General features: G+C 47.6%; 2 protein-coding genes across 9 annotated transcripts; one reads left to right on the plus strand and one right to left on the minus strand.

Moving 5' to 3' along the window:
• Positions 1–2,062: 2,062 nt before the first annotated feature.
• On the plus strand, positions 2,063–45,877 carry RCC2 (regulator of chromosome condensation 2). Of its 8 annotated transcripts, none has more exons than XM_029066159.2 (13): positions 2,063–2,164; positions 5,778–6,082; positions 24,259–24,352; positions 27,490–27,633; positions 32,384–32,515; positions 33,196–33,284; positions 35,052–35,166; positions 36,267–36,433; positions 38,362–38,542; positions 39,077–39,182; positions 40,800–40,872; positions 44,097–44,174; positions 45,523–45,877. In XM_029066159.2, the coding sequence occupies exons 2-13, from the start codon at positions 5,786–5,788 to the stop codon at positions 45,625–45,627; spliced, it is 1,581 nt and encodes a 526-aa protein (XP_028921992.1). In that variant the 5' UTR covers positions 2,063–2,164; positions 5,778–5,785; the 3' UTR covers positions 45,628–45,877. The 8 variants fall into 8 exon arrangements, with proteins under 8 accessions (XP_028921992.1, XP_028921987.1, XP_028921984.1 ...); XM_029066154.1 differs by lacking the exon at positions 2,063–2,164 and adding an exon at positions 4,528–4,621; XM_029066151.2 differs by lacking the exon at positions 2,063–2,164 and adding an exon at positions 4,760–4,990.
• A 9,328-nt stretch (positions 45,878–55,205) lies between these two features.
• LOC100074529 (protein-arginine deiminase type-4-like) lies at positions 55,206–92,689 on the minus strand. The gene is made up of 16 exons (XM_029065955.2): positions 92,584–92,689; positions 88,823–89,003; positions 86,325–86,397; positions 84,958–85,025; positions 84,676–84,793; positions 81,969–82,094; positions 78,146–78,324; positions 77,299–77,402; positions 76,901–77,012; positions 73,422–73,529; positions 72,079–72,233; positions 69,425–69,569; positions 67,920–68,043; positions 65,753–65,823; positions 62,321–62,479; positions 55,206–55,731 (listed from the first exon to the last, which is right to left on the minus strand). Exons 1-16 carry the CDS (start codon positions 92,673–92,675, stop codon positions 55,498–55,500), a joined length of 2,049 nt encoding a protein of 682 aa, XP_028921788.1. The 5' UTR covers positions 92,676–92,689; the 3' UTR covers positions 55,206–55,497.
• Between the last annotated feature and the right edge of the window lie 13,885 nt (positions 92,690–106,574).

A 106,574-nucleotide genomic window follows, 5' to 3' on the forward strand; every position in this document is an offset into this window, starting at 1 on the left:
CTATCACCGTGGATGGCACGACCGTCCTTCCCGTCTCTCGGGCCCACGATCTCGGTGTCATCCTTGACTCGTCTCTCTCGTTCACCCCACGCATCCTATCCGTTACCGAGACCTGCCGGTTTCACCTTTACGATATCGCCGAGATCCGCCCTTTCCTCTCCACCCAACGGCTACCTTACTGCTACGGGCTCTCGTTATATCCCGGCTAGACTACTGTGTCGGCCTTCTCTCTGATCTCCCTTCCTCCTCTCTCACCCCGCTCCAGTCTATTCTTCACTCCGCTGCCCGGCTCATCTTCCCGCAGAAATGCTCTGGGCATGTCACTTCCCTTCTTAAACACCTCCAGTGGTTGCCTATCGACCTCCGCTCCAAACAAAAACTCCTCACTCTAGGCTTCGAGGCTCTCCATCACCTTGCCCCTTCCTACCTCTCCTCCCTTCTCTCTTTCTACCGCCCACCCCTCACGCTCCGCTCCTCCGCCGCTCACCTCCTCGCCGTCCCTCGGTCTCGCCCATCCCGCCGTCGACCCCCGGGCCGCGTCCTCCCGCGGTCCTGGACCACCCTCCCTCCTCACCTCCGCCAAACTGATTCTCTTCCCCTCTTCAAAACCCTACTTAAAAGTCACCTCCTTCAAGAGGCCTTCCCAGACTGAACTCCCCTTCTCCCTCTACTCCCTCTACCGCCCCCCCTTCACCTCTCCGCAGCTTAACCTTCTTTTCCCCCCATTTCCCTCTGCTCCTCCCCCTCTCCCTTCCCATCCCCTCGGCACTGTACTCGTCCGCTCAACTGTATATATTTTCATTACCCTATTTATTTTGTTAATGAAATGTACATCGCCTCGATTCTATGTAGTTGCCATTGTTTTTACAAGATGTTCTTCCCCTCGACTCTATTTATCGCCATCGTTCTCGTCTGTCCGTCTCCCCCGATTAGACCGTAAGCCCGTCAAACGGCAGGGACTGTCTCTATCTGTTGCCGACTTGTTCATTCCAAACGCTTAGTATAGTGGTCTGCACATAGTAAGCGCTCAATAAATACTATTGAATGAATGAATGTGATGGAGCCAGGATTAAAACCTAGGGCCTTCTGACTCCCAGGCCCCTGCTCTATCCACTAAGCAACACTGCTACAGAGATCAGCGAGGTGAGCTAGGAAGGGGAGAGCTGACTGGCTGTCTCCCAGCTCTCTCCTGCCCTAGGGTCAATCTTCTACTGCTGAAATCCCACCAAGACCATCAGATTTCCTGCTCCTAATGCAGGAATAGCATAGAAATATTATTGTCTTTTCTATCTTTTCAATCAGTGAATGATTTTATTGAGCACTTAGTGTGTGCAGAGCACTGTACTAAGCTCTTGAGAGCGTATGGTATAACAATACAACAGAAGCCTTCCAGGCCCACAGTCAACTTGCTGTCTGGCGGGGGGGGCGGGGGGTGACCACATTAATATGAATAAATATGTAATTTATAATATACAATTTAAAGATACGTGCATAAGTGCTGTGGGGTTGGGATCGGGGTGAATATCAAATGGACGAAGGTCACAGACCTTTGTGTTGTCAATTTGCCTCTGATGTGAATGGAGAGAAGTTACCCAGTTGAGGTGAAATATAAAACACAGCACATTTTGGGTGGGAAATTGGGATTCCACCTAAGTGTAGATAATTTAGCTCCTAAATTAGCTAAAGAAGTCACATGAGAGTCTTTCAGGTAGAGAAGTCACATGGGGCTTGGTCAGTGGTTACATGTGATTGAGGCATGTCAGAGCAAAAATTTCTTTTGTGATCCAACAGGTAAGGCCAGTTCTTTAGTCCTCTTGCCAAAGTGCTTCACCACAGTAGCCCAACCTCAAGAAAAACCAGTTTCTGGAACACCACGCCTTGGATCAGATGATGCAATCTGATAATAGCGTCTAATTGCATCAGGGTTTCTGACGCATGTCCTTTTTTATCCTGGAAAAAGCATTATAATGGGAAGAAAAACCTACCGCTTGCCACCTGGAATCTGAAAGTACTCTCAGTCCTCTCTGTTAATAAACTGCACAAATTGCTGGGGATAGATTCTTCATCAGCTGGAGTGACAGACAAGTAGCAACATGTCATCTGCTGACGGACATCTGATGGCACTTTTATTTTAGATGAAATTCCCTTCTAATCAACCCTTAAGGTATGAATGATAATATTTAAAACCTCTGTAACGCTTTGCCATAGAGAGAAGAGTAGCAGAAGGTGTCGGTACCCTCCCTGAGCTTCCCTTGCTTAAACCGGTTTGAAACTCTCCCGGAAGCTCTTGGTTGCTCTGCCATTTGAAATTCCATTCTCTCCCTGCCCTTTAAGTCCAGACTTTCATCTTTTATGTTCAGCAGATACTTGAGGTTTTTAAACAACAGAGCTCAAGACCTTTGAATTCTCATTTGCCTGAGTGCTTGGATGCAATGCAATTTTGCGGTGCAGAATCTGCTCCTGAAAATTAGCGTCCTGCAGTAGTATTCATTGCTATCTTCCACTGTGTTTCTAGACCATCAGCGAGTGCCAAAATTTGGAGCTCTGTGGAAGGAAGGTCCTGGATAAGAGCAGAATACCACTAGTGATGTTTTAAGGGGTGTGTGTGAAAGGTAGGGGGCTATCTTGCTGAATTAGAATCGGGGAGCACACCTAGGAAGTGGCTGAGAAAGCTCTGGGTCAAATGACGAGGTCATTGGTCAGGTCCACATAGGTCGAAACGTATTTTTTGGAAAGGCTTTTTCTAGGGGGAAATTCCTCTTGGAGGGGAGATTGAACCCTTGATGCCAAAGTAATGCTTGCGAGGAGTGGGTAGGGTAGACGAGGGCACATATCCCTAAACCCTCTCCAGAGCCTGCTCTGGGAAACTCCACATCAGCACCTCCACCTGAATGACAGACAGCATTTGCTGCTCTCCCACCCTCCATCCCTTTCCCCTCATTCCTCCTACCATGCTGAGGAGTCTACAAGACGATCCCCAGTGGGAGCAGATTGGCAGCAGGGGGAAAGGAACAGCAAAGAGCCCCCAGCAGTCCTAGGCGTAATAATAATAATAAAAATTGTTAAGCACTTACCATATGCCAAACACTACACTAAGCACTGGGATGGATAAAAGATAATCACGTCAGACAAAGCCCCCAAATCCCCATTTAAAGGTGAGACTGAGTCCCAGAGTAGTTAAAGTTAAACTACTTGCAAAGTGCGCCAAGTTAAACGGCAGGCAAGCGGTGGGGCCAGGATTAAAACTCAGGATCTCCTACTCTCATCACCTACTTCATTCCAATAGTATTTTACTATTGAATTCTACTCCTTCCATTGGGCAGCAGCTCTCAATCAGGCATGTGCTAATCAATCAATTAATCAATCAGTGATACTTATTGAGTGCTGATGATGTGCAGAGCCCTGTACTGAGCCCTTGGGAGAGTATGATATAACAAGAGTTGGTACTCGTTTCCTGCCCACAGCGAACTTACAGTCTAGTCCAGTCAAAGAAAGCACTCAACTCCAACCCTATTTTGCAGAGTCTGAAAAACATGGCCGTCAGTCCACCTTGAAACATTTCAATCAAAATTGACATTTTTTTAAAAATCCTGTGCAGTTTGTGTTGAGGAAACTGGACAAGTTGCACCATTATGAAACATATGTTGTTGCTGTTGTTGTTTTTTTGGAAAAGAGCATTGAAGACTCGGTCAGTGCGGAATTATTTTTTTAAGTCCAAAGTTCATTTTTCGGTAGAAAGATTCCCGTGAAAACAGACTGTACGGCACACGGCCTGCATGCGCGACTATTTGCCGAAATATTCTTTAGCATTCTCTTCGGCACTCAGCTATTACACTTCTCGATGATGAAAACCCACTCTGATTTCTACAGAAAGTGCCTAATTTTCAGGAAGGGAAGAGAAGCAGCTTGGTCTAGCAGATACAGCATGGGCCTGGGAGTCAAAAGGACCTGGGTTCTAATCCAGCCTTCACCACTCGTCTGCTGTGTGACCTTGGGCAAAGCACTTAACTTTTCTGTGCCTTAGTTACCTCATCTGTAAAAGGGGGATTAAGAGCCCCATGGGGGACGCAGGCAGTCTTCCCCAGCACACCGCACGGGGCCCGGCATATAGTATGTCCTTAATAAATACAATGAAAAAACCCCCTAAAATTCCAAATCATTTTGCCTAGACATGTTCTTGGGGCAATCCCGTCTGCCCATAAAGGCAAAATAAGTTTGAGACATGTAGACTGAACCACCTGAAGATAAAATTGGGGGAAGAGATCTGAGACCCAATAAGAGGTAAACATTCTATACCACTCCTGTTTATTTACCTCCCTAAACTCTAGAAAATAGGCAACTGTACTCCACCGTAGGGTTTTCTTTGAGTCATCCACACCTAAAGATGGTGCTATGCTAAAACGGCCGGGTTTCGCTTCCCTTGCTCTTTTCTAGCTCTTTTTTTTCCTGCCCGTACATGTGTTTCTGTTTTGTATTGTAGCATTTGTTCTGGTAGCTCATATTTACATTTTAAGTGTGTCTGGTGGGTGGGCAGGAACCCTTTTCTTACAGGAAAAAAAAATTAAAGCAATTAAGTTCTTTTTTATTTTTAGTTTTTGAGCTTTCCAACCACTCCAACCAGGTAGGGGATCGAAATTCAATAGACATCAGTTTGCGAGGAAGGGGAAAGTTTTTTTTTTTTTTTAAATAAAGAAAAGGTAAAAAAAAACCTGGAGGGGGGGCAAGGGGGCTTGAATGAATAAAAAAGGGAAGGAAGGCGGATCCACGTGGTTTAATCGGAGACAGACAGAGATCCCATTGTTCAAAATCAATAAAAAAAAAAGGCAGACAGAGCAAAAGAAAAGGGAAGCTGGAAGAAAAACTAGAAAGCAGAGCTGAGCAATTTTGCAACCTGGATCAGAGAGAAAACGGCCGAACCGCGCTTGCAAAAGGAGAATCGGGGAAGAGTTGGGAAACATTAAAGTTTTATTTTTCTTATTGGCATAAGCAGGTGTTTGGGGTTTTTTGTTTTGTTTTGTGCTTTTTTTTTTTTTCCTCCGGGAAAAGGCCCCCTCCCCCCGCCCCAAAGGATCCGGCTAATAAAAGACCAAGATCTGAATCAACTGGGATGAGGCTGGAGACGTGAATTTGGATATTGAGCCGTTGGTGGTGGTGGTGAACGGGGCCGGGGGAGGAGGGGGGTGGGTCAAGGAAGAGGAGATAATTGAATTTAATTTTTGAGTGGGCTTTAAAACGGGCGAGGAGGGGGGGGGAGTCGAGACAAAAGCAGCAGGTGGGGGAGATGGAAAAAGCGGGGGGGGGGGGGGAAGCGGGAGTTATCACTCCCCTTATGAAGTGGAGGTTAAAATGGGACGAAATTTTCGATCTTTATAAAGTGTCCCAGCCTTCTTTCCGCGATTGAATTTCGCAGTTGAGGGGCAGCGTGGACTTTTTTTCCGCTTTTTACTTTTTCGGCCAGGTGGTAAAATTTGCCGGGGGAATTTTGTGTGTGTGTGTTTTTTTTCTTTTCCTCCACCATGAGGAGGTGGGGTGGGGGGAATTTCTCAGCAGGCTTTTACTCCATGTTTTACCTTTTCTTTTCCAATGGATTTTTTTTTTGGCCTTTTCACCGGCGGGGAGACGTGGGTGGGGGGTTTGTGGCAACTTGAGGCGTCCGGGTTTTTTTCCTCCCCCTCCCGGGGTGGGGAGGGAGGTCGGTTGGGGGGGGGTGCTTTTGGGGTGTGTGTGTTGGGGGTTGTCTGTCCGTGGTTTTTCATTCAACCGTCCCCTGTCCGCAGGAGGGAGGATGCCCCGAAAGAAGAAGGCGGCCGTGGCGGCCTGGGAGGAGGCGAGCTCCGGGAACGGGACGGGCCGGGCCGGGGCGAGGAAGAGGAGCGGGCCGGCGGGGAGGAAGAGGGAGAGGGCCGAGCGGGGCAGCAGCAGCAGCGGAGGAGGAGGAGGAGGCAGCAGCGCCGACGAGGACGGCGTCGAGCTGGACGGGACCCCCGGCGGGGGCAAGAGGCCCCCCAGAACCGCCCCGGCCAAAGCGGCAGGACCGGCCGCCCTCGTCATCACCGAGCCCGACCACACCAAGGAGAAGATCGTGAGTCCCGGGACCCCGGGGGGGACGGACGGGAGGGCCCGGGATGGTCCCCCTTTCTGCACCAGGGAGACGAGGGGGGGCCCCCCAAGTTGACCGCCGTGGCTTCCCGGAATCGGCCGGTCATTCGGTCCCATCTGGGGAGCGCGGACTATGTGCGGGGCACCGGACTAAGCGGGTGGAAGGGACGATTGGGGCGCAGAGGACATCCCGGACTCGTGGTGGGCGCCCAGGATAAAAGGGGGGACGGCTAAAGAAGTGGGAGTCGGTACCGGCAAGGGAAATGGGATGGAGATGGGAATTGGGGAGCGCCGACTGGGTGCAGAGCACTGGACTAAGCGGTTGGAAGGGACGATTGGGGCACAGAGGCCATCCCGGCCTCATGGTGGGCTCCCAGGCTAAATGGGGGGATGGCAAAAGAAGTAGGCGTCGATAGCATCAAGGGAAATGGAGTGGGAGATGGTATTTATGGAGAGCCGACTGGGTGCAGAGCACTGGACTAAGCGGTTGGAAGGGACGATTGGGCCACAGAAGCCATCCCGGCCTCACGGGGGGCTCCCAGGCTAAACGGGGGGACGGCAAAAGAAGTGGGTGTGGATACCATCAAGGGAAATGGAATGGGAGATGGTATTTATGGCGAGCTGGCTGGGTGCAGAGCACTGGACTAAGCGATTGGAAGGGACAGTTGGCCACAGAGGCCATCCCGGCCTCATGGCGGGCTCCCAGGCTAAACGAGGGAGATGATAAAACGAGTAGGCGTCGATACCTTCAAGTGAAGTGGTATGGGAGGTGGTATTTATGGAGCTCTGACCGGGTGCACGGCACTGGACTAGGTTCTTGGAATGGACAGTTGGGCAACAGAGGCCATCACGGCCTCACGGAGGGCTCCCAGGCTAAACGGGGGGACGGCAAAAGAAGTAGGCGTCGATAGCATCGAGGGAAATGGAGTGGGAGATGGTATTTATGGAGAGCTGACTGGGTGTAGAGCACGGGACTAATCGGTTGGAAGGGACAGTTGGGGCACAGAGGCCACCCCGGCCTCATAGGGGGCTCCCAGGCTAAACGGGGGGGGGGACGGCAAAAGAAGTAGACATCGATATCATCAAGGGAAATGGAATGGGAGATGGTATTTATGGAGCTCTGACCGGGTGCACAGCACTGGACTAGGCTCTTGGAATGGACAGTTGGGCAACGGAGGCCATCCCGGCCTCACAGAGGGCTCCCAGGCTAAACGGGGGAGATGGCAAAACAAGGAGTCAGGCTTCGATACCGTCAAGATAAATGGAATCGGAGATGGTATTTGTGGAGCACTGACTGGGTGCAGAGCACTGGACTAGGCGCTTGGAAGGGACTGTTGGGCCACAGAGGCCATCCCGGCCTCAAGGCGGGCTCCCAGGCTAAACGGGGGTGGGGGGGAATGGGGGACGGCAAAACAAGTAGACGTCGATACCATCGATTAAACTGTAAGCCCGTCGATTAGACTGTAAGCTCGTCATTGGGCAGGGATTGTCTCTGTTGCCAAATTGTCCATTCAAAGTGCTTAGTACAGTGCTCTGCACATAGCGCTCAATAAATATTGAATGAATGAATAATACCATCAAGGGAAATGGAATGGTAGTTCTGGAGCGCTGACTGGGTGCAGAGCACTGGACTAGGCGCTTGGAAGGGACGGTTGGGCCACAGAGGCCATCCCGGCCTCACGGCAGGCTCCCAGGCTAAACGGGGGAGACGGCAAAACAGGTAGGTGTCGATACCATCAAGGGAAATGGAGATGGTATTTATGGAGTGCTGACTGGGTGCAGAGCACTGGACTCAGCGCTTGGAATGGACAATTCAGCAACAGAGGGACCATCTGCCCCACAGCGGGCTCCCAGTTTAAATGAGGGAGACAGCAAAACAAGGAGCCAGGCGTCAATATCATCAAGATAAATAGAATCGTAGATGGTATTTATGGAACGCTGACTGGGTGCAGAGCACTGGACTAAGCTGTTGGAATGGACAGTTGGGCAACAGAGAGAGACCAGCACTGCCCCACAACGGGCTCACAGGCTAAACGGGGGAGACCGACAGCAAAACAAAACAAAACATTGGTGAGTTGGGGGGAAAAAGGCAGGAGCAGCGGAGGGACGAAGGAGCCGTTGACGACGACGGGGGCCCCCGGGGAGGAGGGACTGGGCCCGTTTTGGCAGGGTGCGGGTGGGTGAGGAGAGGGGCGCGCAACCCGCCTCAGACACGGTGCAGTCTGCGGGCGGAATCATCACCGCCAATTTATAACCTTCATTCAATTCATTCATTCAGTCGTACTTATTGAGCACATACTATGTGCAGAGCACTGTACTGAGCACTTGGAATGGACAGTTCGGCAACAGGGACCGTCCCTGCCCCACACCGGGCTCACAGGCCCAACGAGCGAGATGGACAACAAAAGAAGTCGGGCGTCGGTACCATCAAGAGAAATAGAATCATAGATGGTATTTATGGAGTGCTTAGAGTGTGCAGAGCATTGTACTAAGCGCTTGGATTGGACAGTAACAGATTAGAAACCATCCCTGCCCCACAGCGGGCTCACAGAGGGAGACAGACAGCCAAACAAGCGTCAATACCATCAAGAGAAATAGAATCATAGCTGGTATTTATGGAGCGCTTAGAGTGTGCAGAGCACTGTACTAAGCACTTGGAATGGATAGTAACAGAAACCATCCCTGCCCCACACTGGGCTCACAGGGGGAGACAGACGGCCAAACAAGTAGTCAGGCGTTAATACCATCAAGAGAAATAGAATCACAGATGGTATTTATGGAGTGCTGACAGTGTTCAGAGCACTGTACTAAGCGCTTGGAATGGATAGTAACAGAAACCATCCCTGCCCCACAGTGGGCTCACAGGGGGAGACAGATGGCTAAACAAGTAGTCAGGCGTCAATGCCATCAAGAGAAATAGAATCACAGATGGTAATTATGGAGTGCTTAGAGTGTGCAGAGCACTGTACTAAGCGCTTAGAATGGAGAGTAACAGATGAGAGACCATCCCTGCCCCACAGTGGGTTCACAGACAGCCAAAGAGAACCGAGTAGTCAGGCATCCAAAGGGTCCTGGGGGGGGGGGAATGCCATGCCCCAAAAGGGCAGGCCGTTGGTTGGCCGATTAGACCGTAAGCCCGTCTAAGGGCAGGGACTGTCTCTATCTGTTACTGATTTGTTCATTCATTCAATAGTATTTATTCATTCAATAGTATTTTTTGAGCGCTTACTCTGTGCAGAGCACTGTACTAAGCGCTTGGAATGTACAAATCGGTAACAGAGACGGTCCCTGCCCTGTCCAATCGGGGGAGACAGACAAGAACAATGGCAATAAATAGAATCGAGGGGAAGAACATCTCATTAAAACGATAGCAAATAAATAGAATCAGGGTGATGGACATCTCATTGACAAAATAAATAGGGTCATGAAGATATATACAGTTGAGCGGACGAGGACAGTGCTGAGGGGAGGGGAAGGGAGAGGGGGAGGAGCAGAGGGAAAGGGGGAAGAAGAGGGAGGTGAAGGGGGGCGGGGTAGAGGGAGCAGAGGGAAAAGGGGAGCTCAGTCTGGGAAGGCCTCTTGGAGGAGGTGAGCTTTAATGGAATTGGTCCATTCCAAGCGCTTAGTCCAGTGCTCTGCATATAGTAAGCGCTCAATAAATACTAATGAATGAATGCCGCCCCAAACCTCCGGGAAGGGAGGCGGCTTGGCGGGGACGGTGAGGTCCGGGCGCCTCCCTCTCCCGCGGGGAAAGCCCAGTTTGTAAGGTGGGTTATGGAGGGAGGAGGAGAGGCGGACGACGTGGTGGTGGTGACCCCCTTCCCCTCGGCCGGTCCTTGGGGAGAAGGGACCATGGCGGCGGCGGCGACGGCGGCTTTGAGGTTCCCGCCGCCTGGTGGGAGCGGAGGGGAGGGGCGAGGCCGCGGGGGACTGCGCATGCGCCGCCCCTTCCCGCCGCACTGGGGAAGCCCTGCGGGGGGGGCGGGGGGGGAGCGAGGGCCGCCGGCGCATGCGCACCAACCCCCACGGCCTGGGAGGCGGGGGAAGCCCGGGAGCCCATGTGGCGCCCAGCTTTGTTTTCCTCCGCCCTCCCCTGCACGACCGGCCCCGAATAGTCATGTTGGTGTTGGTTAGGCGCTTACTCTGTGCAGAGCACTGTTCTTTCTGCAAGAACTGGATTGTGGCAGTGTGGCAGCCCCAATCCTCTGGATCACTGTGGCTTTGTAGATAATGATAATGTTGGTATTTGTTAAGCGCTTCCTCTGTGCAGAGCACTGTTCTGAGCGCTGGGGGTAGGCACAGGGGAATCAGATGGTCCCACGTGAGGCTCACGGTCTTCATCCCCATTTGACAGATGAGGGAACCGAGGCCCGGAGAAGTGAAGTGACTTGCCCACAGTCACACAGCTGACAAGCGGCGGAGCTGGCATTCGAACCCGTGACCTCTGACTCCCAAGCCCGGGCTCTTTCCACTCAGCCAGGCTGCAGCTCTGCCACTTGTCAGCTGTGTGACTGTGGGCAAGTCACTTCACTTCGCTGGGCCTCCGTGACCTCATCTGTAAAATGGGGATGAAGACTGAGCCTCACGTGGGACAACCTGATGACTCTGCATCTACCCCAGCGCTTAGAACAGTGCTTGGCACAAAGTAAGCACTTAACAAATGCCATTATTATTATTATTATACAGGGTCATCAGGTGGTCCCACATGAGGCTCACAGTTAATCCTCATTTTCCAGATGAGGTCACTGAGGCCCAGTGAAGTGACTTGCCCACAGTCACACAGCTGACAGGTGGCAGAGCCGGGATTCAAACCCATGACCTCTGACTGCCAAGCCCGGGCTCTTTCCACTGAGCCACGCTGCTTCTCGGGGCCCAGCCTCTCCCTCAGTCCCGCACTCATTCAGTCGCACTTATACATTATGGCTCAGTGGCAAGATTGAGTTCGGTTCTCCCCCGATTAGACTGTAAGCCCCGTCAGTGGGCGGGGACTGTCTCTATCTGGTGCCGATTTGTACATTCCAAGTGCTTAGTACAGTGCTCTGCACATAGTAAGCGCTCAATAAATACTATTGAATGGAAGAGCCCGGGCTTGGGAGTCGGAGGTCGTGGGTTCTAATCCCACCACTGATCAACTGGGTGACTTTGGGGCAAGTCACTTCACTGGGCCTCAGTTCCCTCAGCTGTCAAATGGGGATAAATAATAATAATGTTGGTATCTGTTAGGCGCTTACTATGTGCAGAGCCCTGTTCTACATACTGGGGTAGATACAAGGAAAGAGCTTGTCCCAGATGAATACACTGCCACAAGTGCCATCATTGTTATTATTATTATTACCATGCTCAGAGCACTGTACTCAGCGCTTGGGAGAGTACTGCCCCAGCTGGGACAACCTCTTTCCTTGTATCTACCCCAGCGCATAGAACAGTGCTCAGCACATAGCGCTTAACAAGTGCCATCATTATCATTATTATTACCGTGCGCAGAGCACTATATTCGGTGCTTGGGAGAGTACCGCCCCACTCGGGACAACCTCATTTCCTTCTATCTACCCCAGCGTTTAGAACAGTGCTCGGCACATAGTAAGCACTTAACAAATGCCATCATCACTATTATTATTATTACTGGGTGCAGAGCACTGTACTGAGCACTTGGGAGAGTACCGCCCCACCTGGGACAACCTCATTTCCTTGTATCTACCCCGGCGCTTAGAACAGCGCTCGGCACATACTAAGCGCTTAACAAATGCCATCATCATTATTATTACACTACAAAAATAATGATGATGATGAGGGTATTTGCTAAGCGCTTGCTATGAGAAGCAGTGTGGCTCAGTGGAAAGAGCCCAGGCTTGGGAGTCAGAGGTCATGGGTTCCAATCCCGATTCTGCCACTTCTCAGCTATGTGACTTTGGGCAAATCACTTCACTAGGCTTCAGGTACCTCATCTGGAAAATGGGGATTGAGACTGAGCCCCATGTGGGACAGGGACTGCATCCAACCCGATGTGCTTATATTCACCCCAGCGCTTAGTACAGTGCCTGGCACATAGTTAAGTGCTTAACAAATACCATCATCATTATTATTATAATTATGTGTCAAGCACTGTTCTGAGCACTGGGATAGGTACAGGGTTATCAGATTATCCTACGTGGGGCTCACAGTCTTCATCCCCATTTGACAGATGAGATAACTGAGGCCCAGAGAAGTGAATTGACTTGCTCAAAGTCACACAACTGACAAGCAGCAGAGCCGGGATTAGAACCCGCCACCTCTGCCTCCCAAGCCCGTGCACTTTCCACTAAGCCACGCTGCTTCTCTAATAGCGGTAGACACATTCCCTGCCCACAGGGAACTTACAGTCTAGAAGGAGCAACCATTTTGGGTTAAACTTTGGATTTGGGCAAGGATGGTCTCTGACTCGGCTCCGCCGCTTGTCCACCGCGTGACCTTGGGCAAGTCACTTCACTTCTGTGGGCCTCAGGTACCTCATCTGTAAAATGGGCATTGAGACTGTGAGCCCCATATGGGATAGGGACTGTGTCCAACCTGATTTGCTTGTATCCACCCCAGCGCCTAGTACAGTGCTTGGCCCATACTAGGTGCTTAACGTACCATAATTGTTCTTATTATCTGATTAAATTATAGCACTTAGCACAGTGCTTGATACAGATAGGGCCTTAATAAATACCATCGTACATGTTATTAATGTACGACAACGACTGAAGTCTTACCCTTTGGCGGCACCTATGGAGGACCATAGCAGGTTCCTGCTCAGGAATCATTCTACTGAACCTCCATTCACTCATTCAAAATTCAGTATTTAATAATGTTGGTATTTATTAAGCACTTACTATGTGCAGAGCACTGTTCTAAGCGCTGGGGTAGATACAAGGTAATCAGGTTGTCCCACTTGAGGCTCATAATCTTCATCCCCACTTTACAGATGAGGGAACTGAGACACCAAGAAGTTAAGTGACTTTCTCACAGTCACACAGCTGACAAGTGACAGAGCCGGGATTCGAACCCATGACCTCTGACTCCCAAGCCCGGGCTCTTTTCCACTGAGCCACGCTGCTTCCTATGAGCCTCCACTGTATAATAAGCAGTGCGGGGAAAAAAACACCGCTGAGAATTAGATACGGTCCCGTCTCCTCAGGGATCACAACCTAAGAATAAGGCCAAGGTTGGGGCACTCATTCAGTGGTATTTATTGAGCGCTTACTATGTGCAGAGCACTGTACTAAGTGCTTGGAATGTACAGTTTGGCAACAGTCCCCAAGAGCTCTTACAGCACAGATGGGGGATGGACTTCACCCAGTATTCACAAGGAAATGTCAAGTCATTAATGCCCTTAAAAAGTGGCCTCCCCAAAAGAGGAGAGAGAAGCATTCAACCGACGTCATCAAGTCAAGGGCTGGATCTCCCCAAAAGCTAATTAATCAGTCAGCTGTATTCATTCATTCAGTAGTATTTATTGAGTGCTTACTATGTGCAGAGCACTGTACTAAGCGCTTGAAATGTACAAATCAGTAACAGATACAGTCCCTGCCCTTTGGCGGGCTTACAGTCTAATCGGGGGAGACAGACAAGAACAATGGCAATAAATAGAATCAAGGGGAAGAATCTCATTAAAACAATAGCAAATAAATAGAATCAAGGTGATGTACATCTCATTAACAAAATAAATAGGGTAATGAAGATATATACAGTTGTATTGAGTGCTTGCTGTGTGCAGATCACTGTACTAAGCGCTTGGGAGAGTACAGCATAGAAGTCGGTAGACAACATGTTCCCTGCCTGCAACGAGCAGTGAAGTGCTGGTGGTTGATCGTTGCAGCAAGCTGGGCAAATGATTGAGAAACCAGAAGGAATTTGATAACGGAAGAATGTGTAGGTTTCTGCCTTTAAAAAAACACCCCCTTACAGTTCACTTGGCTTTTTCCTTTTAAAGACCTACAGGAGAGATTCCACAGGCTAATGTAGTCGGATTATTCCATGAACTTCATTCACGCCCAGGTGATTGACTTTAAAATAGAGCGGTCTGTTGCGAGCCCCTGGTGTTTAATCTTGCTTTGGAAAATGATTTCAAAAGGTAAAGCCTTTTCAATCAGCTTCAACATTCTAGGTAAGCTTTATTGTCAAGGAGCTCAATTAAGTGGAAAGTTTCTCAATCCGTAGTATTTATTGAGCACTTACTATAAATGGTGGTATTCGTTAAGCGCTTACTGTGTGCAAAGCACTGTTCTAATAATAATGTTGGTATTTGTAAAGCGCTTACTATGTGCAGAGCACTGTTCTAAGCACTGGGGGATACAAGGTGATCAGGTCATCCCACATGGGGCTCACAGTTTTAATCCTCATTTTACAGATGAGGTAACTGAGGCACAGAGAAGTTAAGTGATTTGCCCAAAGTCACGCAGCTGGCAAGTGGTGGAGCCGGGATTAGAACCCACGACCTCTGACTCCCAAGCCCGGACTCTTTCCGCTGACCCATGTTGCTCACTATGTGCAGAGCACTGTACCGAGTCCTTGGGACGGTACAATGTAACAGAGTTGGTAGATACTTTCCCTGCTCGCAACAAGCACCTTTAATATCCATTTTCCTCTGAGGATTTCATCGTAATGTCCTATGGAGAAGCCCTCAAGCTTATTGCTTTGAAGCCATCCCATCTTTTCCTTAAAAATCTCCAGAGGAGACCCCACAGCTTTTCTCCTTAATGACTTCTAGTGCCTTGCGATCCAACTTGGGAAGTTTTTTGTTTTCTTTACCTAAGTAGTTTTGGCTAGATGTGTAGTTAACTCATCTGGATATTTTCACAGTGAGTTTCTGCCAACCACAGAGGCTAGGCATTCTGATTCGAGAATACCCGTAATCTTCTAAAGCGAATTCTGCTTACATTTGCATTAGACACCCATTTTAAAAACGTGAAATCTGCAGTCCTTTCCAAGGCACTCCCCAATTTGTATACTTTAAATGATTTACCGCATCTCAAACCGTACGTACAGTAGTGCTAGTCTCGTTTTGCAGATCGGGAAACGGAGTGTGGATTAAACTTCACCGAAGGTCACGTTGCATCTCAGTTTTTTAAAATCATTATGGGAACTCTGGCCTCAGAACTCTTCGGGGTTGAGTTCTATCTTCTTGTCCATTCATTCTCAGTTTTTGCCATATGTGTGATCACAGCGACGGGCCATCGACAGCCTAGCAGACCTCAACATCTTTTATAGGGCAGAAAGACATCTCTTAATCCTTTGTATCTTCAGGCCCCTTGCTGAAATCTCTGGCTGAACCTTGGGTGCCTGGCCCTCAGTCAGGCAATCAATCAGGGGTATTTATCGAGCGCTTACCGCGTGCACGGCACTGTACTAAACGCTTGGGAGAGTAGGCTGTAACAGTGGGTAGACATGGTCCCAGCCCACAGTGAGTTTACAGTCTGAGGTCTCCTCCCTGTGACCCTGGTGTCAGAAAGGAGCAAGGATGTGAATCCAACTGAAAGGGTCCGTGGCCTCTCACATCCACCTGGAAGCAGTGTGGTCTAGTGGATAGAGCACATGCCCGGGAGTCAGAAGGACCTGGGTTCCAATCCAGGCTCTGCCACTTGTCCACTGTGTGATCTTGGGCAAGTCACTTAACTTCTCTGTACCTCAGTTACCTCATCTGGAAAACGGGAGTTTTGACTGAGCCCCATGTGGAACATGGCACCGTGTCCACCCTGATCACCTTGTATCCACCCCAGCTCACACTAGAGTGCCCGCACATATTAACAAATACTATTAAAAAAAGAAAAGCTCCTTATGGGCAGGGAACGTGTCCATTGACTCTCCTTCCTGTATGCTACTCTTCCAAAGGTTCAGGACAGTGCTCTGCCCACAGTAAGCACTCAGTAAATGCCATTGATTCATCCCACTCCCACGTCACCGCAAGGATTCTGTAGGGCTCCTGACCTCCTGTCTCCTTCCGGACGAGTGGCGCCACTTGGGTGTGATTTTTTTAAATTTTATTTTAGAAACACTCTGAAAGATGAGCTGTATAAAAGGAGGCTCTGGGCGGGTCTTGTGGTCAAATGCCGCCCAAGACCGTGGACCCGGAGATTATTAGCAGAAACGGCTATGAAGGAGTGGCTCGTGAAAGGGAGCACATAGAGCTGTTGTAAAAACGTTGTCTTGATCAATGCCCCGCTCTTAGGATTGTAGGCAGGGGAGAAGCAATCCTTCTTTTAGTCCTTGAGGTCCCCTCTATTCAAGAGGTTTAAGATTTCGGTATACAAATCCAATTCTGGTTATTAGTAGCCATCTACTTTGGACTCGGCCTGTGTGGCGGCTTACTTCATAGCATTCACGTTAATCTGTTAAAGCAGGTGGCGTTTGCCCTTTATCGGATGTTAGTGGAGGGCAGCAGGCCAGATCACACAAGTCCTGGCAGAATCATTTTTTTCCCCAACTAGGGTTGGTGAAGGTTTTGCAGACCCCCAAGACAGCTCCGTCCAATTGGAAAGGAGCAGATAAATATAAGGGCACACTGGGCCTGAAGTCTGTTTGAGTTGATGGCCCATTAGGGAATTTATCATTGCAGGCATTTTTCCGAGCAGCCGCGCGTCCGAGGAGAGAGAAATGCAGCCTTCCAAATGAATGTATGTTAAAAGGTTGACTCTCGGCCGTGCAGACGAGCTCCTGGCACTTGGGCAATAATTCAAAAGTAGCTTTATATCAGAAATCCCATTTGGTTGATTGAGGAGGCCCATTGCATTTTTCTGCCATTGATGTTCATCTCGGCACAAGTTTACGTGACTGGCGTGCATGGAAGTAGCAAGGTGAAATGAAATTCTCTTAAAAGATGGGTGGATTTTGGTGGAATTTTTCTTTGATTTATTGAGTTGTCTGGGCCCTTAGAACTGTAGCCTTTGAGCACATGGTGTTTAACTCACTCTCAGCCCCACAGCACATTTGTGCGTATAAGTAATTTGTTTATATTAATGTCTGTCTCCCCCTCTAGACTGTAAACTTCTTGGAAGCAGAAGATGTATCTACCAATTCTGTTGTTTCACACTCTCCCAAGAGCTTAGAACAGTGCTCTGCGCACAGTAAGCACTCAGTAAATGCCATTGATTGATTTAAGCTCCTGTGTGGATTTTGGAAATGAGCAGTATCCCAGAATCCAGAATGGTCTTGTTTGTTCCATCGAGTAAAACTGACTTACATTTTAGAGAGGCGGCATGGCGTAGTGGATAGAGCCAGGGCCTGGGAGTCAGAAGGTCATGGGTTCTAATCCCGGCTCTGCCATTTGACTGCTGTGTGACCTTGGGCAAGTCACTTCACTTCTCTGGGCCTCAGATACCTCATCTGTCAAATGGGGATTAATAATAATAATGATGATGGCATTTGTGAAGCACTATGTGCAAAGCACTGTTCTAAGCACTGGGGGGGAAATACAAGGTGATGAGGTTGTCCCACGTGGGGCTCACAGTTTTAATCCCCATTTTACAGATGAGGTCATTGAGGTACAGAGAAGTTAAGTGACTTGCCCAAAGTCACACAGCTGACAAGCGGCGGAGCTGGGATTAGAACCCATGACCTCTGATTCCCCAGCCCGGGCTCTTTCCACTGAGCCACGCTGATTAAGACTGTGAGCCCCACGTGGGACAACCTGACTACCTTGTATGCCCTAGTGCTTAGAACAGTGTTTGGCACACAGTAAGCGCTTCACAAATGCCATTATTATTAAAAGACATCTTTTCGGTTTTTGCTTTTGTGACCTGACGCTCCCACTCACTAGAAATATCGTATGTTTTATGGGAATCGTAGGACCACCTGACATCCTTTCCGTATGTTCAGGCTTTCTAGGGTGATGAGGAGGAGGAGTAATGAGTAGGGTTAAGGTATATTTCAATTTCTCATGGTTTCAGATTGTTGATTTTTCACATGAGAAAGTGGCGGGGCAAATTTGAAAACCGTGCGAAGGTTAAAAAAAGGACAACAAGCAGCTATATTGGGAAGACCGTAGTTGGCCAACCATAAATTCATCTTTTGCATTGATTCAACTTGCAAAGTGACCACTTTTAATCCTGTATGTGAAAACAAAAAGGCTGCAAGGTTTATCACTTCCAAATTTTATCAGTAGGACAATGAAGTCTTAGAGCCTAATTGTTATGCTAAATGTGTCTAGTACTCTCCTTAACTTTAATTCAGCTTGACAATTATGGCAGATTGTAATATAAATACCTGAGTTTATGTGTTGTGCTAATATCCAAAAGACAATCAGGGGCCCCCCAGTCATGTAGATTTGGGGGAGTTGTATCACAAAGGGAACACACAGGACCCCATCATCTCAATTGTCATTCCAGCATCTGTTATGGTACCTACCAGAAAAAGCTAGAGCTTTTTCCTGCAGTGGATTACTTTGCAGAGTGCTGGCAGTTAGCACCGTTGGGACTTGGAAAATGGGGGAGGTAGTTCAGTGTCGTAGTTTTAATGATTTGAGAGGTGATCAATCAGTGGTATTCGTTGAGCTTTTACTGTGTGCAGAGCGCTACGCAGGTCTTATGGGAGATTGCGGTACAGTGGGGTTCAAAGACACGATCCCTGCCTGCAAGGAGCTTACAGTCTAGGGGGGGAGACAGTCAAGGCGCACCCTCAAAATGTGGCCCCCTCGTGCCAGATGTTCTTGGAGCTGTCTGAGCCCAGCGCGATTCATTCCTCCGAACAACTTTGATCTGATTTTTCCTGTCTGGCAACATGAGAAGCAGCATGGCTTGAGCTTGGGCCTGGGAGCTCAATCATCAATGAGTGGTACTTCTGGAGTACTTCCTGTGTGCAGAGCACTATATTAAGCACTTTCAATCAATAGCATTTATTGAGCGCTTACTATGTGCAGAACACTGTACTAAGCGCTTGGAATGTACAAATCGGTAACATTCATTCATTCAATAGTATTTATTGAGCGCTTACTATGTGCAGAGCACTGTACTAAGCGCTTGGAATGAACAAGTCGGCAACAGATAGAGACGGTCCCTGCCGTCTGACGGGCTTACGGTCTAATCGGGGGAGACGGACAGACGAGAACGATGGCGATAAATAGAGTCGAGGGGAAGAACATCTCGTAAAAACAATGGCGACTAGACAGAATCGAGGCGATGTACATTTCATTAACAAAATAAATAGGGTAATGAAGATATATACAGTTGAGCGGACGAGTACGGTGCTGAGGGGATGGGAAGGGAGAGGGGGAGGAGCAGAGGGAAATGGGGGGAAAAGAGGGTTAAGCTGCGGAGAGGTGAAGGGAAGGTGAAGGTGAAGGTAACAGATAGAGACAGTCCCTGCCCTTTGATGGGCTTACGGTCTAATGGGGGAGACAGACAAGAACAATGCAATAAATAGAATCAAGGTAATGTTGGTATTTAAGCGCTTGTTATGTGCAAAGCACTGTTCTAAGCGCTGGGGGGATACAAGGTGATCAGGTTGTCCCTCATGGGGCTCACAGTCTTCATCCCCATTTTACAGATGAGGTAACTGAGGCCCAGAAAAATTAAGTGACTCGCCCAAAGTCACACAGCTGACAAGTGGCAGAGCGGGGATTAGAACCCATGACCTCTGACTCCTAAGCCCGGGCTCTTTCCACTGAGTCACGCTGCTTCTCTGCACTTCTCAGGCCCGCAATCTCAGTGTCATCCTTGACTCGTCTCTCTCGTTCACCCCACACATCCTATCCGTTACCGAGACCTGCCGGTTTTACCTTTACGATATCGCCGAGATCCGCCCTTTCCTCTCCACCCAAACGGCTACCTTACTGCGACGGGCTGTCGTTATATCCCGGCTAGACTACTCTGTCGGCCTTCTCTCTGACCTCCCTTCCTCCTCTCTCGCCCCGCTCCAGTCTATTCTTCACTCCGCTGCCCGGCTCATCTTGCTGCAGAAACGATCTGGGCCTGTCACTCCCCTTCTCAAACATCTCCAGTGGTTGCCTATCGACCTCCGCTCCAAACAAAAACTCCTCACTCTAGGCTTCGAGGCTCTCCATCACCTTGCCCCTTCCTACCTCTCCTCCCTTCTCTCTTTCTACCGCCCACCCCGCACGCTCCGCTCCTCCGCCGCTCACCTCCTCGCCGTCCCTCGGTCTCGCCTATCCCGCCGTCGTCCCCCGGGCCGCGTCCTCCCGCGGTCCCGGAACGCCCTCCCTCCTCACCTCCGCCAAACTGATTCTCTTCCCCTCTTCGAAACCCTACTTAAAACTCACCTCCTCCGAGAGGCGTTCCCAGACTGAGCTCCTCTTCTCCCTCTACTCCCTCTACCACCCCCCTTCACCTCTCTGCAGCTAAACCCTCTTCTTCCCCCTTTCCCTCTGCTCCTCCCCCTCTCCCTTCCCATCCCCTCAGCACTGTACTCGTCCGCTCGACTGTATATATTTCCATTACCCTATTTATTTTGTTAATGAATTGTACATCGCCTCGATTCTATTTAGTTGCCATTGTTTTTACGAGATGTTCTTCCCCTTGACTCTATTGCCATTGTTCTCATCTGTCCGTCTCCCCCGATTAGACCGTAAGCCCGTCAAATGGCAGGGACTGTCTCTATCTGTTGCCGACTTGTTCATTCCAAGCGCTTAGTACAGTACTCTGCACATAGTAAGCGCTCAATAAATACTATTGAATGAATGAATGAACACTTGGGAGAGTTCAGTACAACAGAGTTCATAGATATGTTCCCTGCCCACAGTGAACTCACAGTTTATGGAGGGAGACAGACTTTAATATAAATGAGGAACTTGTAATATGTACTTTATAGATAGGAACCTAAGTGCTGTGGGGTTGAAAGTGGGGCAAATACCAAATTCCTAAAACATCACGGATCCAAGCGCATAGATATCGGAGAAGGGACAGGACTTAACTTGGGAAGGACTCTTGGAGACGTGACCTTAATAGGGTCTTGAAGGTGGGGAAATCGGTCGATCCGTTATATTGATTGAGTGTTTACTGTAGGACTCGAGTTCTGATTCCGGCTTCTCCACTCGCCTGCAGTGTGATCTTGGGCAAGTGGTTTAACCTCTGCCTCGGTTTCCACTTCTGCAAAATGGGCATAAAATACCTGTTCTCCCTTCTTAATAATAATAATAATGTTGGTATTTATTAAGCGCTTACTATGTGCCGAGCACTGTTCTAAGCGCTGGGGTAGACACAGGGGAATCAGGTTGTCCCACGTGGGGCTCACAGTCTTAATCCCCATTTTACAGATGAGGGAACTGAGGCACAGAGAAGTTAAGTGACTTGCCCACAGTCACACAGCCGACAAGTGGCAGAGCTGGGATTCGAACTCATGAGCCCTGACTCCAAAGCCCGTGCTCTTTCCACTGAGCCACGCTGCTTCTTAGACAACGAACCCCCGTGTGGGACAGGGTCTCTTTCTGATCAGCTTAAACTGCGTCTCCCCCAGTGTTTAATACAGTGCCCGGCACATAGTAAGCGGTCAGCAAATACCATACTATTATTTTTCTCCTCCGATCACGAGGATCCTGTCAATAACTGTGGCTACCACACCCACGTAAAATGAATGGAGAGTAAGTCCGTTGCATCTACTGAGAACCCACAAGGCTTTTCCTTCCTGTTTCTTAAGATAGAAGAATTGATGTATAACCACCCACTGTTCATCCATCCCCCGATGTCCTCTGGGCCATAGAAATAGTAGTCCGGCATATCAGATCGTGGGGCGGGGCCTGCCGGTTAAGGGAGCCAGGACAGATAGCCAGGGGCGACGAAGCTGGGGTTCAAGTAGTCTGGGTATTATATGGCACAGCAGTGGTATCTTGTCTTATAAGTCCATCTTTAAATAATTGAAATGTGGCAAAGAAGCTGTGTCCTTTCCCTTTATCTCTTCAAGGGCGAATTGACCACCTTCCTCACACCCCACATTCACCTGCACTGGGTCAGCATCTGTCCTCTTGGGACTTGTGCCTGTAATTTCAGTTGTAAAACTAGGAAGCTAACTGGAAAGAAAAGAATTCAGTTAATCAGTCGTATTTATGGAGTGCTTACTGTGTGCAGACCACTGTAGTGAGCGTTTGGGAGAGTACAATATGACCTCCTCCCGGCCCCCCAGCACATATATACATATCTGCAATTTTATTTATATTAACGTCTGTCTCCCGTCTGGACTTTCAGTTCGTTGTGGGCAGGGATTGTGTCTATTGTTATATTATACTCGTGTAAGTACTCAGTACAGTGCTCTGCACACAGTAAGTGCTCAATAAATACCACTGACGGTATAATGGACACATTCCTTGCCCACAGCCAGCTTAAATTTATGTGTTTAATATCCAAAAGGCATAGTAACGGTTCTCGAAACCCCCCTTTCCAAGTTTGTGCGGTTCCATAAAACGAGAAGCAGCGTGGTCTAGTGGATAGTGCCCGGGCCTCTGCCACCTGCCCAATATCTGACTTTGGGCAAGTCACGTGGCTTCACTGGGCTTCAGTTCCCTCATCTGTAAAATGTGGATTAAGACTGTGAGCCCCATGTGGGACATGGATTGTGTGCAGTTTAATTAGGTTCTATCTACCCCAGCACTTAGTACAGTGCCTGGCACATAGTATGCACTTAACAAATACCATTTAAAAAAAAAAATCAAGGAAGGATGGAAGGATCTGTAGAGTCCTCCCTCCTTTTCTCTGGGTTTGATTGATAGGCTCTGGATGAAGGGGTGAAACCGGTTTCTTGTACCTTCCTCTGCATGATGAATAGGCAGCCCAGGAGGAGTTTTGAAATGAATTCAGAGTTTCCGAGGCCCCGTGGCCCCAGGCCCCCAGGAACCTGCTGTAGTTGGGGGGTGGGGTAGGTGGGAGACTGGGTGGGGATGAGAGCTGACTCAAACAGAGTCCCCAAATCATCTGTCTGGAAACTCTGGCTTCTCACTTACACTGTGAGCTCTGGGGAATTCCTCGTTTCACTCACCATCGATTTCTCTGCCTAATGGAAGAGCAGGATGAATAGACTCTGAATTAAGTGCCACCCCTGAACTCTCGGCTATTCTCCTGGCCGGTTCTGAAAAGCATCTTTGGGTTCCTGGATCAAGCCGTAGAGGACCCTTCCCATCTTGGGTTCTTGGGTAAATCTGTAGTCCGTCAGTCATATTTATTGAGCTCTTACTGTGTGCAGAGCACTGTGTTAAGCCCCGGGGAGAGTACAGTATAACAGACACACTCCTTTCCCACAGTGAGCTTACAAGTCAGGAGAGATGGTAATAACAAATACCATCATTATTATGATTATTATCTATAGAGGCCCCTTCCAAGACTGGTGGTCCGGCAAGGAGAGCAGCAGTCGGAGAATCTGTGTCTTTCATTTATTTATTAAGGTATTCATTAAGCGCTTATGTGTCAGGAAGCGTTCTAAGCTGTGGGACGACACGAGTTCATCAGGTCAGACACAGGCCCTGTCCCACGTGGGTTTCACAGTCTAAGTAGGAGGGAGAAAAAGTATTGAATCCCCATTTTACAGTTGAAGAAACCGAGGCACAGAGAAGTTAAGTGACTTACCCGAGGCCTCACAGCAGTTGGCAGCCGGGTTTAGAACCAAGGTCTGACTCCCAGGCCCGTGCTCTTTCCACAAGACCACTCTGTTTCTTTGAAAATGTGAGTACTAGACAAATGAAAAGCCATGACAGGAGTAGAAATCCTTAGCACCGTGCAGCTAAAATGTCTTAGGCGGAGCATTGTTTGTGCTATGCGGGAAAATTTAGATCTGGCCCTGAGGATAAGCCAGTTATAATTTTCCCTTCTATGACACCACAGGCATTTTGCAAATACCTGAACATGACAGTTTGTGGGGGAAGGAGGGAATGAATTCCAATTTTTTGTGTGTGTATTTTGCCAAAGTAATTTAAAAAAGAAATCAAAGGATAAAAATGAGCCTTGGGCATAACAAATGAGGGGCTGTGAGCAGGGATGGGATTACATGCATAAAGCATGGAGATTAGATTGTGCTGTTGCCCAGAGCTACTTTAGCTAGTGGTGAGAAGCTGCTAGGTGAACAGAGGCAAAGCTGACAATGAATGATTTTTCCTTTTGTTTCCTATGGACTGCTTAGAGCCCCGCAAAGCTGTCGAGATTCCCCTTTTCCTGTGTGCAAGAGCAGCTTCCGGCCTGATTTTTCCTCTCACTTTTTCATCTCTTGTAGAAACTTGAAGGGTCTAAGGGCAAGGGGCAGCTCCTGATTTTCGGAGCCACCAACTGGGACCTCATTGGCCGCAAAGAAGTGCCTAAGCAGCAAGGTAGGAAAACGCGAGTTCCCCTGGGCTAAAGAACACACTGAATTGAAAGCCAGAAGCTCAGATGAAGAGGTGATTCCCTGCCTTCCTACTTACCTTCTTCCTGAATCCATGCTCTGCTTTATGAAAGCCACAAAAGTGCCAGCCCTCCAGGACAAAAGGGGAAAATCTTTTAACTTCAAACAGGCTACGGGTACTGGGAGTGTCCGACGACATGATCCCCTATGGCGGTAGCTTGATCGGGAAAGCGGCAATCAGGAGAGGGCACCCCTAGAAGTGCTTTTCTCTCCCTCTCCTGTTCCCCTCCTTTGGAATTCCCAAAGAGACCACCCTCTCGGTTTTCATCCCACTGAGAACAAAAGCGAGCTTGCCTATTTTAGGACTGCATTTTCTGCCGGAGCGGTCCCAGAGCATTCTCCGACCCCGCTTCGTCCGTGAGGCAAGTCATTGCACACTGGTCCCCTGGAAAACAAGACGGGAGTGAAGCACAGCATAGTAAATGGAACGGAGCAGGCAGGTTTACGTGGCTCAGTGGAAAGAGCCCGGGCTTGGGGGTCAGACGACATGGGTTCAAATCCCGGCTCAGCCGCTTGTCAGCTGTGTGACTTTGGGCAAGTCACTTAACTTCTCTGTGCCTCAGTTCCCTCGTCTGTAAAATGGGGATGAAGACTGTGAGCCCCACGTGGGATAACCTGATCACTTTGTATTCCATCCCCCCAGCGCTTAGAATGGTCTTTGCGCATAGTCAAGCGCTTAACAAATGCCATCATTATTATTATTTACAGTGAAGACATGGCACTGCCCAACCATGTTGGACTGGGTCCAAGCAACAGTGTTTGCACTCATCCCTGTAAGGAAATCACCACCAGCTACTGGGGCTTTCCTGACTCCACCAATCCCCGCTCACTGGGATAGAACGGGGTTCACTAGCGACTCAGAGATTCGCGGAGCCCACCGGGAAGACATCTGCAGCATTCGGGTTTCAGATCTCCACATCCCATAAGCCTCCCTCAACACGAAATCTGATGAAAACAGACTCTTAAGCTCCTCGCGGGCAGGGATCGTGTCTACCAACTCTGCCGTATTTTCCCAAGCGCTCAGTGCAGCGCTCTGCACACAGTAAGCTCTTAATAACGATGGCCTGATGACGTGGTAAAGCCTATCAGGATATGGCATTAATATCTCGGAACAATCTAACTTGCCGTAGGATGATTGACGTGTGGCTTAGAAACCCTGCCTCAGCTCTGTACGTCACACAGCTGGGGTTCTGTTTAAGTCCTTTTCGATAACTCCCCTGGCTGTGCAAGGTGGAAAGTCCCTGCTTCCTATGAATTCCTAAAAGTTTTACATGCGAGTCCAAGCCCGTGAATGAATGACCTTCCCTGAAGGCAGGAGGAGTCTGAGAAAAGGGAGTAGCCCGTTTTTCCACCAGTGCCAAGTATGCAAAAAAGAGTGGTGTGTTTTTTTGTTTTGTTTTTTTTTTGGTGTTTTTTTTTTAGTTTCCCCCACCCACCCTCTCCTGCTCCAATCTTTGTGGACTGTGCACTGTTCCTGTTGTCAGGCAGGAACAAACTGGCCCTATCTGACCTTGCTTATGTACTGCTAAGTATCTTGAAAAATCAGCTACTGCATAGTCTTTGTTTGTTTACAAGATAACAGTGATTTATGCCACATCTCCACGGATTCGGATCAGTCGCACAGGATCTGGATGCCTCTGGAATTAATGTCCACCACCCCACCATGCCCAGGACCGCTGTTGTGTATTGAACGTGACTTTGATCACTTTGGGGAGAGCTCTTGGAGGTTGGGAGAAATTCTCCTCTTCCCGGGAAATGATCAAATTGGGGTTATTTATCGGCCTAGCACTGCTTGCAGGGAAGGGATGAGGACCTGTGAATCAATGAATTGCCACCTGTAAAACTCCGACTGGGCAAAACATATCTAAATATAGTGTTATATTGGCGTGGGACTTGGGCAAAGACAAATGGAATCTCCCCTGTAATTTGCCGTGTTTTTAATGGAAGCCATTCCCATCATTGTCTCCATACTTCGTGGTCATCATCTGGCTCCCAGGACACTTTTCCTTTTTCACCTTTTTTGGGAAACTTCATTTTGTTGATTGTATTAATATCAGAGAAATGATTTTTATTTAGCTTCTTTGTAAAGGAGAATGTGGAAACTTGAGTGCATCCAGTGTGTTGCAACAGTTATCCTACATCACGTGGCTTTCTATTTTATTGAATCATCTCGGAGTGATAGGAAGCCATTTTTGGCCGCAGAGCAATTATAGCCAAATAAGGTAAAGCTTGGATCCTCCTCCAAGTGATTGGAGTTGAGGGACAAGTAGCAGTTTTCAGAATGTGGATAAATATTTATCTGCAGGAACATAAATATACGTTCCAAGTTTTTGAACCAACAGTCGCAGGATGCAGAGTTGATCAATGCCTGCATCCAGGTCATCGGAGGTGATTCCGGCAGCAGCTTCAATCAATTAATCAATCAGTGGTATTTACTGAGTGTGTTCTGTGTGCAGAACAGTCAAGTAAGTGCTTTGTGAAAACACTTACGTTACAACCGAGCTGGTAGACACGACCCCTGCCCACAAGGAGATTAAAGTCTACGGATTTAATCCCCAACTCTCAGTCAAGGGTCTTACTCCTTCACCCGGGACAGTTAAATCCACTCCGATTTAACGCCTAAACTGCGTCCTACTGTTCAACAGCTGTTTGCAATTGTACCATTCTGATTTTTAAACTACTCGATCCACAGTCGGTCAGCGACCAGGTGGTTTAAAATATTGAAAAAGATATATGTGGCAGGCCTGTCCCGTTGGTTAAAGAAGTGCTTTCTAAGATGAAATTAGAAGGGACACCTTTCCTATGTCGTAACAACTTCTCAAGCGTAAAATCGTACACAGACGCCTCATGTCTTCCCCACCCTTTCTCAGCCCACCCCCTCTCTTCCTTCTCTCTGCCCCTTCAGAAATTCCCTGTGTAGTCCCAGGGATGACCAGTCACCTAGCATGACAGAAATTTTCCATTTGTAGATGGAGAACTGCCAGTCAGCGGTCTATTCCACTCTTCAGCCTCGGTGCTCCATTTAATTTGAATTTTTTTTTTCCTCCCCCTCTCTCCAAACAGCTGCTTACCGTAACCTGGGTCAGAACCTTTGGGGACCGCACAGATATGGATGCCTCTCCGGGGTCCAGGTGCGGACGGTGGTTTCAGGCCCGTGCGCGGCCCACAGCCTCCTCATCACCACGGAGGGGAAGCTCTGGAGCTGGGGTGAGTATCGGCTCTGAGACACCGGAGCAGGAAAACGGCTCAGATTGGGTTTTTCCTGTTGGCCAGCCCTGTGTTGCTCCCCTTAACTTGCCATGTAGGTTTTGTTTGTTTTAGTCTTAATTGTCCCAAATGGTGGCGCTTCCTCTAGTCTCCTTAGGGAAATCGCCCGAGAGTTCTGCCCAAAGCAGCTTTTCCTGATTTGTGGCCTAATTTTTTGTTCTTTTTTTATGGAATTTGTTAAGCATTTACTATGTGCCAGAAACCGTACTAAGAGCTTGGGCAGATTCAAGATAATCAGATTGGACAGAGTCGCTGTCCCACGTAGGGCTCACAGTCTTAATTCCTATTTTACAGATGAGGGAACTGAGGCACAGAGAAGTGAAGTGAGTTGCCCAAGATCACACAGCAATTACGTGGTGGAGTCAGGATTAGAAATCAAGTCCCTTTGACTCCAAGGCCTCTGCTCTATCCACTAGGCCATAATGCTTTCTTTTCCTTTACTCCTAGTTGCTCTGACCAACTCTACAAATAAGTCCTTTCCCCCACCTTTCATATTTTGAGGTTGTTACCGTGTCCTTTCAGGGATCCCTTAGCCAACCTCCTCATATTTTGCTCCTTGACTCCCTCCTTATGCCGTTTGCCCTGCTTCCATAAGCATACTTATCTAGGAGTTTTGTCCCCATATGATCAGCCGTCTTCTTGGTACCGTGAACCCTAAGTTCCCGTGCTCGCCACTGGAGAAGCAGTGTGTCCTAGTGGATGGAGCACAGGCCTGGGAGTCAGAAGGACCTGGGTTCTAATACTGACTCTGCCACTTATCTGCTGTGTGTCCTTGGGAAAGTCACTTAGCTTCTCTGGGCCTCATTTCCCTCCTAAAAAGCGGGGATAGATATTGTGAGCCCCATGTGGGACGTGGACTATGTCCAACCTGCTTAGCTTGTATCTACCCCAGTGCTTAGTACAGTGTATTGCATATTGTAAGTGCTTAAAAAATACCTTTTTAAGCCCAAGAAACTCAAGGACACTGGCCTTTTTGTTCCCAGCTCCAATCTAATCAACTTGCCCACTTTTATCCCTTGATCTGTATGACTGTTCTTGGTTTACAGGCTTCACCAACTCATTGCATTTCTGGATTTCATGTTATCTTTCCCCAGATGTATTAGCTTGCCTTTTTTGGAGTACTTGTTTTCTTTTCTGCCCTGGTTCTTTACTTTAGGGACTTTTGAGGTGATTTCCCCCTATTTTGCACTGAACGTCACTTCCAATTTTAGTAGCCTTTGTTGATGTCATTCAAATGCTCTGTATTTCCTCTCCCACGTCATTAGATTAAGACACTCCTCAGGGGTGGGGATTATTTCTGCTGGTTTTATTGAACTCTCTCAAGTGCTTAAGAGAATACACAAAGTAGGTGTTCAGTAAATACTATAAATTTATCATCAAAGTGATAAATAAAAAATTAAGCTGTTCCCTAGTTGGTTTTGCTACCTTCTTCCTGTTAGTGTTTAGTCTCTGCCCTTAGTTTTTGGTCTGTTAGCCAGTTTTCTATCCATATGACTGTATTTCTATTTTAGACCGTTTGAACCATATTTGCAATTTTATGAGATGCTGAACCAGAGTCCAAATATATTAACATCTGTTGTGTTCTATTCATCTGCTAATTTTGTAATTCTGTTGAAAAATGCTAATGAGTTTGGCTAGACCAGTCTCTTTTTTATGATCGCAGGCTAACATTACTTGGAATTTCCTCATCCCCTATATGCTTGGTAGGGTGTAACTTTCCCCTGCCTTCCCCTTTTCTCTTAAGAATGTTAGAAAGTTATTTTAGTGTCAATTTTCATATATTCGTATGAATATATTGTCTTGTGTATGATCTGTCAAGTGATTTCACCTACCCCCCCTGCATCCCAGGACATCTAGTCAACTCCCTTCTTCTAGGTAGATTAATTTGAACTACTGCAAATAGTTTTCTCTCCTATTTAAAAACCAAATTTAGCAAGGAAGGAGATACCATAATCTCCTTCCGGGGTCTTTTCTAATCTCCAACCTTCCTTAAAGGTGTTACGACCTTTCTGAGGTGTGACTAAATTATTCTTTCTCTAGTGGTACATTTCATAGACTCTCTATTGATCATTTTCCTAATTCTATTAAATGATACCCTATAACACTTAGAAGCTGCTATTCAGTCACCACTTTTTGGGCTCTTGACCTGTCTTCACTAGAAGCCAGCCTTGTTCTAGTTTGGTCCAAGGAGACTGGGCCTGTCCCACATTAGCCTTGGTTGGAAAGAGATTGGTTCAATTTTGGAACAAAGTTGAGGGTTTGGCTTCATTTTACTCTACTCCTAGTAATAATAATAGAACTATTTGTCGAGGGCTTACTATGCGCCAAGCACTGTTCTAAGCACTGGAGTAGACACCAGGTAATCAGGTCCCACGCTGGACTCACAGCCTAAGTAGGAGAGAGATCAGATATTGAATCCCACTTTGCAATCGAGGGAACTGAGGCACAGAGAGGTTAAGTGATTGCCCAAGGTCACACAGCAGGCAGGTCGTGGAGCCGGGTAGATCCTCTGACTCCCAGGCCCGTGCTCTTTCCATGAAGCCACACTACCTACTTTGGGGTCAAAGGTCAGCTTCTGGCTGGACAGTTTCGTTTCTCTAGAATGAACATGAACTCCAGAGGTTGACCCGCCGTCGACCCCAGGGCCACGTCCTCCCGCGGTCCCGGAACGCCCTCCCTCCTCACCTCCGCCAAACTGATTCTCTTCCCCTCTTCAAAACCCTACTTAAAACTCACCTTCTCCAAGAGGCCTTCCCAGACTGAGCTCCCTTCCCCCTCTACTCCCTCTACCACCCCCCCTTCACCTCTCCGCAGCTAAACCCTCTTTTCCCCCTTTCCCTCTGCTCCTCCCCCTCTCCCTTCCCCTCCCCACAGCACTGTACTCGTCCGCTCAACTGTAAATATTTCCGTTACCCTATTTATTTTGTTAATGAATTGTACATCGCCTCGATTCTATTTAGTTGCCATTGTTTTTACGAGATGTTCTTCCCCTTGACTCTGTTTATTGCCATTGTTCTTGTCTGCCCGTTTCCCCCGATTAGACTGTAAGTCCGTCAAACGGCAGGGACTGTCTCTATCTGTTGCCGACTTGTTCATTCCAAGCGCTTAGTACAGTGCTCTGCACATAGTAAGCGCTCAATAAATACTATTGAATGAATGAATGAATGAATGAATGAATGACCCACTCTAGCCTCCCATGGTAGGGGGGTCTCCCTGATCAGAATTGAGCATAGGACTGGTGTAGCTGCTCTTCTTTCCTCCCTCTCCCTTCCTCCCTCTCCCATCCAGTCTGTATCTTCCCCCACTCCCATCCACCTCTCCTTGGTCCAGGCTCTCCCAGGTCTAAAACAGATCAGGACTGTAAGCTCCGTGTGGGCAGGGAATGTGTCCAGCAACTGGTTGTATTGTATTCTCCCAAACACTTAGTACAGTGCTCTGTACACAGAGGCACTCAATATATACCATTGATTCACTGGTTGATCTACTAGCCTCTGTATATGGTGGGGGAGGCTTGGGGGCTGTTTGCCCCTTCACCCCTTGCTACTTGACATTCTGTCAGCCAGAAGGGTATATCTGGGGAAGTAGGAATTGGCAGTGCAAGTGTGAAAATCATTTACAAGGTAGATAAAATAAGAGAAGTGACTAGTGTAAACCGAAAGGCCCGAACTCTTCGCCTAGAGCTCTGATTTATTAAACTGTTGTAGAGCAGATGTCTTCAAATGCACTTCAAAATGTTGAGGATGCGAACTTTTTTTTCTTTTTTCTACCCCTCAGACTTAGGTAAAGGACAAACTCTTTTTCATACGATGTTTCAGAAACAGGGTGCAGAAAGAGTGCCAAACCTGGAGCCTTCTCCTGTATGTGGTAGCCACTAGATGGATGGGAAGCTAGCGGTGAATTGTATCAGGACTCGGTGTGCCAGTTGATCAGTTCTACTGACCATTCCTTCAACTCAGTGGTGCACAGTGAATGCCAAGGAGAGTTGTGCAGGAGATGTTCCAGGCAGCACGGGCAGCGAAAGGGCATGGGACAAGAAGTCAGGAGCCTTGGCCCAGCCCCGCCACTTGCCTGCTGTGTGACCTTTGACAAGTCACTTAACTTTCTTGCACCTCAGTTCCTTCATCAGTAAAATAGGGATAAAATTCTTGCTTTCCCTACCTCAAGGACTGGGAACCCTGGGTGGGACAAGGACTGTTTCCAATCTGAGTAGAGAGGCAGCATGGGCCTGGGAGTCAGAAGGACATGGCCTCTAATCCCTGCTCCTCCACTTGTTTGCTGTGTGACCTTGGACAAGTCACTGAACTCTCCGGGCCTCAGTTCCCTTCTCAGAAGCCCCGCTCGTAACAGGGACTGTGTACAACCCGACTTGCTCTTATCTATCCCAGTGCTTAGTAAAGTGCTTGGCACATGGTAAGCACTTAACAAATATCACAATTATTGTATCTATGCACAGTGGTTGGCACATAATAAGCATGTAAATAGTATTATTAGTGATTACCATAATTCTTTTACATCTAAAAGACCTTGTAAGGGTGAAAAGCTGGGGAGGATTTTCCCCTCTTATCAGTTGATAGTGATTGAGCACTTACTGTGTGTCGATTGACATTTGACTGCCGAAGTCCCTGACAAGATGTCTTTCAGCTCAAGGATCTCGAAGCAAACTTGTGCACCGCTCTTGCTCACCTTTCAGGTCGAAATGAAAAAGGACAACTGGGCCACGGGGACACCAAGAGAGTGGAGGCCCCGAAACTCATCGAAGTCCTGAGCAACGAAGTGATCGTGTCAGCTGCGTGTGGGCGGAACCATACATTAGCTCTGACAGGTGTGTATGGCTGCCAGATGGAGGTTGAGGGAAAAGAGGAAAACCCCAGTCCCACCACCGTGGTTGGGAAGGGTGTGTGTCTTGTCTTGTTAGCTGGGGAAGCAGGGCCTCCTCTGGCTTGTTTGTCATCAGGCCAGCCTAAACTTAGTGATAACCCATGTGGCAGGGAATGTGCTTATTGTTGTATTGTATCTTCCAAGCGCTTAGTACAATAATCTGCACAAAGTAAGCGCTCAATAAGTACGATTGAAAGAGTGAATGTGTTACCCACACACCCTGGAGCGGAGGCAGAGCATGGTACCGCCGGATGCGGACGACACCTAACCCAGGAGAGTGTCAGGTGACTTCCTCAAGTAGCCTGAGCGTGAAGCATCTTGAGGTTGGACAAAGGATACTGAACCAAGAAGGTCCTTAAGGAGAAGGAACAGAATATTTTTTTCCCTTTACTCCCATTTCTCTTTGCAAGCCAGAACAGTGTCTTTCCTTGTGCCCTCACTTTCCAACCGGGATTAATTCTCTGCTCCAGAAGGCTCAGTTTATACCAACTCTTGGAACGCTCCGTTTCCCTTCCGCGAGTCGCACTTGCTGAATCGTGTTGTTGCTTTTCACTTGCTAAATCCACAGCCATTCCAGACTCCGGGTTCAGCATCTTCCCTCTTTGTTTTGCTCTCCTTTTCCAGAAACCGGCTCCGTGTTTGCATTTGGAGAGAACAAGATGGGCCAGCTGGGGCTTGGCAATCAGACAGATGCTATTCCTAGCCCTGCCCAGGTAGTGTGCTTCTCCCTTGCTCCCGGCTTAGACTGTTGTAAAGATTTTCTTCTCCCCAAATTTACCTCGTCCATTGAAAGAACAAACTATTGCAGTGGCCGTTGTGAACAAAATTTCTTCCACAGGCAGAGATAACTGAACCTTTTTCCCAAGAACAAACCTTCCGCCATCCAATTAATTTCTTAATCAATGGCATTGGTTGAGCGCTCTCTGTGTGCAGAGAACTGAACTAAGCACTTGGGAGACTACGAAACAACAGAGTTGGTAGACATTTTCCCTGCTCACAAGGTGCTTATAGTCTACAGTCTACATTCTTAATCTCAAAATGTGTTAGAGATAGGCCATTATTTTTCTCTAGTACTAATGAAAATCCACTAGGCCCAGGAAAGTTCAGAATTTTAGATAGAACTGATGAACCGATTCTCAGGAAGGCAGCACAGTCCCTTTATGGAGAAAAGGGGTGTGGGGCGGGGGAATTCCTCTTTGGAGATGCCATAGTCAAAAAAGCATGACTGAATTACAAATTTCTTATTTGTTGACATCCACGGGCAGGGTTAATTAAGAAAAATGTTGCTCTTCCCTAGGGGATTTTCAAATTAGGTGAGAAGGTGAGCATTTGAAACACATAGTCAATGCTCGATTATTTAGGGGCTGATGAATCTAGCCCTTTCCTGCTCTCCTCCTTCGCTTGACTCACATCACCATTTCACTGTTTTTGAAGTGGTGTGGAGACAGAGAGAAGACCTGAAAGTCAAGTTAATGCTGGGTGGACATGGGCCAAAATAGTATCTAGGTTTCAGAAATGCCAGAACTAAATACAAATATTAAATAATCTAATACCTTGATTTTTTTGTTGTTATGACACTTTACCTTTTTGAAAGCGTTTTCGCATCAGTTATCTCCTTTTATCCTCCCCAAGTCCCAGTGAGATTGAGAGGAGCAGGTATTGTTAATACCACTAAATATGGACAGGTGCAGAGAAGTTAAGTGATTTGTTCAAGGTCATGCAGCGGGTTAATGACAGAGCTGGGACTAGAACCCGAGTCTTTTGACACTCCAGCCCCACACTCTTTCCCTCCCTAGGCCACGCTTAATGGCAGAAATATTTTCAGCCTCAGTTTTCGGCTGGAACTGGGGGATGCGGAGGGCATTGGTACTACCTTACCAAAAAGTTAGAATCTGCATGGATTGACAGATAGCCACCCTGTCGTAGTCACACAGAGCATGTGTTTCTGCCGGGTGGACAGGGAGTAGCGTTGTGGTGTACTCTCCCCAGTGCTTAGTACAGTGCTGTGCGCACAGTAAACGCTCAATAAATACAATCTATTGAGTAACTGATGGGCCGAGACAGGCGGATGTCAGGGTCGGGTAGTTTGGGAGCTGAACTTGTGGTATGTCTTTAGCTTCCCTGGGCATTTCCCCGTGAGGAGGCCTGGACTTGGAGTTTTGTTTTTACCTCGGGCAGATTCAGGCCCAAACTCACTCTATCAAGCCAAAAAACCTATTCCAGCAGTGCATGCTTTCCCGTCTGTCTCCAAGTTGTTTCTGGCCCCCAACACAACATAAATTGGTTCCTGTATCTTCCTCTCTGTCACTTTTTCATCCTCTTTTTCCCTAAGAGGAGTGGGGGCTGAGTTTACTCTACAACCTGAGAGATTTTCCACGGCAATTTCCAGAAGGGTGCAGAGGAGTCGGTCTGTTTTTCTGTCATTCATTTCTCTCCTGTTTGCTCCTATGTTTTCAAGTTCATATTGTCTTTCTTTTCAGATAATGTACAACGGCCAACCAATTACCAAAATGGCCTGTGGGGCCGAATTCAGTATGATAATGGACTGTAAAGGAAACCTCTATTCCTTTGGGTGCCCTGAGTATGGTCAGCTGGGTATGGCGCTTTTCAATATTATTATTTTATTTTTTTTTGAAACTTATTGTGCATTAAGGGTAAGACACCCTTGTGAGGTCCCTCATGTATGTAATTAAGGTGTGGGCAGAGTTGATCTCAGATAAAAGCCATTATGAGCAGCTCTAAAATTTCAGCCAAGTGGTGTGTTCTGATTCTAAGAGGAGCCGGGTTTTTCTGGACGAACCTAGGCACTCTCAGGCTAGTTGGTGCCCCTTCCCTTCCCCACCTTCACTGGAAGAAGAGAATCTGAAACCAAGCTCCGTGTCAGAGGAAGACAGAGGAACCTCCAGTTCCAACCCTGAACAGCCTCCAGTTCTGGGCTCTTTTTTTCCCCACCCGCTATTATCATCTGCTCATCAGTTAACATTTCCCCTGCTAAAATAAAAAGCCCATTCTTCCCGAGAGTTCACCGTGTTTCTTCTGCTGGCTCCACACGGATCTCCTCCAGCTTTCACCGAAGCGTCATTGGCTTCCTTGATCCTGGGGCCCTAGCATCATTTGGAGGATTATGGGAAACTCTCTGAATGGAAGTGGGACGATCTCTGTGGTCTTTGGTAGACTTAAGTAATAATAATAATAATAATGTTGGCATTTGTTAAGCGCTTACTATGTGCAGAGCACTGTTCTAAGCTCTGGGGCAGATACAGGGTAATCAGGTTGGCCCACGTGAGGCTCACAGTTAATCCCCATTTTACAGATAAGGGAACTGAGGCACAGAGAAGTTAAGTGACTTGCCCACAGTCACAGCTGACAAGCGGCAGAGATGAGTGATTATGTAAACCAAATATCTCCCGATGTGATTGGGGAAATCCAGGGACTCGATTCATTCTCTGGATTGTTTTTCAAATGTGAGGACCTACCTTGGGAAGCAGAACACCATGCCCTCTGTAGGCATCCATAATGGCACCTTTAGGGTAAATCCTTTAGAGGCAGCTTTGTCCAAGTGGTGCCAGAGATCTGGTGAAGAGTTTTCCTCATCTTTCATTTTGTTCCCCCTCTGCAATAGTTAGAAAAAGCAGGGTCTTGAGCTCTTTCTCTCACCAAACCCCATTTTAACTCCTGACTCCTCGTTGTGGCAGGACACAACTCTGATGGGAAGTTCATTGCCCGGGCCCAGAGGATAGAGTACGACTGCGAGCTGGTGCCCCGCCGGGTGGCCATCTTCATCGAAAAGACAAAAGACGGCCAGATCCTGCCCGTCCCAAATGTGGTGGTGCGAGACGTGGCTTGTGGTACCAATCACACGGTAAGCCCCTGGGTCTACGTACTCGCTGAGAGAACTTCAGCGAGACCACTCTCGCGTCATCCGGGCACACTGACATCTCGTCGGAGCTGAGCGCCCGCTAATTTGTGTGACGGCGCTTTCCCGGTTGGATGTCCACCACTGAACGGGAGCAGTGGGTTTGTGGTGGAAAAATCTTGTAGAGAGACCAGGACTCTGTAGCTATTTAAAATCTTGTGTTAACCCCTCAGTTTTCCCTTGAAAGCCAACCTCCTTCTTCTAATATAGTAATAATACAATTTTGCTACATGTTAAGTGCTTGCTGAATGCCAAGCACTTTTCTAAGAGTTGGTAGGTTTGAGTTAATCAGTCCCTGTCCCATAGAGGGCTCGCCATCCAAGTAGGAGGGAGTAGGGTTTATTCCCCATTTTGAAGATGCTGTAACTGAGCAGAGAAGTGAAGTATCTTGCCCAAGGCCATTGGGCAGACACGTGGCAGTGCTGGGGTTAGAACCCAGGTCCTCTGATTCCCAGGCCCATCTGAGTTCTTTCCACCTGGCCACACTGCGTCGCAACTTAACCGCTCTGGATCTCAGTTCCCTTGTCTGTGAAATGGGGATAGCTGCTCTAAATCCAGTTTCATCCTGGAGATCCCAGAGCAGTGGTTTAGAGCATCTCCTCTCGGGGGCGGTGCTGGCTGAGCATGAACCAGGAAAGGTTTTGAATTTGGTCACCTCTTGACGAATGGTTAAGGAAAAGTCTGGAAAGACCCTGCAAGTGCAGCTATTTCCCAGCTCCTGATTTTCGCAACTTTTGAGCCTCACCAGACTGGATGTTGTGGAAGGATTTGCATTAAGTTAATTCACTGCCATCATCACTGAGATTTATTGAGCACCTGTTGTGTGAAGAGTACAGTCTTGCGTGCTTGAGAGCATATGATGTAAGGAGAAGACAGAATCCCTGCCCTAAAGAAGCTTTCTGTCTAAGAATTCTGAAATTGCAGTCCACACTAGATTTCCGAGGGCCTGCCAATCAGTCAATCAGTGGCATTTATTGAGCACTTACTCTGTGCAGAGTACTGTACTAAATGCCTGGGAAAGAACAATATGACAGAGCTGGTAAGCACAATCCCTGTCCATGTGTAGCTTACTGCAGCATGTTTCAATTATACTGGAAGTGTGACCGAGCAGGAGAGAGGTGCATTTCATTTTGGATTCATTCATTCAATAGTATTTATTGAGCGCTTACTATGTGCAGAGCACCGTACTAAGCGCTTGGAATGTACACTTCGGCAGCAGATAGAGATGATCCCTGCCCAGTGATGGGCTCACAGTCTAAATGGTCCCCTGTCTCCCTGGGGGATGCTTGCGACGTGGGGGGATTCCTCAAGGAAGCACCACTTCCTTTTTCATTCTTCAATTGGTAGACTTGGGGCTGGGATAGAAGTGGAACTTTAATTTTCTGGCACCTCTGGCTGCGTGTTACAAAGCAAATGAATTTCTATTTGTTAGAAATGTATTATATTATACCATGCTCACTGGGTAGAGGGTCGGGTCCTGGGTCACCACAAAAATTCCAATGAGAAATTCCAATAATAGTGTTTTGAAGGATCTTTGGTCTTGCTCTTTCTGCTTTTTAATATGGTAATACGAAACGGGCAGAAATTTTTTTGCTGGGTGGAGACCTAACCCGCTTGGACCTACCGAAGGTTAAGGAGTTGGCAGAGAAAAAGCTTAACTGTCCTTGCATTCAGAGCATCATTTCATCTGTGTTCCTGGCTTAACCACTCCCTCTTGAGCGGCTTCAGATTTTTGTTTGTCTGTTTGTTCCTGCTGCATTGACAGTGGAGACTCAACAGAGCTCCGAAAACAGGAGTCTGTTTTTCCCACCTCCAGTCATTCCAGGACCCACCTGTTTGAACTGAAGCTTTCTGTCTGTCCCTCCCTACCGCAGCTGGTTTTAGATTCCCAGAAGCGTGTCTTCTCCTGGGGCTTTGGAGGGTACGGTCGGCTGGGCCACGCGGAGCAGAAAGACGAGATGGTGCCGCGCCTGGTAAAGCTGTTTGACTTCCCCGGCCGCGGGGCTGCCCACATCTACGCGGGCTACACCTGCTCCTTTGCCGTCAGTGAAATCGGTTAGTTTTGCTTCTTGGTGGTCCCACGGTCTGCGGGACAAAACCCTTTCCGTGTCATATCCATGCTCCAGCGGGTGGGTACTTTGGTCGTTGCTACAGGACTGTGAAAGTTGATTTGCTTTCTTTGCATAAGTCACTAGTGCTCATAGTAATAATAATGATGGCATTTGTTAAGCGCTTACTATGTGCAAAGCACTTTTCCAAGCACTGGGGAGGCTACAAGGTGATCAGGTTGTCCCATGTGGGGTTCACAGTCTTAATGCCCATTTTACAGATGAGGTAATTGAGGCACAGAAAAGTTAAGGGACTTGCCCGAAACATAGCTGACAAGCGGCGGGGCCGGGATTTGAACCCATGACCTCTGACTCCCTAGCCCGTGCCCTTTCCACTGAACCATGCTGCTGCTCATCTGTTGGGACTTGGCTCCCTCTTGGCATCTCTCTTCCCTCTCTCATTTGCTTTCTGGTACTAGTATTTAGACCTTTTCTAGCATTGGTTCCCATTTAGAGATATTTCCTTGTCCCTTTTTTCCAGGTGGGCTGTTTTTCTGGGGTGCGACCAACACCTCCCGCGAATCTACCATGTACCCCAAAGCAGTTCAGGATCTCTGTGGTTGGAAAATCCGCAGCCTGGCTTGTGGGTAAGTAACAAGTGCTTCCTACTTTTAATTTCGGACTGCGAGGTTTCATTTTGGTGACTGGACCCAGTTTCTAGCGTGGGAGGTGCATTAATTCAGAATTGCCTGGGTTGGAGTCAGATATTCTTTTGATTCACCCAGTTCTTCCCGCTGGAGGCTGGGAATATTCCTGTACGATTTTACCTTTTGACTTGATTAGGCAGAAGTGATATCAGGAATGCGATGAGGGCCTAGCTGTTTGTTTTGTATTTTTCAAATGGTATTTAAGCACATACTCCTTGCCAGGCACCGCTCTAGGTGCTGAGGTAGATATGAGCTAATCAAGTTGGATACGGTCCACGTTCCACGTGGGGCTTAGTCTTAATCCTCATTTTACCGATGAGGTTACTGTGGGGCAGAGAAGTAAAGTGACTCGCCCAAGGTCACACAGCAGGCAAGTGGCCGAGGTGGGATTAAAACCAAGGTATTTCTGACTCCCAGGCCTGTGCTGTATCCATTAGGCCACGCTGCTTCTCTACAGAACAGAAAATGATGGTGGAAATTCCAGACATTTACAGGCAGGGAAATGACTAGCAGGTCAAAAAAGTGCCTGTTGTAGGACCGAGGGTCATCTTCTCTTTGGTGAGAGGATAGGAAAAGATATTTTACGAGTCCTGGTCTTTCTGTTTAAACTGGAATCGGAGTGGGATGTTAGCTATTGAAAGGGAAGAGAGGACCATCCGACTTTTCGAGCCGTACAATCTGTTGATTATTATTATTTTTTTTAAACTCTTAGCTCTGAAGCCTAGTTATCTGGCCTTGGATAGAACACTTAATGCCCTGCGTTTCTTACTCAAGGGTATTTAGCTCCTTCAGTGGTGGAGGGAGTGGGGGCTATCCAGAGAGGAGTTCGGTCACTTCGGTAAAAGGAAAGCAGTAGAGGGGATGGGCGTCCAGGAGAGCGGCCATTGGCCAGGTCCCATACTGTTGTGAAAATTAACACTCGTTTGGTTCTATTGGAGTCACCTTCTCCCCCAGCATTCCCTGGCAACCACAAGTAGCTGCAGGCTGCAGCCATCGTGTATCAATTTAACTGGGACGGGGGTTAGGGAACATTCAACTATGACAGTGTATCCATAGTGATGGATATGGGGCTTGAGTGAGTCGGGAGGGGATGGACCTGGCTAGGGTTCGGAGGGCGGATGTCTTTGTGTTGAATGGCGAGAGACGGGTGGGATGACCAGCTTGACCTCGGGTTGGCCCTTTTTGGTTTTCAGTGAAAACCAAAAGTGATTTGCTTCCTAAAACCCTGAATAATAATAATATAATAATGATGGTGTTTGTTAAGCACTTACTATGTGCCAAGCACTGCAGCGTGAATAGTGGATAAGGGAGGCTGTGACATTACTGAAATTTCTAGCACGATGTAAAGAGCCGGTAAAACCAAGAAACTGCCGCGTAGGCCAGCGGGAGCCAGTCAGTCATATTTATTGAGCTCTTACTGTGTGCAGAGCACTCTACTAAGCTCCTGGGAGAGTCCAGTGTAACAATTTAACAGATTCCCTGCCTACAACAAGTTTATAATCTAGAGAGAGGGAAGAGCCCCCTGGTAGAGTTCACAGCTTCTGTCCGTGTTTTCAGGAAGAGCAGTATTATAGTGGCTGCCGACGAGAGCACAATCAGCTGGGGCCCATCTCCAACCTTCGGCGAACTGGTAAGGAAGCAACCTCACTGTCCCCTTGTCTCCCTGGAACCATAGAGCGCCATTCTCCGATCACCGAATCTGACCCCCAAAGCTGCATTGCGTCCAAAGGCGCTTTTTCTCTTCCTCTCCTCCCCTCCCTGGTGTGGGCCTTTTTCCTTTCTTTGGGAGGACGGTGTCAGAGCTGTGTTAAAATCATTCAGTTCATTCAATCATTCATTCAGTCGTATTTATTGAGAGCTTACTGTGTGTAAACAATGTACTAAGCGTTAGCACCGTACCAGTCGACCCCACTGGCCTTCAGAGAGTGCAATAATCTGCTCATTCTGCCACCACTGAGCATTCATTGGTTTTCAGTGCGACTTCTCTGATTAGATGTGCGTTAGCAGCAAATGTGAGCAGTTTGGCTCTCCAGACAGGGCATTTTACGGTGGCTCGGGAAGACCCCGTTTCAGGCAGAGAGAGGAGGGATGGTCCAGCCACCTGGAAAAGCTCAGCACTTCCCCAAACCCAGGGCACGTTGGAGCTGAAGGTCTCTTCCCCTCCCCACCACAGACACAGTGTCCCTTCTCTGTTTACTTCTTTCGGTGTCACGTCTCCCAGATTCTGGAGGAATTAGCACTGAGCAGCACCCCAGGTGTCTCATCCTTACAGAACTGGTGGCAAAAATGCCCCTAATTGGCTCCATTTTCCTTGGGCAATCTCAGCCCCTTTAAAATTGTGAGTCCATCACCAAATGGCCGGGAAGAAACGACTCATTGTAATATTTATCCCAGAATGGGATTCTGCCCAGCTAATCACGGAGTACTTTTTGAAAACCAAAAATGCGACTTGCTGTCCCTCACTTGACAAAATTGACTCGAATCCTCTCTTCTTGTTTTTTCTTTTCAATTACTTGAGTGATCAAGGCTGAGCTAATGGACCACATTTCTCATCTCTCCTGCCCACAAGGCTTCTGGAGAGCCCAGGCCCCAGCTCTCTGGAGGTGCACTTGCTCATCTCAATTTCCCAAGACATACATCAGAGCGGAGTGGCTTGTTGAAGCACGTTTATTTATTCATCTTCTTGGTTTTTCTTCCCTTTTCTCGCTCCTCTTCCCCCCATCAGAGTGACTTTTCTGCAAATGCCTTTACCTTCTCCGTTTTGTCCTCTCCGTGTTAAAATTCACATGTTTGGGGTAGAGAAGGAGAAGGGGAGAGAAAGCTTTCCTTGCTCTATTGTCTCAAACTCTGAGGCTGAATTCTCTCTTCCCATGGCCTGCATGTTTTTTTTCTGTTTCCGTTGATTTCCCAGGGAGCCAGGCAGGGAGAAGAAATTCAGGATGACCAGGCTTGATTGAACCTTAAAATGAGCCACTTTTCTGTAGGGTGTGAAAGGGAACAGGAACTTAGGCGTCCTGCAGAAGTTTAAATCTGTCGTTGTTTCTCTTAATAGTATTTGTTAAGCTCTTACTGTGTGTCAAGCACTGTCCTAAATGCTGGGGTAGGTACGTGTTAATCAGGTCGGACAAGGGCCAAGAGTCTTAAGTAGGAGGGAGAACAGGTTTTGAATCCCCATTTTGCAGTTGAGGACCAAGGCACCGAGAAGTCAAGCGACCTGCCCAAGATCACTCAGCAGGCAAGTAGTGAAGTCCCAGTTAGAACCCAGGACCTCTGGCTCCCAGGCCTATGCCTAATGCGTTAGGCCACGCTGCCTCCCTATGTTCTTAGAGACCCTTTTAAAATGGACTCTGTGGACATATCTAAAAGATATGATGATCACAAAGTATAATCTGTGAAGGAAGGGGGAATTTTGATTTTTAGAAAACCCAGTTGAGATGACCCTCTGGGATAGCAGTCCCAAGACATTATCCTCTCTCCCCTCCATAACATACACACACACACAAACACACATCCCCACAGTCCGGTCCACCCTCCCCCCCCACCCCCCAACCTTAAATCCAGGTTTCCCATTCTCATATCTCCATTGTTTCATGCGCACACCCACACTATACACACACCTTCCATCTAGTGGACCGGAGAGCAGCCGGAGCAATTGACAAGAGGGAAATTGATTCTGGGTATGGTTTAACCAGCGTGTAGTACAGAACTTGGCACATAGTAAGCGCTTAACGGATACCATTAAAAAAAAGAAAAAAACGAAAAAACTGCACTCCCCAAAGCCTGGGTCACCAAGCAGGGTCACTCTTCCTGCCTGTCATTATCACTGCTTCTCACTAAGCCCCTTAGAGTTCCCATTACATTCCCAATACTGTCCCCCATTGCTTATTTTAACTATCTGCGCTCTGAAGTCTTGGAGTGTCTCAGGGGTTTTGCACCCTAATTGCCCACCTTTGTATACTGGAGAGGAGTCTGGACCTGTGCCGATGGCTGCATGACCTTGGGCATTTACTTTGCCTTCCTTGTCCCTTTCCCTGAAATGGATGATGAGTATGATAGCCAGTGTCCAGTTAGTAACCGTAACTGTGGTATTTGTCAGGCGCTTACTACTGACTAAGCCCTGGGGTAGGTACAAGATAATCAGATTGAACACAGCCCCTGCCCCACATAGGAAGTGACCGTACTTGGAGGTGGAGAAGTCGTGGTATTTATTACGCTGTGCAGAGCACTGTATTAACCCCTGGGAAAGAGAACACAGGAGGGAATTAGATGCAGACTCTGCCCCTTGAGCGACCGACAGTCTGTGTATCTAAGTTGGGGAGAGAGTAGAGATGTCCAGGCCAGGTTTCTGTGGGGCTGAATTACTCTGTGGGTAAAAAGTAGCCCCTTTGGAAGCTGAAGCCCTAAGTGGCCGTGGAGGAACCACTGGGAAATGAAACCACTAATCGGGGGTATTTATTGAGCTGTTTTTGAGTGCGAAGCACTCTTCTGTGCACTTGGGAGAGCCCAAGACAAATATTCCCTGCCCTCAAGGAGCTCACAATCTAATGAGACAGACAGATTAAAAATTGCAAATAGATCAAGAGGAAGAAAGAAGAATAGAGCAGGAAGTAGGGCAAATCTAGCAGAATAAAATAGCAGAATAAATCACTGATACAAATGAAAATAGACCGTTTTTCCAAAGTGCCTGACCCCACCGGGGAAGAATTTGTCATTAGGCACCAAGGAATCAGGGGATGCAGAGTGGTGGAGAGCAAATAGGCAATGAGTCACCCGACCCAAGCCAGGCTCCCGGATCCCGTCCTGTGGCAAATCAGCTCCAAACTCACCCGGATCTGCTGTGTTCTGTTTCACCAGGGCTACGGAGATCACAAGCCCAAGTCCTCCACCGCGGCCCAAGAGGTGAAAACCCTGGATGGCATTTATACAGAGCAGGTGAGCAAGGGAGACGGCCGAGCTTGTCAGAGCCCAAGACCCAGCCCCGGAGAGGATGCGGCGGCCTCTCTGGGAATGGCATTCACTCATCCCCTGCCCCAGAGGGCAAGGACCACATCATCTCATTTCTCGTAGTCACCGTCGATCCGTGGTCCCTGTCGCCCCGTCTTAAACCGGGTTCCCTAGCTCCCGCCGCCAGGGGGTAGAGGGAACGTAGGCAGGACCTGGCGGCGGTTCAGTACTGTGCCTTTAACAGCTCCAATTGCTTCCAAGCGTGACCCGACCTGCCAGAATTAATTTGCTTCTGGGGCTGAAGGCGTTGCTCGTGGCTGTTGGGCGCCCCTCCCCCGCCCGGTACATATCATTACACCGCTCAGCACATCAATCGAATTAAAGCAGTAAGGGGCAGATGGCGAGGCACATGCCCATGCTGTTACAATCGCCAGTCTGGCGTGGCTTCTCCGCCAGCTTTGACCCCGGAAGCCCTCTCCTCCCCCCTCCCACGGAACAGAATGCACCGAGCACGCAGAGCTGGGTGGTTGAGAGCACCGCGTCCCCACGGGGTGAGTGCAGACAGGGCAGACGTTCAGATCACTCCCTCTGTGGTGTCGTGATTTGGCATCTCAGGAGGCTTTTTTTTTTTAGATTCGCTAGAAAAGCGTGAGGGCCTAGGAGGCTCTGGCATGTCAGATGTTGGGACTTGATGGAGAGGAGAGTAGGTTTTCTACTGTGGAGACAGTATTTCCCGGGAGTTCTTTTCTTTTTAAGCCAGGTTACCGCCCCTGACCATCTCACCCATCGGTGGTATTTTTTTGAGTGCTTCCTGAGTGCGGAGCACTGTACTGAGTGACTTGGAAAGTAAAATCCAGTAGACTTGGTAGGAGTGATCCCTTCCCACAAGGAGCTTATAGTCTATAGGGGGAGACTGACATTAAAAGAAAGTATTGATAGGGGAAACAATAGATTATAAGTCTATGTACATAAGTGGCACGGAGTGAATACAGAGTTCCTAAAGGATCCAGAACTGAGTGCATAGTTAATGTAGAGGGGCGGGCAGATGCGGGGGGGAATGAAGGCTTAGGTTAGGAAGGCTTCTTAAAGGAGATGTGCTTTTTGAAGGGTTTTGAAGGAGGGGGCACATCGTGGACTGTTGGATGTGAAGGGGAACGTCAACAGCCAGATAGGCAAGAGGAAAGCAAAAACCCAAAGCCGTTGACGCCCGGCCTAAACTCACCTCCGACGGGGCGACCCCACACCCTACCCTGCCGTCTCTCACCCCACCGAGCCAAAGACTCCCTGCCCTTCTGTCTTTGGAAGGTTTCATGCCATTGTTGATTTCTTCCCCCAGGTTGCCATGGGCTACTCGCACTCTCTGGTGATAGCAAGGGACGAGAGCGAAACGGAGAAGGAGAAACTAAAGAAACTGCCAGAATATAACCCCCGCACCCTCTGATCATCCCGGGAGCCATGCAACTCCAAAGCTCTAGAGGCAGCTGTCATTTCCAATGTGCACTGGGACGCAAAGTCGTATGAAGAGATTAAAAAGCAAAAATTGAACTAAACTGCATTTTTGTTAGACTTCCCCTGGTTCCATTTTCTATGCGATTCAACGTTTTAACTACCCGTTACTGTATAATTTCCAAAGCGTGTCTTTTTTATTATTTTTCCTTTTTCTAAATGTTTAATTAAAATATTTGCTCATAGCTGACAAGACCATTCCTATGAAAACGGCAGGAACTTTCAGCCTCGGTTTGGGGTTTTTGTATTTCCCTTTCCAAAATTCAGTCTCTCGTTGTTTTGAACTCCGTGAGCAGAGCTGCTATGAGTCGGACGCCCTTTCGCGCCGACAAATGGGGGACCACCGTGATCAGAGTCGGTATAAGCTGGGGGCTCAACCCCACATTAAGGGGCCCTTTTCCGTTGGCATAAGGGGGGATGGCTTGGATCGGTTTCCCCGGCCATCTTCCCTCCTGACCCCCGTTTGCCTTGTGGTCTCAGTTCTCTCGGTGTGCGAGGCTATCACCAAGTCAGGCGACTCGAGTAAAGCCCTCAATTTTAGCTATAAAGAGGCCTTGAAAACGGGGAATCTTTTATATCCGGGCATCGCTAAGATTTGCTTAGAGCCTGTAAATAAGAAAAGATGGTCATGGTGACAGGGTGACCTGAAGGAGCAGCATTTCTTATGAAATGGAACCTGACAGTTTGTGAGGAGGAGGGAAAGGAGCTTTCTCTGCATTTCTTCAATTAAAGGTTAGTCCGTTATGGGTCCCTGGGGGCAAAGAGCCTCTTTGCCCGCACATCATCGGAGACTGGTCTGTGGGCCGTAAAAAGGGAATTTCTCAAGCCCTCGCAGCGATAGATCAGCCCATCTCCTCTCGTCTCTATATCATTTACCTCTCCCTGACGCCTGCTTGAAATGCAGCCTCCATCTTGAAGCCAGTGGAAGTTCCCCAAACTTCCTCACCAGGCAGAATCTGCCTCGTTCTTTCAGCAAATGGTCGCACTGATTTACGAGCCCCTTGCAACGTGTCGGAGCGTATTTTTTTCTTTTAATTGTAATCTGGATTCCTGCCCAAAGTGTTTCTTCCCAATGCTGCTGTACTAGAAGTAAGAGTTCCATTCTGACTTCACCCGGTAACAAAGAATTCTCTTGCAGGTCAGCTATAGGCTGCTCACTCGGATATTAGGAGGTTATTGGGTTGATGCTTTGTTACGTTGAGTTTCTGTTGCTTAACAGGTGTTGTAATAATAGGGCAGTGATGCTCGGGAGGTCAGGGGGTGGAGAATTCAAATGTCAGTCACTGATGCAAGGGAGAGTCCAGTGAAGTTAGGCTTTCATAGACTATTAATAGCATTTGGAAATTGTCACAATAACCAGGAAATTATCCTCAAAGGATTATTGTTTGTAACGTCTTTCCTCCATGCTCAGGAGGGATTTTTTTTCCTTGAATACTGGCCGTCGGATTGTATCCCTTGGCCAGTCTTATTGCCTGTGCTTTGGAGTCATGCAGGAATTACATGGAGTAGTTTCATCTCTTAAAGGATTGCCAAATCTCACATTCGTCCTTCTGTTCAAAAAGCAAGCAGGGAGCGACTCACATTTTGAGTTTCTCTCGTGACAGTTTGATAAATTCACTTGACCCTTTCACGCCTTCAAGATCTCATCACCGAGACCCATTTCTGAAGAAGGACTGTTCATGCCCGGGAGGCCCAAATGGTGTTCCCGTTCCTAGTTCATACAGTTCGGTCGTGTGACAGGATTACCTAGTGAAGATTGCTAGAGCTCACAGTTCCAACTGTAAATTAAAGCCTGAAGTGGCTTCACGTCTGCCCAACGAACACAGCCTCTGTGTCTGGCGCTAGCAGGCCTCCCCAGACAACAAACCCCCTTTGCAAATGGGGTTGTGTCGGGGTATTCATTACACACACAGGCACAACAAGCCTTTCTTTGTGGTTCATTTTAGTGCCCAAGAACAGGTTGGCATTATGAACAACTGAGGCTGGGTTTCTCGGCGGATGAGATAGACTGGGGGGTTGGCGGGTTGAGCCGGGGCTCAGATTGTATATGCTACACTGCCATCATTTGGGGGGTTAGTTTTTCCCCTTGCTCTACCCCAGGAAAACATCTCTAGACTCTTGTGGGAATAGACCACTGAGTCTTGGCTTTGTTCCATCCAAATGAACAAACCCGGTTTCCTCAAATCTTCACCTCTTTTGGCTTTTGAGAAAATGGTTTCCTAATTAGGAAAGTCCTTTGAGTTTAGGGACTTGGGAAAAATACCAGAATATCTAACCCCTGGAAGTCTGGAGAGAGTGATGGGGCTTTCTAGAGACAGAAAGGGGCTCGGGCTCTTAGGAATTGTGCTTCTATCCTACTGCCATGCCCTTGTTTCAGCTGGCCGGGAGGAGGAGAATTTGGAAGAGGACTAAGTGGGGATAGAGGGAATCCTGGAAAAGGTTTTATTTTGGTTTTAAGGTGCCTGGTTTAGTGCTGTAATTGTCCTATGGTTTTTTTTATATATATATATTTCTTGGAGTAAATGATTTAAATAAATGACAACATTGTTTACTCCTTGGCTTTTCCAGTGTGTCTTTCAGTAGCAAGGGAAGAGCACACCTGTGATGTGTTTTCAGCTTTCCCGATTTTTTTTCTTCTTTTTCTTCCCCCCGCCCTTCCGAACACAGCATCGTTTCACCGGAGAATGAATTACATTTGCAAACTCCTGCTGTAGTCACCCTGAAAATGTCACTTAGGGATGAAATTCACCTAGGTTGCTCCTGAGTAATCGTAGGCGAGTAAAGAGCAGGTCTGTGCAGGAGACATGATAAGCTGCTGTTTGGATGGGAGTGGAAGTGGGAATTAATTTTGCTGTTTTTTCCCCCCAAGATTCCTCGCTGCTGCCTATTGATGTGGCTTTTCGCTGTGCGAACTACTGAACACAAGATGGCACCAAGCAGCAAGCCCTTCCACTATTGCTTACCGGCCAAGTTTTCCGGTAGCTTTGCCCTCAACCTGGAGTAAATCATGATAACGATAATAATGATAATGGCATCTAAGTGCCAAGCACTGTACTAAATGCTGAGGTAGATACGAGCAAATCTATCTGGACACAGCCCTGTCCCATTGTGGGGTTCGCAGCCTCAATCCCCATTTTACAGTTGAGGTAACAGGCACAGAGAAGTTAAGTGACTTACGCAAGGTAAGACAAGTGGTGGAGCCGGGCTTAGAAGCCATGACCTGACTCCCAGGCCCGTGCTCTATCCGCTATACCGTGGAGCTTCTTGAAAAAATAATGGTACGTGTAAAGTGCTTACTATGTGACAAGCACTGTTCTATCTCACTTCCAACCCCTTTCCAACGTCCTCTCTCTGGCCTGGAAATTCCTCCTCTTCCATGTTCACCAGACCACCACACTCCCCACCCCCTTTAGAAGCCTTATTAAGGTCCCATCTCTCCCAAGAGGCCTTCCCGATTAAGATCTCTTCCCCGACTCCCTCTCCCTTCTGAGTCACCTATACAGTTGGATTTGTGACCTTTGAACACTCACTATCCTTCCCCCCCTCGGCCCCACGGCACTTACGTATATATCCGTAATTTATTCATAGTAATGTCTGTCTCCCCCTCTAGACTGTAAACTCGTTGTGGGCAGGGGATGTGTCTGCCGACTCTGCTGTTTCGTACTCTTCCAAGGGCTTAGCACAGCCCCCTGCACGTGGTAAGCACTTATTAAATACCATTGACTGATGAAGACGACAGTTAAATGTCACCGGCGATAAGTTATCCATGGAAATGGGAGAGCAGTGTCCACATCACTGAAGCCAAAAGGTGAGTTCATAAGCGTCCCCTGAGCCGATAGTTGGAATATCCTCTCCTCTCCCCGGAGCCAAGAACTGTATTCAAAGCTTTGGATTTCCTAGCCTCTTCCCCACCTGCCCCTGCCACTGGAAATGCTAACGGTGAAGTCGCAAAAAGCTGAGCAGCGAATCCTAGTGGATGGAGCACAGGCCTGGAAGTCAGAAGGACCTGGGTTCTAATCCCAGCTCTGCCTGTTGTGGAAAACTTGGGCGTGTCATTTCACTTCTCTGTGCTTCTGTTACCTCATCTGTAAAATGGGGGGTTTGAGGCTGTGAGCCCCATTTGGGACACGGACTGTGTCCAACCTGATTAGCTTGTATCTGTTCCAGCGATTAGTCCGGTCCCTGACACAAAGTAAGCACTTAACAAATGCCATAGAAAAGATAGGTAGCCAGAAATAGGTGGAAAATAAAGGTTCAAAAGATATTTCATGTGTAATATTAACATGGCGATATTAATCTTAGTGTGTAGTGTGTACTCTATATAATAATGGCATTTGTTAAGTGTTTACTATGTGCCAAGCACTGTACTAAGCGCTGGGGTGGTTACAAGCAGATCAAGTTGGACGCAGCCCCTGTCCCACGTGGGGCTCACAGCCTCAATCCCCATTTTACAGATAACTGAGACACAGAGAAGTAAAGTGACTTGCTCAAGGTCCCACAACAGACAAGTGGAGGATCCGGGATTAAAACCCATGACCTTCTGACACCCAGGCCCACGTTCCCTCCGCTCCACCACGCAGCTTTCCTGCTAACTGCACCCTGCTTCATGTGCTGAATATAAACCCATTCAGCACATGAATATATAGGGTTTAAACTGAGCAGAAACTCCCAAGGAACCGGATTTCTTTTGGGGGTGTGATGAGGTGGGATCGGAGCGCTCCGCCACTCAATCTGGGCGGGGATGGAATGGAACTTTTTGACGAGGAAGAAAACCTGAGTTCAGCTGGGAGCAGAGGCCTGGGGCCTGTGCTCCTGGATGAAAAGCAGGGGCAATGAGTGATGTCTTATCGATGGGGTCCATCCTCCTTCTCCCCCTTCTCCCCTCCATCACAGCCCCTGAGGGCACCTGGGGAGGACCCAAACCCCCCCCCCCGGTCTCCGGCACCTCTGCCCAGTCAGGCGGGGCTTTGCTGGCACACGGAAGCAGAATCCGCACCCACTTCCCTCCCCCAGCCCCAGGGCTCCAGGTTTAGAGGAAAGAACTCGGGCTTGGGGGTCGGGAGGTCATGGGTTCTAATCCCAGATCCACCGCTTCTCAGCTGAGTGACTTGGGGCAAGTCACTTCTCTGGGCCTCAGTTACCTCATCTGTAAAATGGGGATTAAGACTGAGCCCCACGTGGGTTAACCTGATTACCTCCTATAATAATAATAATGTTGGTATTTGTTAAGCGCTTACTATGTGCCGAGCACTGTTCTAAGCGCTGGGGCAGATGCAGGGTAATCAGGTTGTCCCACGTGAGGCTCACAGTTAATCCCCATTTTCCAGATGAGGTAACTGAGGCACAGAAGTGAAGTGACTTGCCCACCGTCGCACAGCTGACACGTGGCAGAGCTGGGATTCGAATCCATGACCTCTGACTCCCAAGCCCTTTCCACTCTCCACAGAGCCACGCTGCTTCTCCTGTCTGCCTCAGTGCTTAGAAAAGTGCTTGGCACATAGTAAGCACTTAACAAATACCATTATTAGATTATTACTGTTGCTCCAGCTGCCAGGACAGGAGGGAAAACCCCCTCCAGCAAGTGGCTGGGCTCGTCAATCGGTCGATCGAATTTATTGAGCACTTACTGCCTGTAGAGAACTGTACTAAGCGCTTGGGAAAGTGCAGTAGAACAATATAACGGACACATTCCCCACCCACAACGAGCTTACAGTCCAGAGGGCTCGTTGCCTCTCCTGAGGGGTGAAGCCTTTCATTGGTCCATCTGCTGTGGCCCCCTGAATGGTCCGTGGGCCCTGTTCCCAGAGCTGAGAGGGAGAGATGGAGTTTCAGAAATTCAGGGGACAAAATGAGAAGTAATAATAATGTTGGTGTTTAAGTGCTGACGGTGCAGAGCACTGTTCTAAGCGCTGGGGTAGATACAGGGTCATCAGGTTGTCCCACATGAGGCTCACAGTCTTCATCCCTATTGTAGAGATGAGGGCACTGAGGCACAGAGAGGTTAAATGACTTGCCCACAGTCACACAGCTGACAGGTGGCAGAGTCAGAACTCGAATCCATGATCTCTGGCTCCCAAGCCCGTGCTCTCTCCACTGAAGCTAGGAGTCAGAGGCCCTGGGTTCTATTCTCAGCTCTGCCCTTTACCTGCTGGATGACCTTGGGTAAGTCATTTAACTTCTCTGGACCTCAATTGCCTCATCTAATAGCAACAATTGTGGTATTTGTGGCACTTACTATGTGTCTGGCACTGTACTAAGCGCCGGGTTGGTTACAAGCAAGTCGGGTCGGACAGAGTCCCTGTCCCAGGTGGGGCTCACAGTCTCAATCTCCATTTTACAGATGAGGTAACTCAGGCCCAGAGAAGTAAAGTGACTTGTCCAAGGTCACATAGCAGACAAGTAGTGGACCTGGGATTAGAACTCATGACCTTCTGACTCCCAGCCCAGTGGTCCATCCACTATGCCATGTTAAATACCTGTTCTCTCACCCCCTGTGAACCCCGACTGGGTCAGGTATAGTCTCTGATGTGATTATTTTTTATCTACCTTAGCTCTTAGAACAGTTCTTGGCACAGAGTAAGCACTTATCAAATATTAATAATGTTGGTATTTGTTAAGCGCTTACTATATGCCAAACACTGTTCTAAGCGCTGGGGTAGACACAGGGGAATCAGGTTATCCCACGTGGGGCTCACAGTCTTAATCCCCATTTTACAGATGAGGTAACTGAGGCACCGAGAAGTGAAGTGACTTGCCCAAAGTCACACAGCCGACAAGTGGCAGAGCCGGGGTTCGAACCCATGACCTCTGACTCCAAAGCCCGTGCTCTTTCCAGTGAGCCACAATTATATTAGGATATTGTCCTACTTGCTCTTTCTTCTTCTTCTATTGGAAGCAGCATGGTCTTGTGGACAGAGCACGGGCCCGGGAACCAGAAGGACCTGAGTTCTAATTACAGCTCTGCTTCTTGTCTGCTGTGTGACCTGGGCAAGTCCTGTCACTTCTCTGGGCCTCTGTAAAACGGGGATTAAGACTGTGAGCCCCATGTAGGACGGGGACTGTGTCCAACCAGATTACCTTGTAATAATAATAATAATAATGTTGGTATTTGTTAAGCGCTTACTATGTGCCGAGCACTGTTCTAAGCGCTGGGGTAAACACAGGGAAATCAGGTTGTCCCACGTGGGGCTCACAGTCTTAATCCCCATTTTACAGATGAGGGAACTGAGGCACAGAGAAGTTAAGTGACTCGCCCACAGTCACACAGCTGACAAGTGGCAGAGCTGGGATTCGAACTCATGAGCCCTGACTCCAAAGCCCGTGCTCTTTCCACTGCGCCACGCTGCTTGTACCTATCTCAGCGCTTAGAACAGTTGCTCGAAACAGAGTAAGGAATTAACAAATACCCTCACTGTTGTTACTGTTATTGTTCTTCCCGTGTGTTTTAGCATGAGGCCTTAGTATCTGGGTCCAACCTCACGATCTCACTTGAGTTTTCAGAAGCTTCTTCGCGGCAGTCAATTCTCCCTATGCTACTGGCTACGCCCAGAAGGTATTCATTCATTCAATCGTATTTATTGAGCGCTTACTGTGTGCAGATCGAATCCCGGCTCTGCCACTTGGTAGCTGTGTGACTATGGGCAAGTCACTCAACTTCTCTGGGCCTCAGTCACCTCATCTGTAACATGGGGATGAAGACTGTGAGCCTCACGTGGGACAACCTGATTACCCTGTATCTACCCCAGCGCTTAACAAATGCTCTGCACATAATAAGCGCTTAACAAATACCAACATCATTATTATTATTATTATTTAAGTGCTTGGAAAGTACAATTCAGCAACAAAGAGAGACACTCCCTGTCCACAACGGGCTCACGATGGCGATGGAATGGCTCTCCAGAAATGGTGGGCGAGCCTCCCATCCGGGGACCCCGAAGGGAACTGGCCCCGTTAGGGAAATGCTTTTAGGGTTGGACACTGAGGGCTGCCAAGTTGAGAGCTCTGTGCCAACCATCCCCAGAATAGACAGTCTCTAAAGCAGTCCACACAAAACTCGGCTCTGCATGAGAGGGTGGAGCGGGGTTTGCAAAACCATAATTTATTTATTGACATTAATATCTGTTTCCCCCTCTAGACTGTAAGCTCATTGTGGGCAGGGAATGTATCTGTCTATTTTTGTGTTGTACTCTCCCAAGCTCTTAGAACAGTATTCTGCACACAATAATAGTTCAATAAATACCACTGTCTGACTTGCTCCCTTTATGCAACCCGTCTCCCAGCCCTACAGCCCTTATGTACATATCTTTTAAAGTTTAAAATTTTAAAAGTTTAGAAAGTTTAAAAAGTTTAAAATTTAAACTTTTAAATTTATGTTAATGTCAGTCTCTCCATCTAGACTCTAAGCTCTTATGGATAGGGAATGTGTCTGTTTATTTTTCCATGTACTCTTCCAAGCACTTAGTACAGTGCTCTGCACGCAGTAAGCGTTCAATAAATACAACTGACTGACTAACTTCATTAACAGCATAGGATGGGAAAAAGGGCCTGAAGGGCTCCCAGGGCTAGTTAGTTGCCCTATTTATGACCCCTAGATTCTGTAGAATGGTATCACAGATGATCAAACAGAATCAGCCTATCTCTGGGATGAAGGTCAGTAATGAAGAATAACCACATTCCTGCACCACGTGCAGAATGGCTCAATTTGAGGAATGTAGTTCTTATCTCACGAAGAGTGGGGGTTAGACATCATAGAATAAGGACAAACCCAAACATCTGGACCGTGGGAAAAAAACGGTACTTGGTCAGGAGGATACTTCCCAAGACGATTACACCCTGAACTCCTTCACTCTATTGTTATACATACGAAGCTCATGCCTGAACCCCTCTTTAGAGTAAACCGGCATGGCTTTTAAAAATACGCTGCTTACCCTTTGGGGGGCCAAGCCCCCCGCTCCGGCAGCTGCTTTGCAGAACCTTTGGTTTCCCTCTGCTGTCTGGAGCGTGAGCATCTACTCTTCCTACTCCTGAATGAATCAACAAAGTACCTACCGGTTGTCAACTCCGTGCGGTTGCTCTAACTCTCCGGTATCTTTCTGAAAACCTGTTACGGGAGGTGAGCTTGGAATCGGTGCATGTCCCATCTCGAACCTAGGAGAGGATCAGAGGGTTGGAAGGATTTGAGGACCAAGGAGGGAATGGTAGAGAACGGAACTGGCTCTTCCAACAAACCGATCACGATGGGAGGGAATGAAATGAAGGAGAGGAGAATGGGGGTTTGTCCATGGAGCCATTTTGGCTCCCGGCTCCACACTCTCCCTCCTCACCCAATCTCCCCCTGTGCCCCTCGCTCCCAGGTCCCGGAACTTCTCCTTCAGGGCATGGAGTGGGCAGGGGGGCCCCATCGCCGCCCGCGCAGGGAGAGTCGGAGTGCTCCGGGCCAGGCCCAGGCCCCAGGCTTCATGCACCTGTTTGGCTCTCACCCCCGCAGCCTCAAACAAAGAACCTCCACCAGTGTGCTTCTTGTGCGCTCAAGCCTTTATTAGCGATTGTGAAAACTAGTCCGGCTGCTCAACGATACCGAGAGTGATCTGTGGGCTCCTCACACTGACTGGTTTTCTGCTAGAAGTCGGCGGGGTTGCTCCCGAGGCCTGAGTCCCGGGGCTTACGGGAAGAGGTGAGCTGTTGGCAGGGACGGGCGGGGGAAAGCGAGGCTGCCAAAGCTGAAACCCAGCCACCACCTCTCTCATTTGCCTTGCTCCAGATGAGGCTGCTGCTTCCTGCCCGGGAGAGGGGGTTGGGGGCCGGCTCAGGGGACCATGTTCCACCACTTGAAGGAGAAGGGCTTCCGGCGGACGTTGGTGCCGCAGTGGACTTCTCCATTCTCTACGTGGTAGGTGGAGAAGTCGTCGATGAAGGTGCAGTCGAGTCCCAGCGGCTCCAGCAGGGATCGGACCTTCTCTTCTAGGCAGCAGTGACCGTTGACGATGGGCCCGAAGGGCTTGGGGATCCCCAGGTATTTTCCCAGGACCACCATGTTCACCTGCAGCGAGGGGAGAGGCAGAACAGAAGAACCCAAGAGCCGCCGTCTGAGTTCATGCCCCTGCTGCCCGCTAAAGTCAACGGGGCAGAGATTCTCTATTAGTAGTCAATCAATCAATGGTATTTATTGAGCACTTACTGTGTGCAGAGCACTATACTAAGCTCTTGGAAGAGCACGATACAACAGAGTTGTAGACTTTTTTTTAAGGTATCCATTAAGTGCTTACACTTTTCTAAATGCTGGGATAAATACAAATTAATTAGGTTGGACTCAGTCTCTAACCCACAGTCAACGAAAGAGGGAGAACAGGAGCACTGAGGCACAGTGAAGTTAAGTGATTTGCCCTACGTCACACAGCAAGAAATTGGCAGAGCTGGGGTTAGAGCCCAGGTCCTCTCAGTCCCGGACCCATGATTTTTCATCTAAGCCAGGCTGATTCTCACATTCCCTGCGTAAGTGCTGTGGGACCGAGGGTAGGGTGAATACCGACTCCCCAAAGAGTATAGATCCAAGGGCACAGACGAAGCAGCATTGCAGGGACCTGGGGCCTGGGTGTTGAGGCCCACAGAAAGAGCCTGCAGGGTATTAGAGCTTACTCTCTGCCAAGCACTCTGCTAAGCACTGGAAGTGATAAAAGATAATCACGTTGGACAGAGCTCCTGTCCCACATGTGGCTCACAATTTAAGTAGGAGGGAGAACAGGTATTGCATCCCAATTTTACAGGTGAGGAAACTGAGGCTCAAAAAAGTCAAGTGGCTTGCCCAAGCAGGCAAGAGACAGATCCGGCTCCCAGGCCTGTGGGCTTTCCTCTAGGCCACGCTGCTTCCCAGCTGTTTCTAAACGCTTGGGAGAATACAGTAAAGTAGACACGATCGATGCTTTTCAGGAGAATCCAATCCAGCCGGAGAGATAAATGTGCCTCATTTCCAAGGCTAGCTCCTTAGTTCCAGGGTGGATAAATTCATCCTCAGTAGACTGTACCCTAACCTCTCAGCATCGAACCTGGAGAGTTTCCAGTACTCTACCAGGCTCGCCTACGGCAGCGTGGCTCAGTGGAAAGAGCACGGGCTTTGGAGTCAGAGTTCATGGGTTCGAATCCCGGCTCGGCCACTTGTCAGCTGTGTGACTTTGGGCAAGTCACTTAACTTCTCGGTGCCTCAGTTACCTCATCTGTAAAATGGGGATTAAGACTGTGAGCCCCACATGGGACAACCTGATTCCCCTGTGTCTACCCCAGCGCTTAGAACAGTGCTCGGCACATAGTAAGCGCTTAACAAATACCAACATTATTATTATTATTATTACGGAAGGAAAAGTCAAGCAGAGGCATACCCATTCCATTTCTAGCTTGGACAGTGTCTAGCAAGTGGAAAGCAATCTGCTATAAGTCAAAACTTATACTGAAGCAGCGTGTCTGAGTGGAAAGAGCCCGGGCTTGGGAGTCAGAGGTCATGGGCTCGAATTCCGACTCTGCCACTTGTCAGGTGTGTGACTGTGGGCAAGTCACTTAACTTCTCTGTGCCCCGGTTAACTCATCTGTAAAATGGAGATTAAGACCGTGAGCCTCACGTGGGACAACCTGATCACCCTGTATCTACCCCAGCGCTTAGAACAGTGCTCTGCACATAGTAAGCACTTAACAAATACCAACATAAAACTCACCTGTGCTAGGGGAGCAGCAGCATGGGAGAGAATCGAGGGCAGAGACTCACGTTGACTGCACGGAAGAAGGCAGTGGTAAACCCCTTCCGTATTTTTACCAAAAAAACTCTAAGGAAATACTACCAGAACTAAGGCAGATGGAGCTGGGGCGTTCTGGGAGAGCTGTGTCCATGGAGTAGCTATGGGTCGGAAGCGATTCGACAGCATAAGACAAGACTGTACTGAGGGCTATTTGATGCACTGTCCTGAACGTGGTGCACAGGAGAAAACTGCGGAAAAGAAAGAAAAGTCCCTCTTGGCTTGGCTTACAATCTAATGGAATGATTTGCCAGGTTGGCTTGAAAATAAAGGAAAAACATGCTCCCATGGCCTTTTTTAATAACAACAAAAAGATACGCTCCCTTTAATGGGAAGTCAGCTCTTTTATGTCAGGGGAGTAATGTTTGGTTCTTCACAGTCACTCACCATAAGCCCTGGAGTAGAGAAACAGCATGACCTAGTCTAAAGAGCCCAGGCCTGGGTGTCAGAGGACCTGGGTTTTATCCCGGCTCTAATGCTTTTCTGCTGTGTGACCTTGGATGGGTGACTTAATCCCAGCTCTGCCACCTGTCTGCTGGGTGACCTTGGGCAAGTCATTTCATTTCTCTGTGCCTCAGTTACCTCATCTGTAAAATGGGAATTGAGATTGAGCCCTATGTGGGACAGGGACTGTGTCCAGCCCAATTTGCTTATATCCACCCCAGTGCTTAGTACAGTGCCAGGTACATAGAAAATGCTTAACAAATACCACAGTTATTGATTATAATTATTATTAACTTCTCTGTGCCTCAGTTCCATCACCGGATGGACATTCGATACCCATTCTCCCTCCTACTTAGAATGTAAGGATCCATGTGGGACCCGATCAACTTGTACCTACTCCAGTGCTTAGCACAGGGCTTGATACAGAGTAAGTGTCCAACAAATACCACAATTATTTTTGACAGCTTCACATAGCCCAGGGGTAGGAACAGCAAGATAAACCTGACCCCGGAGGTGCTCACCGGGCCAAAATGCCATGAGAAACTGAATGGCCACAGGATATACTCACCAAGTGCTGCATCGGAATTTCCTACAGATTTTTTGAATGATCCCTGCCATCTCTTAAAAATGTCAAAACATCTTCTATAGGTGCTTTGGTGGCATTTCTCGTTCACCCCACCTTCAGTCCCACAGCACAGATACATTCCGTATCTGTAAATTATTAATGGCCTTAGACCTCTCTAGTCTGTAAGCTTGCTGTGGGCAGGGAATGAGTGTCAGGTCTGTTATACTGGAGTCTCCCAAGCGCTTAGTATGGTGTTCTGCACACAGTAAGTGCTCAGTAAATACCATTGATGGATATAGGTTTACTCATCTATCTGTGCCTCAATCTCGTCTCTCTCATTTCCATCCCCTTTCTCACACTATTTCCCTGACCTCAATCTCCCTCCCCAACCAAAACCGGTCATCATCAGCCCTCTCCATCTTCAAAGCCCTCCTGAAATCCCACCTCCTCCAAAAAGCCTTTCCAGATTCATCCTCTGCAACTCAAATTGCATCAAGCCCCCAGCCATCTCTACATCCTGTGTATTTATTTATTCCCATCCCTAGCACTTTGGCATAATAATAATAACTGTAGTATTTGTTAAGCCCTTCCTATGTGCCGGGCACTGTACTAAATGCTGGGGTAAATACAAGCAAATCGTGTTGGAAACAGAGCTTGTGTCCCGCATTAGGCTCACAGTCTTAATCCTCATTTTACAGATGAGGTAACCAAGGCTTAGAGAAGTGAAGTAAATTGCCCAAGGTCACACAACAGGCTAGTGGCAGAGTCAGGATTAGGATCCAGATACCTCTGACTCCCAGGCCCAGGCTCTATCAACTACGCCATGCTGCTGGTATATACGCTTATTCAACGTTTTATTTCTATTTCCTTATTAGTAAGTACTTTTTTTGTCTTCCCCATTAGAGCACAGATTCTGAGTGAGTGGGGAACAGGCCACTTCTGTTATGTATTTCCTGAGCACTTAGTGCAATATATTGCACCCAGTGAGTGCTCAATCAATATCACGCTACAACTATTATGAGGAAATGAGGCCGTGAGGAAATGACCTTGTAATGGCATTTTCTGGGAGGTGATCAGGGAGAGCACTGCCGCTTCCTGGTCTCTCAGGAGCCTCTGTAGCACCTATCACCATCATCACCATCTCCAGGAGGATCTGTTGAGCCTACTATGAACAGAGAACTGTACCAGCCTCTTGGGAAGATACAGTAAAAGTGGGTAGTCTAGTCCCCGCCTTCAAGGAGATTACAGTCTGCGGAGGGGGTAGGGCACAAGCAGACACAGAGAGTACACAAGCAATAGAAAACAAGAGTAAAAGAATAGGCCCCACTGATGAAAAGAGAAGCAATCAATCAGTGATATTTATTGAGTGCTTACTGTGTGCACGGCAGTAAACTAAGAGCTCGGGAGAGTACGACTTTAACAATATAACAGACACATTCCCTGCCCACAACGAGTTTACAGTCTAGAGGACCAAAACTGAAATAATGGATATATTGATGTAAAGGTGGCTGAAGGGATTAAATGACCAGAGAGGTGGGGATTATGTATCTCAGTCTTGTCTATCTTGCCACCCACCCCTAGCCCACATCCTGCCTCTGGCCACCCTCCAAAAATTAGACAATTACTCTTCAAAGCCTTACTGAAGGCACATCTCCAAGAGACCTCCATTGACTAAGCCCTCCTTTCCTCTTCTCCCACTCCCTTCTACCTTTATTTATCCCCCTTCCAGCCCCACAGCATTTATGTACATATATGTAATTTATTTATTTTAATTTCTGTCCTCTCCTCTAGACTGTAAACTCTTCATGGGCAGGGAATATGTCTGTTTATAATTATACATTATATATTATATGTCTGTTATAATCGTTTATAACAATTGTTATATTGTAGTCTCCTAAATGCTTAGTATAGTGGTCTGCAAATAGTAAGCTATCAGTAAATACAACTGAATGAATGATTAGTGGGAAGGTCTCATAAAGGAGGAGGCTTTTAGAAAGGCTCGGGGTTTGAAGGTGCTTTGTGGAAGGTTTTTAGGAGAGCAAAGGAAAGCTGTGGGCTTAGTGAAGCTTCAGGAAGATGATCCGTGCTTTAGCACATAGTATAGATTGTAGGGGGGAGAGGCTGGAGGCTGAGAGACTGAAGAGGAAGCTAATCCAGTAGTCTAGCAGTGATATGACCAGAGCTCGTAAATATACTGTAGTGGAAGAGTGCAGATCTGGAAATCAGAGGACCCGCGTTTGAATCTAAATCTGCCACTGGCCGGGTGTGTGACTGTGGGCAAATAGCTTTACCTTGCTGCTCCTCAGTTTCCCTTTCTACAAAATGTTGATCATAATACCTGCCTTCCTACTTACCCCTTAGGGTTGCTGTGGGGGAAAAATGAGATAAGTAATGAAAGAAGCAGCATGGCTTAGTGGAAAGAGCACGGGCTTGGGAGTCAGAGGACGTGAGTTCTAATCCCGCCTCCGCCACTTGTCTGCTGTGTGACCTTGGGCAAGTCACTTAACTTCTCTGTGCCGCAGTTACCTCATCTGTAAAATGGGGATTAAAAGTGTGAGCCCCAGGTGGGACACCCTGATTACCCTGTCTCTACCCCAGCGCTTAGAACAGTGCTTGGCATGTAGTCAGCGCTTAACAAATACCATTATTATTATTATTGTTATTATTAATGTGAGGGGGGGCCCTGGAAATTAAAGAGCTATGCAAAACACTGATTGGAAAAATCCTTGAGACCAGGGATATTAATCCCCATTTTATAGATGAGGTAACTGAGGCACAGAGAAGTGAAGTGACTTGCCAAGTGAGAGAGCTGAGATTAGAACCCAGGTTCTTCTGACTCCCAGGTCTTTCTGACTCCCAGACCTGTGCTCTTTCCAGTAAGCCACACGGCTTCACAAGTATGGGGAGTTTGGGGTTTAGGAAGAAAGATGTCGAGTTCTGTTTGAGACTTGAACTTGTAGTATCAGAAAGACAGCCAAGCGGAAATGTCCTGGAGGTAAGAGGAGATGCAGGGTTATATGTCCGCAGAGAGATCGGGGTAGAGGGAGGTGAGCAAATGAGCTCCCCGAGAGAGAGAGAGGATGTAGAATGAGAATTGTTAGAGGATCCAGAACAGAGCTCACAGGTTCCCCAAAGTCAAAAGAGGAGAGTAGTTTGGAAGCCATTTGACAGGACTGAGAAGGAGCGATCAGAGAGGCAGGAGGAGAACCAGGTTAGTGCTCTGGCAAAACAGAGTACCGGTAGTTTTCTGAGGAGAAAGGAGAGGTCCGCTGTATCAAATACAGAAGCAGCATGGCCTAGAGCAAAGAGCATGAGCCTGCCACTTGTCTGCCGTGTCACCTTGGACAAGTCACTTCACTTCTCTGGGCCTCAGTTATCTCATCTGTAAAATGGGGATTAAGACTGCAAACTCCATGTGGGACAGGGACTGCGTCCAACCTGATTTCCTTGTACCTAACCCAGCATTTAGTACAGAGGCTGGCACACAATAATTGCTTAACGGATACTGTAAAAAAGTACAATAGGGATAGCAGAGGATAGGTATGAAGCGGAGTCTCTTGGGCTATCCCAAGTCTCAGTCTCAAGGCACAACTGAGAAATAGAGGAAAGAAAGGACTTGTCCAAGAATAGGCAGGTAGAGGTAGGGCTGGGATAGGTATTTATATCTCTCTACTCCAAACCACTGTACTCTCCTTCAACTCTCATGACCACAGCACCCTGTCACAGGCCCAACCTCCGCAAAAGATCATAGCAAACACGTGGGCTTGCCAAGAAACAATTTACAGAGTGAGCCATGTGCATCCAAGATGATTCTCCCCTCCCCTCTGCCACTTTCTCACCAGGTCTGGGAAGAGAGCTTCTGCTTTGGATGTAACTTGGGTCAAATCTCCTGGGCTCGGTACTTTCTGGAGCTTGAAGAGCTGTGGGATATCAATGATATCTTCTTCATCCAGACCCAGCTCCCATTTTAGGACACCTCTGTTCCAGTTGATGCAGCTCTGGGGAGGAAAAAAACGTTGGTATTTGATATTTGTAAAGCGCTTACTATGTGCAGAGCACTGTTCTAAGCGCTGGGGTAGATACAGGGTCATCAGGTTGTCCCACGTCAGGCTCACAGTCTTAATCCCCATTTTACAGATGAGGTCACTGAGACACAGAGAAGTGAAGTGACTTGCCCACAGTCACACAGCGGACAAGTGGCAGAGCCGGGATTCGAACTCATGACTGCTGATTCCCAAGCCCGGGCTCTTTCCACTGAGCCACACTGCTTCTCTAGAAGCAGAAGAGAAGAAGAAAGGGGGGGGGGGGGAGGAGGAGGAGAGAGGGAGAGAGAGTCACTTAGCTTCTCTGTACTTCAGTTACCTCCTCTGTAAAATGGAGATTAAGACTGAGTGTCCTTTGTAGGACAGGGACTGTGTCCAACCTGATTGTTTGTATCGACCCCAGGACTTAGTACAGGGCCTGGCACATAGTAAGTGCTTAACAAATGCCATAAATATACATATATTTATGGAGAGAGAGAGAGAGAGAGAATGACTACTGGAGGCATAACTGAGAAAAAAAGACAGTTTAAATGACCACCTTTAGTAGTAAAGAGAAAACAGTAAACAACCTAAGAGCCAACTTAGACAAAATTATCCAACAGGACAGTGTCTAATTCCCAGCGCTTATTACAGTGTTCTGCACACAGTAAGCATTTAATAAATACTATTACTATCACTACTGAGGAAAAGACCCAGTTTTTCCTAGGAGATTCTGCCTCTTTCCCTCCCTCTCATTTTTCTTCCTTGGGTCTTTATATAGGACCTTGTTTTCATTTTCTGGCATTCATTTCCCTCCAGGGTTCTGAGGTACCACTTAGCTACTGCCCCTGGAATTGTTTGCGACTCTTCCTTTAGCTCAGGTCAGAATGAGATGGGGGAGGAAATAATATAAATCGTATTATTTGTTAAGAGCTTACTCCCTGTCAAAAGCCCTGGGATAGGCTCAAGATAATCAGGTCAGACACAAGGCCCCATCCATATGAGGCTCACAGTCATTCATTCATTCATTCAATAGTATTTATTGAGCGCTTACTATGTGCAGAGCACTGTACTAAGCGCTTGGAATGAACAAGTCGGCAACAGATACAGTCCCTGCCGTTTGACGGGATTACAGTCTAATCGGGGGAGACGGACAGACGAGAACGATGGCGATAAATAGAGTCGAGGGGAAGAACATCTCGTAAAAACGATGGCAACTAAATAGAATCGAGGCGATGTACATTTCATTAACAAAATAAATAGGGTAATGAAAATATATACAGTTGAGCGGACGAGTACAGTGCTGAGGGGATGGGAGGGGAGAGAGGGAGGAGCAGAGGGAAATGGGGGGAAAAGAGAGTTAAGCTGCGGAGAGGTGAAGGGGGGGGCGGTAGAGGGAGTAGAGGGAGAAGGGGAGCTCAGTCTGGGAAGGCCTCTTGGAGGAGGTGAGTTTTAAGTAGGGTTTCGAAGAGGGGAAGAGAATCAGTTTGGCGGAGGTGAGGAGGGAGGGCGTTCCGGGACCGCGGGAGGACGTGGCCCGGGGGTCGACGGCGGGATAGGCGAGACCGAGGGACGGCGAGGAGGTGGGCGGCGGAGGAGCGGAGCGTGCGGGGTGGGCGGTAGAAAGAGAGAAGGGAGGAGAGGTCGAAACACAGCTTTTGAATCCCCCTTTTACAGATGAGGAAACTGAGGCCCAAAGAAATGAAGTGACTTGCCTGAGGTCACACAGCTGAGGGAGGGGGGGAGCCGGGTCCCCAGATAAACAGGCCCGTGTCTTTCCCACGGGCCGTTTGGCTGCCTCAGGGCCCAGCTTCATTCCCCAGCCAGTTCCAAAAGTGAATGTCAAGAAAGAGGTACATGAACCCTTAACCCCCGGCGGCCAGGGAGGTGCTAAAATCAAATGTTGGTGCTAACCAGTGTAACTTGGATAAGAGTTCAACACCCAACAGTCCAGACTGGTTCAGCCCACGGGCCGGGGGGATCTCATAAATGTTAATGAACAAGCCACTTGGCAGCAGATGCCACCAAGCCGGTTGTGTTATCTGGGCATCGTTCGCACTAGCTCATCCTAAACTTCCCACGGCCGAAGAGTCAGCGGAGCTGGGAAAACACCATGTCAGCAGTCCCTCCTATCATTGGCCTTAGGGGAGAGCAAGGACCATCACCACCTCAAGTGCTAAAGATTCCCAACGGCTTTTAACCCTGTCCCTCGCAGCTCCTTGAGGTTTAGGTAATGTCACTGTTTATTATTGTATTGTACTTCCCAAGTGCTTAGTACAGTGCTCTGCACGCAGTAAGCACTTAATAAGTATGACTGAATGAATCAATGTCCTCTCCATCAACAGGGTTTCTTCATCTCATGCACTCATGGGAGATTTATCCTGCAAGACTTCACTAACGCTGCCTTGTGAGAAGCAGTGTGATCTAATGGAAAGAGCATAGAGATGGGAATCAGGGGTCCGGGTTTTAACCCCAGCGCCACCACTTTTTTTTATGGTATTTGTCAAGTGCTTACTATGTATCAGGCACTGTACTAAGCACTTGGGTAGATACAAAGTAATCAGTTTGGACACAGTTCATGTCCCATTTGGGGCTCACAGTCTTTAATTCTCACTTTACAGATTTGATAACTGAGGCACAGTGAAGTTAATGGTTGCCTAAGGTCACACAGCAGATAAGTGGCAGAGCCAGAATTAGAACCCAGCCCTCTGATTCCCAAGTCCACGATTTTACCACTAGACTACTTTCCTGTTGGTTGAGCTTGGGCTAGTCACTTCACTTCTCTGTGTCTCAGTTTCATCATCTGTTAAATGGGGATTCGATATCTGTGCTAGCTCCCCCTTAGAGACTGTGAGCCCCATGTGGGACAGGAACTGTACCTATGTTCATAACTGTACCTACCCCAGTGCTTAGCACAGTGCCTGGGGCTTAACAAGTAGCACAAGTTATTATTTTTGGGGAAGATGCCGATTTTGGTCCTTCACCATCTATTAAAGAGTTCTGGTTAGAGCTAGTCAGTAATAGTGTTAATTCTTCATTCAGTGTTGTGAGATTTCCCAGGCCTCTCTGCTCCTATACCTGTAATTTATTTATATTAATATGCTTGCCCACTCCCCCACTCTGCACTCCCCAGACTGTAAGCTCGTGGGCAGGGAATGTGTCTGTTATTATATTGTACTCTCCCAGTTGTTTAGTACTGGGCTCTGCACTCAATAGGCTCTCAGTAAATATGATTGAATAAATGAATACCTCCACATAGTCATTGTGCTGGCTCAAGGTTTCATCAGACAGAATGTCATCGATTGTCATCTTTTTCTTTCCTGAAAGGAAAGGAAACAAAAAAAAGAAATGAAAATAGGTTTGCTGAGCAGAATTGCCCACTCATTAATCCTGCAGACCCTGCTAAGTGGATAATAGTCATGGTATTTGTTAAATGCTTACTATGTGCCAGTACTAAGTGCTGATGATTGGAGAAGGCTTCTTTGTCCCTTTTAGAATCCATCTCAGCCTGTTGAGTCAGTAGAGGAACCCAAATTCCAATCTTTGGACTGGAGACTAAACTCTTAATTCAGAGGTTAAAAGTCCTAAAAAGAAAACCCATCAGAGGAGTTGTTCCTAGGGTGGCCCTTCATCCGGTTTTCATCTGGTCTGCCCGTTGTCCGGTCCAGAGCTGGCTCCAGAGGCCTTTACACGTCTGTTTTTCTTTTTTCTTTCAGCCCCCCATCTCCATTCGCCCCGGCTCCTGCCCCCAAAGTTTGTGGCTTACAAGCCACGCACTGGGAGGGCAACACAGTGACTCTGAAGAAGGGGGATCAGAGTCCCCTCAAGAAGTAATCTACGTTCGGGGAGCTTGAGCACATTTCTGTAAAGCGTGCCAGGTTCCATGCATGTTAGCGTCCAGAATTCAGGCAAACAAGGAGAGGCGGGTCTAATTATTTCCCATTTCCAACCTCTGTGGGATGTGCAGGGCCCATTTTTGTTCATCCTCCCAGGTTCTGATTTAAGGGTTCATGAAGGTCCAACTGGGAAGTGTAAGGGTTTAGAGCTGGGGTTACCCAAGCCCAGAAAATGTACATCATCTGCCCAAGGTCACCCAGTGACATCATGATGCTGACAGGCCCCTGGCCAGGGGCTTCAATCATCAAACAAGTGGCTTGAGGTTGGGAACAGGTCTCCAATTAGGGAGACAGAACCAAATTAAAAGCCATCGGTCAGAGAGAGCAAAATGGATGGCTGTAGCCTGAATTGCAGAGGAGTCTGTTATAAGGGGAAATTTCCAAACAGGGTGAGGACATGGCTGCCATCCCTTCCGATTGCAAGTCATGCATCTAACGCAACCTCCATCCTCGATCTTGTCTTACAGAAGGAAGAGAGGCCGAAGCGGTCACAAGGGGATGGCTTGACCTCCTTCTCGATGGCGATGCTTCCAAGGCGCCAGCGTTGTGTCTGTGGGGTCTTACTGGGGTCTGTGGTGTCTTCGCTGTGGGGTTTTTAAATGTCTTTTCCAGTGGTCCAAGCCTGCTGAGTCAGACCTATCATTACCAGGAGACTCAGGGGCCCTTCAAACCAATGTGTTTGAAAGAATGATTCATTTGCCTTGCCTCAGAATCCACAGACTGACCCTGACACAGCACATAATAATAATAATAATGTTGGTATTTGTTAAGCGCTTACTATGTGCAGAGCGTTGTTCTAAGCGACATCAGACCTCTAGAGGACTGGCCCGAACTGCTGGCCACCTGCCAACCTGTCTGTGGGCCCTGGGACAGGTCTTGGGTTCAGACAGGATGACTGCAGGGACGGGGAGTGGAATAGAGCCCCAAGACTTGGTCTGCAGGGTAAACTCCCACCTAAATGGGGGGGGCTCACGTGAGGATATAACCTCACCAGAATATATCCAGCCCACCCAAGCCCCAATCTAATGTCACTCAATCCTCTACGCTGACAAGTGATCAAATTCACCACTAATCACCTGGGGATATTTTGTCGTTTCCATCGCCCCAGCCGCTGGACTTTGTTTTCTACAGAAGCTCAGGACAAGTCATTCACTTTCACCTGAACTCTGAGCTGAAAACTTCACTGGAAGATAGCAGTGTTGCCTAATAGATAGAGCATGGGCTTGGGAGTCAGCTGAACCTGGGTTCTAATGCTGGCTCCGCCGCTTGTCCGATGGGTGACCTTGGGAAAGTCACTTCACTTCTCTGTGCCTCAGTTACCTCATCTGTAAAATGGAGATGAAGACTGTGAACCCCATGTGAGACATTGACTGTGTCCAACCTGATTAGCTGATATCTGTTCCAGAGCATAGAGCACTTCGTAAGTGCTTAACACCACCATTAAAATACCATTAAAAAAAAAAAGAAAAAGCCTTAATTAGCTTTACTGGAATAAAAGAATCAGAGGAAGGAGGATGTACCAATGAGAGAGAGCAGATATTCGCTAATCCCTTCAAACAGCGCGGCACTGCCATATCCCTCTTCCTGCTTCTCCCGCAAGAGCTGGAAACAGGAGCTGGGGCTGGCCAAGAGCAGCCGGAAACCCTGGAGGCAGGAGAATCTTAGGTCAGTGAGCAGTCCCTCAGTGTGATTGCTTTTGTGGCTTCCCCAGGGCTCAGTGTGTGGAGAAGCAGCGTGGCCTAGGGGGAAGACCACAGGCCTGGGAGTCAGAGGACTTGAATTCTAATTCCAAATCTGCCACCTGTTTGCTGTGTGATCTTGGACAAGTCACTTAACTTCTCTGTGCCTCATTTAACTCATCTGTAAAATGGGGATTAACTCCTGCACCCTCCTAGTTGGACTGTGGGATAGGGACTGTGTCCAACCTGATTAACTCTTCTCTACCCCAGTGCTTAAAACAGTGCTTGGCACATAGTAAGTGCTTAACAAGTACCATAATTATAACCCAGAAACCAGTGTCCTGAGCTCAGCGTCTGGGGATGGTGACAGTTCTGAGCCCAGGAGTCCAGTCAAGAAATGGCAAGGACTGTCGGGGCCGCCACTCACCCTCCTGACTCGATCTCTGCCTCTTTGGTATCCTTGAGGATCTGTGGGGAATTGTGGGAAAATCCCGAGGCTGATTTCAGACCCCAGGCCTCATTTTTTGATCCACGTGATCCGCCCCAAGTATCTGTCGCCAGAAGGAACCCAACAAATGAGAGGGAAATCTATCTAGAGGAAAAGAAGCCGAGAGTTTTCCATAGTCTGGTGAGCCCCGGTTACCACGGACTACTTCGAGGCTCTTCCCACACTATGTGAAAACTATGCTCTGCCTCAAAATGCCTCCCCCGATATCCTTTCAGGCTGCCTCCTTGGTGTAACTCTTTGATATCATAATAATAATGTTGGTATTTGTTAAGCGCTTACCATATGCAGAGCACTGTTCTAAGCGCTGGGGGAGATACAGGGTAATCAGGTTGTCTCACGTGAGGCTCACGGTCTTAATCCCCATTTTACAGATGAGGTAACTGAGGCACAGAGAAGAGAGGTGACTTGCCCACAGTCACACAGCTGACAAGTGGCAGAGCCGGGATTCGAACTCATGACCTCTGACTCCCAAGCCCAGGCTCTTTCCACTGAGCCACGCTGCTTCTCTATCATGTGCACTTTATCCCTTTCTCTATATCATGTGCACTTTGCACACAGTAAGCGCTCAATAAATACGATAAATACGACTGACTGACTGAATGAATGTGCCTCTCATAGTGCTTGATTCCTGGGGGTCAGCAGGTACCACGCTTGCCTTGCCCAAGCTTGCCTTGCTGTGTCAGATGATTTCAGCTCTGTTAATCCAACATAGGTCAAGGATTTAGTCTTGAGCTGGAAGGCCGGGTGGGTCGGGTTGAAAAGCCGCCCCTCTCCGCCCTCATTGCCAATGACTCCTGCTTCCTTCCCTCCCGTGCACCCCCAAGCAGGGAAACGGTACCTTCCGGTCCTGGGCTGGGACGAAGCTCACAAACTCATCCACGTGGCCCACCAGCAGCCAGCCGGAGAAGAGTTCCACGGGGGCCTGCACTGTCTGAGCGTAGAGAAAACTTCGGAGGACTTTGATCAGCTCCGTGCCCTTTGGTCTGGCAAAGGGAAATGCCCAAACAGGAACACCATTAGAACTCACAGGGCTGGTATGGAAACCCCCTCACCACCCCCGACCCAAAAATGGGGGTCTCCTGGCCCCAGACTACATTTGTGGAGATCTGAAAGTGGAGGCAGCATACTGCAGCCCTCATGAGTTGCGAGGACTGGACTGCCTCGAACCCCTTCCTCCCCCTCCGCCCCAAGCAGCCCTCGGATCTCGAAATGGCTTTCCCCAGATACGGAACGTCAAACCGAAGCAGATCTGGATCCACGAGAAATTCGGGGCCAGACTACCTTATGAGACTTAGCATCTGAAATCACCACCCTCTCAATCTCATTGTACTTCTTAATGGTCTGCGCTGTGGGTTGTGAACAGTTTCCACAAGGAACAGGAAGAAGCAGCTGTTATTTGCTATGCCCTGTTCTCATCTCTTATTTTTGACCTCTCGCCCCAACCCTCCTTCCAGACTGGAATTCTGTCCCTCTTCATATCAAGTGCTTGGGTGAGCTAGAAGTGCCAGAAAGAGGGGAGTAGAGCGAGGATGAGAGAGACAAATGAGATAGACAGAAATCAGAGAAAGCCTCTTGGGGGAGATTTGATTTCACATGGACTCTGAAGATGGGGAGAGTGGTATCTGCCACATCGTCGTCATCGTTATTATTCTTATAGTATTTGATAAATGCACGGTTCTCTGTGGGCAGGGAATGTGTCTGTTTATTGTTGTATTGTACTCTCCGAAGTGCTTAGTAAGTTGCTGTGCACACAGTAAGCGCTCAATAAATACGACTGAATGACTGAACATGGCCTAGTGGGAGGCAGAGGATCTGAGTTGTAAACCCAGCTCCACACTTGTCTGCTGAGTGATTCTGGACAAATCGCTTAACTTCTCTGTGCTTCAGTCTACTCATTCTGATACGGGCAGGGAATGTGTCTATTTATTGTTGCATTGTACTTTAGAGCTTAGTACAGTTCTCTGCATACAGTAAGCACTCAGTAAATACGATTGACTGGCTGATTAAAATGGGGATTCACATGCACAGGCACCCTCCTATTTAGACTATGCGCCCCATGGGGAATGGGGACTGTGTCCAACCTGATTAGCTTGTATCTACCCCAGTGTTTAAAACAGTATTTGACACATAGTAAGCACTTAATACATAGTAATAATAATGTTGGTATTTGTTAAGCGCTTACTAAGCACTGGGGTAGATACAGGGTAATCAGGTTGTCCCACGTGAGGCTCACAGTCTTCACCCCCATTTGACAGATGAGGGAACTGAGGCATAGAGAAGTTAAGTGAATCCCCATTTTACAGATGAGATAACTGAGGCACAGAGAAGTCAAGTGACTTGCCCACAGTCACACAGCTGACAGGTGGCAGAGCTGGGATTCGAACCCATGACCTCTGACTCCCAAGCCCGGGCTCTTTCTACTGAGTCACGCTGCTTCCGTAATAATTATAATACAAATTATAACAATATAGCAGACCACCACTCTCCTCATCTTCGGAAGTCACATCTCCTTCAGGAAGCCTTGCCTGATTAATCTCTCTCTCTCTCTCATCTTCCCACCCCATTTCCACCCTGGCAATTCTAGGTGAGTACTGATGTACTCACCGCTCCTCCCTCCCCCTCCCCCCCCCACAGCATTTAGGTACAGGCGGTGTAGTGGATAGAGCATGGGCCTGGGAACCAGAAGGTCGTGGGTTCTAATCCCATCTCTGCTACATGTCTGCTGTGTGACCTTATGCAAGTCACTTCACTTCTCTGTGCCTCAGTTACCTCATCTGTAAAATGGGGATTGAGACTGCGAGCCCCACGTGGGACGGGGACTGTGTCCAACGTGATTTGCTTGTATCCACCCCAGTGCTTAGTACAGTGTTTGGCACATAGTAAGTGCTTACAGAGCACCTAACAAAATACCACTATTATTATTATCTTTAAACTCAGTAGTTACCACTCTGTGCAATTTAATTTAAAGTCTGTCCTGTTACAGTCCCTTAGAGAGCAGGGCTCATGTCTCCTAAATATTATACTTTCCCAAGCACTTAGTATAGTGGTCGTCAGAGAGGAAGCATTGAGAAGCAGCGTGGCTCAGTGGAAAGAGCCCGGGCTTGGGAGTCAGAGGTCATGGGTTTGAATCTCGGCTCTGCCACTTGTCACCTGTGTGACTGTGGGCAAGTCACTTCACTTCTCTGTGCCTCAGTTACCTCATCTGTAAAATGGGCATTAACTGCGAGCCTCACGTGGGACGACCTGATGACACCGGCTCTCCCCCAGCACTTAGAACAGTGCTCTGCATATAGTAAGCGCTTAACAAATACCAACATTATTATTATTATAAAATACTATTGATTGATGTAGGGAACATGTCTGTCAGCCCCATTATATTGTAGTCTCCCAAACATATAGCACAGAGCTCTGCACATAAGTGCTCAATAAGTATCATCGATCGATTGATTGATTTGGGGAAGAGGAGGGGGAGGGAGCCTCCAACCACCCCACCTGGAGAAGATGCTGTTGCCAAAAATGATTCTCCCCAGGGGATACTCCTTTCCCCGCACGGTTACCGGGGGGCTCACATCCAGGTTGCCAAAGGTGTCCAGGTTGGAGACAATGCCATCCTTTGGTTCCCGGGTCACATAGCCAAAGTCCGGGCCCTGGAGGGAAAATCCAATCAGTACCGGCCAATCAGCACCAGCCAAGCCAGGGGAACGGGCCTCTGCCAGGCAGAAGCCACAGAGAGGGTCTTTATGCCTCCCTTCATCGGGTTGGTTGGTTGCAGGGCCCAAAAGCCTAGCCTCACTAGCCCAACCAGTCACTTCCTGCTCTTTTCAGTCAAGTACACCCATACCCCAGGATCTGCACATAATCAGTTCCTCAAAAGCCAGGGTGTCAGGCCCACAGCATTTGTGTACACTTATTTATTTATCTATCTATTTATGTATTTATATTCGTGTCTGTCTCCTCTTCTAGACTGTAAGCTCACTGCAGGCAGATAATGGGTCTGTTCATTATGTTGTACTCTCTGAAGCACTTGTATAGTGCTTTGTACACAGTAAGTGCTCAATAAATATAATTCAGTGAATACATGAACCATCCTATTGTGGTTTCCCAAACACATAGATGTAATATGTTACTTTCTTGTTCCTGATGTAGTGAGTGAACCCTTCAGGGAATTAAAAGTTCACTGCAGATCCTTCCCCACCTCCCCTCTTCCTTTTTAGCACTTCAGGCCTCTAGCTTCAAAAGACTGAGCCTCATGAAGCTAACTGATATCTGCTTCTAAAAGAAGCAGGGTGGCTTAGTGGATAGAGCATGGACCTGAAAGTCAGAAGGTCATAGATTCTAATCCCAACCCGCCACTTATCTGCTGTGTGGCCTTGGAAAAGTCACTTCACTCTCTGGGTCTCAGTTATCTATGAAAGGGGGATTGAGACCGTGAGCTCCCTGTGGGACAGGGACTTTGTCCAACCTGATTTGCTTCTATCCACCCCAGTGCTTAGTACATAGTAAGCACTTAGCAAGTACTATTATTATTATTATTATTATTAATCCCGGCTCTGCTACATGTCTGCTGTATCACCCTGGGCAAGTAACTTAACTTCTCTGGGACTCAGTTCCCTCATCTATTAAATGGGGATTAAGAGTGTGAGCCCCACGTGGGGCAGGGTCTGCGTCCAACTGGATTAATTTGCATCTACCCCAGCGCTTAGAACAGTGCTTGGCACATAGTAAGCACTTAACAAGTACCACAATTATTATTATTATTATTATTATCTGATCTATCCTAGATGGGATAGTGGGGTCAAGGGTCCATTCGATGGAAATTAACCCTGGTCACTTACCACCACGTGTTTCAGAGAGAAATCTCGCAGCCCCCTGTTTCGCGGGGAATCAAAGATGACAGGCATTGTTTTGTGAGGAGCCTGGATGTAACCGATCTCTATCTCGTCCTGGGAAAGGGACAGAAAGAGGACTGTGATGAAACCAGACCGATTGGGTCATGGTGGGAAATTTTGTGGGATGCAGAGGTTGTTTTCAACCCCTGGCCTATAGCCATTCTGGACCTCAGGAAACAAGTCAGTGGGAATTATGCTCCCACTTTCTACAAACATTTGCCTAAAAGGAACCCTGCCCTCAGACCTCTTCCCCCATTTCTGTTCCAGTTTCATAAACTTAGAGGGGGGGATCTGGGCTGGAGGAAGAAATGGAAAGAGACTTAAAAGTGATAATAATAATAATTATGGTATTTGTTAAATGCTTACTATGTGCCAGGCACTGTTCTAAGTCCTGGGGTAGATACAAGATAATCAGGTTGGACACAGTCCCTGTCCCACATAGGACTCACAGTCTTAATCCCCATTTTACAGATGCAGAAACTGAGGCACAGAGAAGTTAAGTGACTTGTCCAAAGTCATACAGCAGACAAGTGGCAGAGCGTTCTCCATCTTACAAATCGACTCCCTTCACCTGCTATTGCCATCTGGCCCGCCTCATAACTCCCACTATCCCCTTCTATCTATATTTACTATCAATCCTCCCAACTCTGACCCCTTTGCTCATGCTATTCCCCTGGGCTTGGAAGTCGTCTCAGAGAAGCAGGGTGGCTCAGTAGAAAGAGCACGGGCTTGGGAGTCAGAGGTCACGGATTCTAGTCCCGGATCTGCCGCTGGTCAGCTGTGTGACCTTGGGCAAGTCACTTCACTTCTCTGTGCCTCAGTTACCTCATCTGTCAAATGGGGATTAAAACTGAGCCCCACGTGGGACAACCTGATCACCTTGTATCCCCCAGAGTTTAGAACAGTGCTTTGCACATAGTAAGTGCTTAACAAATACTACAATTTTTATCCTCAACCCCAAATCTGCCAGCCCACAGTTTTCCCTTCATCTTCAGAGTCCTCCTAAAATCCCATTTCCTCCAGAAAGACCTCTCTGATTAATTCACAACATCCAAATCACTTCTACCCAAACAGCCTCTTAGTATTTCTTCTTATTACTATTACAATCATTTTCATTGGTAATGATATATTGTCAATATCATCAACGATAATAATGATCCAGGGTTCTAGGAAACACTTACTATGTGCCAAAACATTGTGCTAATAAAGAGATTGAGGCCCAGAAAGGTTAAGTAAATTGCTCAAGGTCACACAGCAGACACTGGGGCAGAGTTGGGATTAGAATCCAGGTTTCCTGGCTCCCAGACCCACTCTCTTTCCACTAGGTAACCCAGCCTCCCTATTTACAAATTTCTTTCCCATCCTCACTACAAATGAACATACGTATGTCCAGTTGAATATTCAGTGATTTATTCAGCTAATTTCTTCCTCTTATATCCGTGCTACTTTCCCGTTGTATCCTTGTTCTTTCTCCTGTTCCCACTATTTGTGAATCATATTCTTGCCTGTCTCGTTCTCCCTTGAGATTGTAAGATCTTTTTAGGGGAGGAAGCATTTGTCTTGCTTCTGTATACTCATCCAAGCACTTAGTTGCATTTAGATCTGTATCCTCTGGGTACTTGGTAGTCACCCCACCTCAGCCCCACAGCATTTATGTATATTTTCTTAATTAATGTCTGTCTCTCCTCTTAGTCTCTAAGCTGCCTGTGGGCAGGGAATGTGACTACCAACTCTGCTAAACTGTACTCTCCCATGAGCTTAGTACACTTCTCTGCTTACAGTAAGAGCTCTGCGTACTCCAGTCTGATTGGCTTTTATCTACCCCAGCGCTTGGTCGGTGCCTGGTCAGTGTCTGGTGCATAGTAGGTACTTAAAAATACCATTAAAAAAACCCCCAAAGGGTAGACTGTAAGCTCCTTATGGGCAGGGAATCTAATAATAATAATAATGTTGGTGTTTGTTAAGTGCTTACTATGTGCAGAGCACTGTTCTAAGCGCTGGGGTAGATTCAGGGTAATCAGGTTGTCTCATATGAGGCTCACAGTCTTAAACCCATTTTACAGATGAGGTAACTGAAGTGACTGGCCCACAGACAGCTGACAAGTGGCAGAATCAGGATTCGAACCCATGACCTCTGACTCCCAAGCCCGTGCTCTTTCCACTGAGCCGCGCTGCTTCTCTAATAATGATGGTATTTGTTAAGCACTTACTATGTGTGAAGCACCGTTCTAGGCACTGGGGGGGAGGATACAAGGTGATCAGATTGTCCCACATGGGGCTCACAGTCTTAATCCCCATTTTACAGATAAGGTCACTGAGGCACAGAGAAATTAAGTGACTTGCCCAAAGTCACACAGCTGACAAGTGGCGGAGCCAGGATTGGAACCCATGACCTCTGACTCCCAAGCCCGGGCTCTTTCCACTGAGCCATGCTGTTTCGCATTAAATTACAGAGAAGGGTAAGCGGAATTTAAAGATAGGTACTGAAGTGCTGTGAGAGGGAGGAGGTGAGGCAATTACCCAAATGTTTAGGGGATGAGAACTTAAACTGCACAGGTGATGCTGAAGTGTGGAAGAGGCAGTGGAGGGGGTAAGAAGAGGAAAAAAGAGAGATTGATCAGGGAAGGCCTCCTGGAGGAGATATGTTTGCAGAAGGGCTTTGAAGATGGAGAGAGCAGTGGTTTGCTATATGCAAAGTGGGTGGGGAGTTTCAGGAAGGAGGGAGGACATAAACAAGAAGCAGCATGGGGCTAGTGACTAGAGAACAGGCCTAGGAGTCAGAAGGCCATGGGTTCTAATCCCTATTTTGCCACTTGTCTGCTGTGTGACCCTGGGCAAGTCACTTCACTTCTTTGTGCCTCAGTTACCTCATAATAACAATAATAATAATAATGTTGGTATTTGTTAAGCGCTTACTATGTGCCGAGCACTGTTCTAAGCGCTGGGGTAGATACAGGGTAATCGGGTTGTCCCACGTGAGGCTCACAGTTAATCCCCATTTTACAGATGAGGTAACTGAGGCCCAGAGAAGTTAAGTGACTTGCCCACAGTCACACAGCTTACAAGGTGCAGAGCCGGGATTCGAACTCATGACCTCTGACTCCCAAGCCCAGGCTCTTTCCACTGAGCCACGCTGCTTCTCTGTAAGATGGGGATTGAGACTGTGAACCCTACGTGGAACAGGGACTATGTCCAATCTATTTGCTTGCATCCACTCCAGCACTTAGTACAGTGCCTGGCACATAGTAAGCACTTTACAAATACAGTATCATCATCATTATTATTATTTATAAAAGATCAGTGGTGAAAGAGATGAGAGTAAGAACATGGAGATTTACTTTGCTGCTTCCTGGCCCTAGACCCAGAAGTCCATCAGCCTGGGTGGCAGGACACCATACCCTGCGCTTCCACCCCGGGGATACTACCTGGATCCACTGGTCATTTCGGTTTACGGCCTCAGGACAGATGGTCAGCTTGCACTTGGCCTTCTTGGCAAGAGTGGCCACGGCCTCGACGAACTCCTTATTATCTTCCATTCTGCATGGGTTCAAGGGAATAGGGTCAGCCTCCTTGTTCCTGCCCTGCCATTTTTTTCTAAACGGAGTGGATGGGGATGACCCTAAGCCTTTATCAACCCTGAAACAGGTGGCACTGCTGCCCAGGCTCTCTGTCCCTCCGTGGAGCCAGGATGTGGATGTGGACCCCTTTGCCTGGGCTTGTGCAATGCGACAAAGACCACTGGCTAGGAGCAGACCCGGCCTCGTGTCAACGGCTCGTGGCCCGGTAAAGCCCCTCCCCGCAGTGCCGGGCAGACCCTCCCTACCTGCACACGTACACCTCTTGTGGGGCCAGAGTGTTGGGAGTCATGATCCAGGGAGCCACCCGGAACACCACCGTGTCTTCAAAGATCGGGACTTCAGGGACATCCTGACACAATCAGAACAAGAGAGCATGGCTGGATCCCCCTCCCCAATCCCCTCCTTGGGTCCAGGGAGAGACCTAACCCAGTCTCTCCCTCCTGGCCTGTTCTTCCTCTGAACCTGAAGGAGAGGAGTGAACATCCAACCATCTTCCATGATGACCACATCCTCTGTGTATCAGCACCCCAACCTCTCTTCTCTCATTCAATCATATTTATTAAGCGCTTACTGTGTGCAGAGCACTGTTCTAAGCACTTGCACTGTACCTAGATCTTACCCTCCACTTAGCTCCCTCAGCCGCCCATCCCCTCAAGCCTGAATTTACCTCTAGTCTTTATTCTCCCCAGCCTCCTTACTCTCACAGTCTCCATTCCCCCGGCCTCTATTCTCACAGTCTCCATTCTCTTTCAGACTTTATTCTTCCCCAGCCTCCATCCTCCCCGAGCCTCCATTCTCCCCAACCTTCATTCTTTCCCAGTCTCCATTCACCCCATTTTCTATTCTCTAAGCCTCCTTTCTCCCCCATCTTCCATTTTCCACAGACTTCCTTGTCCCCAGCCTCCATTCTCCTCCAACCTCCTCTCTCCCCCAGGCTTTTTTGCAGTTCTAATCTTTCCCAGATCCCCTGCAGCCTCCATTCTCCCCAACTCTCCCAACCCCCATGTTCCTGGTCTCTCACCCCCTCAGCGACTTCCCTTGCCCTTTCCCAGCCCAGGCCAACCCCTCCCAGAGTTCCGCGCTAATCTGTACCTGGTGGGCCCGGCCCAGCAGTGTGACCGAGAAGGAAACCAGGCCGGAGAAGTCGGCGTCGGGGAAGGCGAGCCCTTCTATATAGAAGGTTCTATCCTGCTGGCCATTCACCGGCTCCAGTACGCGTGAGGCCTTGCGTGGCCCCAGCACCATCTCATACTGGGCCAGTGAGTCATCTCCTGGGGCAGAAGGGGACAAACCACGCATTACAGCAACTCCTGGGCCCAGCTGGGCCAGGGAGAGGAAGGTTCCCGCCACCCAGATATCCCTCGGGTCCCTTCCGGGAGAGGTAGGAATCAGTTAAGGTCACATGCAGCTTAATTTTTCCAGGGAGGGAGGAGTTCCATTGCCTGCTAATCTCGCAGGGAAAATGACTACAGTAGACCATAAATTGCCAGTCATCCCCCAGGTCAGTAAATATCTTGGCTGGATCAGGCTCTTGCCATTAAGCAGCCATTTAGAGCATCAGCTCAAGGCTCCTTGGCAATCCTCGAGAGATTTTACCTCCACACTTCTGGTTCCTCCCGGCTTAGACAAGCTAGAGTTCAAGACCCACTTTGTAAAAACAGGGCCCGGGCTGCGTTCCATTGATTTTCCTGACACAATCTCCTCTTCTCTCCCTCTGGCTGGTCCTTCTAGGTCTCTTCTACCAGCTCGTCCTCTGCCTCCCACCCCTAAGTGGGGATGTCGGTCAGAGTTCAGTTCTGTATCCCCTTCTCTTCTTACTTTACTTTGGAGAGCTCATCTGACCCTATGGTTCATTTACCGCCTCTACATGGAAGTCTTCCTAATTTTCTTCCCTAGCCCAGATCTCTCTTTCCTCTTCTTCAATCCCGCATTTCTATCTGCTTCCAGGACATCTCTATAAGAATGTCATGTTGGTGCAATTAACTCAATAAGTACAAAACTGATCTCCTCATATTAACTCCCATTTCATCTCATCTACCTAACTTTCCATCACAGTTCATTACATCACCTTCCTCCCTGTATCTTAATCCCACAACTCCTTGGCATTACTTTCGACTGCTTCCTCTCTTTCGAACCCCATATTTTATCTATCAGCAAATCCTGATAGTTCTTCCTTCACAACATGTCCAGAATCCACTCCTTCCTCTCTATGCTAGTTATTGCCACGCCAGTCCCAGCACTTGTCATATCACAACACAATAAATGCAGAGGCAACATGGCCTAGTGGATAGAGCGTGGGTCTGGGAATCAGAAGGACCTGGGTTCTAATCCCAGCTCTGCCATTTTGTCTGCTATGTGACCTTGGGCAAGTCACTTAACTTCTCTGTGCCTCATTTACCTTATTTGTAAAATGGGGAATAAGACTAATAATAATGTTGGTATTTGTTAAGCGCTTACTATATGCCGAGCACTGTTCGTTCTAAGCGCTGGGGTAGATACAGGGTAATCAGGTTGTCCTACGTGAGGCTCACAGTTAATCCCCATTTTACAGATGAGGTAACTGAGGCACCAAGAAGTTAAGTGACTTGCCCACAGTCACACAGCTGACAAGTGGCAGAGCCGGGATTCGAACTCATGACCTCTGACTTCCAAGCCCGCGCTCTTTCCACTGAGCCACGGGACTATGAGCCTCATGTGGGATGTGGACTTAGTCCAACCTGATTATCATATATCTACCCCAGCACTTAGTACAGTGACTGGCACATAGCACTTAACAAATGCCATTTATTTTTATTGTTATTATTATTATTAATAATAATCCTCCTCTCTAACCCCCTCCTTCCAGCCTCCCCCATTTTCCAGTCATACTTTACTTTGATGCCTGGGTCATTTTTCTCCAGCATGCTTCTATGCTCATCTCCCCAGTCTGCAAAAACTTTCAACGATTACCCATTCATCTCTGTATCAAGCAGAAACTCCCCCTGCTCTATTCCCCCTGCTTATCCACTACTCACAGCCTCTTTGTCTCTCAGGATAAGCTATTCACTATATCTCTCTTTTCATCTCTCTTCCCTCATGCCTAGAATTCCCTTCTCTTTCACATCTGGCTCTCCCTATCGTTGAAGGCTTCCCGAAATCACGTGTTCTCCAGGGTATCTTTCCTACTTAATTTCTTATGTCCAATCAACCAGAAATTCATTGATATTTAATGAGTGCATACTGTGTGCAGAGCACTGTATTAAGCACTTGGGAGAGTACAGAACAACAGAGTTCCTAGGTACAGTCCCTGCCTACACTGTGCTTAAAGTCTAGAGGGGGAGACATTCATTTATTGATATAAATAAATAAATTATGGGTATGTATATATATATATATATATATATATATATATATATATATATAAGTGCTGGGTCAAGGGTAGAGTGAATACTAAAGGATATAGATCCAAGTGCATAGAAACACCCTACATCCTCACCCTACACCCCTGTACCTGGCATTCACCATTTCTGTTCCACCTAAACATTTTGGTGCTCATCCCTCCCCCTAGGACTTAATTTACTCTTTAACTCTATCACTTCCTCTTACCTGGAGTTTATTTTAGTATCTGTCTCCCCCAGTAGATTTTTTTATGGCATTTCTTAAGCGCCTACTATGTGCCAGGCACTATTCTAAGTACTGGGTTAGATACAAGATAATCAGGTTGGACACAGACCATAATAATAATTTAAATACTTACCATGTGCCAGGCACTGCCCTAAGCTCTGGGGTAGATACAAGGTGATTGGGCTGGACACAGTCCATGTCCCACGTGGGGCTCACAGACTCATTCTCCATTTTACAGACACAAAGAACTAAGTGACTTGCTCAAGGTCACACAGCTGACAAGTCGCAGAGCTGAGATTAGAACCCAGGTCCTTTTGACTCCCATGCCCATGCTCTATCCACTAGGCCACATTGCTTCTCTACGTTCTTTGATTATAGGTTTCTTGAGGACAGAAATCATGTCTATTTATTTTACTGTTCTCTTCCAAGCTTGAGTTGCCATAGGAATGTGGTTATAAGTCCGGTTCTGCTCAGGAAGATGGAATGACACCAGGAACCTTAGTCCGAGCAAGGCTTGGGGAGCACCACTGACTGACCTGAAGGGCTGGGATCTGTGTACTCTGCCATTTGGGCTGGGGTCCAGCATCTTGCTCCATGGGCACCCAGGGAGTCAGAAGAACCTGGGTTCTAATCCCAACTCTGACACATATCTGCAGTGTGACTGAACAAGTCACTTCGTTTTTCTGGGCCAGTTACCTCATCTGGAAAATTCATTCATTCAATAGTATTTACTGAGCACTTACTATGTGCAGAGCACTATACTAAGCACTTGGAATGTACAATTTGGTAACAGATAGAGACAATCCCTGCCCATTGATGGGCTTACAGTCTAACTGGGGGAGATAGACAAAACCAATAGCAATAAATAGAATCAAGGGGATGTACATCTCATTAACAAAATAAATAGGGTAATAAAAAATATTTACAAATGAGCGGACGAGCACAGTGCTGAGGGAAGGGGAAGGGAGAGGGGGAGAAACGGGGGTGGGGGGAAGGGGGCTTAGCTGAGGGGAGGTGAAGGGGGGGTAGAGAGGCAGCAGAGGGAGCAGAGGGAAAAGGGGAAGCTCAGTCTGGGAAGGCCTCTTGGAGGAGGTGAGCTCTGAGTAGGGCTTTGAAGAGGAGCAGAGAATTAGTTTGGTGGAGGTGAGGAGGGAGGGCATTTCAGGACTGCGAGATTAAGACCGCAAGCAACAAGTGGGACATGGAGTCTGTCCAAACTGATTAGCTCGTATCTACCCCAGTGCTTGGAACAGTGCCTGGCACATAGTAAGTGCTTAACAACTACCATAAAAAAAGACCCAAGGATGCTCACCTGAAGCCAGGAAGACTCTCACTTTGTCGCTGTCCTTCTTGGGTGTGTGAAGAATCAGCTGGTGCTGGACAAAGAAATCCCCCGGGCCCCGGGTCCTCAGGATCATCAGCGACATGTCCTTCAAGTCTGGAACCGAGAAGACAGCCGGACCCCTCAAGCTCAGAAACCCAGGAGTCGGGGTGGAGAGAGGGTTCAGCGGGCCCCCTCCTCAGCTGCTTCAGCTGCTCCAGAGTGGTGGACGGGCCTCTGGATGGTGATACCCCAACTTCTCCCATTACCTACAGGCAGCTTTGCCCTTGGTAGGGGGAAGCACCAGGCTTTTCTTTCCCACCTCAGGAGTTCTGGGTCTGGGTCACCCAGCGGGCTTCTTCAGGCCCGCTGAAGTAGTAGATCCAGGATTAAAGTCCAGGTCCTTCTGACTTCCAGACCTATGCTGTATCCACTGGGAAACACTGTCCTCTCTCCAATGGAAATTCGATATCTCCTTTCATTCATTCAACAGTATTTACTGAGCGCTTACTATGTGCAGAGCACTGTACTAAGTGCTTGGAATGTGCAATTCGGCAACAGATAGAGACAATCCCTGCCCAATGATGGGCTTACCGTCTAATAGGGGGAGACAGAAGGACAAAAACAGGACAACATAATCATGATAAATAGAATCAAGGGGATGTACACCTCATTAACAAAATAAGAAGCAAGTGGATGTCCCAAATGGCTTGGGAGAAACTTTAAGAAGGATCATTTAGAGGGCAGGGACTGTACTTAGTGGATAGAGCTTGGGCCTGGGAGCCAGACGGACCTGAGTTCTAATCCCAGCTCTACCACCTGTCTGCTGTGTGACCTTGGGCAGGCCACTTAATTTCTCTGTGCCACAGTTCCCTCATCTGTAAAATGAGGATTAAGACAATCTCGTGTGGGACAGGGATTGTGTCCAACCTGATTAACTTGTATCTACCCCAGCCCTTGGAACAGTGCTTGACACAATAAGCACTTAAGAAATACTTAACAAATCATCATCATCACTTGATGTAATCTCTAATAATTGTGATACTTAAGCACTCACTATGTTCCAGGCACTATGCTAAGCTCTGGGATAGATACAAGATAAGCAGGTCGGTCACAGTCCCTGTCCCACATAAGACTCAAAATCCAAGTTGGAGGGAGAAGAGATATTGAATATCCATTTGAGAGAGGACGGTGTTTCCTAGTGGATACAGAACAGGCCTGGAAGTCAGAAGGACCTGGACTTTAATCCTGGGTCTACTACTACTACTAATAATAATGTTGGTATTTGTTAAGCGCTTACTATGTGCCAAACACTGTTCTAAGCACTGGGGTAGATACAGGGTAATTAGGTTGTCCCACGTGAGGGTCACAGTTAATCCCCATTTTACAGATGAGGTAACTGAGGCACAGAGAAGTTAAGTGACTTGCCCACAGTCACACAGCTGACAAGTGGCAGAACCGGGAATCGAACCCATGACCTCTGACTCCGATGCTCGGGCTCTTTCCACTGAGCCACGCTGCTTACTTCTCTGCTGTTTGATCTTGAGTAAATCACAACTTCTCTGTGCCTCAGTTACCTCATGGGTATTAGGATTGTGCACATCATGTGGGACAGGCACTGTGTCCAACCTGATTAGCTTGCATCTACCCCAGTGCTTAGTACAGTGCCTGGCACATAGTAAGCATTTAACACATACAAGAAAAAAAGTACCTGAGGAAACTGAGGCCCAGAGAAGTGAAGTGACTTGCCCAAGGTCACATGGCAGACAAGTGACAGAGCCGAGTTTAGAACCCAGGACTCTTGACTCCCAGGACCAGACTTCTTGCATTAGGCCACCGAGCTTCCCATATCATCCACAAATAGATGTGGAGAATAAGCTTCTGATAATAATAATAATTATTATTATTATTATGGTATTTGTTGAGTGTTTACTATGTGTCAGGCACTGTACTAAGCACTGGGGTGGATACAAGCAAATAGGTTTGGACACAGCCCCTGTCACGTGGGGCTCACAATCTCAAACCCCATTTTACAGATGAGATAGCTGAGGCACAGAGAAGTAAAATGACTTGCCCAAGGTCACACAGCAGACAAGTGGTGAACCCGGGATTAATACCCATGACCAGATGGTCGTGACGCTTTAGACAGCAAGGTAGCACTTCAGAGCCCACACTCCATGACCAGGTAAACCAGGACAGAAAGAGCACACCTGTTGCATCCTGCCTTCCTCGTAGCTCAGTAGAATAATAATAATAATAATAAAACTTGTGGTATTTGTTAAACATTTACTATATGCCAGGCACTGTATTAAGCACTGGGTTAGATACAAGAGGATCGGGTTGGACACGGTCCCTGTCCCTCACAGGACTGTTGCATCGTACTCTCCCAAGTGCTTAGTACAGTGTGCTGCACACAATAAGCGCTCAATAAATACGATTGAATGAATGACTCACGGTCTTAATCCTCATTTTACAGATGAGGGAACTGAGGCACAGAGAAGTAAAGCGACTTGCCCAAGTTCACTCAGCAGATAGGTGATTAGAACCAGGTCCTTCGGACTCCCAGGCCCATGCTCTATCCACTAGGCCACGCTGCTTAGTAGCCAGTTCTAAACCTCAGCAGGTATTTAAGGACATGGTAGGGACAGTTTCTACTGTGATTATTTTAGGTCTTCAGTTTTCCCGGTCCCCTCATTACCTTCCTTGTTGAGCACCTTGTTATCATCCTTGTCCGTGCCTTTGGTTTGGGGACCATCCCGGTCACAGTTGACCAGCAGGACAGCGCCGTGGCCCCGAGGGCCCCAGGTCCAGTTTTTCTGCAGACGTCCCAAAAAGACAGTGTTGGCCCAGTCATAGTATCCGAGCAGCAGAGAGCTAGAAGCTTCTCTGCCTCTTCCCAGGACACAAAGGGGAGGAAGCCCGTTGGGATCCTATCTTCTAGGAGGTCTTTCCCCTCAGTGGTCAAAATGGAGCCCTCTACCTTGTCAGACTCGGCTTTGCTTTTGCCCAGTTTCCCACTGCGGTTGGTGTCTGCGACCAGAGAGATTTCTGAAATGGAAAACACGGGTGGGTGAGCGAGAGGCAGGGGGCAACGGCATCTTCTAGTTCTCCTGCCCTGTCCGAGTTAGCCCTTTCTGAAGCTCATGCACACTAGTAACCTGCTCAGCACATCTCGGGGATGAGGGGATGGGTAGCCTCCTCCACTGATGCAGGGGGAAACTAAAACACTAGAAAGAACTAAAGCAATCAGTGGTGTTTACTGACACTAAATGGGTGCAGGGCACTCTACTAAGCATCTGGGAGAGTATGATAGAGTTGTCAGACATGATCCCCACCCTCAAGGAGCTGACGTAATCAATTAGAGCAGAGCTCAGTGGGGCAGAGGGCAGGTAGAGCAGCTGAGGTGTCCCAGACCCAGATCCTCATCATACGACCTTCCCAAGTGTGAGAACCTGAGAGAGGGCAAGACAGCTTTGTCAGGCTGCTGTGACTGGACCTGGAGCACCATCCTCACTCACCAGCCATCAACTGGTACAGTGCTCTGCACAGAGAAAGTGCTCAATAAATACCAGCCCCTTTAAGGCCTTATTGAGGGCACATCTCTTCCAGGAGACCTTCCCTGCCTGAGCCCACCTTTCCTCTTGTCCCTTTCCCTTCTGTGTTACCCTGACTTGCTCCCTTCATTTGTTTCCTCCTCCCAGCTCCAGAGCACTTATGAACATATCTGTCATTTATTTGATTTTATTAATGTCTATCTCTCCCTCTGGACTGTAAGCTTGTTGTAGGATAGAAATGTTGTGGGTTTATTGTTATATAGTCCTCTCCCAAGTTCTTAGTATGGTGCTCTGCACACTGTAAGCACTCAATAAATACAATTTATTGAATGAACCTTTTAGCTCATTTTTACTGTGGTTTTATTTGCCTATTTTAGCCTGTTTGCTTTTTTATCCCTCTCTCTTTCCCTTGAGGGTCAGAGAACAAGACTGAATCATTGCCCATGCAGTTTACAGTGCTGTGCTTAGTTGGTTGTTATTTAGGACTGGCAAAGCCCAATAAATCCTGCAGGCCTTGAATCTGGTCATGTCCGTGTTCGGGAGCGATGATGACTCGAACCTAGCTTGGTTGAAAATAGAGAGCATTTCTCCTAAGGTGCTCAGGGTGGCCCAAGTATCTCAAAGGAGTCCCAGTAACATTCTGATCTAAACCCAGAAGATGCCCTAGGAGGGGTACGACCTGTTTCCCATCCCTAAGGAGCAAGAGAAGCCTCAGCTGAAGGTCCCTTGGCCACCTGGCCTGCCTCCCGATCAGGAAATGGAATCAGGCTTCAGGATCCCCGGGGTTACTCACGGATGCCGGTCAGGTAAAGAACAGCTTTGCCCAGGGCAGGGCCTTCTTTAGATCCGTAGTAGGAAATCCGAACCTGAAAGGACACTGCCCGTCAGTCAGGCCGAAAGTGAGCCACACGCACCCTTGGTACCCATCTGGCATTACGCTGCGTGTCCCACTGTGGGGAAACTGGACCCTGAACCTGGCTGAGGGTAGCCACCGCTCCCCACCCAATTCTAGGGAGGTCAATCTTCACTGCCCCCGAATCTCCATGGAGAAACTGCCGTACATCCTCACATCCTCTGTATCTACTCTAGCCATGTCGCTCCCTCAGGAGCCGCCTGTGATGGTCTAAGCCGGCCCATTCCCAACCAGGATGAAAGGGGAAAGGCCCCAGACCTGCTCACTCTTTAGAAACCCCCCAGGAGGGGAAGTTGATTGGCATGGGCTGTCAGTCACCCATCTGGTGAAATCAGCTACAGCACAGCCAACTACAAGGGAGGATTTGGGGAATACAGAGAGGTACTGGGGCCCCATCTTGCTCTCTCCACATTAGCAGGGTGAGTAGAAGCGGTCACCACAAAAGGAGAGTGGTTTAGTGGATAGAGCACGGGCCTGCAAGTCAGCTGGTCTGTGTTTTTATGCCAGCTCTGTCACATGTCCTCTGTGTGATCTTGGGCAAGTCACTTAACTTCTCTGTGCTTCAGTTACCTCATCTGTAAAATGGAGATGAGTGTGAGCTCCATGTGGGACAGGGACTCTGTCTAACCTGATTAACCTGTATCTACCTCAGCGCTTAGAACAGTACTTGGCACATAAGTGCTTAAAAAGTATCATAATTATTGTTATTATTGTTATTACTGTTATCATTTATTTAGCACCTTCTATGGGCAGATCACTGTACTAAGGCTGGGAAAATAGTGCACAAGAGAGAATTCGATCCAGTCCCTGGTCTTCCGGGGGCTCACAATCTGATACGATGGGGAGGAGTTTGGCAGCAGGCACAGTAGAAAGGATGAAATGATATGAATTCAAAAACAGCCTAAAAGAGACAGCTCAGAGTCCAGTGAGTCCGGGGCTCAGCCAGAACCGAACCTCCCAGATGTTCTAACATTTGTAGGGGCCGCACGGTGCTGCAGTGCATCGGTCGGTCAATTAGTCGATCAGTGGTATTTATTGTGTGCTTACCGTGTGCAGATGTACTAACTGTCTGGGAGAACAAATGCCCCTGTGACCCTCCCATAGGGCATGTCGGGAGCGGGACCCTGGGGGTCACTGTGGGAAGGCGGCAGGGGGATGCTGGTGGTTTCTCTCTGCAGTTGGATGAGAAGAAATCCCAAGGGGAGCTTGGCTTCAGCCTACATCCCCCGTGGCAGCACCGGGGCCCTTGGAAATCTTTTGAAGGTGAGATTGGGGTGGCTGTGTCAGTGGCTGCTGTGTCTGTTGGACTCCGGGCCGTATCACAAAACCGCTCCTGCAGCTACAGTGACCTGCAGCTCCTGTGGTATTTGTTTTTATCCTGGTTCTTTTCAAGTTGTTTCTTGGTTATTATTGTTCGACCTTTCCTTACATATCCATCCCCAACCCTCCTCCCCTTATTCTTAGATCATGTAATCAAATTCATTAAGCATCTACCATGTGCCAAGCACTTTACTAAATGCTGCAAAAAGTACGAAGGTCAGGGACCATGTCTAATTCCCATCCATGTAGTTTCGCAGCACTTAGTTCAGTACTTAGTATTTGGCAAACAGCAGATAATGAATCGATTCGATTATTACTACTACCAGATTCCAGGGATTATCCTGAGCATCTGACCTCAAAAAGTGCCCGAGGCGGTCACACTGCTCTCTCTATCCCTGCCACTGAATAATAAAATCTTAATATGACGGAAAGGCAAACAAATGTCAAAACTCCAAAGGTATGGAAGTGTTGAAGTGTAGTGTGGGGCTGAAATGGAACCCCTGACTGGGAGAAATTCTCCCTGTCCTTCAACAGAAATTCAGAGGACCACCAGGGCCCAAGGGTTTCAGAAGGGGATTAGTACAGCGGCAGGAAGAGCGAGAAGGTAAAACCAAAAGTTTGAGTAGTGGCGTGGCTTAGTGGAAAGAACATGGACCTGGGAGTCAGAGGACTTGGATGCTAATGTTGACTCTGTCACCTGCCTGCTGTGACCTTGGTCAAGTCACTTCTTGTGCTTCATTTTCCTCATCTGTAAAATGGGGATTCAATATCAGTTCTCCCACCTACCTAGACTGTGAGGGAGGATAGGCAGGTATTATTAGCCCCAGATGAGAAAACTGAGAGCCAGAGGGGTAAAGTGACTTGTCCAACTTGTCAGGAACAGCTGGGATGAGAATCCAGGCCTCCTGACTCCCGGGTCCATGGTCTTTTCAATAAGTTAGGCCGCCAACCAAATTCTTCCTCTTGAGGCCTCGAATAGACACAGATTTTTAATTTACGGCGCCATTTTAAGAAACGGAACTGGGTTTAACTCCTTCCCCACCTCTCCCCACACCCACCTTCTGGTCGTCGATAGAAGAACTGGGAGCGTTCATCATAACCACGACCTGCGCTTTACCATCCAGGGGCCATTTGCTTGAACTGGTGGGACGCCTACTGCCTTTTAGGTTGGGAGAGGTTTTGACCACAACTCCTGCGGAGCCATTGACATCAAAGGATGTGCAGCCCTTCGGAGCACAACTGGAGAGGAAGAGAAGAACAAACACACTGCACTGTCTTGGTTCAGTAGTTTCACCTCTTATTGTTCAGCTGAAAATATCATTTTGTGCAGACCTAGCAGGCTGATACAAGGCTCTCCTGATTGTGCAGCAGCTGACAGGACCGCCACAAATTATCCCTGCTTTCAAAGCATCATCAATCATTCGGTGGCATTGAGTTGCCAAGGTGAACAGAGGACTGAATACTGGGGAAGCAGCATGGCTGAGTGGAAAGAGCACAGGCCTAGGAGCCAGAGGGCCTGGATTCTAATCCTAACTCTGCCATTGCTTGCTGGGTAACCTTTTGCAAGCCAATTAATTTCTCTGTGCTTCAGTTACCTTACTGTTAAATGGGAATTAAATCCTCCTCCTTCGGCCCAGGCTGCTGATCTTGCATCAGTTGTAGAGCTTAGTACGCTGCCTGGCACATAGTAAGCACTTAACGAGTACCATTAAAAAAAAATCCTAAGCATTAGGGAAGAATGCGGGAGAGTGGAGAGCCATCGGGAGTAGCCCTACCTTCGAAGGCTGAAGTTGCTTTCACATTGGCCAAAACACTGCATCAGTCTCCTCACTGACATCTCTGCCTCCAATCTCTCCCCACTCTGGTCCATACTTTACTCAGCTACCCAGATCACTGCTTTACAAAATCATTCATTCCACATTTCTCCACTCCTCAAGAATCTCCAGTGGTTGCCCATCCACCTCTGCATCAAACAGAAACTCCTCACCATCGGCTTTAAAGCTCTCAATCACCTTGACCCCTCCTTTATTACCTGACTGATTTCCTTTTACAACCCAGGATGCTCACTTCACTAATCAAACACCAACCGACTCAGTGTAGCTCGATCTCATCTACCTCACCGCAATCCCCTCCCTCACATTCTGCCTCTGGCCTGGAACTCTCTCTCTCTTCGCATCCAACAGACTATCACTCTTCCCACCTTCAAAGCCTTACTGAAATCATATCTCCTCCAAGAGGTCTTACCTGACTAAGGCCTCATTTACTCAACTCCCACTCCCTCCTGTCTCCCTTGCACTTGAATCTGCACCCTTTATTTACTCTGCCCTCACTCCACAGTGGCTGTGTGAGTTGCTAAGAGATATTCCCCGCCCATAAAGAATTTACAGTCCAGAGGGGGAGACAGACATTTAAAAAATTAGAGATCTATGCATGTCTGTCTCCCCTTCTGGACAGTAAATTCTTTATGGGCGGGGAATTGGTCTACCAACTCAGTTATAGTATATTCTTCCAAGAGCTCATTACAGTGCTCTGTAATGCTTAATACTTAAGTGCTTAAGAGGTACAACTGATTGCTCGATCGATTAAAAAGTAAGCACACACAAAGTTCCCAAAGCACTCTCCAATTCCATTTTGTGAGGCAAGTAATTATACACTAATCCTCGTAGAACAAGATGGGAGTGAAGCACGACCCGGCCGATGAACAGAGCAGGAAGTTTATGGTGAAGATGTGGCATTGAATAAATAAGAATAAAAGGCACCACACCACTGGCGTCAGACCGCAGAAACCTGCTGCTGTCCACTGAAGCTATAGATCTCACACTTTCCCAGAGAGAAGACACAAAATCACGTTGTAGTTTAGGGAGTAGGACCTATAATTGTCCAGGCCATCATGGACCCAGGGTATTTTCTGAAGAATATAACTTCAGAAATGACTTCACATTCATGTAACCAGAACAAGCACTGATGGAACAACCATGACCACCTCCAGCTTGGGAATCCTTGGGTCAGCAAAACCACTGATTGATGGAAACCTCTGAAACCATAAGCTCCGGGGCTCTCAAGGGGTGGGGGTCCCCTGCTCAGACTTTGGACCAGTCGGGAGATTCAAACCAAGTTTCAGTAGCAAAGAAAAAAATCACTTACATGCATCATCTCACCATGTTGCTCTTGAGCTTTTCCTGACTGAACTGAAGCAATCCATCAATCAGTCAGTGGTATTTATTGGGTGCTTACTTTGTGTAGAACACGGTACTAAGTATAATAGTGTTGGTAGATCCCTGCCCTGAAGAAGCTTACTAAATCTCGCTAGATAACTTTCTAACATTAGATGGCTAAAGAATCAGACACACTGAGCATCATTCTGATGCAAAGGAGTACTGTACGTTTGGGTTCCTCCTGTCATGAGGTTTGCTCTCCGCTGTCAGGCACAGAGAGGTGGGGTTACCTTTCTTCTACTGGTATGCCCCAAGATGTGGCTTGCTTTTGTCCAAGGTCTGAAGAATAGAACTTACCACATATGGGACCTGGTGATAAGATGGGCATTAAAGGTCGCCGTCATCATCTCCAGAACATCAGTGGTGTTTGGGACTGGAGTTTGGCCCCTGGTGCTACCCTCCAGGTAATGGAAGCTCCCTTTTTATGGTATTTATTAATGAGAAATAATCGTGGTATTTATTAAGCACTTACTATGCACCAGGAAAAGGACTAAGCGGTGGGTTAGATACAAGCAAATCGGGTTGGAAACAGTCTCTGTCCCATGTGAGACTCACAATCTTGATGCCCATTGTGCAGATGAAGTAACTGAGCCACAGAGAAGTGAAGTGACTTGCCCAAGGACACACAGCAGACAAGTGGCAGAGTGGGAATTAGAACCCATGACCTTCTGATGCCCAGACCCATGCTCTATCCACTACACCATGATAGTGCTTACTATGTGCCAGGCACTTAACTAAGCATTGAGGTAGATACAAGCTAATAAGGTTGGACTCAGTCCATGTGCCACATGGGCTCAATCAATCCCCATTTTACAGATGAAGTAACTGAGGCTTAGAAAAGTTAAATGGCTTGTCCAGGGTCACCCAGCAGACAATCCAGGTCCTTCTGACACCCAGACAGTTGCTCTATCCACTAGGCTACGCTCCCTTCATCGGAACAGAGGAGACCTTTGACTTTCTAGCACTCCCTCAACTGGCAGCAGCAATGGCATTTGTTGAACAGACCCACTGACATGACGCACTGTGCTAAGCACTTGGGAAAGGTACAACAGAAACCCAAGACACATTCCCTGCACCCAGCAGTCAATCGAAGCCACTCCTCCGACTCCAGAGTGGTCAGTGTTACACTGTTTCTCCTCATTCCCAGATCCCTATTCTGCTTGGTGTGAGGAGTAAGCCCAGGGGAGCCTCTTTCCCTGGAAGGCAGGACCAGAGCAGAAGAAAGAGGCCCTTCAGCTCCAGTGGACCCTGACAGACTGATGGCATCTGCCAAAATACCCACCTGAGCTAACCAGACAAATCAGCGTTAGGCCGCTACAGCACAGTCTTGGGAGTCACAGGACAGGAGTTCTAATCCCGGCTCTGCCACTTGTCTGCTGAGTGACCTTAGTCAAGTCAGTTCACTTCTCTGGGTCTCAGTTACCTCACCTGTAAAATGGGGATTAAGACTGAGAGCCCCATGTGGGACAAGGATTGTGTCCATTGTGATTACCTTGTATCTACCCCAGCGCTTAGAACAGTGCTTGGCACATAGTAAGTGCTTAACAAATACCATCATTAGAATTATTATTATTATTACTATCAATCAGATTCCAAGCACTTACCTGAAAACATCAACCTCCAGCTTGGTGCCCACCACGCAGATGGCATGAGTCGGCTGCTCCACAGACACGCGGGCAAACCTCTGCAGAGACATGTTAGTTCCCTCTGGGCTTTGGAGCCAAACTTGGCGGTTCCCTTTATGCGGCCCGGGTGAGTCAGCAGGTCAAGATCCGAGGTCACCGGTGGCTTACCCCCGCCCTACCCTTCTCAGTTATGGGTCGAGAGCCCCTCTGTGCACCTTCCCCAATGCTTTGTCATCCTTCCACTTTCCAAACCTCAGGGTGTGTTAATAGAAAATTTAGTCAGCTGTGCCTCTGAACTGGGGGCAATGGGTGGGAGGCGGGGAGCAGGGGAGGTCTCCCTGGAGGATGTGGTCACTGGGGCTTGGCTGTTGGGGAAACTTTCTAATAATAATTAATAATTATGGTACTTGTTAAGCACTTACTATATGCCCAGCACTGTTCTAAGCACTGCTACAAGTTAGTCAGGTAGGACACAGTCCCTCTCCAAAATAGAGCTCACACTACTATTCCTATTTTACAGATGAACTGAGGCCCAGAGAAGTTAAGTGACTTGCCCAAGGTCATCCAGCAGACAAGGTGGAGTCGGGATTCGAACCCAGATCCTTCTGACTCTCGGGCCCAGGCTCCATCCGATAAGCCACACTCCTTCTCTGACCGGCTTAGAGCACGCTGGGACTCCAGAATGAACTCTAGCTAACAGTCCTCTATACTGTAAACTTGTTCTGGGCAGGGAACGTGTCCATTTATTATTGAATGGTACTCTCCCAAGTGCTTAGTACAGTGCTCTGCGGACAGTAAGCACTCAATAAATACTATTGAATAATGAATGAAAGGCATAGGAGAGCAGTGACCAGATTTTCAATCCCAGACTGATTGCTCTGAGGCACGAGTTACTTCTTTCTAGAAGTTGCCATATTTCCCTGAGTCTGATATCCCATTAAGGGTAGGGTAAATCAATCAATCGTGTTGAATGTATTATGGACAGAGCAGTGTCTGAGTAACAATAATAATGATGGTTCAATAATGGCTTTGGTTCTCCCTCACTAGATTGTAAACTCATTGTGGGCAGGGAATGTGTCTGTTTATTACTATATTGTACTCTCCCAAGAGTTTAGTACAGTGCTTTGCAGACAGAAAGCACTCAATAAATACGATCAAAGTGAACTGAATAGGTGCCCAGTCACTAGCATCCAAAACCTTCACAAAGAAAATGGGACTTCAGGGGTTATGTTAGTAGACAAAGAGAACATTACTACTCTCTACTGGTAGATCATCTTTACGAAACATCGTTCCAAACTCACAATAATAATAATAATAATTATGTTACTTGTTAAGCACTTACTATATGCCAAGCAGTGTTCTAAGCACAAGGGTAGATACAAGGTAGTCAGTTTGGACATAGTTCCTGTCCCACAAAGGGCACACAATATTAATTTCCATTTTACAGATGAGGTAACAGAGTCCCAGAAAAGTTAAGTGACTTGCCCAAGGTCACACAGCCGACATGTGGTGGAGCTAGGATTAGAACCCATTACCTCTGGCTCCCAGGCCTGTGCTCTCTCCATTAAGCCATGCTGCTCCTCATCTATCTGCTCCTCATAAACCTCCAGTGGTATGGTGTGAGAGAAGAATTCAAAGAATTCTGAGTGCTTCATTCTCACATACACAGCACTGCATTCTGTCCTATGCACCTTAGCACCTCTGACATGCAAGCAGTGATTCCCAGAAGAATCCACATGCTAGTTTGGGGATTTTCTGGGTGTATTTTTTAAGCGCTTCCTATATGCTGAGCACTGGGGTAGCCACAAGATAAAACAGGTGGGACAAAGTTCCTATCCTGCATTAGGCACCTGGTCTAGCTTGGGGCATCTCTGAGCTGGTTTGAGCTAAGTACCCCTGAGTCCCTGTGTTGATCTGAGGAAGCCAGGCCTGAAGTTGGCTTGGGAAGAGGCTCAGAGGTGATGGCGATTAGGGAGCGCAGGGGGCATTGAAAAAAATCTGCTGGTGTCGGGGTAGCCAAGGACTGAACTAGGGAACACAGGAAGTGGAAGAAGCCTGAAGGGCTCTGAGACCAATCCCATATAATAAATAATAATAACTGTGTTATTTGTAAAGTGCTTAGTATGTGTCAAATACCATACTAAGTGCTGGGGTAGATAGAAGATAATCAGGTCCCATATGGGGCTCAGAGTCTGAGTAGAAGAGAGTACAGGTAACGGATTCCCATTTTGCAGATGAGGTAACTGAAGCACAGAGAAGTTAAGCGACTTGCCTGAGATCACACAGCCAACAAGTGGCAGAGCTGGGATTAGAAACCTTGTCTTCTGACTCCCGGGCCTGATCTCTTTCCAATGGGCCTCATATTCATACTGCAGAGTGAATTTCATTCATTCATTCAATCGTATTTACTGAATGCTTACTATGTGCAGAGCACATAGTACAATTTGGCAACAGATAGAGATAATCCCTGCCCAACAATGGGCTCACAGTCTGAAAGGGGGAGACAGACAACAAAACAAGTAGTCAGGCATCAATACCATCAAGATAAATAGAATCATAGATATATACACATCATTTATAAAATAGCATAATAAATAATATATACAAATATGCAGAAGTGCTGTGGGGAGGGGAAAGGGGAAGAGCAGAGGGAGGGAGTAGAGGGAATGGGGAGGGGAGGAGAGGCCGGGGAAAGGGGAGGCTCAGTCTGGGAAGGCCTTCTGGAGATGATGAGCTCTCAGTAGGGCTTTGAAGAGGGGAAGAGAGTTAGTTTGGTGGATGTGAGGAGGGAGGGCATTCCAGGTCAACAGTAGGATGTGGACCAGGGGTCGACGGCGGGACAGGCGCGAACGAGGGACCGTGAGGAGGTGAGCGGCAGAAGAGCGGAGTGTACGGGGTGGGCTGTAGGAGGAGAGAAGGGAGGTGAGGTAGGAGGAGGCAAGTTGATGGAGAGCTTTGAAGCCAAGAGTGAGGAGTTTTTCTTCATGCGAAGTTCGATAGGCAACCACTGGAGGTTTTTGAGGAGAGGAGTGACATGCCCAGAGCGTTTCTGTAGAAAGATAATCCGGGCAGCGGAGTGAAATATAGACTGGAGCGGGGAGAGGCAGGAGGATGGGAGCTCTGAAAAGAGACTGATGTAATTATCCAGTCGGGATATTATGAGAGCTTGTACCAGCAAGGTAGCAGTTTGGATGGAGAGGAAAGGAGGGACCTTGGCGATGTTGTGAAGGATGAAACCCGTAGACTGAAGGACCACAAATAATCAACCTCATGATCTTGTATCTACCCCAGCACTCAGTACAGTGCTTGGTACCTAGTAAACACTTATTCATTCATTCAATCGTATTGATTGAGCACTGTGTGCAGAGCACCGTACTAAGGACTTGGGAGAGTACAATACAACAATAAACAGACATATTCCCTGCTCAGAATGAGCCTCTGGACTAGAGCACCTAACAAATACCACAATTATTATCATTATTATCAACACATTAGAGACTAGAGGCACAGTTCGAACACAGTATGAGAGCAGAGGATGTTTGTTTTTCTCCTCTACAATTTCCACAAGTGCTTGTTAGAGTGCACTGTATAAATACCATTATTACAACTGTTACTGCTTCACTATTTGCCTACGAAACACGGCAATCCTCAGTGTTTCAGTGCTGCGAAAGAAGTAGGTGCAGATAAGAAAGCAGGATGTTGGCAATTTTTTGCACTGTGATCCAATTGGTCAAGGCCTGAAACCACAGGTTTCAAAAGTGTTAGTGTGGGATAAGTCAAATCAACAAGAGTGTGTTCATCATGAAAAGCCAAACACATGGGGAGGTGGGCCAGAGGAAGAAACAAACTGGTGTTTCCACATCTGCTGAGGTGCACAGAGGAGACAGAAACCAGGGGAAATGGCAAATTTCACAACATTCAGGGGCCTGTTTTGCCACTGCTGACTGTAAGACCTGGCCGTGGCCTGGGCTCTCCCCTGTCGGTTAGTCAGTCAACTGTATTTATTGAGCACTTACCGTATGCAGAGCACTGTACTAAGCACCTGGGAGATCCCGATATAACTATAAGAGACACATTTCCCGCCCACAACAAGCTCACAGTTTCAATCCCCAGAGTGAGATCCGAGCTCTGCTCTTCTCTGCCTGAAGAGGGAGAGAACACTGCCTGCCTCATGAAGAAGCCCTCTAACCAAAGAACAACTGTCTGTGCGCCTTCAAACAGGAATATGGCTGGGTCTAGGACTTCTTTACAATGCAAATACCGGTTTAGGGCTTTTTGAGAGTGCTGACATCCTGCCCACCTCCTAAGGCCAGAAGGCCCGGTCTGATGAAATAGCATCACTGACTCTGAAGAAGGGTCATATTCACACCCTGTCTGTATAAACCCAAAGTAAAAAGGAAGAAAGCTCATTCTTCTTGGGGAAACCTGGTTCTCCTCTTCCGGATAATGAAGGTGGACAGAGAGGAGAGTTGCCAAGCAGGGCTCATGGAAGGAGAGGTGGCGTAGCGGATAGAACACTCGACTGGGAGTCAGAAGGTCGTGGGTTCTAATCCCAGGTCCGCCACTTATCTGCTGTGTGACCTTGAGCAAGTCATTTCACTTCTCTGGGCCTCAGTTACCTTATCTGTGAAATGGGGATGGAGACTGGGAGACCCCTGTGGTACAGGGACTGTAACCAACCCAATTTGCTCATAGTCACTCCAGCACTTAGTACAGTGCCTGGCACAGAGTAACGGCTTAATAAATACCATAAAAAAGCAGAAGGGTTGTGCTGACACCAATTTCATGTCCAAAATTGTGCATGTGAGGGACAGAAGGGGATCTGGGAATGCCTGAGAGGGACACTTTTAGGAAGGCAGAGCATTCATTCTGGGCATGCAGGAAAATATCACTCTGCAGGCATGACGCGAATAAAATAAATAAAATAAAAGTAATATTAAGCCACAGTTTTGAAAACTAGGAGAGACATAAGAATGGCCTTGTGGGAAGAGCAAGGCCAGGGGGCAGAGGACCTGAGATCTAATCCCAGCAATGCTGCTCACCAGTTGTGTGACTTCAGGCAAGTCACTTGACTTCTCCGTGTCTCAGTTTCTTCAGTGGTAAAATGGAGATTCAATACCTGTTCTCCCTCCCCCTTAGACTGTAAGTTCTATGTGAAAAAGGGCTTGTCCCTAATCTGATTTTCTTTTATCTACTCTAATGCTCAAGAGAGTGCTTGGCACATAGTAAGCGCTTAACAAAGACCACGGATTATTATTTTTATTATGTCTGTCCTGAGGAAACTGAAGTTCCACTCGGATGCAGAGAGGTGAACCAGTACCAGCATGGCCTAGTAAAAATGGCTTGTCCTAGTGATAAGAGCACATGCCTGGGTGTCAGAGGACCTGGGTTCTAATTCTGCTTCTGTCACTTACCAGCTGGGTGACCTGGGTAAGTCACTTAACATCCGTCTCACTTTCCACGTCTGTAAAATGGGGATTCATTACATGTTCTTCCTTCTAGTTAGATTGTGAGCCCCATGTGGGAGAAGGACCATAACCAACCTGATTAATCTGTTTTGACCCCATTGTTTAATCCAGGATTTTGCACCTAGGAAATGTTTATCAAATATTATTATTAAGATGTCTCCATAACTTCTTCAGGTTGAGGATTCAAAAAAAAAAGTTCCTACCCTTGAGAAGTTTATAGTGTAAATAAATGAAATAGGTTAGCCCATAACTTGGCCTTATGTAGAAGGGTGGAGTTCTTGGGGGTGGGGGGGTCACATGGATTTAAGGGTGGTTACAGGTATCAATCAATTAATCAATCATTGGTATTTATCATTGATTCAAGGAAGCAGCATGGGGTAGTGGATAGAGCACGGGCCTGGGAGTCAGAAGGTCATGAGTTCTAATCCCACGCCACCACTTGTTTGCTGTGACCTTGGTCAAGTCACTTTGCTTCTCTGTGCCTCAGTTACCTCATCTGTAAAATGAGGGTTAAGACTGTCAGCCCCACGTGGGACATTGATTGTGTCCAATCTGATTTGCTTGTATCCACCCCAGGGCTTAGTACAGTGACTGGTTCCTGGTAAGCACTTACATACCATTATTATTGAGCGCTATGTGCAGAGAACTGGGAGAGTAGAGATCCATCACACTTATATACATATTCATCATTCATTTATTTATATTAATGTCTGTCTCCCCTTCTAGACTGTAAACTCATTCTGGATAGGAACTGTGTCTACCAACTCTGTTATATGGGACACTACCCTAACGGCTTGGAAGGGTACAGTATAATAGAGTTGGCAAACGTGTTCCCTGCACACAAGGAGCTTACAAGTCTAAAGAGAGGATACAGACACTAAAATAAGAGATATAAATCAATCAGTGATATTTATTGAGCACTTACTATGGGCAGAGCACTGTACTAGACACTTGGGATGTGTAGATCAAATGCTTTGGGGCTGAGGGTGGAGCGAATATCAAGCATATAAAGAGTACAGATCCAAGTATATAGTGGATGCAAAAGAAAAGGGGAGTAGGGAAAATAAGGGATTAGTTAGTTAAGGCCTCTTGGAGGGAAGCGATTTTAAGAGAGTTTTGAGTTCCTTAGAGTGGATGGTAAGAAATTGTCATTTGATGCAGAGGTGGATGGGCAACCACTGGAGGAGCTGGGCAGACTGTGTTCCACTGCCAGAGACTTTTGCTTTTAGACTTAGCAGACATCCATCTACCGTAACGGGGCTGTTTGGTACAGCTTTGAAAATTGTGCCCTTAATGAAGCAGGCACACAGGACAGCCAATCAGATGACCATTTGCCAGCCACGTTGCCCAGAGAACAAGCACCAGGTGCAAACTCTCCCCACCTACATTATATCCCTTGAAAGGTAAGAGCAAATTGAGGGGAGGGCCAGGCTGCTGCATATTTTCAAAAATTAATGAGTGCAGATCAATCAAATTTACTGAGTGGTTACTATGTGCAGAGCACTGTACTAAGTGCCTGGGAGGGTACAATAAAACAGAATTAATCTCTGCCCATAATGTTTGACTTCTCTGTAAACCACATTCCTGCATATTCCATTGGGCATCTTGCCCCATCTGTGGTCTGAGTACATCCTCACATTTTGTTTCATTGGCCTTGTCAATTTTCCTTCTTTCCCCAGTTAGCTTGTGGAAGAGTCTACAGTTGCATCTTCATGGGGTTGAAACATGATCCTAATGGTGGGGGATGATCTGCTGGGGGCCACAGGGACCAATCAGGTGTGGACACGGAACATGTCTACCAATTCTGCTTTATCCCTCTAAATTGTAAGCTCACTGTGGGGAGGGAATGTGTCTCTATCACTGTTATATTGTCCTCCCCCAAACGTTTAGTACAGTGGTCTGCATACAGTAAGTACTCAATAAACACAATTGACTGAATGTGCTCCCCCATTTGCTTGGTACAGTGGTCTGCACACAGTAAGTGCTCAATAAATATCACTGATTAATTGATTGAAGGAGGTGCCAGAACAAAACTTTCCCAAGGATGGGGGCAGAGAAAGAACACCTTTATCAGCATCCTGTCGGGATGCAGGCATGGAGAGCTCTGCTATTGTGGGGATGCCTTGAGGTGAGAGGAGGGAGCTCCCTCAGGCCAGGAGTGGGCTGGGGGTGGGGAATAGGGTAGGGAAAGTCCAATTTATGCTGGGAGAGATGCTGAGAAGGACTTAATTTATGCTGGGGGCAGTGATTATGAGGATCAAGAGAAAATGGGTTTCAATTGCAACAAGATAGAGTTTGGCTTAAATGTGAGTTTGGCTTAAAACAGAAACGAGACTGTTGGAGGCAGAGAAGCCCAACTTTACATTTTATGGGGAAAAAGGAGTCTTTTAGGTCTTTCAAAAAAGAAGTTCCTTAACCCTTTTCCTGGAAGTAGGGTCTATCATCCTCCTTTCAAGATATTGCCTGGGCCGGTTCAGCTCTGTGCCTCGAGGGCATCGGACTTAAGAGATTTACTTGATATATTACAGAAAGCATGTTAAATCTAAAAGAAATGGATGATAATACCTAGTTTGAACAGAAGGAAGGGGGAGGAGAGAGAGAGAGAGAAAGAGAAAGACCGAGATAACTGCCTGGAAAACAAAATGGTTCTTTCCTATTGGTGGCATTGAAATCTAGACAATATAAGCAGAGGAAAATTATCCAAACTTGAGGTGCTCTCACTGATTTATAACCTCAAACATACTGCCTGTTTTGGTATTTTCAAAAAAGTGAGTAGAGGTAAGAGCAGTATGGCTTAGTGTGTAGAGCACAGGCCTGGGAGTCAGAAGGACCTGTGTTCTAATGTTGACTCTGCCACTTGTCTGCTGTGTGACCTTGGGCAAGTCACTTACTTCTTTGTGCTTCAGTTACCTCATCTCCAAAATGGGGACTATGTGAGCCCCATGTGGGGCTGGGACTGTGTCAATCCTGATTTGCTTGTATCCATCTCAGTGCTCAGTACAATGCCTGGAACATAGCATTCATTAAATACAATTGATTGAGTGGGGAGACCTGAGATGAACTTTTGTTGAAAAATGACTCATGGAGCAGAGTGAAGTATGAACTAGAGTGGGGAGAGGCAGCAGGTCGGGAGGATAGCAAGGAGGCAGATGCAATAGTCAAGGATGGATAGCATAAGTGTTTGGATCAGTGTGGAAGCAGTTTGGATAGAGAGGAAAGGATGGATTTGAGCAATGTTACGAAGATGAATCCGACAAGAGTTGGTGACATTGAATATGTGGGTCAAATGAGAAATAAATAATAATAGTATTCATTAATTGTATACTATATGAGAAGTGGTGTGGCCTAGTGGAAAGATCATGGGCCCGGGAGTCAGAGGACCTGGGTTCTCATCCCAGCTCCACGGTTCTCATCCCGGCTCCACTACCTGTCTGCTGGGTGACTTTGGGTGACAACTTCTCAGTGCCTCAGCTCCCTCATCTACAAAACGGGGATTCAATACTTGTTCTCCCTCCTAGACTGTGAGCCCCATGTAGAACCTGATTATCTTATATTTAGTACAGTGCTTGGCACATAGTAAGCACTTAAGTACCATTATTATTATTAGCCAAGCACTGTACTAAACACTAGGGTATATACAAGATAATCAGGTCCCACTTGGGACTCACAGTCTAAGCATGAGGGAGACTAGGTATTGAATCCTCATTCTGCAGATAAGGTAACTGAGGCACAGAAAACCTAAATGACTTGCCCAAGATCACACAGCAGACAAGTGGGAGAGTCAGGATTAAAACTCAGGTCCTCTGACTTCCAAGCCCGTACTCTCTCCATTAGGTGACACAGTTTCTCTTGAATGAAGAAATGAAGAAAACCTTTTGGCATAGAGTCTCTGGAAAATCTAATGAAAATTTCTCTTTTAATCCATAGTCATATTGTATAGAAATAATTACAAAATACATGCTCAGAAGAAAATTGCATGGCACAAAAATAATGTAGGATGCTTTCTGGTCTAGTTCAGAACTGCCATTTTCCTACTTAAATGGGGACATTCATTCTAACTTTAGAGATTCTCCTGGAAGAGATTTTTTTTAGAAGGGGTTGGAAAGAGCAGGGAGGAGGAAGATATGATTTGGCACAGTGGAGAAAGAAGGAATTCTAAGTAGGAGAAAGGCTGGGGTGAGGTGAGAGGTGAGAGACCTGGAAGGGTTGGGGAGAAGGTTGCCTTGAAAGGAACAAAGAACAGACCTAAGAACAGGTCAGGGGAAAAGAGAAGTAGAAGGAGGCTCCTGGTGAAGAGCCTTGAAGAAGATAAAAAAATTCATGGCTTTGGCATTTTCTATCCTAAGCTCCCCTGTCTCCTGTGACTCATTTGACCAGTTGCCTCAGCACTTTGCCTCTTCATTGGACAGCAGGTGAATTTGAATAGGAAGTTTGAATCTGGGTGATAGCAGTAGTCTAGGACTCTGACTACCAACCCAGGATTTGGTGGCAAAAGTTGTTCCCTCCTCTTCCCCTCCATAAAATCTGCCACCTTTAGTCTGAGGCTTAGTCTATCTCGTGGAAAATCCCCCTGTGGGGTCACTGGAAGTGAAGAAATGGAGGCAGAGGATTGTCTGAAATGGAAGGTGCACTTCTAAGGCTCTAGATCCTTCTTGGGGACCCCCAGGTAGGGCATCCAGAAAGGGTCACCTACCCATGAGATGACTCTTAGCAAGAGTATGTTTCTAAAGGGCAAGTCAGGTCAGTTATATTACTCTAGTTTATCAAAGGCCAAGAGTCATGCTCTGCACTCAGAAGGAGCTTAATTTAGACTGTTGTTGAAGGTGGCTGCCAGAGATGGTAACAATCGAGAACTCCTATTTTTGTTCCACATAATTTTCTACTGAGCACGTAATTTGCAAATATTTCTATACAATACGATGAAAGACAAATTTTCACTAGGTTTTCCGGTCACCCTTTGTCAAGAGTTTTCCTAATTAGAGTTTTCTTTCTTTCTTCATTCCCCTTCATAACAAAGAACCTGTGCCCTATGGCTGGTCCAAGAATACTCTTTATTTCTATGCACCCCCTGCCTTACTTACTTCAGGTGCACCCTGAAGGGAGCATTGGAGAGCAGATTTGATACAAGTTGAATGATTTTGTTATTTGTACACTCCTAACCCACCATCCACCCCTTCCATGACAGAGTAGTATGTCATGGATTTATGGATTTGTTTCTGAGACTTTCCCCATCTATAAGAAGCAGGATGTGTAAAATGTGGAGAGATCATGGATCTGGGAGTCAGAGAACCCGGGTCTTAATCTTGGCTCCATTACTGAAGCAGCGTGGCTCAGCGGAAAGAGCACGGGCTTGGGAGTCAGAGGTCACGGGTTCTAATCCCAGCTCTGCCACTTGTCAGCTGTGTGACTTGGGGCAAGTCACTTGACTTGTCTGTGCTTCAGTTACCTCATCTGTAAAATGGGGATGAAGCCTGTGAGCTTCACGTGAGACAACCTGATTACCCTGTATCTACCTCAGCGCTGAGAACGGTGTTCTGCACATAGTAAGCGCTTAACAAATGCCAACATTATTATTATTACTGAACTGCTGTATGACCCAGGGCTAGTCATTTTACCTCTCTATGGCTCAGTTTCTGCATCTGTAAAATAAGGATTAAATAAGGAAGTCTCTTCCAAGAGACCTTCCTCAATTAAGCCCACTTTCCCCCAACTCCCTTCTGTGTCATTTATGCACTTGGATCTGTGACCTTTGGACATTATTTTACTCACCCCAGCCACAATCCCACAGCATTTATATGCATATCTGTAAATCCCAGCTCCACCGCTTGTCTGCTGTGTGACCTTGCGCAAGTCACTTCACTTCTCTGTGCCTCAGTTACCTCATCTGCAGAATGCAGATTGAAAATGTGAACCCCACGAGGGACAGGGACTGTGTCCAACTCGATTTGCTTGTATCCACCCCAGCACTTAGTACAGTGCCTGGCATAGAGTAAGTGCTTAACAAATACCATTATTATTATTATGCATTTATTGTCACCCCCTCTACACTGTAAGATTGTTGTGGGAAGGGAATTGGTCCCAAGCATTTAGTACAGTGCTCTTCACACAATAAGCACTGAATGAATGCCATTGATTGACAGAGTTCCATGAGAAATAAGGATTCTTTCTGCTCTGATTGTCCAGCATTTAGCACAGTGTTTGGTGACAATAATAATAATAAAAATAATAATTGTGGTATTCGGTAAGTGCTTACAATATGCCAATCACTGTATTAAGCACTGCTGAAGATCCAAAATAATCAGATCTGACTTTGTCCCTATCCCACATAGGGACATGAAACACATAGTCCAAGATCATAAGTAAGTACTGAAGGAATACCATCATGATAATAAAAAGAATATTAGAATTCAGAAAAATTAAGCTATTGGTTAGGTATAATTCCACCCCAGGAAGCTATTCTTCCAGTACATAAACTCTTTGAGGGCAGAGCATAGCACACTTTGGAAGCTGCAGAAATGCTTGCTTTCTCTAAAGATTCACTTACTTCCCTGTAGTGATAAATTAGTGTCAATTTACAGATGTCAAGGAGAAGCAGCATTGCCTAGTAAATAAGGCCTCTCTCTTATTCAACCCACCTATTCACTCCATCATTAAATTCTGTCAGTTCTATCTTCACAACAACGTTAGAACTCATCTTTTCTTCTCCATCCAAACTGCTATCACATTAATCCAATCACTTATCCTATCCCATCTTAATTACTGTACGAGCCTTTGCTGACCTCCCTGCCTCCTGTTTCTCCCCACTCTGGTCAATACTTCACTCTGCTGCCTGGATTGTTCTTCTACAAAAACATTCAGACCACGTTTCCCCACTCCTCGAGAAACTCCAGTGGTTGCCCATGCCCCTCCGCATCAAACAAAAACTCCTCACCATCGGCTTTAAAGCAATCAATCATCTTGTCCCCTTTAACCTCCTCTTGCTGCTCTACCACAATGCAGACCACACACTTCACTCCTTTAATGCTAATCTTCTCAGTGTACCTCGATTTCATCTCTCTCACTGTCGACCCCTCGTCCACGTCCTGCCCCTGGCCTGGAACGCCCTCCCTCCTCAAATATGACAGGGAGTTACTCTTCCCCCCTTCAAAGCCTTATTGAAGGCACATCTCCTCCAAGAGGCCTTCTCTGACTAAACCCTCTTTTCCTTTTCTTCAACTCCCTTCTACATCTCCCTGACTCGCTCCCTTTATTTAACCCACCCCCCCAAGCCCCACAGCACCTGTGTACATATCTGTAATTTATTCATTTCTGTTAATGTTTGTCTCCCCCGCTAGATTCAAACTTACTGTGGGCAGGGAATGCACCTGTTATATTATATTCTCCCAATGCTCTCCCCCAATTAGACTGTAAGCCCATCATTGGGCAGGGACTGTATCTGTTACCGATTTGTACCTTCCAAGCACTTAGTACAGTGCTCTGCACATAGTAAGCGCTCAATAAATACTATTGAATGAAAGTGCTTAATACAGTGCTCTTTACACAGAAAGCACTCAATAAATATGACTGAATGACTGAATCAGAAGGCCCTGGGTTCTAGTCCTGGCTCTGCCACTTGTCTGCTCTGTGACTTTGGGCAAGTCACTTCACTTCTCTGTGCCTTAGTTACCTCATCTGTAAAATGGGGACGAAGATGGTATGCCCCATGTGGGACAGGGACTGTGTCCAACCTGATTACCTTGTATCTACACCAGCGCTTAGAACAGCGCCTGGCCCAGACTAAGCACTTAACAAATGTCATTACAAAGGAGTTGATCAAGGCTTCATTTATGTGGGGTCCCCAGACCCACTGAACAGAGCCCAAGAGGCTGTTTGGGGATGCAATCTCTCCCCCAGCACAGCTGATGCTCCATCCGAGAATTAGGGGAGATTATACTTTTTCCATCACTTCTCCACCCTCCCACCTTCAATACACACTAGGCACTGGACTTGGGCTCTCTGGGTATCCGGTTTTGAGCAGAAGCCGGGAACCAGTGCTGCCAGGACGGCACCAGCAGCAAGCAGTGATAGCTTAAAGACTCGGTCAAACCCATCCAACCCTCTCCCCCTTTTCCTCTCTCTTTCTCTCTCTCCTTCATAAATGGTATTTGTTAAGCACTTACTATGTGTCACAGTCTAGGCAGGAGAGAGAGCAGGAGAACAAGGCACAGAGAAGTGAAGTGATTTGCCCAAGGTCACATAGCAAGCAATTGGCACATCTAAAATCAGAACCCAGGGCTTCTGACTCCCAGGCCCACGCTCTTTCCACTAGACCATGATCCTTCTCTCTCCTCCATAACAGTCCCCGAGGGCAACTAGGGAATACCCCAACTTACCTACTCTCTGGCAGCTCTGTAACCCAGTCTGGCTGGTCTTTGCTCACACACTGAGACAGAATCTAGGATATGGGGGTTGCCCCTTCCAGTTTCAGTGATGGCGAGGAGAAGGAGTGACAGACAGGAACAG

Source organism: Ornithorhynchus anatinus, chromosome 5 (assembly GCF_004115215.2).
Source record: "Ornithorhynchus anatinus isolate Pmale09 chromosome 5, mOrnAna1.pri.v4, whole genome shotgun sequence".
Taxonomy (NCBI): domain Eukaryota; kingdom Metazoa; phylum Chordata; class Mammalia; order Monotremata; family Ornithorhynchidae; genus Ornithorhynchus; species Ornithorhynchus anatinus.

Excerpts from the sequence above, each read along its gene's own strand:
- RCC2 (XM_029066159.2), top strand. The coding sequence starts at position 5,786 with ATGCCCCGAAAGAAGAAGGCGGCCGTGGCGGCCTGGGAGGAGGCGAGC. Across the intron at positions 32,516-33,195 it reads CCATACATTAGCTCTGACAG|AAACCGGCTCCGTGTTTGCA; the intron begins GTGTGTATGGCT and ends CTCCTTTTCCAG. Across the intron at positions 40,873-44,096 it reads CTCCAACCTTCGGCGAACTG|GGCTACGGAGATCACAAGCC; the intron begins GTAAGGAAGCAA and ends CTGTTTCACCAG.
- LOC100074529 (XM_029065955.2), bottom strand. The coding sequence starts at position 92,675 with ATGTCTCTGCAGAGGTTTGCCCGCGTGTCTGTGGAGCAGCCGACTCAT. Across the intron at positions 68,044-69,424 it reads TCCCAGCCCAGGACCGGAAG|GGTTTCCGGCTGCTCTTGGC; the intron begins GTACCGTTTCCC and ends TCCTGCCTCCAG. Across the intron at positions 55,732-62,320 it reads AAGCTCTCTTCCCAGACCTG|GTGAACATGGTGGTCCTGGG; the intron begins GTGAGAAAGTGG and ends CCCTCGCTGCAG.